The 144179-nt window shown below is 40.6% G+C and overlaps 1 protein-coding gene and 3 pseudogenes across 7 annotated transcripts; all 4 read right to left on the bottom strand.

Moving 5' to 3' along the window:
• Nucleotides 1-13968: 13968 nt before the first annotated feature.
• On the bottom strand, nt 13969-38297 carry LOC308565839 (interferon-induced very large GTPase 1 pseudogene; annotated as a pseudogene). Its single transcript has 3 exons — nt 38179-38297; nt 31887-32006; nt 13969-18561 (listed from the first exon to the last, which is right to left on the bottom strand). The product of its transcript is annotated as an interferon-induced very large GTPase 1 pseudogene (transcript).
• A 17362-nt stretch (nt 38298-55659) lies between these two features.
• On the bottom strand, nt 55660-79732 carry LOC308565236 (interferon-induced very large GTPase 1-like). Of its 3 annotated transcripts, none has more exons than XM_081154181.1 (3): nt 79604-79732; nt 73319-73438; nt 55660-60011 (listed from the first exon to the last, which is right to left on the bottom strand). In XM_081154181.1, the coding sequence occupies exon 3, from the start codon at nt 60007-60009 to the stop codon at nt 57961-57963; it is 2049 nt and encodes a 682-aa protein (XP_081010307.1). In that variant the 5' UTR covers nt 60010-60011; nt 73319-73438; nt 79604-79732; the 3' UTR covers nt 55660-57960. The 3 variants fall into 3 exon arrangements, with proteins under 3 accessions (XP_081010307.1, XP_081010308.1, XP_081010309.1); XM_081154182.1 differs by having other exon boundaries at nt 73319-73434; nt 79604-79622; XM_081154183.1 differs by lacking the exons at nt 73319-73438; nt 79604-79732 and adding an exon at nt 72298-72341.
• Nucleotides 79733-98382: 18650 nt separating this feature from the next.
• Nucleotides 98383-120690, bottom strand: LOC308564564 (interferon-induced very large GTPase 1 pseudogene; annotated as a pseudogene). Of its 2 annotated transcripts, XR_014000640.1 has the most exons (3): nt 120571-120690; nt 114858-114977; nt 98383-101554 (listed from the first exon to the last, which is right to left on the bottom strand). The product of XR_014000640.1 is annotated as an interferon-induced very large GTPase 1 pseudogene (transcript). The 2 variants fall into 2 exon arrangements; XR_014000641.1 differs by lacking the exon at nt 114858-114977 and having other exon boundaries at nt 120571-120668.
• Nucleotides 120691-129742: 9052 nt separating this feature from the next.
• On the bottom strand, nt 129743-133501 carry LOC308565530 (interferon-induced very large GTPase 1 pseudogene; annotated as a pseudogene). Its single transcript has one exon. The product of its transcript is annotated as an interferon-induced very large GTPase 1 pseudogene (transcript).
• Between the last annotated feature and the right edge of the window lie 10678 nt (nt 133502-144179).

Raw genomic sequence — 144179 nt, forward strand, 5'->3', positions numbered from 1 at the left:
TATTTTCTACCCTTACAATGGCTCCTTTGAAGACAAGCACGAGCAACAAAATTTGGTAGAAACAATGACACCCCCCCCCCCCCCCCCGGCTCTTTGTGAACTTTGTACAAGACTTCCGCCAGAAAAATTCCAGGGAATAGTTAACCGGGAAGGCTTACTAACGCTTATCCTTGTTTCTGTCTGCCGCTTCGCTAGTCCCCCGCCTGCCCCCTTAGCCAGCTAGAATGTAGCTTTTGCCTTTATATTCTCCCTGTGAAGACTGTTCGAGGCTGCAGGTTTGTTTAGGGCAGGAGCCCGCTCACAGTCGCCAGCTAATAAATCTCCAAAAGGTCGATTTGGTCTCTGTTTAAATTAGTCTCCCGTAAGACAGTTTAACACAAGAGTGTATGGGCCTCCAATTTCTCCACATCTTTGCCCACAGTTGTTACTGGTCCATCAGTTTTAGAGCAATTATCCTAGTGGGTGTGAAGTAGTATCTCAGGATTTAGATTTGCATTTCTTTAGAATGACTCATGATGTTCAGCATCTTTCATATGGGGTTGGCCATTTGTATAGCTTGTCTGGCGGCTTCTAAGGATTCCTCTTTGTCATTGATTCTCTGAGGCTTGGATATTTTCTCTAGCTTGAATATTCTGTCATTTTCAAAACCTAGGTGTAGATTTTTTTCAGTATTTATCCTTCTTGGAGGTCTCTGAGCTTTCTTTATCTGTGGTTTGGTGCGTGAGATCAATCTCAGAAAGTTTTCATCCATGATTACCTCATATGTTTCATGTGCTCCTTTCTGTCTTTACCTCTGGTAGTCCCATCGCATGTATCTTGTTATCCCACTGTTGCTAGATACTCTTCACTGTTTGCCGTAACCGTGGTATCAGGGGCTAAACTTCCTCTGCTGTCCTTGTTTTTATCTTCTCTGTTGTTTTTGGCTTTCTCTAGAGACTCCTTCTTGTATAGGGTCTGATGTTTGCAGTTTTTTAAAATATAATTCCACTTTATCATACAGGAGCTCTTTCTATGTGATGACAAGTGTGGGGAGAGGGAAAGCAGTCTAGATTCCTATGCTTAAGTTCCAGTCTTTTAGTGAGCTTGTGTCCCTGGCCTGTATTGTTCACAAGTGCTTCTGAGCTTCTCTCCCCCACTTCCCACCTTAGCCTTAGGACAGGAAGGCTAGAAGGGGCTGAAGTGGGTATTTCCCCTTCTGCATGTCACTTAGACTTTGGTAAAACCAAAGGCTCTGGTAAAAGAGTTTCCCTTGAGGGCAGGCGTTGCTATGGAGAACAGGCAGGTCTGGGCACATTTAAAAATGGTCCCTTTTCCTGTCCCTCTGCTGAAAGCATGAGGACATTTTCTTGGTGTGAGGTCGAGGCTGAGGGCAACCAGGCCAAGAAGCCCTGAGAGGTTTTGGAAAATTTTATTGAAGCATCCTCTCAAAGTGGGCTGAGGCCAACAGTATGTTGTCAGCCGGGAAGTGGAGTTAAGATAGGGTACAGTGTGGGGCAGGTGTTGCATACACCGGCCATGAAGAATTGTCAGAATGACAGGATGTCTTGGAGGATAACAGGACGTTTTGAGGGCCCAGGCTTGGTCAAGCAGAATGGTCAGGTCCTATGTTTGCTTGCAGTTGGGCTTGCTTGCGGCAATGGCCCCAAACTATGGAGAAAAACATGCTTGGACTAGAGATGTTAAATAAAGCTTATTGAGCCTGGCCGGGCGTGGCTCAGTGGTTGAGTGTCGACCTAGGATGCAGGAGATTGTGGTTCGATTTCCGGCCTGGGCACATGATGGGGTTGTGGACTCGATCCCCAGTCGGGGACGTGCAGGAGGCAACCAATCAATGACGACTCTCTCATCATTGGTGTTTCTATCTCTCTCTCCCTCTCCCTTCCTGTCTCTGAAATCAATAAAGATATATTTAAAATAACTAAATAACTAAATAACTGACTAAATAAAGCTTATTGAGTAAAACAGGCCATAGGTAAACCATCCTAACATTTGGATCTTCAGATTAATAACTGGGTGGGACTCTCAGTTTTTGTCAAACAAGAAACCAGCTATGTATCTTCTTTGGAAGACAACTGTATATAATTATTTACCCGATTTAAAAGTTGGGTTATTTGTATTTTTATTGTTGAATAGTAAGGATTATTTATATATTCTGGGTACAGATTCCTTATCAGATATATGATTTGCAAATAGGTTCTCTCATTCTATAGATTGTCTTTTTACTTTCTTGGTGATGTGCTTTGAATCATGGAAGCTTTTCATTTCGATTAAGTATATCGAATTTTTCTTTTTTGGCTTGTACTTTTGGCATTATGTCTAAGAAACCATGGTCTAATTCAAGGTCAAGATTTGCTGCTATGTTTTATTGTAAGAGTTTCATTGTTTTAGCTTTTTTTTCCCTCTTTTTCTCTTACATCTAGATCTATGATACATGTCATTTAATTTTTGTATGTGGTGCGAAGTAGGGGTTCAATCCTATTCTTTACATGTGGATACCTAGTCTTAGCATCATTTGTTGAAAAGACTGTTTTCCCATTTAGTTTTTTTGCATATTGTCAAAAAATCAATTGACCATAAATGTTATGATTTACTTCTGAACTTTCAATATCCCATTGTTTCATATGTCTATCCTTGTTTATGCCAGTGCCACGCAGTCTTGATTACTTTGTAGAAGATTTGAAATCGGGAAGTATGAGTTTTCAGCTTTGTCTGCCATTTTCAAGATTATTTTGGCAATTCTGGGTCCCTGTAATTTTCATATGCATTTTAGTTTTGGTTTGGTAATTTCTGCAAAATGAATGAATGAATGAATGAATGGGTAAATCAAAATGCCAGTCATTATTTTAATAAATTATGTTGACTCTGTAAAATGCTTTGTGGAGCACATCTTTCTTAACAATATCAAGTTTTTCAATTCTCAAACATGTGATATATTTACATTTATTTAGGCATTTAAATATTTCAATAGTGTTGAGTAGCTTTCAGTATATAAATCTTGTGGTGTTTTTGATTAATGTATTCCTATGATTCTTTTTGATGTAAATGGAATTTTCTTCTCCTTTGTTAGTTTTAATATTTTTTTGGTGGCTTCCTTAGTATTTTCCATACACAAGATCATGTCATCTATGAATAGAGACAGTTTTCCTTCTTCCTTTCCAATATAGTGGACTTGTCTTTCCTTTTCTTGTCTAATTGCCCTGGTGGAACCTCCAATACAATGTTGAATGGTCGTAGCAAGAATGGACATCCTGTTCCTTGTTCTTGATTTTAGAGAGAAAACATAGTCTTTTAATACTAAGTATGATTCTAGCTGTGGGCTTTATCATACATGTCCTCTTACTATGTTGAGAAATTCTCATTATTCTTAGTTTATTGAGTGTTTTTATGATGAAAGGGGCCAGATTTTGTCAGGTTACTTTTATGTGTCTACTGAGATAACCATGAGCTCTTTTTTTTTTTTTTTTTTAATCCATTGATATGCTGTGTGTTTTATGTTACTTGATTTTAGAATGGTAAACCAAGCTGTCTTTCTGGCATAAATCCACGTGGTCGAGGTCTAGATCTTTTTCTATGTTGCTGGATACAGTGTGCTAGTATTTTGTTGAGGGATTTTGCATAAAGGGTATTGATCTCTATTTTCTTTGTGATGATATTTTTCTGGCTTTAGTATCAGAGTAAAACTGGCCTCATATAACGGGATAGAAAGAGCTCTTTTTAATTCATAGATTCGTTTATCAGCTAGATCAAATGAGTATTATCAATTTGTCGTAGGCATCTGAATCCTAAGTGTCTGAAATGAGGATCACATACAAAAGTGAGACTTAACAGTTTCATTGAAATCTGGTACACAACAGATCTCATAAGAAAACATTGGTAGAACGAAGTCAAAATGAAGTCAAACCTGAAAAAGAAGAGAATCCACAAAGCTATTAAACTTTTCATAAAATGCAATTTCTATAAATTTTATAAATAATATTGATAGGAACAAAATTTTGGTAAACAGATAATTTTACCAAATTGGATTTTAGTATTCAAAAGCAAATGTTTTTAAAGTTGATAATTTTGGAAAATGTGGTGAATTGTCCTTTAGGTAGCTTGACCATTGGGTGTAGTGTCTTCCGTAAATAAAATTTCAGCTATTTGCCTAGTTTCTGGATGCAGATAAGGGTCAGGAGGGTACAAAATGAAGAAGACTGATTATGCCACAGTCACTCCTCTTCTATTTTTGAGAAGTAGGAAGTGAGGTTAAGTGCTGATAGTAAGAGATGAAGATCCAAAGACTTTAAGTGGAGAAAGTTTACAAGAATCAAAGAGATGACAGGACTGAGGAATTCAGATTTACTGAGCTGTGTTCAGTGTCCAGGTCTATTGATTCCAATTCCAATGGTTGTGTGAAATTTTTTGTTTGTAGGACCTCTCATTGATGAGGGCACAGGGATACAGCAATCAGATGATTAGTAAGTGAGTGGGAGAGAAAGACATGGGGTTGAATAGTGGCTGCCATGAGAATGGATGAAATGTTGGATCATAATGTCCAGGCTTGGTTGAAAGGAAGAAAGGCCTGGTACACACAGGGAGTTAAGAGAGAGTTCAAAGGATTGAAGTTAAAAGACTCTGAAAGTTTGATATATGTGCATGCTTATGAGAGAGCCAGGGGCAAGAAGGTGGGTTTACAGAGTAAGAAGGTGACAGGTAAAATTTCAGGGGTAAAGCAGATCTGGTCATGAAAGGGCCAAAGGCCTGTTAAAGAGAGTGGGCTGGATGGATGGTTTTCAGGAGGAGAGAACGATAAAGAACTATGGTGCCAGGGTCTTTAATGGGGCATGCGCTTGGACAGGGTAAGGGCATAAGTGGGATGGAAGCAGGCCTTGGGATGGTGAACAAGACTCTGGGCCTAAGACTTCTCTAAATGTGTGAGTAACCAGAAGCTGTCTTTTCCTACCTCCACCCCCAATCAGAGCAGCATAAACTGCCCAGCCTGTTATAAAAAAGGGGGGAGCTCGTTCTCAGTGTGTGTAAGACTCCTCCAGGGAGGCCTTCGACCCTTCAGTACTTGCTTCTATCTCTGTTAGTGACCCCATGTTGGCTCCTAGTTTTGTTTTGAATTAATGATACTGTGTCTGTTGCTGAAGCCCATCCTCTTAGATCTGATTGACTGTATTTAGTGGTTCATTTTGTGACTAGCGCTGGGCTGTTTTTTCCTCAAAGGCAGAAAGACTTGAACTGCATTCTTGCCAACTTACTTTCCGTGGGTTAGGCCAGCAGGTGATCTAGGCCTTAGCAGGTAAGGCCAACACCATCAGGAGGAGGTGATACAACCAAGTCAATCCCAAAGGAGAAGGGCTTTACATAAAGGTGGAGAAGCCGTGGAAGCCGCAATGGAGAACGAGAAAGCTCTCCTCCTTCCCCCTTTGCCCTCACTCTATGATTTTGGACTTTTCCCTCCATCAATAGTGTCTGTCTACATGAATAAGGACTGGCAGAAATACTTATCACAAAATGATTGTAGCCTGTTCATGCTGCTCTAATAAAACACAACAGAATGGGTACTTAGAAACAACAAAATTTTATTTCTTCCTGTTCTGAAGGCTGGGGCATCCAAGAGCAAGATGCCAGCATGGTCAGGTTCTGGTGAGGGCCATCTTCCTGGTTCATAGCTTGTGTCTTCTCGTTGTCTCCCCACGTGGTAAGTGAGAAATGGGATTTTTGTGGGGTCTCTTTTATAAGAACACTAGTGCTCTTCATGAGGACTCCATCCAAAGGCCGGCCTCCTAACACCATCACATAGGGCATTAGGATTTCAACATATGAATTTTGGGGGTGGGGATACACAAACATTCAGACTGCAACAAAAACTAATACTTTCATGTCAAAATTCACTTTTTAGATCAGTGTTCCTCTCAAGGTGTTGCATATCTCTGTCCTGCCTTCTCTTTTCTTTTTCACCTAACTTCTTGAGTTGTCCTGAGGGTTCCTGCTTTTGCCACTCTCAAGAGACTGCTCTGTCCAATGTCGACAGTGATCACCGTCATTCCCAAGTCCCGTGTCCAAAAATACTCATTAAACCACTCCTCCAGAGGCTGGCCAATATTAGGGTCTGAGAATACAAAAATTACCTAATGTTTGCCCCCAAGTATTCACAATCAGCTGAAGGAGACAGACACAAATAGAGGCATTTGGCACCCTCTTCCCCTGGATTTCGAGACACAGTGTTCTGCTGTCCTTTATAGGGTCTTCAGAGGGCTTTTCTTTCTGTCCGACCTTAGTATGCTGGTTCTATCCTAGCTCTTCTTTTTCTCTTACTCTGTATCTTTCGTTGGAAAATTCTTCTAGTCCGTGAGACACACACACATTCTTCTAGTCCCGTGTGTGTGTGTGTCACCTCTGTACTGCTGGTTTACACATAGCCTCTGAGCTCACAGGACTGTTACATATATGCTTTGTTCACATGATAGCTACTTAACACGAATGGTATGTTTTCAGTAAAGCTCATCACAGTATTTTCAGATCTGCTTCCTCTCTGCTATTGTCCATGGAATGATTCTTTGTGAATGGAATTACTACAGCTAAGTGCCCAAGCAGAAACTTGGTGTCATCCTTCATTCAGCTTCCTCCTCTACCTCATGTAATCCCACACAATGTCTGATCTAATCTATCTCCTGTAATGCTGTCTGATCTCTGAGCTTCTACCTCCCTGCCTCTGCCCTAGTCTAGTCTTCAATCAACTCCCCTTGAATTCTTAAACTAAGCTTCTATTTGGTTTCTTTGCGTCTAGTCTCTCCCTCTAACCAATCTTTCAGTCTGATACAAGAATGATCTTTCTGAAACATAAGTATGATGACAAATTTTCTCTCCATTTAAAAATCCTTTAGCGCCTTCCCCTGGTCATCAGGATAAAATCCAAGCACTTTATCAGGTCTTACAGGGACCTTTGTAACCTGATCTTGCCTGGCCTTCCAGCTTCCTTTCCTCCACTTCTTCCCCAAATACTAAAGCCGAGCTCTACCAAATTACTTACCTGGAATTTCTCAACCACTACATACTGCTTCATAATTCAGTGCACTTATACCTGTAGCTCCTGCTGCCTGGAAGGACCTCACAGCTGACTTCTCTCCCCCATGCTTGATGGATACCTACTTTCTTCAAGATTCAGCTATAGCACTGTTTCCTCTGAACTTCTTCATTGACCTCCTCCTTTCTTGGAATTCCAGTAAGCCTTGTGTGCACCACTTTCATACTACCTGTCTACTATGTTGTATTTCTTTGTTTATGATCTGTCCCTCTAATTGGCCTATTGGGTCGTTGACAAGTCATCCCTGTATTCTCAGTATTAGCACAGTGCTTTGAATGGAGGAGTACACTTAATGCTGAATATATCTGATTAATTCTTTTTTGAGTGCCTACTATGCACAAGGAAGACTCTGCACTAGGTACTGTGATACATTTTACAGGTTCTCTTTCCTCTTAAAACACCTTGCTGGCCAGTCACGAGTATACTCATGTTTCTATTCCCAAATGTCGTTGACCGTTCACGAGATAACGTGTTTCTGCACTTACATTAAGTAATTTCAAGGCCTGAAAGCAATGTAGAGTTTTAAAAGAACTCTCTAGATTGTTTTCTTACTTATCTTTGCTTAGGCTGATATTACAAGAGATGCGAGATCATGTTTTACAGAAAACAGTAACCAGCAGTAAAAATAAATCCCACTAGGGCATGTAAGGTATGTTCTTCTAAGGGAAAGCGTAGTGAAACACAATATGTATGTAAAACTTGTTTAGGACCATGCCTGTAGATACATGTTATACAGTATATCCCACTAAAATATATATATAAATTAAAAAGTATATTTAAAAAATGTTAAAATATATACAATATGTTTAATACATATGGTAATATAAATATAAGATACGACAAAGTAAAGTACATTTAAGTTTATTCAGATGCTTTCATTTAATATTCAAGTGCGAAAAATAGCCATCTGCACTGATGAGTTCTGGCTCAAAATAGCCAGTCAGCAAGGCAATGTCTCAGTCTCCTTCATAGTTTCTGTATCCTGTCTGTCCCCTAATGTCCGATCTCAGCCTCCTTTCCCTCTACATGTACACTCTGAGTCACCCCAAATTGTCAGCTTTAATTGCTGACAACTCCCAAGTCTGTCCTCCCAGTGAAGAACTCTCTCCCAAACTCCAGGTGCTCCCAGGCACAGACAAAACTGATTTTATCTTTCTTTCAACTATCTGGGATAAAAAGAAAGAATAAATGTAAAAACGTTTCTAACCCTGCCGGGAGTGGCTCAGCAGTTGAGCATCAACCAAGGATCCAGGAGATTGTGTTTCATGCAGGTATTAAATTAATTATTAAAGTAGACCAATATTATTGATATCAAAAGGTGAGCATAGGAGATTTTAAGTGGAAAAAGTTATAGGACAGTATGTATAGGACAGGATGCTGTTCTTTATTTATATATTACCATATATAAATATGCAAAATTAATATACATATTTAATTATTTGTCCATATGACTGGAAGGAAGGTCATTAAACTGTTGGCCAGAGTTACTCTGATGGGTGGGGTTTTGAGTGTTTTAAATTTCCTTTTATATGTTTTATATATTTTGGAAATTTTTTAATGAATAAATAATATTAATAAACAACAACAGAGATTTCTAAAAATTTCATCGAAATCTAAATCTCTTTTTCCTATTTAGAATTTTTTAAGGCCGCGTTGCAAAACGATTCTCAACTGCCACAATCCAAAATGTCCTAGGGACACTTGACAAAGTCTGGATAAATATTTGGTTGTTATGACTGCCAGGAGTGCTGCTAGCATCCAGTGGGTAAAGGCCAGGGATGCTGTTAAACATCTTTTTTTATACAGAACAGTTCCCCACAAGATAGAATTATCTATCCTCAAATGTCAGCACTGCAGAAGTTGAGAAATCTGTCAGATTTATCCTTATAAAGTTCTTTACCACCATCTGGTGGTAAGAGAAGGACCTGCAACTTCCCTGTAGCTTCACAGGGAATTCAGATGATTGAAGAAGGGCCTCAGAAATAAGATGGGAAGCCATAGGACGGATAGCTATAGTTCGAACAGGAGTTTGAACAGGGGAAGAGCAAGGAAAATTCATGGTTGAGCGGGTCTGTGATATTACTAAGGCTGATATTTACTTGTGAGGCTACTATTCTGTATTTGTAAACCCTACATTAAGATTCCCAGTTTCCAGTTTCACTGTGACTCCAGAGACTCAGAATAACTAGGTGGTGAGGCAAGAAAGGATTTGGGTAAACTTTGTGGGTGTAAGTTGTCAGAAGTAGAGGGGATCTGCAGTTGCCCCCATAGGCACCACCCTAGGACATAGGATGATAAAGCTGCTCGTTTAGGAATAATTCCAGCCCAGAGCATGTGGGACCAAGGAAGGGCTCCCTGTTTTGGCTCATGTTACCTACCGCCTCCATCTCAATGTCTCCTAAGGAACCTATTTGCAAGACCTGGCCTTTATTTGACTCTACCCTTCTTACCCTTACCCTGAAGGCCATGTAGAAAACAAACATCTATTCTTGTGCTGCTCATCAGTTTTACCTCTTTTATTCACATTCCACTTTCTGTTTCCTAATTATTGTTTACTAATGAGTAGTCCATCTGGCAGCTATGCCTCATGCTCCCCTTCACTGCCCTCCCCTGGACTTTGGGCCACTGCTCACTCTCCTGCCTGCTGGTCACTTTTCGAAAGCCTGCATTCTCTCACTTTTTGAAAGGATGCTGTTCTTTTCCAATCAGTGTAGGAACCTATGGAGCCCTTATTTCCATTTTGCATTATTTCTTTATTTTCTACAACCCTATTATTCAAATCTGTTTAGATGTAGCAATCTATACCACATCCATGATCTCTTAACCATCTTTGAATTCCCTGTGGGTAATGGACTCTTGGCTGCCCCTCTATTTCCCTTACTAGGGTAATTGCAGCCTCCTGGTTTCTAGTGGTTAAGTGCTTGCACATAATTTCTATTCCTTTCCAGCTCCATCGTCCCAGCTCTGGACTGATACTCCTGCGATCACCCCTGGCCTTCAGAGGAGAGCCACCACTGACCTTCTTAGTGAAGTTGGTGCCTCAGTATCACATTCCTAATGGCTTGGTGAATGGTGAGTCCTTTGGACTTTCCCATGAAATGTAACCCTCTTGTGGGCCTTCTGGCCTCATGTAGCATAACCATTCCAGTGTGCCCATCTCCCTGTCACCTTTAATTTTTTTCCCTGCATTGTCTTCCAAAAAACTGAGCAGGCATTTCTAGTCTGCCCAGTGTGGACTTTTGATTTCTCTGCGTCTCTAAGGGCCTCCCTTCTTTTCGTGAGTTTCCTCACAACAGTGAATTTGTCCAATCCAGAGGTGATTGCTTAATCATTGAACCTCAAATCCTGAGAAAATGTCCCCAAGGTGATGAATTGTTGCATATCCAGTCTTATGTTCTAGCTCCCTTGACCAAGCACCCTCAAAATCATGTATTAGTGATACTCCCTTGCCACCTGCCAACACATACTAACTAGTTCTTGTGGCTCATTTTGGGTATAATCTCTTTTCATTTTTATCAGGTCCAGAGGTCAGCAACTCAGTTCTTCTGGGATTTTACTTTAATGATAGGCCTGCAGCCAGGAGAGCTTTAAAGTGGCTTCCAAGGGAGGCCCTTGTTGTCTTGAGAGGAAAGGCTTGTGCAATGTCATCCCCGCCTGGAGAAGTGCCAGCTCTCACTGTGGAGGCATGGGCTTGCTCTGTTAGCTCTGAGGTTTCAGGGGGGGCTGCAGACTTAAAATCCTTGGGGTATTCACTGAGATATCCATTCCTTGATCCAGGTGGAAGCTAATGGAAGCAGATGTGAAAGCAAACTGAATTACTACAGAGCTTGTGAGAATGAAGGGGGAAGCTCGGGAAGTGGTCAGGCAGGTTAATCATAAAAGGTCCATGATATTTTCTAACCGAGGAGATTAATGTTATGTTCTAAATGGCATTCTTTCAATCTGTTTTGTACTAATTCTACAAATCTGTTCCTTTTTAGAAGAGTTCTACTTGTGGAATGGCAGTGTGAGGAGCTTCATGGATCCATTCCTCACTGTAACAACAGAATTGGTGAAAATTATTTAAAAAGCCAACCAATTAAATTTTCCGGAAATTGTCCTAAGGCCTTACAGCCAAGGAAGGAACATTTTTTCAGGAAAACCTATTAAACTTGGTAACAACACTTAGAGTCTACTGATTGAGCCATGACTGCTCCATCCCTTCACTCTGAAGAGGTGTGGCCAAGAAGATGAGGCTTCCTTGCCCCACATCCCAGACAAGGGATAAGGTTTCTTTCTGAAAACAAAGATCTCACCCTCTACCTTTCCCGTTGTCCATCTTGGTTAGAATATCACAGATGTGACCTTCACTGACCATCTGTTCTTCCACTTTCCCCTCCCCAATTTCCTGTACTTTCGAGGACCAAAAAACCCCACATTGCTTCCTGGAGAGGAGAGACAAGGCCGAGGTGTGCCGGCAGTCACCCCGAGAGCTTCAGAATCCAAGAACAATTCTATTCCCATTCCTTATCCAAGTTTAATAGAAACCTTCCACCCAGGCCCCATCTCTTTCTCTGAGGTTGCCTGTTCTCTCTTACTTCTCGAGCGTGTACTATCACTTTAAAAATTGTATTGTGTTTTGCTAAATCTTTCTGTCATGCTCACGAATCCTTTCTTGGGCCGTGACAAGAATCTGTACCCTGTATCGGTGTTAGGCTTCCTTTGGCCTCTGCGGGTTCCACCCGGCATCACTACTACCACCATCTAACATATTGGAACACTTACTCTGTGCCAGGCATATGCATTCTCTCAAGTAATCCTCACACCGCTATGAGGTGACACCATTTTACAAAAGAATAAAATGAAGCAGAGAGAGGTTGAGTAACTTACCTGTGGTCACACAGCAGGTAACTGGTGCAGGCTCTACGCAAAACCACGCAGTGTAAGTCCCGAGTTTGTGTTCTTCACCCCACTGCAAGCTGGCATTCCTCACCTCTCAAACCTGACTCATCTACTAATTTATTCCCTCACTTTAAATTGCTTCTCCCTTCTTCCTTCCCCTTTTTAGTTTTTACTGGGATAACTATTCTAATAAATCACTTGCATGTGATTCTCTGTCTTAGGTCTGATTCTGAGGAATCTCAGACATATTACCTTCCATGCTGCTTCAGAATTGTGACAGTGGCTTCTCTACGTCTTTGACTGGCTGATTAGTGTTGCAAATAGTGGTAACTGCTGATAAGGTATCAAAGGACATCAACACCTTAGAGGTGCATTTTGAGCTATAAGTTCAAATCACATTTATTGAGAACTTACTGTGTCCTCAACTGCGATTTCTCAAGGACCCCTTGTTGAATATTCCTGCCAGTGAAGTCCAGATGAGACTATCTGAGCCTATCAATGTGGCTCTAATAAGATGTTACTCAAAAGCAACAGAATAAGGATCTTAGAAGAAGCACTAAAACGTCATAACAACATATGCTTAGAGAATTGCTAGTGTTTGGCACTGTCCTAAATGCTTTCTATACAGCAGTTCATCTATTCTTTCCAACAACAGCATGAGGAATGTACTAGGCTGCAGACAGGGCACTTGAGCACGGAGTGGTCACATTACGTGCTCCAGGTCTCACAGGCACCACTACAAAGGTAACAGTTTTGGTGATTGTCATGACAATGTCAATGATAGTACAGATGCTTTCCTTCACTCCCTTGTCCACTCATGCACCACAGCACTACCAGAAAGGGCTGAATAGCTTTTTCAGACCTTAAAGAAAGATTAACGAGAATTATAATTTTGAGGGAAAGGGGAAAATGGTATGTTTCATATGTCTTTCCCCATAGTCCAAAGGAAGAGCACTCCAAAAATTAAGGGGGGCAAGTTTTATTCACATCCTGTTGTAGTCAGCTCAGGCTGCCATAATATAAAAACTGACTGGCTGTCTTAGATCAAGAAATTAGATTTTCATAGTTCTGGAGCATCTAAGATCAAGGTTCTGGCTGGTTCGGTTCCAGGAGACGGCTCTCAGTCGGGCCATAATCTTGCTGTATGACAACTTCCTTCCTTGGTGCACGAGGAGAGAAAGGGATCTCTCTTTTGATAAGGCCACTAACCCCATTATGAAGGCCCTGTCCTCATGAACTTATCCCCCCTAATTATCTCTCAAGGCCCCTCTCTCTCAATTACATTGGGAGTTAGGACTTGAACTGGTGACTTTTGGAGGAAGGCACAAACGTTTAGTCCATAATGCACCCCATTCCCTACGCTTTCTCTTATTCATATTCTACCCGAGAGACTGTCCTACTTCAAACTTTCTCACTGTGAATTTTCATTTTCATTTAAGAAACTCATCTTATTGCTATTTGATCTGGTCTTAGAATCCATCACCCTCTGGCCCCGTTCCTAGAGGCCTTGTGATTCCTTCTTTCCCTCTGCACTTGGGATCTCTTGCTTCACTTACTCTCCAGATCCTCTAAATCTACTAATGTGATGACCCCCAACTCCTGGGTTACTAAGTTCCTCACTTTCAATGACCCTTGTGAGAGCCATTTCACTGACCATGTGAACCTTACCTCTACTGCCCCTGCAGGTCTGACCCCCTCTATTCCTGTGAACTACACCTGGCCCCAGTATTTCCTCCTCTTGATGGTCACGTGGTTCTCACCCTTACTGACTCCGTTTCCTCCTCCAACACGGTGCTGAGGGCGCCTCCCTCAGTGAGCCCAATCCAGTGACACTGTAATCCCCACAGCCCTGATCCCACCTTGGTGGCAGCTGTACTCTCTCCAGTACTATCACAGAAATCCCCATTCCTACACAGTCATCTTCTCTCTGTCCCAATGTACTTCTTGCCAGTGTTTTTCTTATACCTTGAGTACAGCTTCTTCATCTCAAATAATCATCACACCACTTAAATGCCTGAGAAACTTACCAAAGATCTTTATTTATATACAATAATTTTGGATTGAAAACAAAGTTAATATATGATATATGATAATTCTTAGTTAAAAGCCATTATGGATTCAGTAAACAAATTAAAAAAACACCACCACCACCCATTCACGAATTGTCAACTGAAAATCGCAGTTTTCAAGGAGGAAGACATGTGGACATGAGAGAGGCACCAGGCGATGCAGGTGTTCTGTTGCTGTCGCCATTTGAAGATGATCATATTAGGAGGTCCTTACTGAGACTATTTTCCAGAGAACAAAAAGGAAACTGTACTGTTTAAGAGCCCCCCCCCCCACACACACAAAATTTTTCTGTTCCAGGATTTCTTCTGTAGACATGGGTCATTTGACCTCAAACTGAGAGTTTGCTTGAAGTCCTTTGAGGGTACAAAGGCACAGATTCGGCACTTTTATCTGCATGCTCTGAAGACACAAGTTTGGGCTGCTGTTCCCTGGATTGTCTGTTTTCACGGTCTAGGGAGGGGTAGAGAGTGTGCCTGTAGATGGAAGCCAATGGATGCTCTATGTCCAACATGAAGAAATTCTCTCCTTTGTGTCAGGACTCCTTTAACTCATCAGCTTTGGGAATCCAGCATAAGTCATTGTTTCAGAAGGTGTATATAGGTTTGCAGAATGGGGATTGATTTCCCCTCTCAGGTTCTTGGTGGCTTTAGAGTGCTTTTCCTTTTTATTCTGATCATAATACTATGGCTTGAATAGCCTGTTGATAAGCGTTTCCTTACAGTTTAATAACAAAAAAAATCTCTTGAAATATCAGAACCTAAAAACTATATATTCTTTGATATGTCATTACTGAAGTAATAGTTTTTAAAACCATTAATGGTGTAATCAAATCTGACTTTGTTCAGAGCCTTGATTAAAATGGCCCTTTTAACCTGCTCATAAATCTTGTTCCAAAAGCCAGTCAGACCTTCTTAGACTCCTATAATACTGGACTTTGAATACTTACGCGTTTTGAACCATTTTTTTTTAAAAATAAATTTTTATTGATTTATTTAGAGAGAGAGGAAAAAAGGAGAGAGAAACATCAATGAGAGTGAGAGATTCGATGGGCTGCCTCCTGCACGCCCCCTACTGTCGATTGAGCCTGCAACCCGGGCACGTGCCCTGACCAGAGCTGAGCCCAGGGCCTCCAGGCGCACAGGAGGAGCCACGCCGGCCAGGATTTTCTTCCTTGTCACCAGAAGTGGACATGAGGACAACAAGGAGGGAAGAGACCTGCAGGAAGGTGAGCTGCTTCTTCCGTTCCTTTGCATATTGTCAGCCCCACCAGCCCACAAGCGCAGCAGCCACGCGGGTCGGATTCCCCCGGTTGCTGCTCGCAGTGCGTGGGCGAGTCGCGCGGTCCCGCCGCGGCGTGTGTGGCGTGCGTGGTGTGGCGTGGGGGTGGGGGCGGCCCTCCTGCTGCCCTCCCCGGGCCAGGGCTTCCTCGGCCTCCACTTTCCGCCGCGCGATGGGCCGCCCCCGTCTGCGCCGCCTCCCGGGACTAGGCGCGGGAAGGCGGCACCAAGGACGGCACCCCGTGCGCGCAGCCTTCGGCCGGTCGCACCGTGGCGCTGCTCCAGCTCCGCTTCCGCGAGGCAGCTGCTGTACTTGCGCCCGCAGTTCCCGGTTCCCGCGGCCGGCGTGCGGGAGAACACACAGAAACAGCCCCGCCTCCCGCCCGCGGCTGCCCCGTGGCCAGGAGGGCCCCGGCCTCCGGCGCTGCAAAGCCTTCCGGACCTCCTCGGGCGGGGGCACAGCATCCCAGTCCTCCGGCGGTGCCCACGCCAGTAGGTAGCCGCGACAGGGTACCCCGAGGAGGGAGGGGGCCACGTGTCCTCCCCCCGGGTTCTCAGTAGGAGCCGAGGGGAGACTCACCTCATCCTGCCGGCTGCGCCAAGTGTTGGCAGAGGGAGGCTGCAAGGGGTGATTGGGGCGAGATCCCCAACGTCAAGGCCAAGGCGGCGCGCGGAGCCGACATTGGGAGAAACAGCTCCTGCCTGACTGTGTGCAGGGCTGGTTATATAGACCCCCGCCAGCGGCGCGCTCTGCCTGCGCAGGGACATTCTGCGGAAGCATTCTTACATAAGGCTAAGCCGCATGCGCAGGGACAGTCTGCTGAATCATTCTTACATAAGGCTAAGCCGCATGCGCAGGGACATTCTGCTGAATCATTCTTACATAAGGCTAAGCCGCATGCGCAGGGACAGCATGCTGAATCATTCTTACGTAAGGCTAAGCCGCATGCGCAGGGACATTCTGCTGAATCATTCTTACGTAAGGCTAAGCCGCATGCGCAGGGACATTCTGCGGAATCATTCTTACAAAAGGCTAAGCCGCATGCGCAGGGACATTCTGCTGAATCATTCTTACATAAGGCTAAGCCGCATGCGCAGGGACATTCTGCTGAATCATTCTTACATAAGGTCACCGTCCTGGGCACGGGTGGGATGGTCGGGGTCCGGGACAGTCCGCCTAGAGTTGCAGGCCCCACCATCCCACCCAGACTCACACCCGCCGTGCAGGGGGGTTCAAGAAGCCGCCAAGAAACCAGTTGAGCTCAGATGTTGCCTTTCTTTGAGCTTCCTCCACTGTTTCTGCAGACTCAGAATTGGGCATCGCTTCCATGAGGTCATTCCGGGTTTCCTGTAAGATTTTAATTAATTCAGACAATTGGGAGATGCAGATAGGCTCTTGCTGTGACTGTGACTGGAAGATCCACTGCATGATGGACTGAGCCTGAGGAAAGTTTTTCACTCTGTAGATGTGAGGATCCAAAAGGCTGCGCAATTGAGATTTAATAAACTCAGTTTCACCAATGGAAGATTTTTGGCAAAAGTTAATAGTGTTTACCAGAAAACTCTGCAGACCACAATCTGGGAGGCATATGTTAACCCAAGTGTCATAACTTTTCGACTTTTGCATGAAATTGATCAGTTTTTGAAGCTGCTCTTTGGGATCAGATACCTCCCAGGATTTCACATCCTCTAGGAAAACCCTAGCTTCCTCCCTGACACTCAGTAATTCTTCTCCATCCTGGATCTGGGCAGTGAGGCCAGTCAGAGCACTGTAGCTGTCTTTCAGTAACCTAGCTACCTGAAGAGGATCCTTAAAATCACTTCTGTGGCTGAAGAGAATGATGTCCCAAATTGGCACCAGCTGAAGCCCCCTGTCAATGACATTCCAGGTTTGATTACAGGCAACTAGGCCAGCTTTCCACTGGAGAAAGCCTTTTGCTTCTGGTGGGCCACCTGTCTGTGTCACAAATAATTGGACTTTGGTTTGGAGATTTTGGAAGTTTGTGCTTTTGGTGGCAGTTTTTGAATGAGAGTGTGACACATCTGCACCTGCAGCTACTTCCACTCCAGAGCATCTTATGTAAGCATTCAGGGCCTCTGCTGACTGCTGTTTTACTTCTTCCAGCTGCTCACTTCGGAAACCCTCTGAAACGGCTTTCCAACAGTAGATTCCTCCCAGGTGCAGAGGGCCCTGGTTGGCATGAGAGCCAAACCTGTGGAAGAAAGCTTCAGTCCTGTGCCTCAGCAAGGTGAGTCTGTCTGGGTCTGCAGGCTGTCCCAGAAGGTCTTCAATGCATTTCAGTTCCTGGAGAGCAGCCTTGGAGAACTGGAGCTGATCAATGCGAAAGTGGCAGGAGGCAAGTGGGACATAACTGAACTTGGTAGAGCAGAAATAAGAGTGATCAGAACGTGACTGTCGGGTTTCCGTGGATTCTGAATGTTTGCTGTGGTCCATACCAGCTTCCAAGGTAAATCCCCAACCTCTGTTCTTGGCCGAGATAGTTACATTGAAGCCCAACTTCTCTATTGTCTGGGTGAACATGGATTCTGCTTGAGAAGATGTAAATTCCTTGGTTTCCATCCGTGTGCCCTGCTCAGGGCCAGAGAAGGTGAATTTCTTGGGGACACTCAGTAGGTCTTCTCTCCTCTCTAGAAAGCTCCCATGGTAGCTTGTTACGTAAATTCCCTGCAGGGCCAGCCCTCCAGATGCCCATCTCACCAGATCTCTGTCTGGGACATTTTGCCTGTGAGGAAATGTGCCTTCCATGAGGCTCTGTTGTCTCTGCATAGTTTTCAAGTTTTTTCCTGAGGTCCTTTCCGGGGGTGGCTCGTGGTTTTGGGGGGTCTTTGTTGCCAGCCTCAGCTCTGCTGCTTTTTTCATCACCGCCTCTTCTTGTTGTTGTCTCCCCTCTGGCACTGAGTCTCTTTGTACCTGCTGGGCCTGCTCTGCCTTCTCGTTTTCCTTTTCCATTTCCACCTGAGGCCCCTGTAAAGCTGAAAGGCTATCTGAGCATTACAGATGAAGCAGCTTCTCCAGGGCCCCTTTCTCCCAAGAATGCTTGGCCTGAGATTTCAGCTTCTGGAGATCTTGTTCTTCTAGGTGTCGCAAGGCCTGGGCACTCGTCACACCCAGGTGCTTCTGTAGCTTTGGCAACCAGTATTCAACTGCAAGTCCTACTGCGCTCAGCAACTCTTAGAGATGTTGCTTTTTTTTGTCTTCTTCTAAGGGCTTACGAGGGGTGGATTTTGCTGTGCCCATGGCTGTGGAAAGCAAAGACGCTTATTTAGCTTATGTCATGACCTTTGAAATGGACAGCCACATGGTCAAAATAATGAGTTTCCTAAAGATGAAAATGTTTAAGGCTTTCTTATCCCCTCCTTTCATTCTTTCAACAAATCTATTTTTTTTTTTAAATGTATCTTTATTGATTTCAGAGAGAGGAAGGGAGAGAGAGAGAGAGAGAAACATCAATGATGAGAGAGTTGTCATTGATCGGCCGTCTCCTGCATACCGGGACTGGGGATCGAGCCCTCAACTTAGGTATGTGCCCTGACCAGGAATTGAACCCTGATCTCCTGGTCCTAGGTCAATGCTCAACCACTGAGCCTTGCTGGGCCAGGCAACAAATCTACCTTTTCTTTAACACTTTAAAATGTGTGTGTGTGTGTGTGTGTGTGTGTGTGTGTGTGTGTGTAAGACATCTTTGTGAGTATTCTCAACATGGACTTCTTTTATAGTGGCCAGGTGAATTTCAACTCAGTAGCCTGGCTTTTAACACATTCTGTTGCACAGAATCAATGGCATGTGGAGCTTTAAGCTGTGGTACCACCCATTATCATTTAAGGTTAGTTTTTGTTAGACTTGTGTTGAATAGTTCTCTCCCTGTCTTTGCATTATTTGTACTTAGGTCATGTAATGTTTATTAAATCTCCTGATGTTTAAAATGCACTTGTTGATGTCACATCATGGTGGCATAAATTCTTTTCCTGTTGGTCCCCATTTTAAAACAACAAATTAGACTCTCATCCTTGAAGAAAAGTGCCTCTGTGGGAATTGTGGAACTTAGCACATTATGTCAAGGGGTGTCAGAGGAATTTTGTCCACTTGGATCTGGTAATAGGCAGAAGACCTCAGTTTGAGTTGTGGAATCAGCAGAGCCAATGGACCTACCTCAGTCATGGGGAGGACTGACATAGACAGATACCCACAGATAAGAGAGAATTTGTAGAAGTCCAGTCTTCTCAAGGAGAGATTACAGCATGAGTTTGGTGACATTGCACTGGCTAAACAATCTTGTGGTGGCCATCTCTTCAGTAGGAATAAATAAAAGTTGTGAGTGAATGCCTGCCTATCATGGTTGTATGAGACATGGTAGAGAAGCACACTGCTTTCCACCACCACTCAGAATACTGGGGCAGGACCTCCAACTAGTGGGAGGGAAGAGATGGCAAAGAGGCAGATAAAATATCAAAAGGCATTAAAGGAGTGAGGTCCCTGTTCATTATGCTCAGGGCTTTAGCAGAAAGGGCTCTCATGTTCCTCTGAGGAAACCCCACTTGAGGATCTCCTACTGGGTCTGTAGGCATTACCCAACCCCCAAGGCTTAACCCCCAACTCCCCCAACTCTGTGGTCAGCTCCTTTTATTGCCTAATGTCGTACTATCAGAAAAACACACCAGGATCCTTGTGCAAAGGAGAAACCATGCACTTGATCTATACAGGGCTTTGTTCTTGAAAACAAAAATTTTTTCTCCAGTAGCTGGTTTGGTGAATGGTAAGAACTAGAGAAGCCATAAAAGCTTAAGAATTCTGCCACAAGTGAGCAAGAAAAGGGTCGAAGGTGTACCCATACAAAGGCCAATAAAACCCTGATATAACAGCTCCAATAGACAGAAGAGCCCATCTAAAAGGAACTGGTAAAGAAGGATGTGTCTGCAACTTCAAAAGCAAAAGGAGCAAGGTAATATTATAAGGACATAAAAGAATCAAGGAAACAGCCCTGTCCTGTGGGGCTCAGTGTGTAGAGCACCCACCCATGCACTGAAGGATGACGGGTTCAATTCCTGGTCAGAAGCATGTACCTGGGTTGTAGGTTCGTTCCCAGGCTCCAGTCAGGGCACATGCAGGAGGCAACCAATTGATGTGTCCCTCTCACACCCTCACATTGATGTTTCTCTTTCTCTCCCTGCCTGCCCCTTCCACTCTCTTTAAAAATCAGGGGGAGCCTGGCCAGGCATGGCTCAGTGGTTGAGCATCAACCTAGGATCCTGGAGTTCGCAGTTTGATTCCCAGTCAGGGCACATGCCCGGGTTGTGGGCTTGATCCCCAGTTGGGAGTGTGCAGGAGGCAGCCGATCAATGACTCTCTCATCATTGATGTTTCTCTCTCTCTCCCTCTCCATCTCTGAAATCAGTAAAGATATACTTTTAAAATAAATAATAAAACACATCCATGCGTGTAAATATACCAATGGGAAGATATCCTCAGGTGAGAATTAACCACAACCATCAAATAAACAAGGAAACATCATGACCAAAAGGTAATAAATTGTCAGTAGTTTAGCTCAAAGTCATGGAATTTTGTGCCCTGGCTGACAAAGAATTCAAAATAGTTCATTTGAAAAATCTGACTAAAAATAAGAAAACTCAGAAAGACAATTTAGCAAAACCAGGGGAAAAAATTCTGTGAACAAAATGAAATATCTACAAAAGGAATAGAAATCATTTTAGAACTGAAGAATTTAATGAAGGACACTTGGGCTATTTCCAGATATTGGCTATTGTAAATAATGCTGCTATAAGCGCAGGGATACATATATTCTGTCTGATTGATGTTTCAGGATTCTTAGGATATATTCCCAAAAGTGGGATGACTGGGTCAAAAAACAGCTCTATTTTTAATTTTTTGAGGAAACTCCTGTTTCCATAGTTGCTATACCAAGTTTGCATTCCCACTAACAGCCCACCAGGGTTCTCTTTTCTCCACATTTTTGCCAGCACTTGTTTGTTGATTTATTGTTGGTGGCCATTCAGGTAGGTTACAGGTGATATCTCATTGTAGTTTTTATTTCTATTTTTCTATTAGTGACCTTGAACCTTTTTCAGATGTCTCTTGGCCATCTGTATGTCCTCTTTGGAGAAGTGTGTATTCAGGTCCTTTGCCCATTTTAAAAATTGGATTGTTTGTCTCCTTGGTGTTGAGTTATATAACTTCTTTATATATTTTGGAAATTAACCCCTTATCAGATGTCAACATTAACATTTTTAATAAAACAAGAATTTAATGAAGGAAGTGGAAAATGCCGTAGAGAGCATCTGTATTAGGGTAGAGCAAGTGGAAGACAGAATAAATGAGTTAGAGGACAGGGACTTTTAAGTAGCCCAATTAGAAAAGAATTTTACAAAATGAAAATGAGCAAAGAAAGCTTCCATGATCTGTGGGATTCCATAAAAAGAACAAAAATTAGAATAATCTGGATTCCATAAGAAGAGAGGAAGAGGCTGCAGAAAGTTTACAGTAATAATAGCAGGACTTCCTAAACTTGGGAAGAGAATTGGACATCCAAGTTCACAAAGCTGATAGATCACTTTATTATCTCAATTTAAAAGACCTTCTTTAAGAAACGTTATAATGAAAGGGAAAAATCAAAGCCAAATTGGGAATCCTAAAAGCAGACGGGGGGCGGGAGGGGGGGATTGTAACCTACAAAAGAAGCTCCTTTAGGCCATCAGCAGATATCTCCACCGAAAGCTTATAGCTAGAAGAGCATGGAATGACATATTCAAAGTATTGAATGAGAAACAAAGTTGCCAGACAAGAATCCTCTGTCAAAGTTATCCTTCAGATATGTAGGAGAAATAAAGACTTTCCCAGACAAACAGAAGCCGAGGGCCTTCATCACCAGTAGACCCCCTTTGCAAGAAATGATGAAAGAAGTTCTTTAACCTAAAGTTAAAAGATGTCATTCAGGAACATGAAAACATGAAGTTATATAGCACACCAATAAAAGTCAATGTTTAGAAAACTCTAATTGTAGCATACCATTGTGTGTTAACTACTTAACTATAGTATAAAGGTTAAAGAAAAAGAATATTAAAAATAACTTTAGCCCAGCCGGTGTGGCTCAGCGGTAGAGCATCAACCAAGGTTCCAGGAAATCACGGTTCGATTCCTGGTCAGGGCACATACCCGAGTTGTGGGCTCGATCCCCAGTCAGGGGCGTGCAAGAGGCGGCTGATCAATGGTGTCTCTCTCATCATGATGTTTCAACTCTCTCTCTCCCTCTCCCTTCCTCTCTCTGAAATCAATAAAGATATATCTAAAAAACAAAACAAAAGAACTTTAGCCACTATAATAGTTAAAAATTATACAATATGTAAAGAGGCACTTTATGATAATAAAAATATAAAAGGGGGAGTAAAAGAGTAGATTTTGTAGGGTTACTATTAACTTAAAATGGACTATTCCATGTATATGTTTTATGTAATCTTCATGGTAACAACAAAGCAGAAACCTACAGTAGATTCACTTCATCAAAAGATGAAGAAAGGGAAAAGAGAGAACGCCAACATAGAAAATGACTAATTTACAGAGGTAGGAAGAAACAGAAGGGGGGAAAACCCACAAGGGAGATAAAGAACAAACAAATAAGAAGATGGCACTGCTAAGTTTTTACACATCAATAATTACTCAAAATGTAAATGGATTGAAATTAATCAAAAGTCACAGAGTAGCTAGCTGGAATAATAAAACAACACACACTTATATGATGCCTACAAGAGATTCACTTCAGCTTTAAAGAGACAAATAAGACCAAAGTGAAGGGATGGAAAAAGATAGCCCCTGCAAGTAGAAACCAAAACAGGAGTAGCTGTACTTATATCAGACAAAATAGACTTTATGCCAAGAAATGGTAACAAGAGATAAAGAGGTCCGTATGTAATGATAACATGGTCAATTTATCAAGAAGACCAGAAGTATCATAAATATATATGCACGTAAGATCAGAACAAATCAACTTATTAAGCAATACTGACAGATCTGAAAAGAAAAGACAACAATACAGTAATAGTGGGACTTCGATTCCTTACTTTTGGCAATGGATAGATAATCTGGACAGAAAATCAACAAAAACCCTCGATTTGAAACATACATTGGACCAAAAGGAATACAAACATTTATGGAACATTCCATGCAGCAGCCAAGGAGGCATATTCCTCTCAAGAGCACAAGAAACATTCTCCAGGATAGATGATATGCTAGGTTGCAAAACAAACATCAGGAAATTAAAGGGAATTTAAATTGTACCAATTATCTTTTTTAACCACAATGATCTGAAACTGGAATCGACAAGAAGAAAGTCAGAAAATCTACAAATATGTGGAAATTAACACACTCCTGAATAACCGATGTGCCAAGAAAAAAAATCAAAAGGAAATTTTACAAATCTCAACACAAATGAAAATGAAAGCACAACGTTCTAAAAACAATGGGATGTGGGGTGTCACTTTTGACCTCCAACCAGCTGCCATCTTGCATCCCTTGTGTGTGCCCTTATTCTCAGCTGTTCTGCTCAACCCTCTGAACGCAACCATAGTCCCCCTTGTAGTCTTGTCTCTTCTCCAACAAGATGAATAAACTATACTGAAACAGTAGAAAGTCACAAAACTGCAGGCACAAGTGTGCCTTGGAGAGAAGGAGAATGTGTGTAGAAAGAAGTTGGTTCACAAATGATAAAAAAATAACTTCAGTTCTCGTCAAAAAAGTTAGGGGTAAGCAATCTCTCTGGTATGGAAGAGATGAATTATGTTCACAAGCCAAGGATCAGTGATCCACCTTAACAATCCCAAACTTCAGGCACCTCTGGCAGTGAACATTCACCATTATAGACCATGCTGGGACACAGCATCCGAAAGACATGCTACCCAGCACCTTAAACCAGCTTGATGCAGACAGTCTCACTAGTTTAAGGAAACTGGCTGAAGCTCTGCCCAAACAATCTGTGGATGATGATGATGAAGTTCCAGAACTTTTGAAGAATTTTGATGAGGCTTCCAAGAACGAAGCAAACTGCCCCAGCCGGTTTTGCTCAGCAGATAGAGCCTCATCCCATGGACTGAAGGGTCCAGGGTCCAGTTCTGGCCAAGGGCACATACCTCAGTTGCAGGCTCAACCCTGGGCCCGGGTCGGGACGCATGTGGGAAGCAACCAATCGATGTGTCTCTCTCATATAGATGTTTCTCTCTCCCTTCCACTGTCTCTGAAAAAGCAATGGAAAAAATATCCTAGAGAGAGGATAAAAAGAAGAAGAGAATGAAGCAAACTGAATTGAATCAACTTCTGAAGAACATAAAACTGAAACACATTATTGGGAGCTGCTATTTTATATTATGACTGTTTTGTCTAATTTTGTTTATGGATCCAATAAAATCCCACTCTCTAATATTTTCACACTCTAGTCTCTTGGATATTGCAACTCTTTCCAGGTTTTGCTTAGACACAAATCATTCTTTGCAACTAATTAAACTAAAGAAGTCTGGAAATAAAGTTTGGGGAAAAAGGTTAATAAAATTCTCAGCCTGGTAAAAAATAAAACCGTGGCTTGCTTCAAAAGTGGATCTGAGAGGGTAGTTCATTATAGTGATAAATACATGATTTAGGAAAATTTATAAAATCTCAAAAAACTTAATTTTAAGCCTCAAGGAACAAACTAGAAAAAGAAAAAACTAAGACACAAGTTAGTGGGAAGAAGGGAATAAATATAAGATTGGGATTAAATCAATCAATGGGGAAAAAGCCAATGAAATAAATAGCTGGCTTTTAAAAAAGACAAACAAAATTTGCAAACCTTTATCTAGGCTAAGAACAAAGGGAGAAGATGCTGATAAATAAAATCATAAGTGAAAGAGGAAACAGTAAAACAATACCTCAAAGAATTATGAGAGACCGCTATGAACAATTATATGACAATAAGTTATATGCCAATAGAGACTTATATAACCTACAAGAAATGGATATATTCTTAGAAATATACAACCCACCAAGACTGAATCACGAAAAAGTAAATACTTTGAACAGACATATAATGAATAAAGAGATTGAACTATTACGCAAAAACTGTCATTGTTTGCAGGTGACACGATATTGCGCACAGAAAACCCTAAAGACGCCACCAAAAAATAAGTAGATCTGACAAATTCAGCAAAATAGCAGGATATAAAATTAATATTCAGAAATAGGTGGCATTTTTATACACCAATAAAAAAGAGAAACTAAGAAACAATCCCATTTACTATTACAATAGTAAAAATAAGGTACCTAGGAAAAAATTTAACAAAGGAGGTAAAAGACATATACTCAGAATAATATAGGACATTGAAGAAAGTAATTGAGGAAGATACAAAAGTGGAAGCATATAACGTGTTTATGGATTGGAAGAATTAACATTATTAAAATTTCCATACTACCCAGAGCAATCTACTATAGATTCAATGCAATTCCTATTAAAATACCAATGGCATATTTCACAGATGTAGAACAACTATTCCAAAAATTTATATGGACCAAAAATACCCAAATAACCTCAGCAATCTTGGAAAAGAAGAATGAAATTGATGCTATCACAATACCTAATATCAAACTATACTGCACGGGCATTGTAATCATATAGATCACTGAGAGCCCAGAAATAAACCCACACCTTAATGATCAATAGGTATTTTACAAGGGTGGCAAAAGTGTACAATGGAGTAAAGACAGCCTCTTCAATAAATGGTGTTGGGAAATTTGGACTGGTACGTGCAGGAAATGAATCTAGACCACCAAATTACACCATACACAAGAATAAACTCAAAATGGATAAAAGACTTAAATGCAAGTTGCAAAACCATAAAAATCCTGGAAGAAAACAGGCAGTAAAATCTCGGACATCTTATCGAGCAATATTTTTTCTGGTATATATATTGTAGGGCTAGGGAAACAATGGAAAGATTAAACAAATGGGACTGCAGCCAAACAAAATCTTCTGCACAGCAAAAGAAACCATCAACAAAATGAAAAGAGAACCCACTCTATGGGAGACATATATGCCAATGATAAAGAAAAGGGATTAATTTCCAATCTATATAAAGAACTTATACAACTTATCTCCAGGAAGACAAACAATCCAATTAAATAATAGGCAAAAGCCCTGGCTGGGCAGATCAATCGTCCCTAACACCAAAAGGTTTCAGGTTTGATTCCCCATCAGGGTGTGTACTGGAGGCAACCGGTCAATGTCCCAAAATCAATAAACATATCATTGGGTGTGGATTTAAAAAAATGGCCTAAGACCTGAATAGACACCTCTCCAAGAGGACATACAGATGGCCAATATACATGTGAAAAGATGCCCAACATCACTAGTCATCAGAGAAATGCAAATTAAAACCATGATGAAATAGCACCTCATACTTGCCGGAATGGCTACCCACAATAAATCAACAAGTGTTGGCAAAGATGTGGAGAAAAGGGAACCCCAGCGGGCTGTTGGTGGGAATACAGATTGCTACAACCACTGTGGAAAACAGCGTAATGTTACCTCAAAATATTAAAAAGGGAACTGCCTTTTGACCCAGTGACCCCACTTCTGGGAATATATCCTAAGATTCCCAAAAGAATATATGCACCCCTATGTTCATTGCAGTGTTATTTTCAATAGCCAAGATCTGAAAATAGCCCGAGTTCCCATCAGTAGATGAGGGGATAAAAAAGCTTTGGTACAACTGCCCGATGGAATACTACAAGACCATAGAAAAGGAACTCACTTTTTGCGACAGCATGGATGGACCTGGAAATGATTGTCCTAAGTGAAATAAAGCAGTTAGAGAAAGACAAATGCCATATGATCTCACTTACATGTGGAATCTAATGAACAAAATAAATTGACAAACAGAATAGAAACAGAAACATGGATACTTGGAACAGACTGACAGCTGTCAGAAGTGATGGAATAAAAGAAGGTGAAAGAATTAGCCAAAAAACATATATGCATAACCCATAGATACAGACAGCAGTGTGGTGGTGGCTGGAGGGAAGGGGGCATCGGGGGTGGGTTTAAGTGGGCAAATGGCAAAAGTGGGAGAAAAGGCAAACATCTATAATAGTGTCAACAATAAAAATTACGTTAAAAAAGTAAAAGACGTTGATAAAAGATTCCACCAAAAAACTACTAGAAGTGATCAATGAACTCAGTAAAGCAGTAGGATACAAAATAAATATCCAGAAATTCATTGCATTTTCATACATCAGTAATGAACTAGGAGAGAGACAAGTAAGTAATCTCATTTACAATTGCATAAAAAATATCTAGAAAAAATTTAACTAAGAAGGTAAAAGATTTGTACTTCAAAGTTGTAAGACACTGAAGAAAGAAATTGAAGAACATATAAATAAGTGGAAGCATAGACCATGTTCATAGATATAAAGAAATAACATCATCAAAATGACCATACCACCCAAAGCAATCTATAGATTCAGCACAATTCCTATCAAGATAGCCATGGCCTATTTTACAGAACTAGAAAAAATATTCCAAAAATTTGTATGGAACCACAAAAGACCTCAAATAGCAACAGCAGTCTTGAGAAAGAAGAACAAAGTTGGAGGAATCACACTACCTGATATCAAACTATACTCCAAGACCGTTGTAATAAAAACATCATGATACCGGCATAAAAACAGACATATAGATCAATGGAACAGAATAGAGATCCCAGGAACAAACCCATGCTTTATTGGTCAATAACTATTTGACAAAAGAGGCAATGGGGTAAAGACAGTGTATTCAATAAATGGCTTTGGGAAAATAGAACAGATACGTGTGAAAAAACCTCCCAAAACTAGACCACCTTCTTACACCATGCACAAGCATAAACTCAAAATGGATCAAACACTTAAATGTCAGTAGCATTCAAAACCATAAAAATCCTGGAAACAAACATAGGCAGTAAAATATCAGACATTTCTTCTAGCAATATTGTTTCTGATATATCTCCATGGAGAAAGGGAAATGAAAGAAAAATAAACAAATGGGACTACATCAAACTAAAAATGTTTGCACAGCAAAGGAAACTATCAACAAAGTGAACAGACAACCCACTGAATGGGAGAACACGTTCATCATCAATGATGCATCTGATAAGGGGTTGATATCCAATAATTATAAAGAACTTATACAACTCAACACCAAGAAACAGAGAATCCTATTAACAAATGGGTGAAGGATCTGAATAGACACTTCTGGAAAGAGGACATGATTGGATTGTTTGTTTGTCGTAGAGTTGTATGAAGAGTTATCATATGACCCAGCAACCCCTCTTCTGGGTATCTACTTGAAAAATATGAAAGCATTTATTCACAAAGATTCATGCGCCAATCTGTTCACTGCAGCATTATTCACTGTGGCCAAGACAGAAATAATCAAAGTGTTCTGCGATTGAGGACTAGATAAAAAAGATGTGGTACATGTAAACAACGGAATATTACTCAACCATAAGAAAAGATGAAATACTGCCATTTGCAACAACATGGATGGATCTTGAGAATGTCATGCTAAGCAAAATACGTATGATAGAAAAAGTTACGCACAATATGATTTCACTCGTATGTGGGATATAATACTGAAAACAGCAAACGAACAAACAAGAAAAACAAACCAACCAAAACTCATAGACTCAGACAACGGTATGGTGGTTACGAGAAGGAAAAGGGTTGGGGAGTAGTAAAGGGTAAAGGGGTCAAACACAGGTTAGAGAAGAAGACCTGACTTTGGGTGGCAGGCACACAATGCAATATGCCGATGATTATCCTAGAATTGTACACTTGAAACCTGTATAATCTTATGAACCAATGTCACCCCAAGAAATTTAATTTAAAAATAAAAAAAGTTTTTGTGGAGAGCGGCTGAACCTGGAAGCTGGCCGGGACTCGGACAGGAGCAAAGCTGTGCCCTGAAGACCCTGAGGGACCTTGTCCGGGCAGAGGCAAAGCCGTGCCTGGACACCGGTGCCCCCGTCCACTGTGTAGGCGACTCGCTGGCTCGAGCAGAGCTATGCTTGCGCGCAGCATGTCCCGCCAAAGGCTAGGGTCTGTGATCAGCCGAGCAGCGGCCGGGTGCCCGCTTCCAGGTACAGTGGGTGCAGCTATAACAATAACAACCCCCAAGATGCTGTTCTGAGCGCAGCAAAACAGGATGTTCTGAGAAAGCTCGCCAAGGGATTGGTTTTGACCCTTTCAGCTATCCGCAGTTTGCGTGAAGAATTGTTACCTTGATGTAGATAATGAAGGCGCCGAGCTTGCTTGGGGTCACTGTCTCTCCATCCGAGGGCAGTGTCCCACCTGGGCCCAGCTTTAACTGTCTTATATATGTCTGTGTATTTCTTAATCTCCCGTTGCTACCTCTCAGGATCCCCCACATCCTCCCGCAGGTCATGGCAAGTTTTAAATTTTAGTCCTAGTTGATCTAATAGAAAACATCTGTTCAGAAATAATAAAAGTAACAATATATTTGATTGTGTGTGCTAATGTATATAACTTCTGTGAGTGTATATATGTGCCATGCATGCTTATAGATAAGCAAAGTGAATGAAAGCAATGATACAATGAATAGGATGAAGTGATTAGATTTTTTTTGTTATTGTAAGGGACTTGCATTATCTGTGAAGCAATATAATGGCATTTGAAAGTGGACTTGGAGTAATATTTTTCAGAGAATAGAAGCAAATGTGAGTTTCAAAGTCATTTTATGAGGTCAGGATTACCCTAATACCAAAACCAGACAAGACATCAATAAAAGGAAACTACAGGCTAATATCTCTCATGAAGATACGAAATCCTTAACAAAATATTGCCTATTAAGACCATAATGAGATATCACCTCACACTTGTCAGAATGGCTATCATCAGTTAATAAACAAACAACAAGTGTTGGTGAGGATGTGGGGAAGAGGGAGCCCTCATGCACTGCGGGTGGGAATGCAGACTGGAGCAGCTGCTTGTGGAAAGCAGTAGGAAAGGACCTCAAACAATTAAAAATAGACTCTCCTCATGATCCAGTGATTCCACTTCTGGAAATATGTCTGAAGAACCTCGAAACACTGATTTGAAAGAATATATGCACCCCTTTGTTCATTACAGCATTATTTACAATAGCCAAGATGTGGAAGCAGCCTAAGTGCCCACCAGCAGATGAGTGGACAAAAAAGCTTCGTTACATTTACACAGTGGAGTACTACTAGGCCATAAAAAGAAGGAAATCTTACTCTTTGTGACAGGGAACTTGAGAGGGAAGGTGGCCACTTTCGATTACGTGGGTAGAGAATGCCTTTTGAGAAGCTAACATTAGAGTCATGATGTATAGTTCTAGTGCTGATCATGGGGATCTTTGGTAACCTTGCTTGTTTGATCCTAACATTTCTAGTTTCAGTTAATTTTGTTTGGTTTTTGGTGTCCACTTTCTATATGGGATCTTGTTCTTTTACTTTGGACTTGGAGTTGGTATTTGTTGTTTTTTTCCCAATTACCTACCTCAGGTAGGATAATGGTGCCCTCTAGTGGGAGCCTTATTCTCAATTCTGGTTCTAGACTCCTGTCCAGAGTCCCTATTAAGACTGCGTACATCCCTAATAAGTACAGGGTTGTGGTGATGTGGACACATTTGTTTTCTGGACACTTTCTTTCGTAGTTCCACATTTATAACTTTTCATTTGTTGTTGGGCTCTACTGCGTTTCCGTCATAGGCTATCTTACCTATTCAACTGTGTCAATTTGCTCTTAAATATGTACTGTACCTGCTCTGTATTCACACTCCCATTGGGCCCCCATGTCTTCTGCTCTGGAACATTCAATGATGTTGTTTTTCTCTCTTGTAATGTATTTTCTGCATTGCTTCCAAAGTCATCCTTCTGACGTGCAAATTTAGATTATGTATTGCTTTGTTTCTAAAACTTTGAAAACTGTACACTTCTTTGTGATATGATTAAAACTACTTCCTCTGGCAATCAACACTCTTATAATTTAACAAGAGTCAATCTCTACAATTCCTTTCACAGCCACTCATTTCCCTTTTCCTAATATCTCACTCTCTTCCCTTAGAAACCACACTCTGCCATCTTCCTTTATTATGGCATTTCTTGACCCTGAATATTAGCTTGCATGACCCTTTCCCTACCTTCTCTACCAGGGGCTCTGTATTCCTCCTGATGTCATTCAACTTTCTCCTTATTTGTGAAGCCTTCCATTAATTTTCTAGGTGAGTTAGTAGATCTGTTTTGTGCGCTTTCAATGGTACCTTGTGTTTATATGTATTATACAGATTTTCAAAATGTTTCATTATGTGTCTAGATCATGTATTCCCCTTCTTCCCATACTTGTAGTTATTGGCAGGGACCATGTCAAATTCATATTTTCTGCTTTCCAAGTCTTACAGTCTATTCTGTGTCTCTGTTTTAATCTTTGTTTCTTTTGACTTATTTTCACTGTTTCTTTTTCAGTCTCTGTGTCATTTCTTATACCTCTTTCTCTTCAATTTCTCTTCTTTATTACCTACCTGTCTCCTTTAGGCAAGCTCCTGTCCTCAGGTTGCTTCAAGATATGTGGATGTAGAATGGTTCCGTCCCTGAATCTTTCAGTGTTTTACGGCTCACAGCTTAATCCATGTCCTAGCTGCCTGTGTAAGAGAGGGCCTGGATTTAGAATAAGGTCAGGAAATAAAAAACTGGTTTCAGCATGCTTTGACATATGTTATTATTTTGTTAAGGACCAAGTGTCATGAATTATGTGTTGAATGGTGACTCTGAAATTTAAAAATCATTATAAGAAGAGGACTATTGATTTCAAAGTGGGTTGTCCTCTCTCTCTCCCTTTCTCTCTATCTGCACCTGAGCAGAACATCAGACATATAAGCCTATTCCATCACCCGGCTGTCTGTGTCCCCCCTCATTCTCTCCAATTTACTGTTGTGGAAAGGCTTTTAGTTCTCTCTCTCTCTTTCTCTCTCTCTCTCTCTCTCTCATTTTTCAGAGTCAATACATTTGGTTTTCCTTTTAAATCAGCAGTGTCTTGGCAATTATAGAAAACTTTTTCTCATAAAGAAATGCAGCAATGGATTATAGATCATGCTGGGCCTTCATTCTGGAACAGAATTTCAATTTTATCTCTCTAAGTTTGATTTATTTCTTAGAAATAAACATTTTGGCCTGGTCATACTATTTCTATAAAATATAACCGTAATCATATAATTATGCATGTCTACTGTTATAATAGAGTCTGTGATATTTTAGTGCTTGCATTCTTTCCATCTTATTAACCAATGTCACCCCAGTCAATTTAATTAAAAAAATGTTTTAAAGTTGGTTTAGGATACTATTTGATATTTTCCATATACAACAGTAAAATCTTCTATTACTTTGTCTACTAGAGATGCCTAACCACTTTAGCAGCTCCGATAACTGGGAGTTATAGGTGGTGTGGATCCATCTTTGTGAGAAGCTATCAAGGTCAGAAATAGGTTAGATGTAGGAGACGAAGATAGTAAATAAGAGGGTTAGAAAGGAATCCAAGAGCATTTTTAGGGAGGAGTAACATCTCCATTCTGGGTCATCTTTCTTTGCCAGGGTTGAGGGACCTTTCCTATAGATACCCTCTCAGGGCTTTCTCAGAGCCCTTGGCAAACCTCTGTTATGCCCTCAGTGACCGTGTATTTCAATGGTATGTTGGAATCAGCCTGTACTGTCTGGACACCTAAGAATCATTTGCTATATTTTCAAGAATTTTGAAGGCAATCATTAAGCACAGCCATTATGAAGAAATAAACTATATAGAAGTCACATCAGAAAATATGAAGGGGAAATAGCTCTGAGGGCCCATCGTTGATTTGAAACAATGACCAAGCAAGAGAAAAGCCACCAGAGTCAACTTTGTCATAACTGAGTATTAGTCAAAGGTTTATAGCAACCAAATGAATGCTGAATGAAGAAAAAGACACTTAAAACAGGCAGGGGAGTGTTATAGCACTTTTACTTGCCCCTGGCTCACCCTCCTCTTCTTTCTATACCCTTTATTGCCAGACTTCTCAACACACAGACACACACACACACACACACACACACACACACACACACACACACACATACACACACATACACACACACTCCTCTGGCTCAATAAGTGTTTGTTGATAAAATGAGCCAATGAATGCATCCCATCCACTTATTAGTTAGTCTCATTTCTGCCCTCATCTGTTTAAAACATTTTTTTCTATAAACCTGATCCTCATACTCTAGTTACCCAGCCCAGGAGCCTTCTCCAACATCTTCATTCTGCTTAATCTAGGGACCTTCTCTGTGTTGACTATCTCTTCTCTCTTGAACCCATAATGATAATGTGCCTTTAAACAAGCTAGATCATATAAGTACTAGCAAAAATATGTTTAAAATATCAGCATTTATTCCACACATATTTATTGAGGGATATCAGCATGCTGGGAAATGCTCTAGGAGCTATGGGATAATTGACTAAGATAGGTTAGACCCCTGCCTTTTGAGAGTTTACATCCTAGTTGGGGGAAGCAGACCATAAACTTGTAAATAATTGAATAAGCAAAACAATTTCAGATTGTTTCAGATTCTTTCAGAAGAAATAGTCAGGTAATGGGATAGAGAGTAAGTTGAGGCTACTTTTGATTGTGTGTTTAGAGAATATGTATTTGAGGAGTTGTGGCTCTTGTGCTAACCATGAGCTGCATTAGACTCTTCTTGCCATTTCCAACCTTTGACAGTGTCTATCAAATTTAATTATCCAGCATTTCCACTTCTGGGTATTTGTCTGAAGGAAACGGAAACACTAACTAGAAAAGATGTGTATCACCATGTTAATTGCAGTATTATTTACAATATCCAAAAACATGGAAACAACCTAATTGTCCATCAATGGATAAATGGTCAGAGAAAATGGAATATTATTCATCCATAAAAAGAAGGAAATCTTGTCATTTTCCAACAACATGGGTGGACCTTGAAGGCATTAGGATAAGTGAGGTAAGTCAGTCAGAGGGGGACAGGTATGATCTCACTAGTATGTGAAAACTAAAAACAAACAACAGCAATAGAACTCCCAGAGAACAGATTGGTGGTTCCCAGGGGTGGGGTTTGGGGTCAAAATGGGTGAAGGAGATCAAAAGGCACAACTTAGTGTTATAAAATGAATGAGTTCTGAAGATGGAATGTACAGCATGGTGACTATAGTTGATAATACGTTACTGTATTTTGAAAGTTGCTAAGAGAGTAAACTTAAAAGTTCCCATCATAAAAAAAAATTGTAAGTATGTGTGGTGATGGGTATTAATGAGATTTATTGTGGTGATCCTTTTGTTATATTTATATATATAATCATTATATTGTACACTGGGAACTAATATAATGTTATATGTCCTTTAAACCCTAATTAAAATTTAAAAAAAAATGTTTGCTTGCCCCCACATTTCTGCCTTCTATCCTAGATCTTATTTTTCCTTTTGTATTTGGGACTGTTCTTTGGACTTGATGCATTAACTATGTAGAATGGCTTATCCAATGAGAAATTCACCCAAAACTCCCAACTCTAGCCATTTTGGGGTGTTCACCCGATTCTAATGGGGAAATGGTGATGTGAGCACCTTTAATGTTTTGGAACCCCGTTTTCCCTAATTCTTCCCCTAAAACGAGACTGCTGTTGGATACCTATTAAACAGTGGGAATTCGTTTGCCCTATTTATTTGACTGTGCTCTATGAAAGGCTCTTGAATGTGTTATCTCTCTACCTCTATGATCCATGTTTGACATTGCATCCTGAAACTCATATTTAAATTATTTGTTTACTAAACTTTGAAAGCTCTTCATTGGTTTAGGATATTAGGATCAAATTACTTGGCTCTGGCGTTCAAGGCCCCTCACAATCTCACAACAATGAACTTAATTTCTTTCACAACCACACTTTTTCTTTTTCCTACTTCCTAATTTTCCTAATTCACTTCTTATGGAATCTACACTCTGCCATCCTTCCTCAACCTCACAGTTTCTTAGTCTTGTATATTGAGGGGCAGAATTCACCACCCCAACATGTGCCATGTAGATTGCTTTGAGCTGAAAGTAATTAAGACCCAGAAGACCCAGGAAAAGCTTTTAACCTCTTCTTTAACTGCCTAAAAGAATTTAGACAAGGGGCTTACACCAGGAAAACAGCTATCACCAGAGGTAATTTTAAATATCATAAAGACTTATCTACATGGCATGGAAACTTTTTGTTTAACCAAACATATTCTCTTCTCATCTTTCTGTGAAACTTTTTTTTTTTTATCAGAAAGATTTATCTGCTTGGACTGCAAACATTTATTGACCAAACAGTTGCTCTTCCCATCTTCCTGTGAATTGTTTCTTCCCCTTCAGGCCCCAGACTCCTACACCCTTTCCCTTTAGCTCAGGATGGTTATGAGCATCCAGGGCTTGACTGCCTTTCAGTTTTCATGTCTTCTGTGGCCTTCTGTGTATACACAGTTATATTTGCTTTTGTTCTCTTAATTTGTTTTATGTCAATTTGATTATTAGACCAGCCAACACAGCTGGAAGGGAGGAAGGGAAATATTTTCCTCCCTTACAAGATGATGCTACATGAGTCTTTCTCCGTCTTCCCTGCCCAGGGCTTTATACTCCAGACCCAGTCCAAGTTTCTCCTTATTTGTGAAGCCTCCCATGTATCTTCCAGGTTGAGTTAGGACCTCTCTCTGTTAGGTTGTAATTAGCTAGTTAATAATAAGAAGAAAGGGGCAAAAGGGAGGCCAGACATTATAAGCATGGCCATCTGGGCAGCTTCTCAAGGAAGCTGCAATTTCACACTCCACCGGGAACCACTGGCCCATTCCCTGCAGATCACTGGGGGAAGGGACTGGACAAGGGGAGATGGGCACAAGCTCAGTGAAGTTGGTGTGATGTAGGATGCCTGTCAGTTAAACCTGGGAACAAAGATCATTGGCCAGAGGGGGTGTGGCCACTGCAAGCCTGTGAAAATTTGGGAAGACATAATACCCCAGAAAGAGGAGAATTCTCTCCTGTCTCTTGATGCTCTGGACTTTCTTATGCCTCTGGCTTTGCTCCTGCCCATGTTCCCTTTTTAGCCATGTGGTCCTGTGGACCCCGCACACAATGGACTGATGAACTACAGCTGGGTACACAAACTAAGGTAGCCAGATGCTGGACTGGACTGTGCAGACATGGAAGGGAAATGCTGGGCAACGGCTTGAATCCTAGCTCTGCCGAAAGCAAAATGTGACTTCTTCCTTGATGGATGGAGGGAAATGGGACCTTGGAAACTCAGGGGTTTGACTCCACAGAAATAAAGCTGTCTACAATATCTCATCCTCCTGTGTGAGTCTTAGAAAACTCCTTTTCTTGTGACATCAAAAACCTCACTCCCCCAGACAACAGGTGGAGGCAGAGAGAGCTCCCACTTATAATGTCTCTGTGCTAACAATAGCACCTGTTACGTAATTATAAGAATATTAAACTTTTCTGAACCTTCTACTCCTGGAACCAGTTAAAGAAATCTATCCACCCTTTTGTGCTCTGAGTATGGTGTAGGGGAACTCATTTTAGAGATTTAATATATCTCTAGCAGTAAATGTGTCTGGAAAATGAACTCTCTGTTTAACTTTCTGTCACTGTCTAACTCTCTGTAGCAGGAGGTTTCATTGACTATCTAGAAAGCAGGAATGCCACCCAAAGTTCAAGGTCATGCCCCCAGGAAGGAGGTTAATGAATGTATAGGTTGTGGATAACTGCCTGATGCTATCTGTTAACTTAGAAATGAATTGTTGTTTCTGGTGGTCTATGTGACTACCTACCGTATGCTTTTCCTATTAACTTCTTAAGAAAAGCGATCCTGTTCTGGGAGGGTGTGCGGATTTTTTTCCAGCCGACCACCACTGGGAACATGCAGCTACTTAGCCAGTGTATGTAAGTTTCCATTAAAGCTTTGATGAACTTGAAGAAGGCTACATGTCAGTTCTTGGGAATCAGTCCTGAATTTAGACTTTTGGGGCTTTCCACCAACACATGGCTTACTGCAAAGAAGCGCCCTTCCCCGTATGACTTTGAGATAAGACTCACTGTCCCCTGTTTTCACTTATAATGAGGCTGGACACAGACATTTTAAATTCTTTTTTTTTTTTTTTTTTTTTGCCTCAAAAAATGAGCTGAGCTATTGGCCTTCACTGATCAATCAAAACAAAGTGCTTGTATGTAAAAATTAACCTTCTCTCCTTTCTCCAGGCCTCTGACCTTAGACCCACCCTCCTTCTGACCTAGCCAACTATCCCTCCGTTAAGATCCTGCCTAAGAATCAGTAAAACTCTGGGCAAAACGTTCCCTGATTGTTCCACTCCCTCCACACCCTATCTTTTTTATCAGAACCTTGTAGATTCTTCCCTTTAAAGGTTAATTCCTTTGCCTGGTCTGTGAGAGGCTTGCAGTTCTGTGTTTGGATTGTTTTCCCTATTGCCATAATCTCCATTTCCTTACGGCAAAAATCCTTTCAAATAGTTTCTTTTGACCTGTCTAGATATATTTTTATTTGAGGAAACAGATTGCGAAATTGTTTGCCTGCTTTACAGTTTACTCCCTTTCACCCACATTTGGAGCTGCTTTTTTGAACAATGACGATGCCAGATTCATATAGTGTACCTAGCATGTCTTAATCTGCTTGTGTCTCTAACTGTTCCCTATGACTACTTCCATCAATTTTTGTTTCTATTTTAGTCCTCTAATCTGTCTTTATATGTCTACCTCATTTCTTTGCCTCTTTTCACTTACCTGTCTCCTTGTGGCCAAGCTCCTATCTTCAGGTGGCTCCAGAGAGACCTGCTTGTAAAGTAGGTTCCTTCGTAGAGTCTGGTAGGCTGCTGACTCTCATCTCCAGCCCAGACTTAGGCTCTAGCTGTGGTAGAAGTGCCTAATTTATACACCAAGGAAGAAGTGAAAAAATGGTTTCACTTTTGGTTTTGTTGCTGTGGTTTTTTTCCACTAAAAATTTATCTGATTTAAAGGAATTCTGTTTATTTGTTTTTATTATGACTCCTGCATTTTAAAATTACTCCTGGGTTTTGGAGTTATTGCAATTAGAAGACTAACATGGGGTGTGTGTGTGTGTGTGTGTGTGTGTGTGCATTAATGCATGGTTGGGGTCACACAAGATAAAGAATATAACAGAAACAGGGCAGGGAAAGAATTTGGGAGAAGAGACATGAGCACATTTTGCAGAGCAGTGTCTTCCTCAGGGAAAGTGCTTTAATTGCTTTACTGTTCTAATTCTTAAGTTACCCGAAACCAAGAGAGAAGCATGCTCACAGTGTTAGTGAAATTTGCTAGTTTTTATTTCCTGTAAAAGAGTATTATACTAGAATTAGTTTCAAGTGTTGAAGCTGTTTTTCAAAAATGGTTAGTTTCAACATTAACAAACCTTCCAACATTTCATTGCCTGATTTGGATGATTTAACTCCAAGGTGGCCTAAGCTCCTAAAGGAGTATTGTGTAAAAAATAAAAAATGCGGCCAGGCTGGGAGCGGCTCAGCTGTTTAACATCGACCTAGGATCCAGGAGATCGTAGTTCAGTTCCCGGTCAGGACACATGCCTGGGTTGTGGGCTAGATTCCCAGTCCGGTGGTGAGCAGAAGGCAGCTGATCAATGACCACTCTCTCATCATTGATGTTTCTATCTCTCTCTCTCTCCCTTCCTCTCCTTGAAATCAAAAAAGATATATTTTTAAAAAATCGAAAAAGCGTACTCTGTGTTTATGGTGAGAGAGAGAGAACTTTACTCTTTTCTAGCCCATATATTAGAGTTCTCTAGGAATGTTATTTCTGACACTTGTCCCTCAAACTTAAACTCATGTGAAGCATTTTGTTGTATTATATTTCTCTGAATATAATGTATTATAATATTGATCGCAGACCAGTACTGCCTGTCCTAATGTTATTCTATCTCAAACTTTTATAGTCTGATTTACTGGTATTCTTCAGGTGAAATTCATATTCATTCTTTCCAGTTCCTCCAGAAATTCTACCCACATGGTCCCTTTTCTTACTCTTTTCCTTTGATAAGAGCATTAGTGTTTTTTTTCTTTTTAAAAAAAATTATTTTTCAATTACAGTTGACATTAAAAATTATTTTGTTAGTTTCAGGTACACAGCATTGTAGTTAGTTACATAATTTATGAGGTGATCCCTCTGATATTTCAAGTACCCACCTGGCACCATACATAGTTATTACAATGTTATTAATTATATTCCCTAGAGGTGTTGGTGTTTTCTAATAAGCAAGAGTTTCAATGCTATGCAGAGACATATTTGAACCGAGCATCCAACAGTTACTGGCTATATTTACTTAAGTCTAGGATAGGGGGAGTGCAACCCAAGTAACAAGAGCAGCTGAGCCATGGAATGAAATTTTGCCAGTAGTACTATCTACCTCACATAACATTAATGGGGATAAGATGCTTAGCTTGAAGGAGTTATTCAAATTCAGATTTTTCTCCCTGGTACATAATTGATTTGAAGATCAAATCTACCAAAATAAGAGTCATCAAGGGGAATGTCACCAGCCGCAATGTTCCCTCAAGTGATTCATGTGAATTTCTGAGATTTTCTATATGAGTGCCACCGTCTTACAGTTCTTGCGGACTTCTTTTTCCACTCAGATATTGTGTCTTGTATCCATGTCTATGTCTTGTCTGTTGCTGTGCTATGAGTCTACAGATGATAGAGTCAGTGTCTGATCCATCTCAGAATCTGTCACTTTTGAACACATTCTCTGTATATGGTAAGATCTCAGTAAATGTTGTATAAATGACCTGTGACTTCAAACTCAGATTCACAAACAAGTTCATTCCAGCACAGCTGCCTCCTATTTCTAAGGAGAAAAGACTTTTGGTTTCATTTCTCATTCTCATCTCAATTCCTGGAAATGTTTTTGATGGGAATGTTTGTTAAGTGATTAAAGAATATTCTTTGTAAGCTGTTATCTTAGGCTTTCCTGCTTTCCTGCCAGTTTCCTAACTTATGTTCCACTTGAAAAAAGCTTTGTTCTGAATAAACTAAGGGAAAAGTAGTTCACCCAGAAATACTTAGAGATCCTGGAGAGAGCCAATGACCCTGGGGCCCACCCAGGGCTGGCAGGAGGGTGAGATCAGAGAGGCACTCAGGGTGCAAGGGAACTTGAGAGTGAGGGAGCCCTTAAATTTTGCACTCTAGGTGCCTCACTTGCCTCACTCTAGTTCCAGCCCTCCTCCCAGCTGTGGCTGACAGTCCTGTGAAGTGGGACAATCCATCTCAAATTCATGAATTAGAGAGAAAAGGGCAGCTGAGGTCACTATGTCTATCCCGCCTAACATTGTCCCCTGATCCTTTCTTTTCAGCTGCCTCTTCTGAAACCCAGTAGTAGATCCTTGCCAACCAAGAAAGAGAGGGAGAAGCGGAAGAAAAATCAGATAACTCAGGTGTAACAATCCAGTCTTCCTTTGTTTCCACACCAGATGTGTGGGTGTTTTCCCTTCCCGGAGCAATTCTGTGACACCAACTGTGTAGCCTTCACTATAACTCATTCTAACACTATGTACCTGGATATAGTGTCAAATCCCACAGGTTAAGGGCTCAGTCTCACCTTCAGATTCCAGTTGCAAGGAGCAGATCCCCTGGGTAATCACAGCATCTGTCCTACTTGGCTACAAATCAGAATTTCCCACAAACCCCTTCTCAGGTTCTAGCAATTATCTAGAGTGGTTCGCAGAACTCAGGAAAACACTAATATTCACCAATATATTAAAGGATATGGTAACAGATACTCACTAGCAGTTATTCCCCATTCCCTCATCCTCTCAGCTCCCGGAACCAAGAATCTACTTTGTCTTCATGGATTTGCCTATCCTGAATAACTTGTATAAGTGGAATTATACAATATGTGGTCTTTTGTTTCCAGCTTCTCCCACTTAGCATGTTTCTGAGGTTCATCTATGCTATAGCATATTACAGTAGACCATTTTCTGTTATGGATGAATAATATTCCATCGTATGTCTATACCACGTTTTGTCCATTCCTCAGTTGGTGAACATTTGAGTATTTACACTTGGGCTATTATTAATAATAATGCTTCTGTGAATATTTGTGTACAAGTTTCTGTGTGGGCATAATTGCTGGCATGGTACAGACTGTAACTCTGTGTTTTATATTTTGAGGAAATATTTGAAGAAATGTTGCCAAATTTTTCTGCATCAGCTGAACCATTTTCCATTTCCAGCAAGTGAAGTGCAGCACTCCTATCTTAGCATTCCTATTTTCTACCCTTACAATGGCTCCTTTGAAGACAAGCACGAGCAACAAAATTTGGTAGAAACAATGACACCCCCCCCCCCCCCCCCCGGCTCTTTGTGAACTTTGTACAAGACTTCCGCCAGAAAAATTCCAGGGAATAGTTAACCGGGAAGGCTTACTAACGCTTATCCTTGTTTCTGTCTGCCGCTTCGCTAGTCCCCCGCCTGCCCCCTTAGCCAGCTAGAATGTAGCTTTTGCCTTTATATTCTCCCTGTGAAGACTGTTCGAGGCTGCAGGTTTGTTTAGGGCAGGAGCCCGCTCACAGTCGCCAGCTAATAAATCTCCAAAAGGTCGATTTGGTCTCTGTTTAAATTAGTCTCCCGTAAGACAGTTTAACACAAGAGTGTATGGGCCTCCAATTTCTCCACATCTTTGCCCACAGTTGTTACTGGTCCATCAGTTTTAGAGCAATTATCCTAGTGGGTGTGAAGTAGTATCTCAGGATTTAGATTTGCATTTCTTTAGAATGACTCATGATGTTCAGCATCTTTCATATGGGGTTGGCCATTTGTATAGCTTGTCTGGCGGCTTCTAAGGATTCCTCTTTGTCATTGATTCTCTGAGGCTTGGATATTTTCTCTAGCTTGAATATTCTGTCATTTTCAAAACCTAGGTGTAGATTTTTTTCAGTATTTATCCTTCTTGGAGGTCTCTGAGCTTCCTTTATCTGTGGTTTGGTGCGTGAGATCAATCTCAGAAAGTTTTCATCCATGATTACCTCAGATGTTTCATGTGCTCCTTTCTGTCTTTACCTCTGGTAGTCCCATCGCATGTATCTTGTTATCCCACTGTTGCTAGATACTCTTCACTGTTTGCCGTAACCGTGGTATCAGGGGCTAAACTTCCTCTGCTGTCCTTGTTTTTATCTTCTCTGTTGTTTTTGGCTTTCTCTAGAGACTCCTTCTTGTATAGGGTCTGATGTTTGCAGTTTTTTAAAATATAATTCCACTTTATCATACAGGAGCTCTTTATATGTGATGACAAGTGTGGGGAGAGGGAAAGCAGTCTAGATTCCTATGCTTAAGTTCCAGTCTTTTAGTGAGCTTGTGTCCCTGGCCTGTATTGTTCACAAGTGCTTCTGAGCTTCTCTCCCCCACTTCCCACCTTAGCCTTAGGACAGGAAGGCTAGAAGGGGCTGAAGTGGGTATTTCCCCTTCTGCATGTCACTTAGACTTTGGTAAAACCAAAGGCTCTGGTAAAAGAGTTTCCCTTGAGGGCAGGCGTTGCTATGGAGAACAGGCAGGTCTGGGCACATTTAAAAATGGTCCCTTTTCCTGTCCCTCTGCTGAAAGCATGAGGACATTTTCTTGGTGTGAGGTCGAGGCTGAGGGCAACCAGGCCAAGAAGCCCTGAGAGGTTTTGGAAAATTTTATTGAAGCATCCTCTCAAAGTGGGCTGAGGCCAACAGTATGTTGTCAGCCGGGAAGTGGAGTTAAGATAGGGTACAGTGTGGGGCAGGTGTTGCATACACCGGCCATGAAGAATTGTCAGAATGACAGGATGTCTTGGAGGATAACAGGACGTTTTGAGGGCCCAGGCTTGGTCAAGCAGAATGGTCAGGTCCTATGTTTGCTTGCAGTTGGGCTTGCTTGCGGCAATGGCCCCAAACTATGGAGAAAAACATGCTTGGACTAGAGATGTTAAATAAAGCTTATTGAGCCTGGCCGGGCGTGGCTCAGTGGTTGAGTGTCGACCTAGGATGCAGGAGATTGTGGTTCGATTTCCGGCCTGGGCACATGATGGGGTTGTGGACTCGATCCCCAGTCGGGGACGTGCAGGAGGCAACCAATCAATGACGACTCTCTCATCATTGGTGTTTCTATCTCTCTCTCCCTCTCCCTTCCTGTCTCTGAAATCAATAAAGATATATTTAAAATAACTAAATAACTAAATAACTGACTAAATAAAGCTTATTGAGTAAAACAGGCCATAGGTAAACCATCCTAACATTTGGATCTTCAGATTAATAACTGGGTGGGACTCTCAGTTTTTGTCAAACAAGAAACCAGCTATGTATCTTCTTTGGAAGACAACTGTATATAATTATTTACCCGATTTAAAAGTTGGGTTATTTGTATTTTTATTGTTGAATAGTAAGGATTATTTATATATTCTGGGTACAGATTCCTTATCAGATATATGATTTGCAAATAGGTTCTCTCATTCTATAGATTGTCTTTTTACTTTCTTGGTGATGTGCTTTGAATCATGGAAGCTTTTCATTTCGATTAAGTATATCGAATTTTTCTTTTTTGGCTTGTACTTTTGGCATTATGTCTAAGAAACCATGGTCTAATTCAAGGTCAAGATTTGCTGCTATGTTTTATTGTAAGAGTTTCATTGTTTTAGCTTTTTTTTCCCTCTTTTTCTCTTACATCTAGATCTATGATACATGTCATTTAATTTTTGTATGTGGTGCGAAGTAGGGGTTCAATCCTATTCTTTACATGTGGATACCTAGTCTTAGCATCATTTGTTGAAAAGACTGTTTTCCCATTTAGTTTTTTTGCATATTGTCAAAAAATCAATTGACCATAAATGTTATGATTTACTTCTGAACTTTCAATATCCCATTGTTTCATATGTCTATCCTTGTTTATGCCAATGCCACGCAGTCTTGATTACTTTGTAGAAGATTTGAAATCGGGAAGTATGAGTTTTCAGCTTTGTCTGCCATTTTCAAGATTATTTTGGCAATTCTGGGTCCCTGTAATTTTCATATGCATTTTAGTTTTGGTTTGGTAATTTCTGCAAAATGAATGAATGAATGAATGAATGGGTAAATCAAAATGCCAGTCATTATTTTAATAAATTATGTTGACTCTGTAAAATGCTTTGTGGAGCACATCTTTCTTAACAATATCAAGTTTTTCAATTCTCAAACATGTGATATATTTACATTTATTTAGGCATTTAAATATTTCAATAGTGTTGAGTAGCTTTCAGTATATAAATCTTGTGGTGTTTTTGATTAATGTATTCCTATGATTCTTTTTGATGTAAATGGAATTTTCTTCTCCTTTGTTAGTTTTAATATTTTTTTGGTGGCTTCCTTAGTATTTTCCATACACAAGATCATGTCATCTATGAATAGAGACAGTTTTCCTTCTTCCTTTCCAATATAGTGGACTTGTCTTTCCTTTTCTTGTCTAATTGCCCTGGTGGAACCTCCAATACAATGTTGAATGGTCGTAGCAAGAATGGACATCCTGTTCCTTGTTCTTGATTTTAGAGAGAAAACATAGTCTTTTAATACTAAGTATGATTCTAGCTGTGGGCTTTATCATACATGTCCTCTTACTATGTTGAGAAATTCTCATTATTCTTAGTTTATTGAGTGTTTTTATGATGAAAGGGGCCAGATTTTGTCAGGTTACTTTTATGTGTCTACTGAGATAACCATGAGCTCTTTTTTTTTTTTTTTTTTAATCCATTGATATGCTGTGTGTTTTATGTTACTTGATTTTAGAATGGTAAACCAAGCTGTCTTTCTGGCATAAATCCACGTGGTCGAGGTCTAGATCTTTTTCTATGTTGCTGGATACAGTGTGCTAGTATTTTGTTGAGGGATTTTGCATAAAGGGTATTGATCTCTATTTTCTTTGTGATGATATTTTTCTGGCTTTAGTATCAGAGTAAAACTGGCCTCATATAACGGGATAGAAAGAGCTCTTTTTAATTCATAGATTCGTTTATCAGCTAGATCAAATGAGTACTATCAATTTGTCGTAGGCATCTGAATCCTAAGTGTCTGAAATGAGGATCACATACAAAAGTGAGACTTAACAGTTTCATTGAAATCTGGTACACAACAGATCTCATAAGAAAACATTGGTAGAACGAAGTCAAAATGAAGTCAAACCTGAAAAAGAAGAGAATCCACAAAGCTATTAAACTTTTCATAAAATGCAATTTCTATAAATTTTATAAATAATATTGATAGGAACAAAATTTTGGTAAACAGATAATTTTACCAAATTGGATTTTAGTATTCAAAAGCAAATGTTTTTAAAGTTGATAATTTTGGAAAATGTGGTGAATTGTCCTTTAGGTAGCTTGACCATTGGGTGTAGTGTCTTCCGTAAATAAAATTTCAGCTATTTGCCTAGTTTCTGGATGCAGATAAGGGTCAGGAGGGTACAAAATGAAGAAGACTGATTATGCCACAGTCACTCCTCTTCTATTTTTGAGAAGTAGGAAGTGAGGTTAAGTGCTGATAGTAAGAGATGAAGATCCAAAGACTTTAAGTGGAGAAAGTTTACAAGAATCAAAGAGATGACAGGACCGAGGAATTCAGATTTACTGAGCTGTGTTCAGTGTCCAGGTCTATTGATTCCAATTCCAATGGTTGTGTGAAATTTTTTGTTTGTAGGACCTCTCATTGATGAGGGCACAGGGATACAGCAATCAGATGATTAGTAAGTGAGTGGGAGAGAAAGACATGGGGTTGAATAGTGGCTGCCATGAGAATGGATGAAATGTTGGATCATAATGTCCAGGCTTGGTTGAAAGGAAGAAAGGCCTGGTACACACAGGGAGTTAAGAGAGAGTTCAAAGGATTGAAGTTAAAAGACTCTGAAAGTTTGATATATGTGCATGCTTATGAGAGAGCCAGGGGCAAGAAGGTGGGTTTACAGAGTAAGAAGGTGACAGGTAAAATTTCAGGGGTAAAGCAGATCTGGTCATGAAAGGGCCAAAGGCCTGTTAAAGAGAGTGGGCTGGATGGATGGTTTTCAGGAGGAGAGAACGATAAAGAACTATGGTGCCAGGGTCTTTAATGGGGCATGCGCTTGGACAGGGTAAGGGCATAAGTGGGATGGAAGCAGGCCTTGGGATGGTGAACAAGACTCTGGGCCTAAGACTTCTCTAAATGTGTGAGTAACCAGAAGCTGTCTTTTCCTACCTCCACCCCCAATCAGAGCAGCATAAACTGCCCAGCCTGTTATAAAAAAGGGGGGAGCTCGTTCTCAGTGTGTGTAAGACTCCTCCAGGGAGGCCTTCGACCCTTCAGTACTTGCTTCTATCTCTGTTAGTGACCCCATGTTGGCTCCTAGTTTTGTTTTGAATTAATGATACTGTGTCTGTTGCTGAAGCCCATCCTCTTAGATCTGATTGACTGTATTTAGTGGTTCATTTTGTGACTAGCGCTGGGCTGTTTTTTCCTCAAAGGCAGAAAGACTTGAACTGCATTCTTGCCAACTTACTTTCCGTGGGTTAGGCCAGCAGGTGATCTAGGCCTTAGCAGGTAAGGCCAACACCATCAGGAGGAGGTGATACAACCAAGTCAATCCCAAAGGAGAAGGGCTTTACATAAAGGTGGAGAAGCCGTGGAAGCCGCAATGGAGAACGAGAAAGCTCTCCTCCTTCCCCCTTTGCCCTCACTCTATGATTTTGGACTTTTCCCTCCATCAATAGTGTCTGTCTACATGAATAAGGACTGGCAGAAATACTTATCACAAAATGATTGTAGCCTGTTCATGCTGCTCTAATAAAACACAACAGAATGGGTACTTAGAAACAACAAAATTTTATTTCTTCCTGTTCTGAAGGCTGGGGCATCCAAGAGCAAGATGCCAGCATGGTCAGGTTCTGGTGAGGGCCATCTTCCTGGTTCATAGCTTGTGTCTTCTCGTTGTCTCCCCACGTGGTAAGTGAGAAATGGGATTTTTGTGGGGTCTCTTTTATAAGAACACTAGTGCTCTTCATGAGGACTCCATCCAAAGGCCGGCCTCCTAACACCATCACATAGGGCATTAGGATTTCAACATATGAATTTTGGGGGTGGGGATACACAAACATTCAGACTGCAACAAAAACTAATACTTTCATGTCAAAATTCACTTTTTAGATCAGTGTTCCTCTCAAGGTGTTGCATATCTCTGTCCTGCCTTCTCTTTTCTTTTTCACCTAACTTCTTGAGTTGTCCTGAGGGTTCCTGCTTTTGCCACTCTCAAGAGACTGCTCTGTCCAATGTCGACAGTGATCACCGTCATTCCCAAGTCCCGTGTCCAAAAATACTCATTAAACCACTCCTCCAGAGGCTGGCCAATATTAGGGTCTGAGAATACAAAAATTACCTAATGTTTGCCCCCAAGTATTCACAATCAGCTGAAGGAGACAGACACAAATAGAGGCATTTGGCACCCTCTTCCCCTGGATTTCGAGACACAGTGTTCTGCTGTCCTTTATAGGGTCTTCAGAGGGCTTTTCTTTCTGTCCGACCTTAGTATGCTGGTTCTATCCTAGCTCTTCTTTTTCTCTTACTCTGTATCTTTCGTTGGAAAATTCTTCTAGTCCGTGAGACACACACACATTCTTCTAGTCCCGTGTGTGTGTGTGTCACCTCTGTACTGCTGGTTTACACATAGCCTCTGAGCTCACAGGACTGTTACATATATGCTTTGTTCACATGATAGCTACTTAACACGAATGGTATGTTTTCAGTAAAGCTCATCACAGTATTTTCAGATCTGCTTCCTCTCTGCTATTGTCCATGGAATGATTCTTTGTGAATGGAATTACTACAGCTAAGTGCCCAAGCAGAAACTTGGTGTCATCCTTCATTCAGCTTCCTCCTCTACCTCATGTAATCCCACACAATGTCTGATCTAATCTATCTCCTGTAATGCTGTCTGATCTCTGAGCTTCTACCTCCCTGCCTCTGCCCTAGTCTAGTCTTCAATCAACTCCCCTTGAATTCTTAAACTAAGCTTCTATTTGGTTTCTTTGCGTCTAGTCTCTCCCTCTAACCAATCTTTCAGTCTGATACAAGAATGATCTTTCTGAAACATAAGTATGATGACAAATTTTCTCTCCATTTAAAAATCCTTTAGCGCCTTCCCCTGGTCATCAGGATAAAATCCAAGCACTTTATCAGGTCTTACAGGGACCTTTGTAACCTGATCTTGCCTGGCCTTCCAGCTTCCTTTCCTCCACTTCTTCCCCAAATACTAAAGCCGAGCTCTACCAAATTACTTACCTGGAATTTCTCAACCACTACATACTGCTTCATAATTCAGTGCACTTATACCTGTAGCTCCTGCTGCCTGGAAGGACCTCACAGCTGACTTCTCTCCCCCATGCTTGATGGATACCTACTTTCTTCAAGATTCAGCTATAGCACTGTTTCCTCTGAACTTCTTCATTGACCTCCTCCTTTCTTGGAATTCCAGTAAGCCTTGTGTGCACCACTTTCATACTACCTGTCTACTATGTTGTATTTCTTTGTTTATGATCTGTCCCTCTAATTGGCCTATTGGGTCGTTGACAAGTCATCCCTGTATTCTCAGTATTAGCACAGTGCTTTGAATGGAGGAGTACACTTAATGCTGAATATATCTGATTAATTCTTTTTTGAGTGCCTACTATGCACAAGGAAGACTCTGCACTAGGTACTGTGATACATTTTACAGGTTCTCTTTCCTCTTAAAACACCTTGCTGGCCAGTCACGAGTATACTCATGTTTCTATTCCCAAATGTCGTTGACCGTTCACGAGATAACGTGTTTCTGCACTTACATTAAGTAATTTCAAGGCCTGAAAGCAATGTAGAGTTTTAAAAGAACTCTCTAGATTGTTTTCTTACTTATCTTTGCTTAGGCTGATATTACAAGAGATGCGAGATCATGTTTTACAGAAAACAGTAACCAGCAGTAAAAATAAATCCCACTAGGGCATGTAAGGTATGTTCTTCTAAGGGAAAGCGTAGTGAAACACAATATGTATGTAAAACTTGTTTAGGACCATGCCTGTAGATACATGTTATACAGTATATCCCACTAAAATATATATATAAATTAAAAAGTATATTTAAAAAATGTTAAAATATATACAATATGTTTAATACATATGGTAATATAAATATAAGATACGACAAAGTAAAGTACATTTAAGTTTATTCAGATGCTTTCATTTAATATTCAAGTGCGAAAAATAGCCATCTGCACTGATGAGTTCTGGCTCAAAATAGCCAGTCAGCAAGGCAATGTCTCAGTCTCCTTCATAGTTTCTGTATCCTGTCTGTCCCCTAATGTCCGATCTCAGCCTCCTTTCCCTCTACATGTACACTCTGAGTCACCCCAAATTGTCAGCTTTAATTGCTGACAACTCCCAAGTCTGTCCTCCCAGTGAAGAACTCTCTCCCAAACTCCAGGTGCTCCCAGGCACAGACAAAACTGATTTTATCTTTCTTTCAACTATCTGGGATAAAAAGAAAGAATAAATGTAAAAACGTTTCTAACCCTGCCGGGAGTGGCTCAGCAGTTGAGCATCAACCAAGGATCCAGGAGATTGTGTTTCATGCAGGTATTAAATTAATTATTAAAGTAGACCAATATTATTGATATCAAAAGGTGAGCATAGGAGATTTTAAGTGGAAAAAGTTATAGGACAGTATGTATAGGACAGGATGCTGTTCTTTATTTATATATTACCATATATAAATATGCAAAATTAATATACATATTTAATTATTTGTCCATATGACTGGAAGGAAGGTCATTAAACTGTTGGCCAGAGTTACTCTGATGGGTGGGGTTTTGAGTGTTTTAAATTTCCTTTTATATGTTTTATATATTTTGGAAATTTTTTAATGAATAAATAATATTAATAAACAACAACAGAGATTTCTAAAAATTTCATCGAAATCTAAATCTCTTTTTCCTATTTAGAATTTTTTAAGGCCGCGTTGCAAAACGATTCTCAACTGCCACAATCCAAAATGTCCTAGGGACACTTGACAAAGTCTGGATAAATATTTGGTTGTTATGACTGCCAGGAGTGCTGCTAGCATCCAGTGGGTAAAGGCCAGGGATGCTGTTAAACATCTTTTTTTATACAGAACAGTTCCCCACAAGATAGAATTATCTATCCTCAAATGTCAGCACTGCAGAAGTTGAGAAATCTGTCAGATTTATCCTTATAAAGTTCTTTACCACCATCTGGTGGTAAGAGAAGGACCTGCAACTTCCCTGTAGCTTCACAGGGAATTCAGATGATTGAAGAAGGGCCTCAGAAATAAGATGGGAAGCCATAGGACGGATAGCTATAGTTCGAACAGGAGTTTGAACAGGGGAAGAGCAAGGAAAATTCATGGTTGAGCGGGTCTGTGATATTACTAAGGCTGATATTTACTTGTGAGGCTACTATTCTGTATTTGTAAACCCTACATTAAGATTCCCAGTTTCCAGTTTCACTGTGACTCCAGAGACTCAGAATAACTAGGTGGTGAGGCAAGAAAGGATTTGGGTAAACTTTGTGGGTGTAAGTTGTCAGAAGTAGAGGGGATCTGCAGTTGCCCCCATAGGCACCACCCTAGGACATAGGATGATAAAGCTGCTCGTTTAGGAATAATTCCAGCCCAGAGCATGTGGGACCAAGGAAGGGCTCCCTGTTTTGGCTCATGTTACCTACCGCCTCCATCTCAATGTCTCCTAAGGAACCTATTTGCAAGACCTGGCCTTTATTTGACTCTACCCTTCTTACCCTTACCCTGAAGGCCATGTAGAAAACAAACATCTATTCTTGTGCTGCTCATCAGTTTTACCTCTTTTATTCACATTCCACTTTCTGTTTCCTAATTATTGTTTACTAATGAGTAGTCCATCTGGCAGCTATGCCTCATGCTCCCCTTCACTGCCCTCCCCTGGACTTTGGGCCACTGCTCACTCTCCTGCCTGCTGGTCACTTTTCGAAAGCCTGCATTCTCTCACTTTTTGAAAGGATGCTGTTCTTTTCCAATCAGTGTAGGAACCTATGGAGCCCTTATTTCCATTTTGCATTATTTCTTTATTTTCTACAACCCTATTATTCAAATCTGTTTAGATGTAGCAATCTATACCACATCCATGATCTCTTAACCATCTTTGAATTCCCTGTGGGTAATGGACTCTTGGCTGCCCCTCTATTTCCCTTACTAGGGTAATTGCAGCCTCCTGGTTTCTAGTGGTTAAGTGCTTGCACATAATTTCTATTCCTTTCCAGCTCCATCGTCCCAGCTCTGGACTGATACTCCTGCGATCACCCCTGGCCTTCAGAGGAGAGCCACCACTGACCTTCTTAGTGAAGTTGGTGCCTCAGTATCACATTCCTAATGGCTTGGTGAATGGTGAGTCCTTTGGACTTTCCCATGAAATGTAACCCTCTTGTGGGCCTTCTGGCCTCATGTAGCATAACCATTCCAGTGTGCCCATCTCCCTGTCACCTTTAATTTTTTTCCCTGCATTGTCTTCCAAAAAACTGAGCAGGCATTTCTAGTCTGCCCAGTGTGGACTTTTGATTTCTCTGCGTCTCTAAGGGCCTCCCTTCTTTTCGTGAGTTTCCTCACAACAGTGAATTTGTCCAATCCAGAGGTGATTGCTTAATCATTGAACCTCAAATCCTGAGAAAATGTCCCCAAGGTGATGAATTGTTGCATATCCAGTCTTATGTTCTAGCTCCCTTGACCAAGCACCCTCAAAATCATGTATTAGTGATACTCCCTTGCCACCTGCCAACACATACTAACTAGTTCTTGTGGCTCATTTTGGGTATAATCTCTTTTCATTTTTATCAGGTCCAGAGGTCAGCAACTCAGTTCTTCTGGGATTTTACTTTAATGATAGGCCTGCAGCCAGGAGAGCTTTAAAGTGGCTTCCAAGGGAGGCCCTTGTTGTCTTGAGAGGAAAGGCTTGTGCAATGTCATCCCCGCCTGGAGAAGTGCCAGCTCTCACTGTGGAGGCATGGGCTTGCTCTGTTAGCTCTGAGGTTTCAGGGGGGGCTGCAGACTTAAAATCCTTGGGGTATTCACTGAGATATCCATTCCTTGATCCAGGTGGAAGCTAATGGAAGCAGATGTGAAAGCAAACTGAATTACTACAGAGCTTGTGAGAATGAAGGGGGAAGCTCGGGAAGTGGTCAGGCAGGTTAATCATAAAAGGTCCATGATATTTTCTAACCGAGGAGATTAATGTTATGTTCTAAATGGCATTCTTTCAATCTGTTTTGTACTAATTCTACAAATCTGTTCCTTTTTAGAAGAGTTCTACTTGTGGAATGGCAGTGTGAGGAGCTTCATGGATCCATTCCTCACTGTAACAACAGAATTGGTGAAAATTATTTAAAAAGCCAACCAATTAAATTTTCCGGAAATTGTCCTAAGGCCTTACAGCCAAGGAAGGAACATTTTTTCAGGAAAACCTATTAAACTTGGTAACAACACTTAGAGTCTACTGATTGAGCCATGACTGCTCCATCCCTTCACTCTGAAGAGGTGTGGCCAAGAAGATGAGGCTTCCTTGCCCCACATCCCAGACAAGGGATAAGGTTTCTTTCTGAAAACAAAGATCTCACCCTCTACCTTTCCCGTTGTCCATCTTGGTTAGAATATCACAGATGTGACCTTCACTGACCATCTGTTCTTCCACTTTCCCCTCCCCAATTTCCTGTACTTTCGAGGACCAAAAAACCCCACATTGCTTCCTGGAGAGGAGAGACAAGGCCGAGGTGTGCCGGCAGTCACCCCGAGAGCTTCAGAATCCAAGAACAATTCTATTCCCATTCCTTATCCAAGTTTAATAGAAACCTTCCACCCAGGCCCCATCTCTTTCTCTGAGGTTGCCTGTTCTCTCTTACTTCTCGAGCGTGTACTATCACTTTAAAAATTGTATTGTGTTTTGCTAAATCTTTCTGTCATGCTCACGAATCCTTTCTTGGGCCGTGACAAGAATCTGTACCCTGTATCGGTGTTAGGCTTCCTTTGGCCTCTGCGGGTTCCACCCGGCATCACTACTACCACCATCTAACATATTGGAACACTTACTCTGTGCCAGGCATATGCATTCTCTCAAGTAATCCTCACACCGCTATGAGGTGACACCATTTTACAAAAGAATAAAATGAAGCAGAGAGAGGTTGAGTAACTTACCTGTGGTCACACAGCAGGTAACTGGTGCAGGCTCTACGCAAAACCACGCAGTGTAAGTCCCGAGTTTGTGTTCTTCACCCCACTGCAAGCTGGCATTCCTCACCTCTCAAACCTGACTCATCTACTAATTTATTCCCTCACTTTAAATTGCTTCTCCCTTCTTCCTTCCCCTTTTTAGTTTTTACTGGGATAACTATTCTAATAAATCACTTGCATGTGATTCTCTGTCTTAGGTCTGATTCTGAGGAATCTCAGACATATTACCTTCCATACTGCTTCAGAATTGTGACAGTGGCTTCTCTACGTCTTTGACTGGCTGATTAGTGTTGCAAATAGTGGTAACTGCTGATAAGGTATCAAAGGACATCAACACCTTAGAGGTGCATTTTGAGCTATAAGTTCAAATCACATTTATTGAGAACTTACTGTGTCCTCAACTGCGATTTCTCAAGGACCCCTTGTTGAATATTCCTGCCAGTGAAGTCCAGATGAGACTATCTGAGCCTATCAATGTGGCTCTAATAAGATGTTACTCAAAAGCAACAGAATAAGGATCTTAGAAGAAGCACTAAAACGTCATAACAACATATGCTTAGAGAATTGCTAGTGTTTGGCACTGTCCTAAATGCTTTCTATACAGCAGTTCATCTATTCTTTCCAACAACAGCATGAGGAATGTACTAGGCTGCAGACAGGGCACTTGAGCACGGAGTGGTCACATTACGTGCTCCAGGTCTCACAGGCACCACTACAAAGGTAACAGTTTTGGTGATTGTCATGACAATGTCAATGATAGTACAGATGCTTTCCTTCACTCCCTTGTCCACTCATGCACCACAGCACTACCAGAAAGGGCTGAATAGCTTTTTCAGACCTTAAAGAAAGATTAACGAGAATTATAATTTTGAGGGAAAGGGGAAAATGGTATGTTTCATATGTCTTTCCCCATAGTCCAAAGGAAGAGCACTCCAAAAATTAAGGGGGGCAAGTTTTATTCACATCCTGTTGTAGTCAGCTCAGGCTGCCATAATATAAAAACTGACTGGCTGTCTTAGATCAAGAAATTAGATTTTCATAGTTCTGGAGCATCTAAGATCAAGGTTCTGGCTGGTTCGGTTCCAGGAGACGGCTCTCAGTCGGGCCATAATCTTGCTGTATGACAACTTCCTTCCTTGGTGCACGAGGAGAGAAAGGGATCTCTCTTTTGATAAGGCCACTAACCCCATTATGAAGGCCCTGTCCTCATGAACTTATCCCCCCTAATTATCTCTCAAGGCCCCTCTCTCTCAATTACATTGGGAGTTAGGACTTGAACTGATGACTTTTGGAGGAAGGCACAAACGTTTAGTCCATAATGCACCCCATTCCCTACGCTTTCTCTTATTCATATTCTACCCGAGAGACTGTCCTACTTCAAACTTTCTCACTGTGAATTTTCATTTTCATTTAAGAAACTCATCTTATTGCTATTTGATCTGGTCTTAGAATCCATCACCCTCTGGCCCCGTTCCTAGAGGCCTTGTGATTCCTTCTTTCCCTCTGCACTTGGGATCTCTTGCTTCACTTACTCTCCAGATCCTCTAAATCTACTAATGTGATGACCCCCAACTCCTGGGTTACTAAGTTCCTCACTTTCAATGACCCTTGTGAGAGCCATTTCACTGACCATGTGAACCTTACCTCTACTGCCCCTGCAGGTCTGACCCCCTCTATTCCTGTGAACTACACCTGGCCCCAGTATTTCCTCCTCTTGATGGTCACGTGGTTCTCACCCTTACTGACTCCGTTTCCTCCTCCAACACGGTGCTGAGGGCGCCTCCCTCAGTGAGCCCAATCCAGTGACACTGTAATCCCCACAGCCCTGATCCCACCTTGGTGGCAGCTGTACTCTCTCCAGTACTATCACAGAAATCCCCATTCCTACACAGTCATCTTCTCTCTGTCCCAATGTACTTCTTGCCAGTGTTTTTCTTATACCTTGAGTACAGCTTCTTCATCTCAAATAATCATCACACCACTTAAATGCCTGAGAAACTTACCAAAGATCTTTATTTATATACAATAATTTTGGATTGAAAACAAAGTTAATATATGATATATGATAATTCTTAGTTAAAAGCCATTATGGATTCAGTAAACAAATTAAAAAAACACCACCACCACCCATTCACGAATTGTCAACTGAAAATCGCAGTTTTCAAGGAGGAAGACATGTGGACATGAGAGAGGCACCAGGCGATGCAGGTGTTCTGTTGCTGTCGCCATTTGAAGATGATCATATTAGGAGGTCCTTACTGAGACTATTTTCCAGAGAACAAAAAGGAAACTGTACTGTTTAAGAGCCCCCCCCCCACACACACAAAATTTTTCTGTTCCAGGATTTCTTCTGTAGACATGGGTCATTTGACCTCAAACTGAGAGTTTGCTTGAAGTCCTTTGAGGGTACAAAGGCACAGATTCGGCACTTTTATCTGCATGCTCTGAAGACACAAGTTTGGGCTGCTGTTCCCTGGATTGTCTGTTTTCACGGTCTAGGGAGGGGTAGAGAGTGTGCCTGTAGATGGAAGCCAATGGATGCTCTATGTCCAACATGAAGAAATTCTCTCCTTTGTGTCAGGACTCCTTTAACTCATCAGCTTTGGGAATCCAGCATAAGTCATTGTTTCAGAAGGTGTATATAGGTTTGCAGAATGGGGATTGATTTCCCCTCTCAGGTTCTTGGTGGCTTTAGAGTGCTTTTCCTTTTTATTCTGATCATAATACTATGGCTTGAATAGCCTGTTGATAAGCGTTTCCTTACAGTTTAATAACAAAAAAAATCTCTTGAAATATCAGAACCTAAAAACTATATATTCTTTGATATGTCATTACTGAAGTAATAGTTTTTAAAACCATTAATGGTGTAATCAAATCTGACTTTGTTCAGAGCCTTGATTAAAATGGCCCTTTTAACCTGCTCATAAATCTTGTTCCAAAAGCCAGTCAGACCTTCTTAGACTCCTATAATACTGGACTTTGAATACTTACGCGTTTTGAACCATTTTTTTTTAAAAATAAATTTTTATTGATTTATTTAGAGAGAGAGGAAAAAAGGAGAGAGAAACATCAATGAGAGTGAGAGATTCGATGGGCTGCCTCCTGCACGCCCCCTACTGTCGATTGAGCCTGCAACCCGGGCACGTGCCCTGACCAGAGCTGAGCCCAGGGCCTCCAGGCGCACAGGAGGAGCCACGCCGGCCAGGATTTTCTTCCTTGTCACCAGAAGTGGACATGAGGACAACAAGGAGGGAAGAGACCTGCAGGAAGGTGAGCTGCTTCTTCCGTTCCTTTGCATATTGTCAGCCCCACCAGCCCACAAGCGCAGCAGCCACGCGGGTCGGATTCCCCCGGTTGCTGCTCGCAGTGCGTGGGCGAGTCGCGCGGTCCCGCCGCGGCGTGTGTGGCGTGCGTGGTGTGGCGTGGGGGTGGGGGCGGCCCTCCTGCTGCCCTCCCCGGGCCAGGGCTTCCTCGGCCTCCACTTTCCGCCGCGCGATGGGCCGCCCCCGTCTGCGCCGCCTCCCGGGACTAGGCGCGGGAAGGCGGCACCAAGGACGGCACCCCGTGCGCGCAGCCTTCGGCCGGTCGCACCGTGGCGCTGCTCCAGCTCCGCTTCCGCGAGGCAGCTGCTGTACTTGCGCCCGCAGTTCCCGGTTCCCGCGGCCGGCGTGCGGGAGAACACACAGAAACAGCCCCGCCTCCCGCCCGCGGCTGCCCCGTGGCCAGGAGGGCCCCGGCCTCCGGCGCTGCAGAGCCTTCCGGACCTCCTCGGGCGGGGGCACAGCATCCCAGTCCTCCGGCGGTGCCCACGCCAGTAGGTAGCCGCGACAGGGTACCCCGAGGAGGGAGGGGGCCACGTGTCCTCCCCCCGGGTTCTCAGTAGGAGCCGAGGGGAGACTCACCTCATCCTGCCGGCTGCGCCAAGTGTTGGCAGAGGGAGGCTGCAAGGGGTGATTGGGGCGAGATCCCCAACGTCAAGGCCAAGGCGGCGCGCGGAGCCGACATTGGGAGAAACAGCTCCTGCCTGACTGTGTGCAGGGCTGGTTATATAGACCCCCGCCAGCGGCGCGCTCTGCCTGCACAGGGACATTCTGCGGAAGCATTCTTACATAAGGCTAAGCCGCATGCGCAGGGACAGTCTGCTGAATCATTCTTACAAAAGGCTAAGCCGCATGCGCAGGGACATTCTGCTGAATCATTCTTACATAAGGTCACCGTCCTGGGCACGGGTGCGATGGTCGGGGTCGGGACAGTCCGCCCAGAGTTGCAGGCCCCACCAGCCCTCCCAGACTCACACCCGCCGTGCAGGGGGGTTCAAGAAGCAGCCAAGAAACCAGTTGAGCTCAGAAGTTGCCTTTCTTTGAGCTTCCTCCACTGTTTCTGCAGACACAGAATTGGGCATCTCTTCCCTGAGGTCATGCCGGGTTTCCTGTAAGATTTTAATTAATTCAGACAATTGGGAGATGCTGATAGGCTCTTGCTGTGACTGTGACTGGAAGATCCACTGCATGATGGACTGAGCCTGAGGAAAGTTTTTCACTCTGTAGATGTGAGGATCCAAAAGGCTGCGCAATTGAGATTTAATAAACTCAGTTTCACCAATGGAAGATTTTTGGCAAAAGTTAACAGTGTTTGCCAGAAAACTCTGCAGACCACAATCTGGGAGGCATATGTTAACCCAAGTGTCATAACTTTTCAACTTTTGCATGAAATTGATCAGTTTTTGAAGCTGCTCTTTGGGATCAGATACCTCCCAGGATTTCACATCCTCTAGGAAAACCCTAGCTTCCTCCCTGACACTCAGTAATTCTTCTCCATCCTGGATCTGGGCAGTGAGGCCAGTCAGAGCACTGTAGCTGTCTTTCAGTAACCTAGCTACCTGAAGAGGATCCTTAAAATCACTTCTGTGGCTGAAGAGAATGATGTCCCAAATGGGCACCAGCTGAAGCCCCCTGTCAATGACATTCCAGGTTTGATTACTGGCAACTAGGCCAGCTTTCCACTGGAGAAAGCCATTTGCTTCTGGTGGGCCACCTGTCTGTGTCACAAATAATTGGACTTTGGTTTGGAGATTTTGGAAGATTGTGCTTTCGGTGGCAGTTTTTGAATGAGAGTCTGACACCTCTGCACCTGCAGCTACTTTCACTCCAGAGCATCTTATGTAAGCATTCAGGGCCTCTGCTGACTGCTGTTTTACTTCTTCCAGCTGCTCACTTCGGAAACCCTCTGAAACGGCTTTCCAACAGTAGATTCCTCCCAGGTGCAGAGGGCCCTGGTTGGCATGAGAGCCAAACCTGTGGAAGAAAGCTTCAGTCCTGTGCCTCAGCAAGGTGAATCTGTCTGGGTCTTCAGGCTGTCCCAGAAGGTCTTCAATGCATTTCAGTTCCTGGAGAGCAGCCTTGGAGAACTGGAGCTGATCAATGGGAAAGTGGCAGGAGGCAAGTGGGACATAACTGAACTTGGTAGAGCAGAAATAAGAGTGATCAGAACGTGACTGTCGGGTTTCCGTGGATTCTGAATGTTTGCTGTGGTCCATACCAGCTTCCAAGCAAAATCCCCAACCTCTGTCCTTGGCTGCGGCAGTTACACTGAAGCCCAGCTTCTCCATTGTCTGGGTGAACATGGATTCTGCTTGAGAAGATGTAAATTCCTTGGTTTCCATCCGTGTGCCCTGCTCAGGGCCAGAGAAGGTGAATTTCTTGGGGACACTCAGTAGGTTTTCTCTCCTCTCTAGAAAGCTCCTATGGTGGCTTGTTATGTAAATTCCCTGCAGGGCCAGCCCTCCAGATGCCCATCTCACCAGATCTCTGTCTGGGACATTTTGCCTGTGAGGAAATGTGCCCTCCATGAGCCTCTGTTGTCTCTGCATATTTTCCAAGTTTTCTTCTGAGGTCCTTTTCGGGGGTGGCCCGTGCTTTTGGGGGGTCTTTGTTGCCTGCCTCAGCTCTGCTGCTTTTTTCCTCACTGCCTTTTCTTGTTGTTGTCTCCCTTCTGACACTGAGTCTCTTTGTACCTGCTGGGCCTGCTCTGCCTTCTCCTTTTCCTTTTCCATTTCCACCTGAGGCCCCTGTAAAGCTGAAAGGCTATTTGAGCATGCCAGATGAAGCAGCTTCTCCAGGGCCCCTTTCTCCCAAGAATGCTTGGCCTGGGATTTCAGCTCCTGGAGATCTTTTTCTCCTAGGTGTCGCAAGGCCTGGGGACAAGTCACACCCAGGTGCTTCTGTAGCTTTGGCAACCAGATTTCAACTGCAAGTCCTACTGCGCTCAGCAACTCTTGGAGATGTTGCTTTTTTTTGTCTTCTTCTAAGGGCTTACGAGGGGTGGATTTTGCTGTGCCCATGGCTGTGGAAAGCAAAGACGCTTATTTAGCTTATGTCATGACCTTTGAAATGGACAGCCACATGGTCAAAATAATGAGTTTCCTAAAGATGAAAATGTTTAAGGCTTTCTTATCCCCTCCTTTCATTCTTTCAACAAATCTTTTTTTTTTTTAAATGTATCTTTATTGATTTCAGAGAGAGGAAGGGAGAGAGAGAGATAGAAACATCAATGATGAGAGAGTTGTCATTGATCGGCCGTCTCCTGCATACCGGGACTGGGGATCGAGCCCTCAACTTAGGTATGTGCCCTGACCAGGAATTGAACCCTGATCTCCTGGTCCTAGGTCAATGCTCAACCACTGAGCCTTGCTGGGCCAGGCAACAAATCTACCTTTTTTTTAACACTTTAAAATGTGTGTGTGTGTGTGTGTGTGTGTGTGTGTAAGACATCTTTGTGAGTATTCTCAACATGGACTTCTTTTATAGTGGCCAGGTGAATTTCAACTCAGTAGCCTGGCTTTTAGCACATTCTGTTACACAGAATCAATTGCATGTGGAGCTTTAAGCTGTGGTACCACCCATTATCATTTAAGGTTAGTTTTTGTTAGACTTGTGTTGAATAGTTCTCTCCCTGTCTTTGCATTATTTGTACTTAGGTCATGTAATGTTTATTAAATCTCCTGATGTTTAAAATGCACTTGTTGATGTCACATCATGGTGGCATAAATTCTTTTCCTGTTGGTCCCCATTTTAAAACAACAAATTAGACTCTCATCCTTGAAGAAAAGTGCCTCTGTGGGAATTGTGGAACTTAGCACATTATGTCAAGGGGTGTCAGAGGAATTTTGTCCACTTGGATCTGGTAATAGGCAGAAGACCTCAGTTTGAGCTGTGGAATCAGCAGAGCCAATGGACCTACCTCAATCATGGGGAGGACTGACATAGACAGATACCCACAGATAAGAGAGAATTTGTAGAAGTCCAGTCTTCTCAAGGAGAGATTACAGCATGAGTTTGGTGACATTGCACTGGCTAAACAATCTTGTGGTGGCCATCTCTTCAGTAGGAATAAATAAAAGTTGTGAGTGAATGCCTGCCTATCATGGTTGTATGAGACATGGTAGAGAAGCACACTGCTTTCCACCACCACTCAGAATACTGGGGCAGGACCTCCAACTAGTGGGAGGGAAGAGATGGCAAAGAGGCAGATAAAATATCAAAAGGCATTAAAGGAGTGAGGTCCCTGTTCATTATGCTCAGGGCTTTAGCAGAAAGGGCTCTCATGTTCCTCTGAGGAAACCCCACTTGAGGATCTCCTACTGGGTCTGTAGGCATTACCCAACCCCCAAGGCTTAACCCCCAACTCCCCCAACTCTGTGGTCAGCTCCTTTTATTGCCTAATGTCGTACTATCAGAAAAACACACCAGGATCCTTGTGCAAAGGAGAAACCATGCACTTGATCTATACAGGGCTTTGTTCTTGAAAACAAAAATTTTTTCTCCAGTAGCTGGTTTGGTGAATGGTAAGAACTAGAGAAGCCATAAAAGCTTAAGAATTCTGCCACAAGTGAGCAAGAAAAGGGTCGAAGGTGTACCCATACAAAGGCCAATAAAACCCTGATATAACAGCTCCAATAGACAGAAGAGCCCATCTAAAAGGAACTGGTAAAGAAGGATGTGTCTGCAACTTCAAAAGCAAAAGGAGCAAGGTAATATTATAAGGACATAAAAGAATCAAGGAAACAGCCCTGTCCTGTGGGGCTCAGTGTGTAGAGCACCCACCCATGCACTGAAGGATGACGGGTTCAATTCCTGGTCAGAAGCATGTACCTGGGTTGTAGGTTCGTTCCCAGGCTCCAGTCAGGGCACATGCAGGAGGCAACCAATTGATGTGTCCCTCTCACACCCTCACATTGATGTTTCTCTTTCTCTCCCTGCCTGCCCCTTCCACTCTCTTTAAAAATCAGGGGGAGCCTGGCCAGGCATGGCTCAGTGGTTGAGCATCAACCTAGGATCCTGGAGTTCGCAGTTTGATTCCCAGTCAGGGCACATGCCCGGGTTGTGGGCTTGATCCCCAGTTGGGAGTGTGCAGGAGGCAGCCGATCAATGACTCTCTCATCATTGATGTTTCTCTCTCTCTCCCTCTCCATCTCTGAAATCAGTAAAGATATACTTTTAAAATAAATAATAAAACACATCCATGCGTGTAAATATACCAATGGGAAGATATCCTCAGGTGAGAATTAACCACAACCATCAAATAAACAAGGAAACATCATGACCAAAAGGTAATAAATTGTCAGTAGTTTAGCTCAAAGTCATGGAATTTTGTGCCCTGGCTGACAAAGAATTCAAAATAGTTCATTTGAAAAATCTGACTAAAAATAAGAAAACTCAGAAAGACAATTTAGCAAAACCAGGGGAAAAAAATCTGTGAACAAAATGAAATATCTACAAAAGGAATAGAAATCATTTTAGAACTGAAGAATTTAATGAAGGACACTTGGGCTATTTCCAGATATTGGCTATTGTAAATAATGCTGCTATAAGCGCAGGGATACATATATTCTGTCTGATTGATGTTTCAGGATTCTTAGGATATATTCCCAAAAGTGGGATGACTGGGTCAAAAAACAGCTCTATTTTTAATTTTTTGAGGAAACTCCTGTTTCCATAGTTGCTATACCAAGTTTGCATTCCCACTAACAGCCCACCAGGGTTCTCTTTTCTCCACATTTTTGCCAGCACTTGTTTGTTGATTTATTGTTGGTGGCCATTCAGGTAGGTTACAGGTGATATCTCATTGTAGTTTTTATTTCTATTTTTCTATTAGTGACCTTGAACCTTTTTCAGATGTCTCTTGGCCATCTGTATGTCCTCTTTGGAGAAGTGTGTATTCAGGTCCTTTGCCCATTTTAAAAATTGGATTGTTTGTCTCCTTGGTGTTGAGTTATATAACTTCTTTATATATTTTGGAAATTAACCCCTTATCAGATGTCAACATTAAAATTTTTAATAAAACAAGAATTTAATGAAGTGGAAAATGCTGTGGAGAGCATCTGTATTAGGGTAGAGCAAGTGGAAGACAGAATAAATGAGTTAGAGGACAGGGACTTTTAAGTAGCCCAATTAGAAAAGAATTTTACAAAATGAAAATGAGCAAAGAAAGCTTCCATGATCTGTGGGATTCCATAAAAAGAACAAAAATTAGAATAATCTGGATTCCATAAGAAGAGAGGAAGAGGCTGCAGAAAGTTTACAGTAATAATAGCAGGACTTCCTAAACTTGGGAAGAGAATTGGACATCCAAGTTCACAAAGCTGATAGATCACTTTATTATCTCAATTTAAAAGACCTTCTTTAAGAAACGTTATAATGAAAGGGAAAAATCACAGCCAAATTGGGAATCCTAAAAGCAGACGGGGGGCGGGAGGGGGGGATTGTAACCTACAAAAGAAGCTCCTTTAGGCCATCAGCAGATATCTCCACCGAAAGCTTATAGCTAGAAGAGCATGGAATGACATATTCAAAGTATTGAAAGAGAAACAAAGTTGCCAGACAAGAATCCTCTGTCAAAGTTATCCTTCAGATATGTAGGAGAAATAAAGACTTTCCCAGACAAACAGAAGCCAAGGGCCTTCATCACCAGTAGACCCCCTTTGCAAGAAATGATGAAAGAAGTTCTTTAACCTAAAGTTAAAAGATGTCATTCAGGAACATGAAAACATGAAGTTATATAGCACACCAATAAAAGTCAATGTTTAGAAAACTCTAATTGTAGCATACCATTGTGTGTTAACTACTTAACTATAGTATAAAGGTTAAAGAAAAAGAATATTAAAAATAACTTTAGCCCAGCCGGTGTGGCTCAGCGGTAGAGCATCAACCAAGGTTCCAGGAAATCACGGTTCGATTCCTGGTCAGGGCACATACCCGAGTTGTGGGCTCGATCCCCAGTCAGGGGCGTGCAAGAGGCAGCTGATCAATGGTGTCTCTCTCATCATGATGTTTCAACTCTCTCTCTCCCTCTCCCTTCCTCTCTCTGAAATCAATAAAGATATATCTAAAAAACAAAACAAAAGAAGAACTTTAGCCACTATAATAGTTAAAAATTATACAATATGTAAAGAGGCACTTTATGATAATAAAAATATAAAAGGGGGAGTAAAAGAGTAGATTTTGTAGGGTTACTATTAACTTAAAATGGACTATTCCATGTATATGTTTTATGTAATCCTCATGGTAACAACAAAGCAGAAACCTACAGTAGATTCACTTCATCAAAAGATGAAGAAAGGGAAAAGAGAGAACGCCAACATAGAAAATGACTAATTTACAGAGGTAGGAAGAAACAGAAGGGGGGAAAACCCACAAGGGAGATAAAGAACAAACAAATAAGAAGATGGCACTGCTAAGTTTTTACACATCAATAATTATTCAAAATGTAAATGGATTGAAATCAATCAAAAGTCACAGAGTAGCTAGCTGGAATAATAAAACAACACACACTTATATGATGCCTACAAGAGATTCACTTCAGCTTTAAAGAGACAAATAAGACCAAAGTGAAGGGATGGAAAAAGATAGCCCCTGCAAGTAGAAACCAAAACAGGGGTAGCTGTACTTATATCAGACAAAATAGACTTTATGCCAAGAAATGGTAACAAGAGATAAAGAGGTCCGTATGTAATGATAACATGGTCAATTTATCAAGAAGACAGAAGTATCATAAATATATATGCACGTAAGATCAGAACAAATCAACTTATTAAGCAATACTGACAGATCTGAAAAGAAAAGACAACAATACAGTAATAGTGGGACTTCGATTCCTTACTTTTGGCAATGGATAGATAATCTGGACAGAAAATCAACAAAAACCCTCGATTTGAAACATACATTGGACCAAAAGGAATACAAACATTTATGGAACATTCCATGCAGCAGCCAAGGAGGCATATTCCTCTCAAGAGCACAAGAAACATTCTCCAGGATAGATGATATGCTAGGTTGCAAAACAAACATCAGGAAATTAAAGGGAATTTAAATTGTACCAATTATCTTTTTTAACCACAATGATCTGAAACTGGAATCGACAAGAAGAAAGTCAGAAAATCTACAAATATGTGGAAATTAACACACTCCTGAATAACCGATGTGCCAAGAAAAAAAATCAAAAGGAAATTTTACAAATCTCAACACAAATGAAAATGAAAGCACAACGTTCTAAAAACAATGGGATGTGGGGTGTCACTTTTGACCTCCAACCAGCTGCCATCTTGCATCCCTTGTGTGTGCCCTTATTCTCAGCTGTTCTGCTCAACCCTCTGAACGCAACCATAGTCCCCCTTGTAGTCTTGTCTCTTCTCCAACAAGATGAATAAACTATACTGAAACAGTAGAAAGTCACAAAACTGCAGGCACAAGTGTGCCTTGGAGAGAAGGAGAATGTGTGTAGAAAGAAGTTGGTTCACAAATGATAAAAAAATAACTTCAGTTCTCGTCAAAAAAGTTAGGGGTAAGCAATCTCTCTGGTATGGAAGAGATGAATTATGTTCACAAGCCAAGGATCAGTGATCCACCTTAACAATCCCAAACTTCAGGCACCTCTGGCAGTGAACATTCACCATTATAGACCATGCTGGGACACAGCATCCGAAAGACATGCTACCCAGCACCTTAAACCAGCTTGATGCAGACAGTCTCACTAGTTTAAGGAAACTGGCTGAAGCTCTGCCCAAACAATCTGTGGATGATGATGATGAAGTTCCAGAACTTTTGAAGAATTTTGATGAGGCTTCCAAGAACGAAGCAAACTGCCCCAGCCGGTTTTGCTCAGCAGATAGAGCCTCATCCCATGGACTGAAGGGTCCAGGGTCCAGTTCTGGCCAAGGGCACATACCTCAGTTGCAGGCTCAACCCTGGGCCCGGGTCGGGACGCATGTGGGAAGCAACCAATCGATGTGTCTCTCTCATATAGATGTTTCTCTCTCCCTTCCACTGTCTCTGAAAAAGCAATGGAAAAAATATCCTAGAGAGAGGATAAAAAGAAGAAGAGAATGAAGCAAACTGAATTGAATCAACTTCTGAAGAACATAAAACTGAAACACATTATTGGGAGCTGCTATTTTATATTATGACTGTTTTGTCTAATTTTGTTTATGGATCCAATAAAATCCCACTCTCTAATATTTTCACACTCTAGTCTCTTGGATATTGCAACTCTTTCCAGGTTTTGCTTAGACACAAATCATTCTTTGCAACTAATTAAACTAAAGAAGTCTGGAAATAAAGTTTGGGGAAAAAGGTTAATAAAATTCTCAGCCTGGTAAAAAATAAAACCGTGGCTTGCTTCAAAAGTGGATCTGAGAGGGTAGTTCATTATAGTGATAAATACATGTTTTAGGAAAATTTATAAAATCTCAAAAAACTTAATTTTAAGCCTCAAGGAACAAACTAGAAAAAGAAAAAACTAAGACACAAGTTAGTGGGAAGAAGGGAATAAATATAAGAGTGGAATTAATCAATAGGGAAAAAGCCAATGAAATAAATAGCTGGCTTTTAAAAAAGACAAACAAAATTTGCAAACCTTTAGCTAGACTAAGAACAAAGGGAGAAGATGCTGATAAATAAAATCATAAGTGAAAGAGGAAACAGTAAAACAATACCTCAAAGAATTATGAGAGACCGCTATGAACAATTATATGACAATAAGTTATATGCCAATAGAGACTTATATAACCTACAAGAAATGGATATATTCTTAGAAATATACAACCCACCAAGACTGAATCACGAAAAAGTAAATACTTTGAACAGACATATAATGAATAAAGAGATTGAACTATTACGCAAAAACTGTCATTGTTCGCAGATGACATGATATTGAGCACAGAAAACCCTAAAGGTGCCACCAAAAAATAAGTAGATCTGATAAATTCAGCAAAATAGCAGGATATAAAATTAATATTCAGAAATCGGTGGCATTTTTATACACCAATAAAAAAGAGAAACTAAGAAACAATCCCATTTACTATTACAATAGTAAAAATAAGGTACCTAGGAAAAAATTTAACAAAGGAGGTAAAAGACATATACTCAGAATAATATAGGACATTGAAGAAAGTAATTGAGGAAGATACAAAAGTGGAAGCATATAACGTGTTTATGGATTGGAAGAATTAACATTATTAAAATTTCCATACTACCCAGAGCAATCTACTATAGATTCAATGCAATTCCTATTAAAATACCAATGGCATATTTCACAGATGTAGAACAACTATTCCAAAAATTTATATGGACCAAAAATATCCCAAATAACCTCAGCAATCTTGGAAAAGAAGAATGAAATTGATGCTATCACAATACCTAATATCAAACTATACTGCACGGGCATTGTAATCATATAGATCACTGAGAGCCCAGAAATAAACCCACACCTTAATGATCAATTAGTATTTTACAAGGGTGGCAAAAGTGTACAATGGAGTAAAGACAGCCTCTTCAATAAATGGTGTTGGGAAATTTGGACTGGTACGTGCAGGAAATGAATCTAGACCACCAAATTACACCATACACAAGAATAAACTCAAAATGGATAAAAGACTTAAATGCAAGTTGCAAAACCATAAAAATCCTGGAAGAAAACAGGCAGTAAAATCTCGGACATCTTATCGAGCAATATTTTTTCTGGTATATATATTGTAGGGCTAGGGAAACAATGGAAAGATTAAACAAATGGGACTGCAGCCAAACAAAATCTTCTGCACAGCAAAAGAAACCATCAACAAAATGAAAAGAGAACCCACTCTATGGGAGACATATATGCCAATGATAAAGAAAAGGGATTAATTTCCAATCTATATAAAGAACTTATACAACTTATCTCCAGGAAGACAAACAATCCAATTAAATAATAGGCAAAAGCCCTGGCTGGGCAGATCAATCGTCCCTAACACCAAAAGGTTTCAGGTTTGATTCCCCATCAGGGTGTGTACTGGAGGCAACCGGTCAATGTCCCAAAATCAATAAACATATCATTGGGTGTGGATTTAAAAAAATGGCCTAAGACCTGAATAGACACCTCTCCAAGAGGACATACAGATGGCCAATATACATGTGAAAAGATGCCCAACATCACTAGTCATCAGAGAAATGCAAATTAAAACCATGATGAAATAGCACCTCATACTTGCCGGAATGGCTACCCACAATAAATCAACAAGTGTTGGCAAAGATGTGGAGAAAAGGGAACCCCAGCGGGCTGTTGGTGGGAATACAGATTGCTACAACCACTGTGGAAGACAGCGTAATGTTACCTCAAAATATTAAAAAGGGAACTGCCTTTTGACCCAGTGACCCCACTTCTGGGAATATATCCTAAGATGCCCAAAAGAATATATGCACCCCTATGTTCATTGCAGTGTTATTTTCAATAGCCAAGATCTGAAAATAGCCCGAGTTCCCATCAGTAGATGAGGGGATAAAAAAGCTTTGGTACAACTGCCCGATGGAATACTACAAGACCATAGAAAAGGAACTCACTTTTTGCGACAGCATGGATGGACCTGGAAATGATTGTCCTAAGTGAAATAAAGCAGTTAGAGAAAGACAAATGCCATATGATCTCACTTACATGTGGAATCTAATGAACAAAATAAATTGACAAACAGAATAGAAACAGAAACATGGATACTTGGAACAGACTGACAGCTGTCAGAAGTGATGGAATAAAAGACGGTGAAAGAATTAGCCAAAAAACATATATGCATAACCCATAGATACAGACAGCAGTGTGGTGGTGGCTGGAGGGAAGGGGGCATCGGGGGTGGGTTTAAGTGGGCAAGTGGCAAAAGTGGGAGAAAAGGCAAACATCTATAATAGTGTCAACAATAAAAATTACGTTAAAAAAGTAAAAGACGTTGATAAAAGATTCCACCAAAAAACTACTAGAAGTGATCAATGAACTCAGTAAAGCAGTAGGATACAAAATAAATATCCAGAAATTCATTGCATTTTCATACATCAGTAATGAACTAGGAGAGAGACAAGTAAGTAATCTCATTTACAATTGCATAAAAAATATCTAGAAAAAATTTAACTAAGAAGGTAAAAGATTTGTACTTAAAAGTTGTATGACACTGAAGAAAGAAATTGAAGAACATATAAATAAGTGGAAGCATAGACCATGTTCATAGATATAAAGAAATAACATCATCAAAATGACCATACCACCCAAAGCAATCTATAGATTCAGCACAATTCCTATCAAGATAGCCATGGCCTATTTTACAGAACTAGAAAAAATATTCCAAAAATTTGTATGGAACCACAAAAGACCTCAAATAGCAACAGCAGTCTTGAGAAAGAAGAACAAAGTTGGAGGAATCACACTACCTGATATCAAACTATACTCCAAGACCGTTGTAATAAAAACATCATGATACCGGCATAAAAACAGACATATAGATCAATGGAACAGAATAGAGATCCCAGGAACAAACCCATGCTTTATTGGTCAATAACTATTTGACAAAAGAGGCAATGGGGTAAAGACAGTGTATTCAATAAATGGCTTTGGGAAAATAGAACAGATACGTGTGAAAAAACCTCCCAAAACTAGACCACCTTCTTACACCATGCACAAGCATAAACTCAAAATGGATCAAACACTTAAATGTCAGTAGCATTCAAAACCATAAAAATCCTGGAAACAAACATAGGCAGTAAAATATCAGACATTTCTTATAGCAATATTGTTTCTGATATATCTCCATGGAGAAAGGGAAATGAAAGAAAAATAAACAAATGGGACTACATCAAACTAAAAATGTTTGCACAGCAAAGGAAACTATCAACAAAGTGAACAGACAACCCACTGAATGGGAGAACACGTTCATCATCAATGATGCATCTGATAAGGGGTTGATATCCAATAATTATAAAGAACTTATACAACTCAACACCAAGAAACAGAGAATCCTATTAACAAATGGGTGAAGGATCTGAATAGACACTTCTGGAAAGAGGACATGATTGGATTGTTTGTTTGTCGTAGAGTTGTATGAAGAGTTATCATATGACCCAGCAACCCCTCTTCTGGGTATCTACTTGAAAAATATGAAAGCATTTATTCACAAAGATTCATGCGCCAATCTGTTCACTGCAGCATTATTCACTGTGGCCAAGACAGAAATAATCAAAGTGTTCTGCGATTGAGGACTAGATAAAAAAGATGTGGTACATGTAAACAACGGAATATTACTCAACCATAAGAAAAGATGAAATACTGCCATTTGCAACAACATGGATGGATCTTGAGAATGTCATGCTAAGCAAAATACGTATGATAGAAAAAGTTACGCACAATATGATTTCACTCGTATGTGGGATATAATACTGAAAACAGCAAAGGAACAAACAAGAAAAACAAACCAACCAAAACTCATAGACTCAGACAACGGTATGGTGGTTACGAGAAGGAAAAGGGTTGGGGAGTAGTAAAGGGTAAAGGGGTCAAACACAGGTTAGAGAAGAAGACCTGACTTTGGGTGGCAGGCACACAATGCAATATGCCGATGATTATCCTAGAATTGTACACTTGAAACCTGTATAATCTTATGAACCAATGTCACCCCAAGAAATTTAATTTAAAAATAAGAAAAGTTTTTGTGGAGAGCGGCTGAACCTGGAAGCTGGCCGGGACTCGGACAGGAGCAAAGCTGTGCCCTGAAGACCCTGAGGGACCTTGTCCGGGCAGAGGCAAAGCCGTGCCTGGACACCGGTGCCCCCGTCCACTGTGTAGGCGACTCGCTGGCTCGAGCAGAGCTATGCTTGCGCGCAGCATGTCCCGCCAAAGGCTAGGGTCTGTGATCAGCCGAGCAGCGGCCGGGTGCCCGCTTCCAGGTACAGTGGGTGCAGCTATAACAATAACAACCCCCAAGATGCTGTTCTGAGCGCAGCAAAACAGTATGTTCTGAGAAAGCTCGCCAAGGGATTGGTTTTGACTCTTTCAGCTATCCGCAGTTTGCGTGAAGAATTGTTACCTTGATGTAGATAATGAAGGCGCCGAGCTTGCTTGGGGTCACTGTCTCTCCATCCGAGGGCAGTGTCCCACCTGGGCCCAGCTTTAACTGTCTTATATATGTCTGTGTATTTCTTAATCTCCCGTTGCTACCTCTCAGGATCCCCCACATCCTCCCGCAGGTCATGGCAAGTTTTAAATTTTAGTCCTAGTTGATCTAATAGAAAACATCTGTTCAGAAATAATAAAAGTAACAATATATTTGATTGTGTGTGCTAATGTATATAACTTCTGTGAGTGTATATATGTGCCATGCATGCTTATAGATAAGCAAAGTGAATGAAAGCAATGATACAATGAATAGGATGAAGTGATTAGATTTTTTTTTGTTATTGTAAGGGACTTGCATTATCTGTGAAGCAATATAATGGCATTTGAAAGTGGACTTGGAGTAATATTTTTCAGAGAATAGAAGCAAATGTGAGTTTCAAAGTCATTTTATGAGGTCAGGATTACCCTAATACCAAAACCAGACAAGACATCAATAAAAGGAAACTACAGGCTAATATCTCTCATGAAGATACGAAATCCTTAACAAAATATTGCCTATTAAGACCATAATGAGATATCACCTCACACTTGTCAGAATGGCTATCATCAGTTAATAAACAAACAACAAGTGTTGGTGAGGATGTGGGGAAGAGGGAGCCCTCATGCACTGCGGGTGGGAATGCAGACTGGAGCAGCTGCTTGTGGAAAGCAGTAGGAAAGGACCTCAAACAATTAAAAATAGACTCTCCTCATGATCCAGTGATTCCACTTCTGGAAATATGTCTGAAGAACCTCGAAACACTGATTTGAAAGAATATATGCACCCCTTTGTTCATTACAGCATTATTTACAATAGCCAAGATGTGGAAGCAGCCTAAGTGCCCACCAGCAGATGAGTGGACAAAAAAGCTTCGTTACATTTACACAGTGGAGTACTACTAGGCCATAAAAAGAAGGAAATCTTACTCTTTGTGACAGGGAACTTGAGAGGGAAGGTGGCCACTTTCGATTACGTGGGTAGAGAATGCCTTTTGAGAAGCTAACATTAGAGTCATGATGTATAGTTCTAGTGCTGATCATGGGGATCTTTGGTAACCTTGCTTGTTTGATCCTAACATTTCTAGTTTCAGTTAATTTTGTTTGGTTTTTGGTGTCCACTTTCTATATGGGATCTTGTTCTTTTACTTTGGACTTGGAGTTGGTATTTGTTGTTTTTTTCCCAATTACCTACCTCAGGTAGGATAATGGTGCCCTCTAGTGGGAGCCTTATTCTCAATTCTGGTTCTAGACTCCTGTCCAGAGTCCCTATTAAGACTGCGTACATCCCTAATAAGTACAGGGTTGTGGTGATGTGGACACATTTGTTTTCTGGACACTTTCTTTCGTAGTTCCACATTTATAACTTTTCATTTGTTGTTGGGCTCTACTGCGTTTCCGTCATAGGCTATCTTACCTATTCAACTGTGTCAATTTGCTCTTAAATATGTACTGTACCTGCTCTGTATTCACACTCCCATTGGGCCCCCATGTCTTCTGCTCTGGAACATTCAATGATGTTGTTTTTCTCTCTTGTAATGTATTTTCTGCATTGCTTCCAAAGTCATCCTTCTGACGTGCAAATTTAGATTATGTATTGCTTTGTTTCTAAAACTTTGAAAACTGTACACTTCTTTGTGATATGATTAAAACTACTTCCTCTGGCAATCAACACTCTTATAATTTAACAAGAGTCAATCTCTACAATTCCTTTCACAGCCACTCATTTCCCTTTTCCTAATATCTCACTCTCTTCCCTTAGAAACCACACTCTGCCATCTTCCTTTATTATGGCATTTCTTGACCCTGAATATTAGCTTGCATGACCCTTTCCCTACCTTCTCTGCCAGGGGCTCTGTATTCCTCCTGATGTCATTCAACTTTCTCCTTATTTGTGAAGCCTTCCATTAATTTTCTAGGTGAGTTAGTAGATCTGTTTTGTGCGCTTTCAATGGTACCTTGTGTTTATATGTATTATACAGATTTTCAAAATGTTTCATTATGTGTCTAGATCATGTATTCCCCTTCTTCCCATACTTGTAGTTATTGGCAGGGACCATGTCAAATTCATATTTTCTGCTTTCCAAGTCTTACAGTCTATTCTGTGTCTCTGTTTTAATCTTTGTTTCTTTTGACTTATTTTCACTGTTTCTTTTTCAGTCTCTGTGTCATTTCTTATACCTCTTTCTCTTCAATTTCTCTTCTTTATTACCTACCTGTCTCCTTTAGGCAAGCTCCTGTCCTCAGGTTGCTTCAAGATATGTGGATGTAGAATGGTTCCGTCCCTGAATCTTTCAGTGTTTTACGGCTCACAGCTTAATCCATGTCCTAGCTGCCTGTGTAAGAGAGGGCCTGGATTTAGAATAAGGTCAGGAAATAAAAAACTGGTTTCAGCATGCTTTGACATATGTTATTATTTTGTTAAGGACCAAGTGTCATGAATTATGTGTTGAATGGTGACTCTGAAATTTAAAAATCATTATAAGAAGAGGACTATTGATTTCAAAGTGGGTTGTCCTCTCTCTCTCCCTTTCTCTCTATCTGCACCTGAGCAGAACATCAGACATATAAGCCTATTCCATCACCCGGCTGTCTGTGTCCCCCCTCATTCTCTCCAATTTACTGTTGTGGAAAGGCTTTTAGTTCTCTCTCTCTCTTTCTCTCTCTCTCTCTCTCTCTCATTTTTCAGAGTCAATACATTTGGTTTTCCTTTTAAATCAGCAGTGTCTTGGCAATTATAGAAAACTTTTTCTCATAAAGAAATGCAGCAATGGATTATAGATCATGCTGGGCCTTCATTCTGGAACAGAATTTCAATTTTATCTCTCTAAGTTTGATTTATTTCTTAGAAATAAACATTTTGGCCTGGTCATACTATTTCTATAAAATATAACCGTAATCATATAATTATGCATGTCTACTGTTATAATAGAGTCTGTGATATTTTAGTGCTTGCATTCTTTCCATCTTATTAACCAATGTCACCCCAGTCAATTTAATTAAAAAAATGTTTTAAAGTTGGTTTAGGATACTATTTGATATTTTCCATATACAACAGTAAAATCTTCTATTACTTTGTCTACTAGAGATGCCTAACCACTTTAGCAGCTCCGATAACTGGGAGTTATAGGTGGTGTGGATCCATCTTTGTGAGAAGCTATCAAGGTCAGAAATAGGTTAGATGTAGGAGACGAAGATAGTAAATAAGAGGGTTAGAAAGGAATCCAAGAGCATTTTTAGGGAGGAGTAACATCTCCATTCTGGGTCATCTTTCTTTGCCAGGGTTGAGGGACCTTTCCTATAGATACCCTCTCAGGGCTTTCTCAGAGCCCTTGGCAAACCTCTGTTATGCCCTCAGTGACCGTGTATTTCAATGGTATGTTGGAATCAGCCTGTACTGTCTGGACACCTAAGAATCATTTGCTATATTTTCAAGAATTTTGAAGGCAATCATTAAGCACAGCCATTATGAAGAAATAAACTATATAGAAGTCACATCAGAAAATATGAAGGGGAAATAGCTCTGAGGGCCCATCGTTGATTTGAAACAATGACCAAGCAAGAGAAAAGCCACCAGAGTCAACTTTGTCATAACTGAGTATTAGTCAAAGGTTTATAGCAACCAAATGAATGCTGAATGAAGAAAAAGACACTTAAAACTGGCAGGGGAGTGTTATAGCACTTTTACTTGCCCCTGGCTCACCCTCCTCTTCTTTCTATACCCTTTATTGCCAGACTTCTCAACACACAGACACACAGACACACACACACACACACACACACACACACATACACACACATACACACACACTCCTCTGGCTCAATAAGTGTTTGTTGATAAAATGAGCCAATGAATGCATCCCATCCACTTATTAGTTAGTCTCATTTCTGCCCTCATCTGTTTAAAACATTTTTTTCTATAAACCTGATCCTCATACTCTAGTTACCCAGCCCAGGAGCCTTCTCCAACATCTTCATTCTGCTTAATCTAGGGACCTTCTCTGTGTTGACTATCTCTTCTCTCTTGAACCCATAATGATAATGTGGCTTTAAACAAGCTAGATCATATAAGTACTAGCAAAAATATGTTTAAAATATCAGCATTTATTCCACACATATTTATTGAGGGATATCAGCATGCTGGGAAATGCTCTAGGAGCTATGGGATAATTGACTAAGATAGGTTAGACCCCTGCCTTTTGAGAGTTTACATCCTAGTTGGGGGAAGCAGACCATAAACTTGTAAATAATTGAATAAGCAAAACAATTTCAGATTGTTTCAGATTCTTTCAGAAGAAATAGTCAGGTAATGGGATAGAGAGTAAGTTGAGGCTACTTTTGATTGTGTGTTTAGAGAATATGTATTTGAGGAGTTGTGGCTCTTGTGCTAACCATGAGCTGCATTAGACTCTTCTTGCCATTTCCAACCTTTGACAGTGTCTATCAAATTTAATTATCCAGCATTTCCACTTCTGGGTATTTGTCTGAAGGAAACGGAAACACTAACTAGAAAAGATGTGTATCACCATGTTAATTGCAGTATTATTTACAATATCCAAAAACATGGAAACAACCTAATTGTCCATCAATGGATAAATGGTCAGAGAAAATGGAATATTATTCATCCATAAAAAGAAAGAAATCTTGTCATTTTCCAACAACATGGGTGGACCTTGAAGGCATTAGGATAAGTGAGGTAAGTCAGTCAGAGGGGGACAGGTATGATCTCACTAGTATGTGAAAACTAAAAACAAACAACAGCAATAGAACTCCCAGAGAACAGATTGGTGGTTCCCAGGGGTGGGGTTTGGGGTCAAAATGGGTGAAGGAGATCAAAAGGCACAACTTAGTGTTATAAAATGAATGAGTTCTGAAGATGGAATGTACAGCATGGTGACTATAGTTGATAATACGTTACTGTATTTTGAAAGTTGCTAAGAGAGTAAACTTAAAAGTTCCCATCATAAAAAAAAATTGTAAGTATGTGTGGTGATGGGTATTAATGAGATTTATTGTGGTGATCCTTTTGTTATATTTATATATATAATCATTATATTGTACACTGGGAACTAATATAATGTTATATGTCCTTTAAACCCTAATTAAAACTTAAAAAAAAATGTTTGCTTGCCCCCACATTTCTGCCTTCTATCCTAGATCTTATTTTTCCTTTTGTATTTGGGACTGTTCTTTGGACTTGATGCATTAACTATGTAGAATGGCTTATCCAATGAGAAATTCACCCAAAATTCCCAACTCTAGCCATTTTGGGGTGTTCACCCGATTCTAATGGGGAAATGGTGATGTGAGCACTTTTAATGTTTTGGAACCCCGTTTTCCCTAATTCTTCCCCTAAAACGAGACTGCTGTTGGATACCTATTAAACAGTGGGAATTCGTTTGCCCTATTTATTTGACTGTGCTCTATGAAAGGCTCTTGAATGTGTTATCTCTCTACCTCTATGATCCATGTTTGACATTGCATCCTGAAACTCATATTTAAATTATTTGTTTACTAAACTTTGAAAGCTCTTCATTGGTTTAGGATATTAGGATCAAATTACTTGGCTCTGGCGTTCAAGGCCCCTCACAATCTCACAACAATGAACTTAATTTCTTTCACAACCACACTTTTTCTTTTTCCTACTTCCTAATTTTCCTAATTCACTTCTTATGGAATCTACACTCTGCCATCCTTCCTCAACCTCACAGTTTCTTAGTCTTGTATATTGAGGGGCAGAATTCACCACCCCAACATGTGCCATGTAGATTGCTTTGAGCTGAAAGTAATTAAGACCCAGAAGACCCAGGAAAAGCTTTTAACCTCTTCTTTAACTGCCTAAAAGAATTTAGACAAGGGGCTTACACCAGGAAAACAGCTATCACCAGAGGTAATTTTAAATATCATAAAGACTTATCTACATGGCATGGAAACTTTTTGTTTAACCAAACATATTCTCTTCTCATCTTTCTGTGAAACTTTTTTTTTTTTTATCAGAAAGATTTATCTGCTTGGACTGCAAACATTTATTGACCAAACAGTTGCTCTTCCCATCTTCCTGTGAATTGTTTCTTCCCCTTCAGGCCCCAGACTCCTACACCCTTTCCCTTTAGCTCAGGATGGTTATGAGCATCCAGGGCTTGACTGCCTTTCAGTTTTCATGTCTTCTGTGGCCTTCTGTGTATACACAGTTATATTTGCTTTTGTTCTCTTAATTTGTTTTATGTCAATTTGATTATTAGACCAGCCAACACAGCTGGAAGGGAGGAAGGGAAATATTTTCCTCCCTTACAAGATGATGCTACATGAGTCTTTCTCCGTCTTCCCTGCCCAGGGCTTTATACTCCAGACCCAGTCCAAGTTTCTCCTTATTTGTGAAGCCTCCCATGTATCTTCCAGGTTGAGTTAGGACCTCTCTCTGTTAGGTTGTAATTAGCTAGTTAATAATAAGAAGAAAGGGGCAAAAGGGAGGCCAGACATTATAAGCATGGCCATCTGGGCAGCTTCTCAAGGAAGCTGCAATTTCACACTCCACCGGGAACCACTGGCCCATTCCCTGCAGATCACTGGGGGAAGGGACTGGACAAGGGGAGATGGGCACAAGCTCAGTGAAGTTGGTGTGATGTAGGATGCCTGTCAGTTAAACCTGGGAACAAAGATCATTGGCCAGAGGGGGTGTGGCCACTGCAAGCCTGTGAAAATTTGGGAAGACATAATACCCCAGAAAGAGGAGAATTCTCTCCTGTCTCTTGATGCTCTGGACTTTCTTATGCCTCTGGCTTTGCTCCTGCCCATGTTCCCTTTTTAGCCATGTGGTCCTGTGGACCCCGCACACAATGGACTGATGAACTACAGCTGGGTACACAAACTAAGGTAGCCAGATGCTGGACTGGACTGTGCAGACATGGAAGGGAAATGCTGGGCAACGGCTTGAATCCTAGCTCTGCCGAAAGCAAAATGTGACTTCTTCCTTGATGGATGGAGGGAAATGGGACCTTGGAAACTCAGGGGTTTGACTCCACAGAAATAAAGCTGTCTACAATATCTCATCCTCCTGTGTGAGTCTTAGAAAACTCCTTTTCTTGTGACATCAAAAACCTCACTCCCCCAGACAACAGGTGGAGGCAGAGAGAGCTCCCACTTATAATGTCTCTGTGCTAACAGTAGCACCTGTTACATAATTATAAGAATATTAAACTTTTCTGAACCTTCTACTCCTGGAACCAGTTAAAGAAATCTATCCACCCTTTTGTGCTCTGAGTATGGTGTAGGGGAACTCATTTTAGAGATTTAATATATCTCTAGCAGTAAATGTGTCTGGAAAATGAACTCTCTGTTTAACTTTCTGTCACTGTCTAACTCTCTGTAGCAGGAGGTTTCATTGACTATCTAGAAAGCAGGAATGCCACCCAAAGTTCAAGGTCATGCCCCCAGGAAGGAGGTTAATGAATGTATAGGTTGTGGATAACTGCCTGATGCTATCTGTTAACTTAGAAATGAGTTGTTGTTTCTGGTGGTCTATGTGACTACCTACCGTATGCTTTTCCTATTAACTTCTTAAGAAAAGCGATCCTGTTCTGGGAGGGTGTGCGGATTTTTTTCCAGCCGACCACCACTGGGAACATGCAGCTACTTAGCCAGTGTATGTAAGTTTCCATTAAAGCTTTGATGAACTTGAAGAAGGCTACATGTCAGTTCTTGGGAATCAGTCCTGAATTTAGACTTTTGGGGCTTTCCACCAACACATGGCTTACTGCAAAGAAGCGCCCTTCCCCGTATGACTTAGAGATAAGACTCACTGTCCCCTGTTTTCACTTATAATGAGGCTGGACACAGACATTTTAAATTCTTTTTTTTTTTTTTTTTTTTTGCCTCAAAAAATGAGCTGAGCTATTGGCCTTCACTGATCAATCAAAACAAAGTGCTTGTATGTAAAAATTAACCTTCTCTCCTTTCTCCAGGCCTCTGACCTTAGACCCACCCTCCTTCTGACCTAGCCAACTATCCCTCCGTTAAGATCCTGCCTAAGAATCAGTAAAACTCTGGGCAAAACGTTCCCTGATTGTTCCACTCCCTCCACACCCTATCTTTTTTATCAGAACCTTGTAGATTCTTCCCTTTAAAGGTTAATTCCTTTGCCTGGTCTGTGAGAGGCTTGCAGTTCTGTGTTTGGATTGTTTTCCCTATTGCCATAATCTCCATTTCCTTACGGCAAAAATCCTTTCAAATAGTTTCTTTTGACCTGTCTAGATATATTTTTATTTGAGGAAACAGATTGCGAAATTGTTTGCCTGCTTTACAGTTTACTCCCTTTCACCCACATTTGGAGCTGCGTTTTTGAACAATGACGATGCCAGATTCATATAGTGTACCTAGCATGTCTTAATCTGCTTGTGTCTCTAACTGTTCCCTATGACTACTTCCATCAATTTTTGTTTCTATTTTAGTCCTCTAATCTGTCTTTATATGTCTACCTCATTTCTTTGCCTCTTTTCACTTACCTGTCTCCTTGTGGCCAAGCTCCTATCTTCAGGTGGCTCCAGAGAGACCTGCTTGTAAAGTAGGTTCCTTCGTAGAGTCTGGTAGGCTGCTGACTCTCATCTCCAGCCCAGACTTAGGCTCTAGCTGTGGTAGAAGTGCCTAATTTATACACCAAGGAAGAAGTGAAAAAATGGTTTCACTTTTGGTTTTGTTGCTGTGGTTTTTTTCCACTAAAAATTTATCTGATTTAAAGGAATTCTGTTTATTTGTTTTTATTATGACTCCTGCATTTTAAAATTACTCCTGGGTTTTGGAGTTATTGCAATTAGAAGACTAACATGGGGTGTGTGTGTGTGTGTGTGTGTGTGCATTAATGCATGGTTGGGGTCACACAAGATAAAGAATATAACAGAAACAGGGCAGGGAAAGAATTTGGGAGAAGAGACATGAGCACATTTTGCAGAGCAGTGTCTTCCTCAGGGAAAGTGCTTTAATTGCTTTACTGTTCTAATTCTTAAGTTACCCGAAACCAAGAGAGAAGCATGCTCACAGTGTTAGTGAAATTTGCTAGTTTTTATTTCCTGTAAAAGAGTATTATACTAGAATTAGTTTCAAGTGTTGAAGCTGTTTTTCAAAAATGGTTAGTTTCAACATTAACAAACCTTCCAACATTTCATTGCCTGATTTGGATGATTTAACTCCAAGGTGGCCTAAGCTCCTAAAGGAGTATTGTGTAAAAAATAAAAAATGCGGCCAGGCTGGGAGCGGCTCAGCTGTTTAACATCGACCTAGGATCCAGGAGATCGTAGTTCAGTTCCCGGTCAGGACACATGCCTGGGTTGTGGGCTAGATTCCCAGTCCGGTGGTGAGCAGAAGGCAGCTGATCAATGACCACTCTCTCATCATTGATGTTTCTATCTCTCTCTCTCTCCCTTCCTCTCCTTGAAATCAAAAAAGATATATTTTTAAAAAATCGAAAAAGCGTACTCTGTGTTTATGGTGAGAGAGAGAGAACTTTACTCTTTTCTAGCCCATATATTAGAGTTCTCTAGGAATGTTATTTCTGACACTTGTCCCTCAAACTTAAACTCATGTGAAGCATTTTGTTGTATTATATTTCTCTGAATATAATGTATTATAATATTGATCGCAGACCAGTACTGCCTGTCCTAATGTTATTCTATCTCAAACTTTTATAGTCTGATTTACTGGTATTCTTCAGGTGAAATTCATATTCATTCTTTCCAGTTCCTCCAGAAATTCTACCCACATGGTCCCTTTTCTTACTCTTTTCCTTTGATAAGAGCATTAGTGTTTTTTTTCTTTTTAAAAAAAATTATTTTTCAATTACAGTTGACATTAAAAATTATTTTGTTAGTTTCAGGTACACAGCATTGTAGTTAGTTACATAATTTATGAGGTGATCCCTCTGATATTTCAAGTACCCACCTGGCACCATACATAGTTATTACAATGTTATTAATTATATTCCCTAGAGGTGTTGGTGTTTTCTAATAAGCAAGAGTTTCAATGCTATGCAGAGACATATTTGAACCCAGCATCCAACAGTTACTGGCTATATTTACTTAAGTCTAGGATAGGGGGAGTGCAACCCAAGTAACAAGAGCAGCTGAGCCATGGAATGAAATTTTGCCAGTAGTACTATCTACCTCACATAACATTAATGGGGATAAGATGCTTAGCTTGAAGGAGTTATTCAAATTCAGATTTTTCTCCCTGGTACATAATTGATTTGAAGATCAAATCTACCAAAATAAGAGTCATCAAGGGGAATGTCACCAGCCGCAATGTTCCCTCAAGTGATTCATGTGAATTTCTGAGATTTTCTATATGAGTGCCACCGTCTTACAGTTCTTGCGGACTTCTTTTTGCACTCAGATATTGTGTCTTGTATCCATGTCTATGTCTTGTCTGTTGCTGTGCTATGAGTCTACAGATGATAGAGTCAGTGTCTGATCCATCTCAGAATCTGTCACTTTTGAACACATTCTCTGTATATGGTAAGATCTCAGTAAATGTTGTATAAATGACCTGTGACTTCAAACTCAGATTCACAAACAAGTTCATTCCAGCACAGCTGCCTCCTATTTCTAAGGAGAAAAGACTTTTGGTTTCATTTCTCATTCTCATCTCAATTCCTGGAAATGTTTTTGATGGGAATGTTTGTTAAGTGATTAAAGAATATTCTTTGTAAGCTGTTATCTTAGGCTTTCCTGCTTTCCTGCCAGTTTCCTAACTTATGTTCCACTTGAAAAAAGCTTTGTTCTGAATAAACTAAGGGAAAAGTAGTTCACCCAGAAATACTTAGAGATCCTGGAGAGAGCCAATGACCCTGGGGCCCACCCAGGGCTGGCAGGAGGGTGAGATCAGAGAGGCACTCAGGGTGCAAGGGAACTTGAGAGTGAGGGAGCCCTTAAATTTTGCACTCTAGGTGCCTCACTTGCCTCACTCTAGTTCCAGCCCTCCTCCCAGCTGTGGCTGACAGTCCTGTGAAGTGGGACAATCCATCTCAAATTCATGAATTAGAGAGAAAAGGGCAGCTGAGGTCACTATGTCTATCCCGCCTAACATTGTCCCCTGATCCTTTCTTTTCAGCTGCCTCTTCTGAAACCCAGTAGTAGATCCTTGCCAACCAAGAAAGAGAGGGAGAAGCGGAAGAAAAATCAGATAGCTCAGGTGTAACAATCCAGTCTTCCTTTGTTTCCACACCAGATGTGTGGGTGTTTTCCCTTCCCGGAGCAATTCTGTGACACCAACTGTGTAGCCTTCACTATAACTCATTCTAACACTATGTACCTGGATATAGTGTCAAATCCCACAGGTTAAGGGCTCAGTCTCACCTTCAGATTCCAGTTGCAAGGAGCAGATCCCCTGGGTAATCACAGCATCTGTCCTACTTGGCTACAAATCAGAATTTCCCACAAACCCCTTCTCAGGTTCTAGCAATTATCTAGAGTGGTTCGCAGAACTCAGGAAAACACTAATATTCACCAATATATTAAAGGATATGGTAACAGATACTCACTAGCAGTTATTCCCCATTCCCTCATCCTCTCAGCTCCCGGAACCAAGAATCTACTTTGTCTTCATGGATTTGCCTATCCTGAATAACTTGTATAAGTGGAATTATACAATATGTGGTCTTTTGTTTCCAGCTTCTCCCACTTAGCATGTTTCTGAGGTTCATCTATGCTATAGCATATTACAGTAGACCATTTTCTGTTATGGATGAATAATATTCCATCGTATGTCTATACCACGTTTTGTCCATTCCTCAGTTGGTGAACATTTGAGTATTTACACTTGGGCTATTATTAATAATAATGCTTCTGTGAATATTTGTGTACAAGTTTCTGTGTGGGCATAATTGCTGGCATGGTACAGACTGTAACTCTGTGTTTTATATTTTGAGGAAATATTTGAAGAAATGTTGCCAAATTTTTCTGCATCAGCTGAACCATTTTCCATTTCCAGCAAGTGAAGTGCAGCACTCCTATCTTAGCATTCCTATTTTCTACCCTTACAATGGCTCCTTTGAAGACAAGCACGAGCAACAAAATTTGGTAGAAACAATGACACCCCCCCCCCCCCCCCCGGCTCTTTGTGAACTTTGTACAAGACTTCCGCCAGAAAAATTCCAGGGAATAGTTAACCGGGAAGGCTTACTAACGCTTATCCTTGTTTCTGTCTGCCGCTTCGCTAGTCCCCCGCCTGCCCCCTTAGCCAGCTAGAATGTAGCTTTTGCCTTTATATTCTCCCTGTGAAGACTGTTCGAGGCTGCAGGTTTGTTTAGGGCAGGAGCCCGCTCACAGTCGCCAGCTAATAAATCTCCAAAAGGTCGATTTGGTCTCTGTTTAAATTAGTCTCCCGTAAGACAGTTTAACACAAGAGTGTATGGGCCTCCAATTTCTCCACATCTTTGCCCACAGTTGTTACTGGTCCATCAGTTTTAGAGCAATTATCCTAGTGGGTGTGAAGTAGTATCTCAGGATTTAGATTTGCATTTCTTTAGAATGACTCATGATGTTCAGCATCTTTCATATGGGGTTGGCCATTTGTATAGCTTGTCTGGCGGCTTCTAAGGATTCCTCTTTGTCATTGATTCTCTGAGGCTTGGATATTTTCTCTAGCTTGAATATTCTGTCATTTTCAAAACCTAGGTGTAGATTTTTTTCAGTATTTATCCTTCTTGGAGGTCTCTGAGCTTTCTTTATCTGTGGTTTGGTGCGTGAGATCAATCTCAGAAAGTTTTCATCCATGATTACCTCAGATGTTTCATGTGCTCCTTTCTGTCTTTACCTCTGGTAGTCCCATCGCATGTATCTTGTTATCCCACTGTTGCTAGATACTCTTCACTGTTTGCCGTAACCGTGGTATCAGGGGCTAAACTTCCTCTGCTGTCCTTGTTTTTATCTTCTCTGTTGTTTTTGGCTTTCTCTAGAGACTCCTTCTTGTATAGGGTCTGATGTTTGCAGTTTTTTAAAATATAATTCCACTTTATCATAGAGGAGCTCTTTATATGTGATGACAAGTGTGGGGAGAGGGAAAGCAGTCTAGATTCCTATGCTTAAGTTCCAGTCTTTTAGTGAGCTTGTGTCCCTGGCCTGTATTGTTCACAAGTGCTTCTGAGCTTCTCTCCCCCACTTCCCACCTTAGCCTTAGGACAGGAAGGCTAGAAGGGGCTGAAGTGGGTATTTCCCCTTCTGCATGTCACTTAGACTTTGGTAAAACCAAAGGCTCTGGTAAAAGAGTTTCCCTTGAGGGCAGGCGTTGCTATGGAGAACAGGCAGGTCTGGGCACATTTAAAAATGGTCCCTTTTCCTGTCCCTCTGCTGAAAGCATGAGGACATTTTCTTGGTGTGAGGTCGAGGCTGAGGGCAACCAGGCCAAGAAGCCCTGAGAGGTTTTGGAAAATTTTATTGAAGCATCCTCTCAAAGTGGGCTGAGGCCAACAGTATGTTGTCAGCCGGGAAGTGGAGTTAAGATAGGGTACAGTGTGGGGCAGGTGTTGCATACACCGGCCATGAAGAATTGTCAGAATGACAGGATGTCTTGGAGGATAACAGGACGTTTTGAGGGCCCAGGCTTGGTCAAGCAGAATGGTCAGGTCCTATGTTTGCTTGCAGTTGGGCTTGCTTGCGGCAATGGCCCCAAACTATGGAGAAAAACATGCTTGGACTAGAGATGTTAAATAAAGCTTATTGAGCCTGGCCGGGCGTGGCTCAGTGGTTGAGTGTCGACCTAGGATGCAGGAGATTGTGGTTCGATTTCCGGCCTGGGCACATGATGGGGTTGTGGACTCGATCCCCAGTCGGGGACGTGCAGGAGGCAACCAATCAATGACGACTCTCTCATCATTGGTGTTTCTATCTCTCTCTCCCTCTCCCTTCCTGTCTCTGAAATCAATAAAGATATATTTAAAATAACTAAATAACTAAATAACTGACTAAATAAAGCTTATTGAGTAAAACAGGCCATAGGTAAACCATCCTAACATTTGGATCTTCAGATTAATAACTGGGTGGGACTCTCAGTTTTTGTCAAACAAGAAACCAGCTATGTATCTTCTTTGGAAGACAACTGTATATAATTATTTACCCGATTTAAAAGTTGGGTTATTTGTATTTTTATTGTTGAATAGTAAGGATTATTTATATATTCTGGGTACAGATTCCTTATCAGATATATGATTTGCAAATAGGTTCTCTCATTCTATAGATTGTCTTTTTACTTTCTTGGTGATGTGCTTTGAATCATGGAAGCTTTTCATTTCGATTAAGTATATCGAATTTTTCTTTTTTGGCTTGTACTTTTGGCATTATGTCTAAGAAACCATGGTCTAATTCAAGGTCAAGATTTGCTGCTATGTTTTATTGTAAGAGTTTCATTGTTTTAGCTTTTTTTTCCCTCTTTTTCTCTTACATCTAGATCTATGATACATGTCATTTAATTTTTGTATGTGGTGCGAAGTAGGGGTTCAATCCTATTCTTTACATGTGGATACCTAGTCTTAGCATCATTTGTTGAAAAGACTGTTTTCCCATTTAGTTTTTTTGCATATTGTCAAAAAATCAATTGACCATAAATGTTATGATTTACTTCTGAACTTTCAATATCCCATTGTTTCATATGTCTATCCTTGTTTATGCCAATGCCACGCAGTCTTGATTACTTTGTAGAAGATTTGAAATCGGGAAGTATGAGTTTTCAGCTTTGTCTGCCATTTTCAAGATTATTTTGGCAATTCTGGGTCCCTGTAATTTTCATATGCATTTTAGTTTTGGTTTGGTAATTTCTGCAAAATGAATGAATGAATGAATGAATGGGTAAATCAAAATGCCAGTCATTATTTTAATAAATTATGTTGACTCTGTAAAATGCTTTGTGGAGCACATCTTTCTTAACAATATCAAGTTTTTCAATTCTCAAACATGTGATATATTTACATTTATTTAGGCATTTAAATATTTCAATAGTGTTGAGTAGCTTTCAGTATATAAATCTTGTGGTGTTTTTGATTAATGTATTCCTATGATTCTTTTTGATGTAAATGGAATTTTCTTCTCCTTTGTTAGTTTTAATATTTTTTTGGTGGCTTCCTTAGTATTTTCCATACACAAGATCATGTCATCTATGAATAGAGACAGTTTTCCTTCTTCCTTTCCAATATAGTGGACTTGTCTTTCCTTTTCTTGTCTAATTGCCCTGGTGGAACCTCCAATACAATGTTGAATGGTCGTAGCAAGAATGGACATCCTGTTCCTTGTTCTTGATTTTAGAGAGAAAACATAGTCTTTTAATACTAAGTATGATTCTAGCTGTGGGCTTTATCATACATGTCCTCTTACTATGTTGAGAAATTCTCATTATTCTTAGTTTATTGAGTGTTTTTATGATGAAAGGGGCCAGATTTTGTCAGGTTACTTTTATGTGTCTACTGAGATAACCATGAGCTCTTTTTTTTTTTTTTTTTTAATCCATTGATATGCTGTGTGTTTTATGTTACTTGATTTTAGAATGGTAAACCAAGCTGTCTTTCTGGCATAAATCCACGTGGTCGAGGTCTAGATCTTTTTCTATGTTGCTGGATACAGTGTGCTAGTATTTTGTTGAGGGATTTTGCATAAAGGGTATTGATCTCTATTTTCTTTGTGATGATATTTTTCTGGCTTTAGTATCAGAGTAAAACTGGCCTCATATAACGGGATAGAAAGAGCTCTTTTTAATTCATAGATTCGTTTATCAGCTAGATCAAATGAGTACTATCAATTTGTCGTAGGCATCTGAATCCTAAGTGTCTGAAATGAGGATCACATACAAAAGTGAGACTTAACAGTTTCATTGAAATCTGGTACACAACAGATCTCATAAGAAAACATTGGTAGAACGAAGTCAAAATGAAGTCAAACCTGAAAAAGAAGAGAATCCACAAAGCTATTAAACTTTTCATAAAATGCAATTTCTATAAATTTTATAAATAATATTGATAGGAACAAAATTTTGGTAAACAGATAATTTTACCAAATTGGATTTTAGTATTCAAAAGCAAATGTTTTTAAAGTTGATAATTTTGGAAAATGTGGTGAATTGTCCTTTAGGTAGCTTGACCATTGGGTGTAGTGTCTTCCGTAAATAAAATTTCAGCTATTTGCCTAGTTTCTGGATGCAGATAAGGGTCAGGAGGGTACAAAATGAAGAAGACTGATTATGCCACAGTCACTCCTCTTCTATTTTTGAGAAGTAGGAAGTGAGGTTAAGTGCTGATAGTAAGAGATGAAGATCCAAAGACTTTAAGTGGAGAAAGTTTACAAGAATCAAAGAGATGACAGGACTGAGGAATTCAGATTTACTGAGCTGTGTTCAGTGTCCAGGTCTATTGATTCCAATTCCAATGGTTGTGTGAAATTTTTTGTTTGTAGGACCTCTCATTGATGAGGGCACAGGGATACAGCAATCAGATGATTAGTAAGTGAGTGGGAGAGAAAGACATGGGGTTGAATAGTGGCTGCCATGAGAATGGATGAAATGTTGGATCATAATGTCCAGGCTTGGTTGAAAGGAAGAAAGGCCTGGTACACACAGGGAGTTAAGAGAGAGTTCAAAGGATTGAAGTTAAAAGACTCTGAAAGTTTGATATATGTGCATGCTTATGAGAGAGCCAGGGGCAAGAAGGTGGGTTTACAGAGTAAGAAGGTGACAGGTAAAATTTCAGGGGTAAAGCAGATCTGGTCATGAAAGGGCCAAAGGCCTGTTAAAGAGAGTGGGCTGGATGGATGGTTTTCAGGAGGAGAGAACGATAAAGAACTATGGTGCCAGGGTCTTTAATGGGGCATGCGCTTGGACAGGGTAAGGGCATAAGTGGGATGGAAGCAGGCCTTGGGATGGTGAACAAGACTCTGGGCCTAAGACTTCTCTAAATGTGTGAGTAACCAGAAGCTGTCTTTTCCTACCTCCACCCCCAATCAGAGCAGCATAAACTGCCCAGCCTGTTATAAAAAAGGGGGGAGCTCGTTCTCAGTGTGTGTAAGACTCCTCCAGGGAGGCCTTCGACCCTTCAGTACTTGCTTCTATCTCTGTTAGTGACCCCATGTTGGCTCCTAGTTTTGTTTTGAATTAATGATACTGTGTCTGTTGCTGAAGCCCATCCTCTTAGATCTGATTGACTGTATTTAGTGGTTCATTTTGTGACTAGCGCTGGGCTGTTTTTTCCTCAAAGGCAGAAAGACTTGAACTGCATTCTTGCCAACTTACTTTCCGTGGGTTAGGCCAGCAGGTGATCTAGGCCTTAGCAGGTAAGGCCAACACCATCAGGAGGAGGTGATACAACCAAGTCAATCCCAAAGGAGAAGGGCTTTACATAAAGGTGGAGAAGCCGTGGAAGCCGCAATGGAGAACGAGAAAGCTCTCCTCCTTCCCCCTTTGCCCTCACTCTATGATTTTGGACTTTTCCCTCCATCAATAGTGTCTGTCTACATGAATAAGGACTGGCAGAAATACTTATCACAAAATGATTGTAGCCTGTTCATGCTGCTCTAATAAAACACAACAGAATGGGTACTTAGAAACAACAAAATTTTATTTCTTCCTGTTCTGAAGGCTGGGGCATCCAAGAGCAAGATGCCAGCATGGTCAGGTTCTGGTGAGGGCCATCTTCCTGGTTCATAGCTTGTGTCTTCTCGTTGTCTCCCCACGTGGTAAGTGAGAAATGGGATTTTTGTGGGGTCTCTTTTATAAGAACACTAGTGCTCTTCATGAGGACTCCATCCAAAGGCCGGCCTCCTAACACCATCACATAGGGCATTAGGATTTCAACATATGAATTTTGGGGGTGGGGATACACAAACATTCAGACTGCAACAAAAACTAATACTTTCATGTCAAAATTCACTTTTTAGATCAGGGTTCCTCTCAAGGTGTTGCATATCTCTGTCCTGCCTTCTCTTTTCTTTTTCACCTAACTTCTTGAGTTGTCCTGAGGGTTCCTGCTTTTGCCACTCTCAAGAGACTGCTCTGTCCAGTGTCGACAGTGATCACCGTCATTCCCAAGTCCCGTGTCCAAAAATACTCATTAAACCACTCCTCCAGAGGCTGGCCAATATTAGGGTCTGAGAATACAAAAATTACCTAATGTTTGCCCCCAAGTATTCACAATCAGCTGAAGGAGACAGACACAAATAGAGGCATTTGGCACCCTCTTCCCCTGGATTTCGAGACACAGTGTTCTGCTGTCCTTTATAGGGTCTTCAGAGGGCTTTTCTTTCTGTCCGACCCTAGTATGCTGGTTCTATCCTAGCTCTTCTTTTTCTCTTACTCTGTATCTTTCGTTGGAAAATTCTTCTAGTCCGTGAGACACACACACATTCTTCTAGTCCCGTGTGTGTGTGTGTCACCTCTGTACTGCTGGTTTACACATAGCCTCTGAGCTCACAGGACTGTTACATATATGCTTTGTTCACATGATAGCTACTTAACACGAATGGTATGTTTTCAGTAAAGCTCATCACAGTATTTTCAGATCTGCTTCCTCTCTGCTATTGTCCATGGAATGATTCTTTGTGAATGGAATTACTACAGCTAAGTGCCCAAGCAGAAACTTGGTGTCATCCTTCATTCAGCTTCCTCCTCTACCTCATGTAATCCCACACAATGTCTGATCTAATCTATCTCCTGTAATGCTGTCTGATCTCTGAGCTTCTACCTCCCTGCCTCTGCCCTAGTCTAGTCTTCAATCAACCCCCCTTGAATTCTTAAACTAAGCTTCTATTTGGTTTCTTTGCGTCTAGTCTCTCCCTCTAACCAATCTTTCAGTCTGATACAAGAATGATCTTTCTGAAACATAAGTATGATGACTTTTCTCTCCATTTAAAAATCCTTTAGCGCCTTCCCCTGGTCATCAGGATAAAATCCAAGCACTTTATCAGGTCTTACAGGGACCTTTGTAACCTGATCTTGCCTGGCCTTCCAGCTTCCTTTCCTCCACTTCTTCCCCAAATACTAAAGCCCAGCTCTACCAAATTACTTACCTGGAACTTCTCAACCACTACATACTGCTTCATAATTCAGTGCACTTATACCTGTAGCTCCTGCTGCCTGGAAGGACCTCACAGCTGACTTCTCTCCCCCATGCTTGATGGATACCTACTTTCTTCAAGATTCAGCTATAGCACTGTTTCCTCTGAACTTCTTCATTGACCTCCTCCTTTCTTGGAATTCCAGTAAGCCTTGTGTGCACCACTTTCATACTACCTGTCTACTATGTTGTATTTCTTTGTTTATGATCTGTCCCTCTAATTGGCCTATTGGGTCGTTGACAAGTCATCCCTGTATTCTCAGTATTAGCACAGTGCTTTGAATGGAGGAGTACACTTAATGCTGAATATATCTGATTAATTATTTTTTGAGTGTCTACTATGCACAAGGAAGACTCTGCACTAGGTACTGTGATACATTTTACAGGTTCTCTTTCCTCTTAAAACACCTTGCTGGCCAGTCACGAGTATACTCGTGTTTCTATTCCCAAATGTCGTTGACCGTTCACGAGATAACGTGTTTCTGCACTTACATTAATTTAAGTAATTTCAAGGCCTGAAAGCAATGTAGAGTTTTAAAAGAACTCTCTAGATTGTTTTCTTACTTATCTTTGCTTAGGCTGATATTACAAGAGATGCGAGATCATGTTTTACAGAAAACAGTAACCAGCAGTAAAAATAAATCCCACTAGGGCATGTAAGGTATGTTCTTCTAAGGGAAAGCGTAGTGAAACACAATATGTATGTAAAACTTGTTTAGGACCATGCCTGTAGATACATGTTATACAATATATCCCACTAAAATATATATATGTGTGTGTATATATATATATATATATATATATAAATTAAAAAGTATATTTAAAAAATGTTAAAATATATACAATATGTTTAATACATATGGTAATATAAATATAAGATACGACAAAGTAAAGTACATTTAAGTTTATTCAGATGCTTTCATTTAATATTCAAGTGCGAAAAATAGCCATCTGCACTGATGAGTTCTGGCTCAAAATAGCCAGTCAGCAAGGCAATGTCTCAGTCTCCTTCATAGTTTCTGTATCCTGTCTGTCCCCTAATGTCCGATCTCAGCCTCCTTTCCCTCTACATGTACACTCTGAGTCACCCCAAATTGTCAGCTTTAATTGCTGACAACTCCCAAGTCTGTCCTCCCAGTGAAGAACTCTCTCCCAAACTCCAGGTGCTCCCAGGCACAGACAAAACTGATTTTATCTTTCTTTCAACTATCTGGGATAAAAAGAAAGAATAAATGTAAAAACGTTTCTAACCCTGCTGGGAGTGGCTCAGCAGTTGAGCATCAACCAAGGATCCAGGAGATTGTGTTTCATGCAGGTATTAAATTATTAAAGTAGACCAATATTATTGATATCAAAAGGTGAGCATAGGAGATTTTAAGTGGAAAAAGTTATAGGACAGTATGTATAGGACAGGATGCTGTTCTTTATTTATATATTACCATATATAAATATGCAAAATTAATATACATATTTAATTATTTGTCCATATGACTGGAAGGAAGGTCATTAAACTGTTGGCCAGAGTTACTCTGATGGGTGGGGTTTTGAGTGTTTTAAATTTCCTTTTATATGTTTTATATATTTTGGAAATTTTTTAATGAATAAATAATATTAATAAACAACAACAGAGATTTCTAAAAATTTCATCGAAATCTAAATCTCTTTTTCCTATTCAGAATTTTTTAAGGCCGCGTTGCAAAACGATTCTCAACTGCCACAATCCAAAATGTCCTAGGGACACTTGACAAAGTCTGGATAAATATTTGGTTGTTATGACTGCCAGGAGTGCTGCTAGCATCCAGTGGGTAAAGGCCAGGGATGCTGTTAAACATCCTTTTTTATACAGAACAGTTCCCCACAAGATAGAATTATCTATCCTCAAATGTCAGCACTGCAGAAGCTGAGAAATCTGTCAGATTTATCCTTATAAAGTTCTTTACCACCATCTGGTGGTAAGAGAAGGACCTGCAACTTCCCTGTAGCTTCACAGGGAATTCAGATGATTGAAGAAGGGCCTCAGAAATAAGATGGGAAGCCATAGGACGGATAGCTATAGTTCGAACAGGAGTTTGAACAGGGGAAGAGCAAGGAAAATTCATGGTTGAGCGGGTCTGTGATATTACTAAGGCTGATATTTACTTGTGAGGCTACTATTCTGTATTTGTAAACCCTACATTAAGATTCCCAGTTTCCAGTTTCACTGTGACTCCAGAGACTCAGAATAACTAGGTGGTGAGGCAAGAAAGGATTTGGGTAAACTTTGTGGATATAAGTTGTCAGAAGTAGAGGGGATCTGCAGTTGCCCCCATAGGCACCACCCTAGGACATAGGATGATAAAGCTGCTCGTTTAGGAATAATTCCAGCCCAGAGCATGTGGGACCAAGGAAGGGCTCCCTGTTTTGGCTCATGTTACCTACCGCCTCCATCTCAATGTCTCCTAAGGAACCTATTTGCAAGACCTGGCCTTTATTTGACTCTACCCTTCTTACCCTTACCCTGAAGGCCATGTAGAAAACAAACATCTATTCTTGTGCTGCTCATCAGTTTTACCTCTTTTATTCACATTCCACTTTCTGTTTCCTAATTATTGTTTACTAATGAGTAGTCCATCTGGCAGCTATGCCTCATGCTCCCCTTCACTGCCCTCCCCTGGACTTTGGGCCACTGCTCACTCTCCTGCCTGCTGGTCACCTTTGGAAAGCCTGCATTCTCTCACTTTTTGAAAGGATGCTGTTCTTTTCCAATCAGTGTAGGAACCTATGGAGCCCTTATTTCCATTTTGCATTATTTCTTTATTTTCTACAATCCTATTATTCAAATCTGTTTAGATGTAGCAATCTATACCAAGTCCATGATCTCTTAACCATCTTTGAATTCCCTGTAATGGACTCTTGGCTGCCCCTCTATTTCCCTTACTAGGGTAATTGCAGCCTCCTGGTTTCTAGTGGTTAAGTGCTTGCACATAATTTCTATTCCTTTCCAGGTCCATCGTCCCAGCTCTGGACTGATACTCCTGCGATCACCCCTGGCCTTCAGAGGAGAGCCACCACTGACCTTCTTAGTGAAGTTGGTGCCTCAGTATCACATTCCTAACGGCTTGGTGAATGGTGTGTCCTTTGGACTTTCCCATGAAATGTAACCCTCTTGTGGGCCTTCTGGCCTCATGTAGCATAACCATTCCAGTGTGCCCATCTCCCTGTCACCTTTAATTTTTTTCCCTGCATTGTCTTCCAAAAAACTGAGCAGGCATTTCTAGTCTGCCCAGTGTGGACTTTTGATTTCTCTGCGTCTCTAAGGGCCTCCCTTCTTTTCGTGAGTTTCCTCACAACAGTGAATTTGTCCAATCCAGAGGTGATTGCTTAATCATTGAACCTCAAATCCTGAGAAAATGTCCCCAAGGTGATGAATTGTTGCATATCCAGTCTTATGTTCTAGCTCCCTTGACCAAGCACCCTCAAAATCATGTATTAGTGATACTCCCTTGCCACCTGCCAACACATACTAACTAGTTCTTGTGGCTCATTTTGGGTATAATCTCTTTTCATTTTTATCAGGTCCAGAGGTCAGCAACTCAGTTCTTCTGGGATTTTACCTTAATGATAGGACTGCAGCCAGGAGAGCTTTAAAGTGGCTTCCAAGGGAGGCCCTTGTTGTCTTGAGAGGAAAGGCTTGTGCAATGTCATCCCCGCCTGGAGAAGTGCCAGCTCTCACTGTGGAGGCATGGGCTTGCTCTGTTAGCTCTGAGGTTTCAGGGGGGGCTGCAGACTTAAAATCCTTGGGGTATTCACTGAGATATCCATTCCTTGATCCAGGTGGAAGCTAATGGAAGCAGATGTGAAAGCAAACTGAATTACTACAGAGCTTGTGAGAATGAAGGGGGAAGCTGGGGAAGTGGTCAGGCAGGTTAATCATAAAAGGTCCATGATATTTTCTAACCGAGGAGATTAATGTTATGTTCTAAATGGCATTCTTTCAATCTGTTTTGTACTAATTCTACAAATCTGTTCCTTTTTAGAAGAGTTCTACTTGTGGAATGGCAGTGTGAGGAGCTTCATGGATCCATTCCTCACTGTAACAACAGAATTGGTGAAAATTATTTAAAAAGCCAACCAATTAAATTTTCCGGAAATTGTCCTAAGGCCTTACAGCCAAGGAAGGAACATTTTTTCAGGAAAACCTATTAAACTTGGTAACAACACTTAGAGTCTACTGATTGAGCCATGACTGCTCCATCCCTTCACTCTGAAGAGGTGTGGCCAAGAAGATGAGGCTTCCTTGCCCCACATCCCAGAAAAGGGATAAGGTTTCTTTCTGAAAACAAAGATCTCACCCTCTACCTTTCCCGTTGTCCATCTTGGTTAGAATATCACAGATGTGACCTTCACTGACCATCTGTTCTTCCACTTTCCCCTCCCCAATTTCCTGTACTTTCGAGGACCAAAAAACCCCACATTGCTTCCTGGAGAGGAGAGACAAGGCCGAGGTGCGCCGGCAATCACCCCGAGAGCTTCAGAATCCAAGAACAATTCTATTCCCATTCCTTATCCAAGTTTAATAGAAACCTTCCACCCAGGCCCCATCTCTTTCTCTGAGGTTGCCTGTTCTCTCTTACTTCTCGAGCGTGTACTATCACTTTAAAAATTGTATTGTGTTTTGCTAAATCTTTCTGTCATGCTAACGAATCCTTTCTTGGACCTTGACAAGAATCTGTACCCTGTATCGGTGTTAGGCTTCCTTTGGCCTCTGCGGGTTCCACCCGGCATCACTACTACCACCATCTAACATATTGGAACACTTACTCTGTGCCAGGCATATGCATTCTCTCAAGTAATCCTCACACCGCTATGAGGTGACACCATTTTACAAAAGAATAAAATGAAGCAGAGAGAGGTTGAGTAACTTACCTGTGGTCACACAGCAGGTAACTGGTGCAGGCTCTACGCAAAACCACGCAGTGTAAGTCCCGAGTTTGTGTTCTTCACCCCACTGCAAGCTGGCATTCCCCACCTCTCAAACCTGACTCATCTACTAATTTATTCCCTCACTTTAAATTGCTTCTCCCTTCTTCCTTCCCCTTTTTAGTTTTTACTGGGATAACTATTCTAATAAATCACTTGCATGTGATTCTCTGTCTTAGGTCTGATTCTGAGGAATCTCAGACATATTACCTTCCATGCTGCTTCAGAATTGTGACAGTGGCTTCTCTACGTCTTTGACTGGCTGATTAGTGTTGCAAATAGTGGTAACTGCTGATAAGGTATCAAAGGACATCAACACCTTAGAGGTGCATTTTGAGCTATAAGTTCAAATCACATTTATTGAGAACTTACTGTGTCCTCAACTGCGATTTCTCAAGGACCCCCTGTTGAATATTCCTGCCAGTGAAGTCCAGATGAGACTATCTGAGCCTATCAATGTGGCTCTAATAAGATGTTACTCAAAAGCAACAGAATAAGGATCTTAGAAGAAGCACTAAAACGTCATAACAACATATGCTTAGAGAATTGCTAGTGTTTGGCACTGTCCTAAATGCTTTCTATACAGCAGTTCATCTATTCTTTCCAACAACAGCATGAGGAATGTACTAGGCTGCAGACAGGACACTTGAGCACAGAGTGGTCACATTACATGCTCCAGGTCTCACAGGCACCACTACAAAGGTAACAGTTTTGGTGATTGTCATGACAATGTCAATGATAGTACAGATGCTTTCCTTCACCCCCTTGTCCACTCATGCACCACAGCACTACCAGAAAGGGCTGAATAGCTTTTTCAGACCTTAAAGAAAGATTAACGAGAATTATAATTTTGAGGGAAAGGGGAAAATGGTATGTTTCATATGTCTTTCCCCATAGTCCAAAGGAAGAGCACTCCAAAAATTAAGGGGGGCAAGTTTTATTCACATCCTGTTGTAGTCAGCTCAGGCTGCCATAATATAAAAACTGACTGGCTGTCTTAGATCAAGAAATTAGATTTTCATAGTTCTGGAGCATCTAAGATCAAGGTTCTGGCTGGTTCGGTTCCAGGAGACGGCTCTCAGTCGGGCCATAATCTTGCTGTATGACAACTTCCTTCCTTGGTGCACGAGGAGAGAAAGGGATCTCTCTTTTGATAAGGCCACTAACCCCATTATGAAGGCCCTGTCCTCATGAACTTATCCCCCCTAATTATCTCTCAAGGCCCCTCTCTCTCAATTACATTGGGAGTTAGGACTTGAACTGATGACTTTTGGAGGAAGGCACAAACGTTTAGTCCATAATGCACCCCATTCCCTACGCTTTCTCTTATTCATATTCTCCCCGAGAGACTGTCCTACTTCAAACTTTCTCACTGTGAATTTTCATTTTCATTTAAGAAACTCATCTTATTGCTATTTGATCTGGTCTTAGAATCCATCACCCTCTTGGCCCCGTTCCTAGAGGCCTTGTGATTCCTCCTTTCCCTCTGCACTTGGGATCTCTTGCTTCACTTACTCTCCAGATCCTCTAAATCTACTAATGTGATGACCCCCAACTCCTGGGTTACTAAGTTCCTCACTTTCAATGACCCTTGTGAGAGCCATTTCACTGACCATGTGAACCTTACCTCTACTGCCCCTGCAGGTCTGACCCCCTCTATTCCTGTGAACTACACCTGGCCCCAGTATTTCCTCCTCTTGATGGTCACGTGGTTCTCACCCTTACTGACTCCGTTTCCTCCTCCAACACGGTGCTGAGGGCGCCTCCCTCAGTGAGCCCAATCCAGTGACACTGTAATCCCCACAGCCCTGATCCCACCTTGGTGGCAGCTGTACTCTCTCCAGTACTATCACAGAAATCCCCATTCCTACACAGTCATCTTCTCTCTGTTCCAATGTACTTCTTGCCAGTTTTTTTCTTATACCTTGAGTACAGCTTCTTCATCTCAAATAATCATCACACCACTTAAATGCCTGAGGAACTTACCAAAGATCTTTATTTATATACAATAATTTTGGATTGAAAACAAAGTTAATATATGATATATGATAATTCTTAGTTAAAAGCCATTATGGATTCAGTAAACAAATTAAAAAAACACCACCACCACCCATTCACGAATTGTCAACTGAAAATCGCAGTTTTCAAGGAGGAAGACATGTGGACATGAGAGAGGCACCAGGCGATGCAGGTGTTCTGTTGCTGTCGCCATTTGAAGATGATCATATTAGGAGGTCCTTACTGAGACTATTTTCCAGAGAACAAAAAGGAAACTGTACTGTTTAAGAGCCCCCCCCCCACACACACAAAATTTTTCTGTTCCAGGATTTCTTCTGTAGACATGGGTCATTTGACCTCAAACTGAGAGTTTGCTTGAAGTCCTTTGAGGGTACAAAGGCACAGATTCGGCACTTTTATCTGCATGCTCTGAAGACACAAGTTTGGGCTGCTGTTCCCTGGATTGTCTGTTTTCACGGTCTAGGGAGGGGTAGAGAGTGTGCCTGTAGATGGAAGCCAATGGATGCTCTATGTCCAACATGAAGAAATTCTCTCCTTTGTGTCAGGACTCCTTTAACTCATCAGCTTTGGGAATCCAGCATAAGTCATTGTTTCAGAAGGTGTATATAGGTTTGCAGAATGGGGATTGATTTCCCCTCTCAGGTTCTTGGTGGCTTTAGAGTGCTTTTCCTTTTTATTCTGATCATAATGCTATGGCTTGAATAGCCTGTTGATAAGCGTTTCCTTACAGTTTAATAACAAAAAAAATCTCTTGAAATATCAGAACCTAAAAACTATATATTCTTTGATATGTCATTACTGAAGTAATAGTTTTTAAAACCATTAATGGTGTAATCAAATCTGACTTTGTTCAGAGCCTTGATTAAAATGGCCCTTTTAACCTGCTCATAAATCTTGTTCCAAAAGCCAGTCAGACCTTCTTAGACTCCTATAATACTGGACTTTGAATACTTATGCGTTTTGAACCATTTTTTTTAAAAAATAAATTTTTATTGATTTATTTAGAGAGAGAGGAAAAAAGGAGAGAGAAACATCAATGAGAGTGAGAGATTCGATGGGCTGCCTCCTGCACGCCCCCTACTGTCGATTGAGCCTGCAACCCGGGCACGTGCCCTGACCAGAGCTGAGCCCAGGGCCTCCAGGCGCACAGGAGGAGCCACGCCGGCCAGGATTTTCTTCCTTGTCACCAGAAGTGGACATGAGGACAACAAGGAGGGAAGAGACCTGCAGGAAGGTGAGCTGCTTCTTCCGTTCCTTTGCATATTGTCAGCCCCACCAGCCCACAAGCGCAGCAGCCACGCGGGTCGGATTCCCCCGGTTGCTGCTCGCAGTGCGTGGGCGAGTCGCGCGGTCCCGCCGCGGCGTGTGTGGCGTGCGTGGTGTGGCGTGGGGGTGGGGGCGGCCCTCCTGCTGCCCTCCCCGGGCCAGGGCTTCCTCGGCCTCCACTTTCCGCCGCGCGATGGGCCGCCCCCGTCTGCGCCGCCTCCCGGGACTAGGCGCGGGAAGGCGGCACCAAGGACGGCACCCCGTGCGCGCAGCCTTCGGCCGGTCGCACCGTGGCGCTGCTCCAGCTCCGCTTCCGCGAGGCAGCTGCTGTACTTGCGCCCGCAGTTCCCGGTTCCCGCGGCCGGCGTGCGGGAGAACACACAGAAACAGCCCCGCCTCCCGCCCGCGGCTGCCCCGTGGCCAGGAGGGCCCCGGCCTCCGGCGCTGCAGAGCCTTCCGGACCTCCTCGGGCGGGGGCACAGCATCCCAGTCCTCCGGCGGTGCCCACGCCAGTAGGTAGCCGCGACAGGGTACCCCGAGGAGGGAGGGGGCCACGTGTCCTCCCCCCGGGTTCTCAGTAGGAGCCGAGGGGAGACTCACCTCATCCTGCCGGCTGCGCCAAGTGTTGGCAGAGGGAGGCTGCAAGGGGTGATTGGGGCGAGATCCCCAACGTCAAGGCCAAGGCGGCGCGCGGAGCCGACATTGGGAGAAACAGCTCCTGCCTGACTGTGTGCAGGGCTGGTTATATAGACCCCCGCCAGCGGCGCGCTCTGCCTGCGCAGGGACATTCTGCGGAAGCATTCTTACATAAGGCTAAGCCGCATGCGCAGGGACAGCATGCTGAATCATTCTTACGTAAGGCTAAGCCGCATGCGCAGGGACATTCTGCTGAATCATTCTTACGTAAGGCTAAGCCGCATGCGCAGGGACATTCTGCTGAATCATTCTTACGTAAGGCTAAGCCGCATGCGCAGGGACATTCTGCTGAATCATTCTTACATAAGGTCACCGTCCTGGGCACGGGTGCGATGGTCGGGGTCGGGACAGTCCGCCCAGAGTTGCAGGCCCCACCAGCCCTCCCAGACTCACACCCGCCGTGCAGGGGGGTTCAAGAAGCAGCCAAGAAACCAGTTGAGCTCAGAAGTTGCCTTTCTTTGAGCTTCCTCCACTGTTTCTGCAGACACAGAATTGGGCATCTCTTCCCTGAGGTCATGCCGGGTTTCCTGTAAGATTTTAATTAATTCAGACAATTGGGAGATGCTGATAGGCTCTTGCTGTGACTGTGACTGGAAGATCCACTGCATGATGGACTGAGCCTGAGGAAAGTTTTTCACTCTGTAGATGTGAGGATCCAAAAGGCTGCGCAATTGAGATTTAATAAACTCAGTTTCACCAATGGAAGATTTTTGGCAAAAGTTAACAGTGTTTGCCAGAAAACTCTGCAGACCACAATCTGGGAGGCATATGTTAACCCAAGTGTCATAACTTTTCAACTTTTGCATGAAATTGATCAGTTTTTGAAGCTGCTCTTTGGGATCAGATACCTCCCAGGATTTCACATCCTCTAGGAAAACCCTAGCTTCCTCCCTGACACTCAGTAATTCTTCTCCATCCTGGATCTGGGCAGTGAGGCCAGTCAGAGCACTGTAGCTGTCTTTCAGTAACCTAGCTACCTGAAGAGGATCCTTAAAATCACTTCTGTGGCTGAAGAGAATGATGTCCCAAATGGGCACCAGCTGAAGCCCCCTGTCAATGACATTCCAGGTTTGATTACAGGCAACTAGGCCAGCTTTCCACTGGAGAAAGCCATTTGCTTCTGGTGGGCCACCTGTCTGTGTCACAAATAATTGGACTTTGGTTTGGAGATTTTGGAAGTTTGTGCTTTCGGTGGCAGTTTTTGAATGAGAGTCTGACACCTCTGCACCTGCAGCTACTTTCACTCCAGAGCATCTTATGTAAGCATTCAGGGCCTCTGCTGACTGCTGTTTTACTTCTTCCAGCTGCTCACTTCGGAAACCCTCTGAAACGGCTTTCCAACAGTAGATTCCTCCCAGGTGCAGAGGGCCCTGGTTGGCATGAGAGCCAAACCTGTGGAAGAAAGCTTCAGTCCTGTGCCTCAGCAAGGTGAGTCTGTCTGGGTCTTCAGGCTGTCCCAGAAGGTCTTCAATGCATTTCAGTTCCTGGAGAGCAGCCTTGGAGAACTGGAGCTGATCAATGGGAAAGTGGCAGGAGGCAAGTGGGACATAACTGAACTTGGTAGAGCAGAAATAAGAGTGATCAGAACATGACTGTCGGGTTTCCGTGGATTCTGAATGTTTGCTGTGGTCCATACCAGCTTCCAAGCAAAATCCCCAACCTCTGTCCTTGGCTGCGGCAGTTACACTGAAGCCCAGCTTCTCCATTGTCTGGGTGAACATGGATTCTGCTTGAGAAGATGTAAATTCCTTGGTTTCCATCCGTGTGCCCTGCTCAGGGCCAGAGAAGGTGAATTCCTTGGTGACACTCAGTAGGTTTTCTCTCCTCTCTAGAAAGCTCCTATGGTGGCTTGTTATGTAAATTCCCTGCAGGGCCAGCCCTCCAGATGCCCATCTCACCAGATCTCTGTCTGGGACATTTTGCCTGTGAGGAAATGTGCCTTCCATGAGGCTCTGTTGTCTCTGCATATTTTCCAAGTTTTCTCCTGAGGTCCTTTCCTGGGGTGGCCCGTGCTTTTGGGGGCTCTTTGTTGCCATCCTCAGCTCTGCTTCTTTTTTCCTCACCGCCTCTTCTTGTTGTTGTCTCCCTTCTGACACTGAGTCTCCTTGTACCTGCTGGGCCTGCTCTGCCTTCTCCTTTTCCTTTTCCATTTCCACCTGAGGCCCCGGTAAAGCTGAAAGGTTATTTGAGCATGCCAGATGAAGCAGCTTCTCCAGGGCCCCTTTCTCCCAAGAATGCTTGGCCTGGGATTTCAGCTCCTGGAGCTCTTTTTCTCCTAGGTGTCGCAAGGCCTGGGGACAAGTCACACCCAGGCGCTTCTGTAGCTTTGGCAACCAGTATTCAACTGCAAGTCCTACTGCGCTCAGCAACTCTTGGAGATGTTGCTTTTTTTTGTCTTCTTCTAAGGGCTTACGAGGGGTGGATTTTGCTGTGCCCATGGCTGTGGAAAGCAAAGACGCTTATTTAGCTTATGTCATGACCTTTGAAATGGACAGCCACATGGTCAAAATAATGAGTTTCCTAAAGATGAAAATGTTTAAGGCTTTCTTATCCCCTCCTTTCATTCTTTCAACAAATCTATTTTTTTTTTAAATGTATCTTTATTGATTTCAGAGAGAGGAAGGGAGAGAGAGAGAGAGAAACATCAATGATGAGAGAGTTGTCATTGATCGGCCGTCTCCTGCATACCGGGACTGGGGATCGACCCCTCAACTTAGGCATGTGCCCTGACCAGGAATTGAACCCTGATCTCCTGGTGTTAGGTCAATGCTCAACCACTGAACCTTGCTGGGCCAGGCAACAAATCTACTTTTTTTTAACACTTTAAAATGTGTGTGTGTGTGTGTGTGTGTGTGTGTGTGTGTGTGTAAGACATCTTTGTGAGTATTTTCAACATGGACTTCTTTTATAGTGGCCAGGTGAATTGCAACTCAGTAGCCTGGCTTTTAGCACATTCTGTTACACAGAATCAATTGCATGTGGAGCTTTACGCTGTGGTACCACCCATTATCATTTAAGGTTAGTTTTTGTTAGACTTGTGTTGAATAGTTCTCTCCCCGTCTTTGCATTATTTGTACTTAGGTCATGTAATGTTTATTAAGTCTCCTGATGTTTAAAATGCACTTGTTGATGTCACATCATGGTGGCATAAATTCTTTTCCTGTTGGTCCCCATTTTAAAACAACAAATTAGACTCTCATCCTTGAAGAAAAGTGCCTCTGTGGGAATTGTGGAACTTAGCACATTATGTCAAGGGGTGTCAGAGGAATTTTGTCCACTTGGATCTGGTAATAGGCAGAAGACCTCAGTTTGAGTTGTGGAATCAGCAGAGCCAATGGACCTACCTCAATCATGGGGAGGACTGACATAGATACCCACAGATAAGAGAGAATTTGTAGAAGTCCAGTCTTCTCAAGGAGAGATTACAGCATGAGTTTGGTGACATTGCACTGGCTAAACAATCTTGTGGTGGCCATCTCTTCAGTAGGAATAAATAAAAGTTGTGAGTGAATGCCTGCCTATCATGGTTGTATGAGACATGGTAGAGAAGCACACTGCTTTCCACCACCATTCAGAATACTCGGCAGGACCTCCAACTAGTGGGAGGGAAGAGATGGCAAAGAGGCAGATAAAATATCAAAAGGCATTAAAGGAGTGAGGTCCCTGTTCATTATGTTCAGGGCTTTAGCAGAAAGGGCTCCCATGTTCCTCTGAGGAAACCCCCCACTTGAGGATCTCCTACTGGGTCTGTAGGCATTACCCAACCCCCAGGGCTTAACCCCCAACTCTGTGGTCAGCTCCTTTTATTGCCTAATGTAGTACTACCAGAAAAACACACCAGGATCCTTGTGCAAAGGAGAAACCATGCACTTGATCTATATAGGGCTTTGTTCTTGAAAACAAAAATTTTTTCTCCAGTAGCTGGTTTGGTGAATGGTAAGAACTAGAGAAGCCATAAAAGCTTAAGAATTCTGCCACAAGTGAGCAAGAAAAAGGTCTCAGGTGTACCCATACAAAGGCCAATAAAACCCTGATATAACAGCTCCAATAGACAGAAGAGCCCATCTAAAAGGAACTGGTAAAGAAGGATGTGTCTGCAACTTCAAAAGCAAAAGGAGCAAGGTAATATTATAAGGACATAAAAGAATCAAGGAAACAGCCCTGTCCTGTGGGGCTCAGTGTGTAGAGCACCCACCCATGCACTGAAGGATGACGGGTTCAATTCCTGGTCAGAAGCATGTACCTGGGTTGTAGGTTCGTTCCCAGGCTCCAGTCAGGGCACATGCAGGAGGCAACCAATTGATGTGTCCCTCTCACACCCTCACATTGATGTTTCTCTTTCTCTCCCCACCTGACCCCTTGCACTCTCTTTAAAAATCAGGGGGAGCCTGGCCAGGCATGGCTCAGTGGTTGAGCATCAACCTAGGATCCTGGAGTTCGCAGTTTGATTCCCAGTCAGGGCACATGCCCGGGTTGTGGGCTTGATCCCCAGTTGGGAGCGTGCAGGAGGCAGCCGATCAATGACTCTCTCATCATTGATGTTTCTCTCTCTCTCCCTCTCCATCTCTGAAATCAATAAAGATATATTTTTAAAATAAATAATAAAACACATCCATGCGTGTAAATATACCAATGGGAAGATATCCTCAGGTGAGAATTAACCACAACCATCAAATAAACAAGGAAACATCATGACCAAAAGGTAATAAATTGTCAGTAGTTTAGCTCAAAGTCATGGAATTTTGTGCCCTGGCTGACAAAGAATTCAAAATAGTTCATTTGAAAAATTTGACTAAAAATAAGAAAACTCAGAAAGACAATTTAGCAAAACCAGGGGAAAAAAATCTGTGAACAAAATGAAATATCTACAAAAGGAATAGAAATCATTTTAGAACTGAAGAATTTAATGAAGGACACTTGGGCTATTTCCAGATATTGGCTATTGTAAATAATGCTGCTATAAGCGCAGGGATACATATATTCTTTCTGATTGATGTTTCAGGGTTCTTAGGATATATTCCCAAAAGTGGGATGACTGGGTCAAAAAACAGCTCTATTATTAATTTTTTGAGGAAACTCCTGTTTCCATAGTTGCTATACCAAGTTTGCATTCCCACTAACAGCCCACTAGGGTTATCTTTTCTCCACATTTTTGCCAGCACTTGTTTGTTGATTTATTGTTGGTGGCCATTCAGGTAGGTTACAGGTGATATCTCATTGTAGTTTTTATTTCTATTTTTCTATTAGTGACCTTGAACCTTTTTCAGATGTCTCTTGGCCATCTGTATGTCCTCTTTGGAGAAGTGTGTATTCAGGTCCTTTGCCCATTTTAAAAATTGGATTGTTTGTCTCCTTGGTGTTGAGTTATATAACTTCTTTATATATTTTGGAAATTAACCCCTTATCAGATGTCAACATTAACATTTTTAATAAAACAAGAATTTAATGAAGGAAGTGGAAAATGCCGTAGAGAGCATCTGTATTAGGGTAGAGCAAGTGGAAGACAGAATAAATGAGTTAGAGGACAGGGACTTTTAAGTAGCCCAATTAGAAAAGAATTTTACAAAATGAAAATGAGCAAAGAAAGCTTCCATGATCTGTGGGATTCCATAAAAAGAACAAAAATTAGAATAATCTGGATTCCATAAGAAGAGAGGAAGAGGCTGCAGAAAGTTTACAGTAATAATAGCAGGACTTCCTAAACTTGGGAAGAGAATTGGACATCCAAGTTCACAAAGCTGATAGATCACTTTATTATCTCAATTTAAAAGACCTTCTTTAAGAAACGTTATAATGAAAGGGAAAAATCAAAGCCAAATTGGGAATCCGAAAAGCAGACGGGGGGCGGGAGGGGGGGATTGTAACCTACAAAAGAAGCTCCTTTAGGCCATCAGCAGATATCTCCACAGAAAGCTTATAGCTAGAAGAGCATGGAATGACATATTCAAAGTATTGAATGAGAAACAAAGTTGCCAGACAAGAATCCTCTGTCAAAGTTATCCTTCAGATATGTAGGAGAAATAAAGACTTTCCCAGACAAACAGAAGCCGAGGGCCTTCATCACCAGTAGACCCCCTTTGCAAGAAATGATGAAAGAAGTTCTTTAACCTAAAGTTAAAAGATGTCATTCAGGAACATGAAAACATGAAATTATATAGCACACCAATAAAAGTCAATGTTTAGAAAACTCTAATTGTAGCATACCATTGTGTGTTAACTACTTAACTATAGTATAAAGGTTAAAGAAAAAGAATATTAAAAATAATTTTAGCCCAGCCGGTGTGGCTCAGCGGTAGAGCATCAACCAAGGTTCCAGGAAATCACGGTTCGATTCCTGGTCAGGGCACATACCCGAGTTGTGGGCTTGATCCCCAGTCGGGCATGGAAGTGGCAGCTGATCAATGGTGTCTCTCTCATCATGATGTTTCAACTCTCTCTCTCCCTCTCCCTTCCTCTCCTGAAATCAATAAAGATATATCTAAAAAACAAAACAAAAGAAGAACTTTAGCCAGTATAATAGTTAAAAATTATACAATATGTAAAGAGGTACTTTATGATAATAAAAATATAAAACGGGGAGTAAAAGAGTAGATTTTGTAGGGTTACTATTAACTTAAAATGGACTATTCCATCTATATGTTTTATGTAATCTTCATGGTAACAACAAAGCAGAAACCTACAGTAGATTCCCTTCATCAAAAGATGAAGAAAGGGAAAAGAGAGAACGCCAACATAGAAAATGACTAATTTACAAAGGTAGGAAGAAACAGAAGGGGGGAAAACCCACAAGGGAGATAAAGAATAAACAAATAAGAAGATGGCACTGCTAAGTTTTTACACATCAATAATTACTCAAAATGTAAATGGATTGAAATCAATCAAAAGTCACAGAGTAGCTAGCTGGAATAATAAAACAACACACACTTATATGATGCCTACAAGAGATTCACTTCAGCTTTAAAGAGACAAATAAGATCAAAGTGAAGGGATGGAAAAAGATAGTCCATGCAGGTAGAAACCAAAACAGGAGTAGCTGTACTTATATCAGACAAAATAGACTTTATGCCAAGAAATGGTAACAAGAGATAAAGAGGTCCGTATGTAATGATAAAATGGTCAATTTATCAAGAAGACAGAAGTATCATAAATATATATGCACGTAAGATCAGAACAAATCAACTTATTAAGCAATACTGACAGATCTGAAAAGAAAAGACAACAATACAGTAATAGTGGGACTTCGATTCCTTACTTTTGGCAATGGATAGATAATCTGGACAGAAAATCAACAAAAACCCTCGATTTGAAACATACATTGGACCAGAAGGACCACAAACATTTATGGAACATTCCATGCAGCAGCCAAAGAGGCATATTCCTCTCAAGAGCACAAGAAACATTCTCCAGGATAGATGATATGCTAGGTTGCAAAACAAATACCAGGAAATTAAAGGGAATTTAAATTGTACCAATTATCTTTTTTAACCACAATGATCTGAAACTGGAATCGACAAGAAGAAAGTCAAAAAATCTACAAATATGTGGAAATTAACACACTCCTGAATAACCGATGTGCCAAGAAAAAAAATCAAAAGGAAATTTTACAAATCTCAACACAAATGAAAATGAAAGCACAACGTTCTAAAAACAATGGGATGTGGGGTGTCACTTTTGACCTCCAACCAGCTGCCATCTTGCATCCCTTGTGTGTGCCCTTATTCTCAGCTGTTCTGCTCAACCCTCTGAACCCAACCATAGTCCCCCTTGTAGTTTTGTCTCTTCTCCAACAAGATGAATAAACTATACTGAAACAGTAGAAACTCACAAAACTGCAGGCACAAGTGTGCCTTGGAGAGAAGGAGAATGTGTGTAGAAAGAAGTTGGTTCACAAATGATAAAAAAATAACTTCAGTTCTCGTCAAAAAAATTAGGGGTAAGCAATCTCTCTGGTATGGAAGAGATGAATTATGTTCACAAGCCAAGGATCAGTGATCCACCTTAACAATCCCAAACTTCAGGCACCTCTGGCAGTGAACATTCACCATTATAGACCATGCTGGGACACAGCATCCGAAAGAAATGCTACCCAGCACCTTAAACCAGCTTGATGCAGACAGTCTCACTAGTTTAAGGAAACTGGCTGAAGCTCTGCCCAAACAATCTGTGGATGATGATGATGAAGTTCCAGAACTTTTGAAGAATTTTGATGAGGCTTCCAAGAACGAAGCAAACTGCCCCAGCCGGTTTTGCTCAGCAGATAGAGCCTCATCCCATGGACTGAAGGGTCCAGGGTCCAGTTCTGGCCAAGGGCACATACCTCAGTTGCAGGCTCAACCCCGGGCCCGGGTCGGGACGCATGTGGGAAGCAACCAATCGATGTGTCTCTCTCATATAGATGTTTCTCTCTCCCTTCCACTGTCTCTGAAAAAGCAATGGAAAAAATATCCTAGAGAGAGGATAAAAAGAAGAAGAGAATGAAGCAAACTGAATTGAATCAACTTCTGAAGAACATAAAACTGAAACACATTATTGGGAGCTGCTATTTTATATTATGACTGTTTTGTCTAATTTTGTTTATGGATCCAATAAAATCCCACTCTCTAATATTTTTACACTCTAGTCTCTTGGATATTGCAACTCTTTCCAGGTTTTGCTTAGACACAAATCATTCTTTGCAACTAATTAAACTAAAGAAGTCTGGGAATAAAGTTTGGGGAAAAAGGTTAATAAAATTCTCAGCCTGGTAAAAAATAAAACCGTGGGATGCTTCAAAAGTGGATCTGAGAGGGTAGTTCATTATAGTGATAAATACATGTTTTAGGAAAATTTATAAAATCTCAAAAAACTTAATTTTAAGCCTCAAGGAACAAACTAGAAAAAGAAAAAAACTAAGACACAAGTTAGTGGGAAGAAGGGAATAAATGTAAGAGTGGAATTAAATCAATCAATGGGGAAAAAGCCAATGAAATAAATAGCTGGCTTTTAAAAAAGACAAACAAAATTTGCAAACCTTCAGCTAGACTAAGAAAAAAGGGAGAAGATGCTGATAAATAAAATCATAAGTGAAAGAGGAAACAGTAAAACAATACCTCAAAGAACTACGAGAGACCGCTATGAACAATTATATGACAATAAGTTATATGCCAATAGAGACTTATATAACCTAAAAGAAATGGATATATTCTTAGAAATATACAACCCACCAAGACTGAATCACGAAAAAGTAAATACTTTGAACAGACATATAATGAATAAAGAGATTGAACTATTATGCAAAAACTGTCATTGTACGCAGATGACACGATATTGCGCAGAGAAAACCCTAAAGACGCCACCAAAAAATAAGTAGATCTCACAAATTCAGCAAAATAGCAGGATATAAAATTAATATTCAGAAATCGGTGGCATTTTTATACACCAATAAAAAAGAGAAACTAAGAAACAATCCCGTTTACTATTACAACAGTAAAAATAAGGTACCTAGGAAAAAATTTAACAAAGGACATATACTCAGAATAATATAGGACATTGAAGAAGGTAATTGAGGAAGATACAAAAGTGGAAGCATATAACGTGTTTATGGATTGGAAGAATTAACATTATTAAAATTTCCATACTACCCAGAGCAATCTACTATAGATTCAATGCAATTCCTATTAAAATACCAATGGCATATTTCACAGATGTACAACAACTATTCCAAAAATTTATATGGACCAAAAATATCCCAAATAACCTCAGCAATCTTGGAAAAGAAGAATGAAATTGATGCTATCACAATACCTAATATCAAACTATACTGCACGGGCATTGTAATCATATAGATCACTGAGAGCCCAGAAATAAACCCACACCTTAATGATCAATAGGTATTTTACAAGGGTGGCAAAAGTGTACAATGGAGTAAAGACAGCCTCTTCAATAAATGGTGTTGGGAAATTTGGACTGGTACGTGCAGGAAATGAATCTAGACCACCAAATTACACCATACACAAGAATAAACTCAAAATGGATAAAAGACTTAAATGCAAGTTGCAAAACCATAAAAATCCTGGAAGAAAACAGGCAGTAAAATCTCGGACATCTTATCGAGCAATATTTTTTCTGGTATATATATTGTAGGGCTAGGGAAACAATGGAAAGATTAAACAAATGGGACTGCAGCCAAACAAAATCTTCTGCACAGCAAAAGAAACCATCAACAAAATGAAAAGAGAACCCACTCTATGGGAGACATATATGCCAATGATAAAGAAAAGGGATTAATTTCCAATCTATATAAAGAACTTATACAACTTATCTCCAGGAAGACAAACAATCCAATTAAATAATAGGCAAAAGCCCTGGCTGGGCAGATCAATCGTCCCTAACACCAAAAGGTTTCAGGTTTGATTCCCCATCAGGGTGTGTACTGGAGGCAACCGGTCAATGTCTCAAAATCAATAAACATATCATTGGGTGTGGATTTAAAAAAATGGCCTAAGACCTGAATAGACACCTCTCCAAGAGGACATACAGATGGCCAATATACGTGTGAAAAGATGCTCAACATCACTAGTCATCAGAGAAATGCAAATTAAAACCATGATGAAATAGCACCTCATACTTGCCAGAATGGCTACCCACAATAAATCAACAAGTGTTGGCAAAGATGTGGAGAAAAGGGAACCCCAGCGGGCTGTTGGTGGGAATACAGATTGCTACAACCACTGTGGAAGACAGCGTAATGTTACCTCAAAATATTAAAAAGGGAACTGCCTTTTGACCCAGTGACCCCACTTCTGGGAATATATCCTAAGATTCCCAAAAGAATATATGCACCCCTATGTTCATTGCAGTGATATTTTCAATAGCCAAGATCTGAAAATAGCCCGAGTTCCCATCAGTAGATGAGGGGATAAAAAAGCTTTGGTACAACTGCCCGATGGAATACTACAAGACCATAGAAAAGGAACTCACTTTTTGCGACAGCATGGATGGACCTGGAAATTATTGTCCTAAGTGAAATAAAGCAGTTAGAGAAAGACAAATGCCATATGATCTCACTTACATGTGGAATCTAATGAACAAAATAAATTGACAAACAGAATGGAAACAGAAACATGGATACTTGGAACAGACTGACAGCTGTCAGAAGTGATGGAATAAAAGAAGGTGAAAGAATTAGCCAAAAAATATATATGCATAACCCATAGATACAGACAGCAGTGTGGTGGTGGCTGGAGGGAAGGGGGCATCGGGGGTGGGTTTAAGTGGGCAAGTGGCAAAAGTGGGAGAAAAGGCAAACATCTATAATAGTATCAACAATAAAAATTACGTTAAAAAAGTCAAAGACGTTGATAAAAGATTCCACCAAAAAACTACTAGAAGTGATCAATGAACTCAGTAAAGCAGTAGGGTACAAAATAAATATCCAGAAATTCATTGCATTTTCATACATCAGTAATGAACTAGGAGAGAGACAAGTAAGTAATCTCATTTACAATTGCATAAAAAATATCTAGAAAAAATTTAACTAAGAAGGTAAAAGATTTGTACTTAAAAATTGTAAGACACTGAAGAAAGAAATTGAAGAAGATATAAATAAGTGGAAGCATAGACCATGTTCATAGATATGAAGAAATAACATCATCAAAATGTCCATACCACCCAAAGCAATCTATAGATTCAGCACAGTTCCTATCAAGATAGCCATGGCCTATTTTACAGAACTAGAAAAAATATTCCAAAAATTTGTATGGAACCACAAAAGACCTCAAATAGCAACAGCAGTCTTGAGAAAGAAGAACAAAGTTGGAGGAATCACACTACCTGATATCAAACTATACTACAAGACCGTTGTAATAAAAACATCATGGTACCGGCATAAAAACAGACATATTGATCAATGGAACAGAATAGAGATCCCAGGAACAAACCCATGCTTTATTGGTCAATAACTATTTGACAAAAGAGGCAATGGGGTAAAGACAGTGTATTCAATAAATGGCTTTGGGAAAATAGAACAGATACGTGTGAAAAAACCTCCCAAAACTAGAGCACCTTCTTACACCATGCACAAGCATAAACTCAAAATGGATTAAACACTTAAATGTCAGTAGCATTCAAAACCATAAAAATCCTGGAAACAAACATAGGCAGTAAAATATCAGACATTTCTTCTAGCAATATTGTTTCTGATATATCTCCATGGAGAAAGGGAAATGAAAGAAAAATAAACAAATGGGACTACATCAAACTAAAAATGTTTGCACAGCAAAGGAAACTATCAACAAAGTGAACAGACAACCCACTGAATGGGAGAACACGTTCATCATCAATGGTGCATCTGATAAGGGGTTGATATCCAATAATTATAAAGAACTTATACAACTCAACACCAAGAAACAGAGAATCCTATTAACAAATGGGTGAAGGATCTGAATAGACACTTCTGGAAAGAGGACATGATTGGATTGTTTGTTTGTCGTAGAGTTGTATGAAGAGTTATCATATGACCCAGCAACCCCTCTTCTGGGTATCTACTTGAAAAATATGAAAGCATTTATTCACAAAGATTCATGCGCCAATCTGTTCACTGCAGCATTATTCACTGTGGCCAAGACAGAAATAAGCAAAATGTTCTGCGATTGAGGACTAGATAAAAAAGATGTGTACGTGTAAACAACGGAATATTACTCAACCATAAGAAAAGATGAAATACTGCCATTTGCAACAACATGGATGGATCTTGAGAATGTCATGCTAAGCAAAATACGTATGATAGAAAAAGTTACGCACAATATGATTTCACTCGTATGTGGGATATAATACTGAAAACAGCAAAGGAACAAACAAGAAAAACAAACCAACCAAAACTCATAGACTCAGACAACGGTATGGTGGTTACGAGAAGGAAAAGGGTTGGGGAGTAGTAAAGGGTAAAGGGGTCAAACACAGGTTACAGAAGAAGACCTGACTTTGGGTGGCAGGCACACAATGCAATATGCCGATGATTATCCTAGAATTGTACACTTGAAACCTGTATAATCTTATGAACCAATGTCACCCCAAGAAATTTAATTTAAAAATAAGAAAAGTTTTTGTGGAGAGCGGCTGAACCTGGAAGCTGGCCGGGACTCGGACAGGAGCAAAGCTGTGCCCTGAAGACCCTGAGGGACCTTGTCCGGGCAGAGGCAAAGCCGTGCCTGGACACCGGTGCCCCCGTCCACTGTGTAGGCGACTCGCTGGCTCGAGCAGAGCTATGCTTGCGCGCAGCATGTCCCGCCAAAGGCTAGGGTCTGTGATCAGCCGAGCAGCGGCCGGGTGCCCGCTTCCAGGTACAGTGGGTGCAGCTATAACAATAACAACCCCCAAGATGCTGTTCTGAGCGCAGCAAAACAGTATGTTCTGAGAAAGCTCGCCAAGGGATTGGTTTTGACCCTTTCAGCTATCCGCAGTTTGCGTGAAGAATTGTTACCTTGATGTAGATAATGAAGGCGCCGAGCTTGCTTGGGGTCACTGTCTCTCCATCCGAGGGCAGTGTCCCACCTGGGCCCAGCTTTAACTGTCTTATATATGTCTCTGTGTATTTCTTAATCTCCCGTTGCTACCTCTCAGGATCCCCCACATCCTTGCGCAGGTCATGGCAAGTTTTAAATTTTAGTCCTAGTTGATCTAATAGAAAACATCTGTTCAGAAATAATAAAAGTAACAATATATTTGATTGTGTGTGCTAATGTATATAACTTCTGTGAGTGTATATATGTGCCATGTATGCTTATAGATAAGCAAAGTGAATGAAAGCAATGATACAATAAATAGGATGAAGTGATTAGATTTTTTTTTTGTTATTGTAAGGGACTTGCATTATCTGTGAAGCAATATAATGGCATTTGAAAGTGGACTTGGAGTAATATTTTTCAGAGAATAGAAGCAAACGTGAGTTTCAAAGTCATTTTATGAGGTCAGGATTACCCTAATACCAAAACCAGACAAGACATCAATAAAAGGAAACTACAGGCTAATATCTCTCATGAAGATACGAAATCCTTAACAAAATATTGCCTATTAAGACCATAATGAGATATCACCTCACACTTGTCAGAATGGCTATCATCAGTTAATAAACAAACAACAAGTGTTGGTGAGGATGTGGGGAAGAGGGAGCCCTCATGCACTGCGGGTGGGAATGCAGACTGGAGCAGCTGCTTGTGGAAAGCAGTAGGAAAGGACCTCAAACAATTAAAAATAGACCTGCCTCATGACCCAGTGATTCCACTTCTGGAAATATGTCTGAAGAACCTCGAAACACTGATTTGAAAGAATATATGCACCCCTTTGTTCATTACAGCATTATTTACAATAGCCAAGATGTGGAAGCAGCCTAAGTGCCCACCAGCAGATGAGTGGACAAAAAAGCTTCGTTACATTTACACAGTGGAGTACTACTAGGCCATAAAAAGAAGGAAATCTTACTCTTTGTGACAGGGAACTTGAGAGGGAAGGTGGCCACTTTCGATTACGTGGGTAGAGAATGCCTTTTGAGAAGCTAACATTAGAGTCATGATGTATAGTTCTAGTGCTGATCATGGGGATCTTTGGTAACCTTGCTTGTTTGATCCTAACATTTCTAGTTTCAGTTAATTTTGTTTGGTTTTTGGTGTCCACTTTCTATATGGGATCTTGTTCTTTTACTTTGGACTTGGAGTTGGTATTTGTTGTTTTTTTCCCAATTACCTACCTCAGGTAGGATAATGGTGCCCTCTAGTGGGAGCCTTATTCTCAATTCTGGTTCTAGACTCCTGTCCAGAGTCCCTATTAAGACTGCGTACATCCCTAATAAGTACAGGGTTGTGGTGATATGGACACATTTGTTTTCTGGACACTTTCTTTCGTAGTTCCACATTTATAACTTTTCATTTGTTGTTGGGCTCTACTGCGTTTCCGTCATAGGCTATCTTACCTATTCAACTGTGTCAATTTGCTCTTAAATATGTACTGTACCTGCTCTGTATTCACACTCCCATTGGGCCCTCATGTCTTCTGCTCTGGAACATTCAATGATCTTGTTTTTCTCTCTTGTAATTTGTTTTCTGCATTGCTTCCAAAGTCATCCTTCTCACGTGCAAATTTAAATCTTTTATTGCTTTGTTTCTAAAACTTTGAAAACTGTACACTTCTTTGTGATATGATTAAAACTACTTCCTCTGGCAATCAACACTCTTATAATTTAACAAGAGTCAATCTCTACAATTCCTTTCACAGCCACTCATTTCCCTTTTCCTAATATCTCACTCTCTTCCCTTAGAAACCACACTCTGCCATCTTCCTTTATTATGGCATTTCTTGACCCTGAATATTAGCTTGCATGACCCTTTCCCTACCTTCTCTGCCAGGGGCTCTGTATTCCTCCTGATGTCATTCAACTTTCTCCTTATTTGTGAAGCCTTCCATTAATTTTCTAGGTGAGTTAGTAGATCTGTTTTGTGCGCTTTCAATAGTACCTTGTGTTTATATGTATTATACAGATTTTCAAAATGTTTCATTATGTGTCTAGATCATGTACTCCCCTTCTTCCCATACTTGTAGTTATTGGCAGGGACCATGTCAAATTCATATTTTCTGCTTTCCAAGTCTTACAGTCTATTCTGTGTCTCTGTTTTAATCTTTGTTTCTTTTGACTTATTTTCACTGTTTCCTTTTCAGTGTCTGTGTCATTTCTTATACCTCTTTCTCTTCAATTTCTCTTCTTTATTACCTACCTGTCTCCTTTAGGCAAGCTCCTGTCCTCAGGTTGCTTCAAGATATGTGGATGTAGAATGGTTCCGTCCCTGAATCTTTCAGTGTTTTACGGCTCACAGCTTAATCCATGTCCTAGCTGCCTGTGTAAGAGAGGGCCTGGATTTAGAATAAGGTCAGGAAATAAAAAACTGGTTTCAGCATGCTTTGACATATGTTATTATTTTGTTAAGGACCAAGTGTCATGAATTATGTGTTGAATGGTGACTCTGAAATTTAAAAATCATTATAAGAAGAGGACTATTGATTTCAAAGTGGGTTGTCCTCTCTCTCTCCCTTTCTCTCTATCTGCACCTGAGCAGAACATCAGACATATAAGCCTATTCCATCACCCGGCTGTCTGTGTCCCCCCTCATTCTCTCCAATTTACTGTTGTGGAAAGGCTTTTAGTTCTCTCTCTCTCTTTCTCTCTCTCTCTCTCTCTCTCTCTCATTTTTCAGAGTCAATACATTTGGTTTTCCTTTTAAATCAGCAGTGGCTTGGCAATTATAGAAAACTTTTTCTCATAAAGAAATGCAGCAATGGATTATAGATCATGCCGGGCCTTCATTCTGGAACAGAATTTCAATTTTATCTCTCTAAGTTTGATTTATTTCTTAGAAATAAACATTTCGGCCTGGTCATACTATTTCTATAAAATATAACCGTAATCATATAATTATGCATGTCTACTGTTATAATAGAGTCTATGATATTTTAGTGCTTGCATTCTTTCCATCTTATTAACCAATGTCACCCCAGTCAATTTAATTAAAAAAATGTTTTAAAGTTGGTTTAGGATACTATTTGATATTTTCCATATACAACAGTAAAATCTTCTATTACTTTGTCTACTAGAGATGCCTAACCACTTTAGCAGCTCCGATAACTGGGAGTTATAGGTGGTGTGGATCCATCTTTGTGAGAAGCTATCAAGGTCAGAAATAGGTTAGATGTAGGAGACGAAGATAGTAAATAAGAGGGTTAGAAAGGAATCCAAGAGCATTTTTAGGGAGGAATAACATCTCCATTCTGGGTCATCTTTCTTTGCCAGGGTTGAGGGACCTTTCCTATAGATACCCTCTCAGGGCTTTCTCAGAGCCCTTGGCAAACCTCTGTTATGCCCTCAGTGACCGTGTATTTCAATGGTACGTTGGAATCAGCCTGTACTGTCTGGACACCTAAGAATCATTTGCTATATTTTCAAGAATTTTGAAGGCAATCATTAAGCACAGCCATTATGAAGAAATAAACTATCTAGAAGTCACATTAGAAAATATGAAGGGGAAATAGCTCTGAGGGCCCATCGTTGATTTGAAACAATGACCAAGCAAGAGAAAAGCCACCAGAGTCAACTTTGTCATAACTGAGTATTAGTCAAAGGTTTATAGCAACCAAATGAATGCTGAATGAAGAAAAAGACACTTAAAACTGGCAGGGGAGTGTTATAGCACTTTTACTTGCCCCTGGCTCACCCTCTTCTTCTTTCTATACTCTTTATTGCCAGATTTCTGAAATATATATATATATATATATATCTCCCCTCTGGCTCAATTAGTGTTTGTTGATAAAATGAACTAATGAATGCATCCCATCCACTTATTAGTTAGTCTCATTTCTGCCCTCATCTATTTAAAACATTTTGTTTTTTTTATAAACTTGATGCTCATACTCTAGTTACCTAGGCAGAAGCCTTCTCCAACATCTTCATTCTGCTTAATCTAGGGATCTTCTCTATGTTGACTATCTCATCTCTCTTTTACCCATCATGATAATTTGCCTTTACACAAACTATATCATATAAGAACTATGGATCAGAGGGTTAGCAAATATATGTTAAAATTTCCAGCATTTATCCCATACATATTTATTGAGGGATGTCAGCATGCTGGGAAATGCTCTAGGAGCTGTGGGGTAATTGCCTAAGATAGGTTAGACCCCTGCCTTTTGAGAGTTTACATCCTAGGTGGGGGAAGCAGACTATAAACTTATAAATACCTGAATAAGCAAAAAAATTTCAGATTCTTTCAGAAGAAAGAAATAAGCAGGTAATGAGACAGGGAGTAACTCGAGGCTACTTTTGACTGTGTGGTTAGGGAATATGTGTTTGAGGAGTTGTGACTCTGATGCTAACCATGAGCTGCTTTAGACTCTTCTTGCCATGTCTAACCTTTTACAGTGTCTATCGAATTTAATTATCAGCAATTCTACTTCTGAGTAATTATCTGAAGAAGATGAAGATGATAACTTAAAAAAAGCTGCACCCCCATGTTCATCGTAGCATTATTAACAATAGCCAATACACGGAAATAATTTAAATGTTTATCAATGGATAATTAGATAAAGAAAATGTGGTACATATATTGGAATATATTCATACATAAAAGAAGAAAAAAACCTTGCTATTTTCGACAGTGCGGACAATTGAAGGCATTAAGCTAAGTGAGGTAAGTCAGAGGACAGGTATGATCTCCCTTGCATATGGAAACTAAACAACAACAACAAAACCAGCAGAACTCAGATACAGAGAACAGATTGGGGTTGCCAGAGTGAGGGGTGGAGAGGTGGTCAAAATGGGTAAGTGAAGTGAAAAGGTGCAAAATTCCAGTTAGAAAATAAATGAGTCCTGGGGATGTAATGTGCAGCATGCCATCTATAGCCGATAACACTGTATTGCGCATTTGAAAGTTGCTAAGAGAATAAACTTTAAAAGTTCTCAAGAGAAAAAAATTGTTACTATGTGTGGTGATGGATATTAACTAGAATTATTGTGGTGATTATTTTGTAATATATACATATATTGAACCATTCTGTTGTACAACTGAAACTAATGTAATGTTATATGTCAATTATATTCCAATTTAAAAAGTTTTTAAAAATCTACGTTGCCTCTTAGTATCTGCCTCCTATCCTAGATCTTATTATTCCTTTTGTGTTTGGAGCTGCTCTTTGAACTTGTTGGATAAAATATGTAAAAATGCTTATCCAATTAGAAATTCATTCTAAATTCCTAGCTCTACTATTTTGGGGCATCCATCCAATTTTGATGGGGCAAATGTTGAATAGGCTTTTTTATGTCTTGCACCTAATTTTTTCCATTTTCCCTTTAAACTGTGGTCCCTGTTGTATACCTATTAAATGTTGGACATTAGTTTGCCCTATTTATTTGACTGCTCTGTAGAAGTTCTTGCATCTGTTATCTCTTTTCCTATTGTGGTCCGTCTTTCACATTGCACCCTGAAACTCACATTTAAATAATTTGTGTACAAAAATTTTAAAAATACTCTTCAATGGTTTAAGAGTATTTTTAAACTCTTATCAAATTACTTAGCTCTGGCATTCAAAACCCCTCATAATCTGGTGACAGTCAACCTACTTTCTTTGGTCAACGTAAGAGCATCTAAGAGAATTTTTATAAGATTTTTATAAGACTTAAAAATCTTATAAAAGATTTTTTTATAAGAGAATTTTTATAAGATTTTATTTGAGCCAAACTGACAACATTTGCAGGAAGCAAGATCTCAGATGCTTCCTAGAATAGAATGGCAGTTTGCAGCTTCTTTTATTCATTTTGAATTGAAGAGAGAATGTAAGGAAGATTACATGAAGGTGGGAGAAAGCAAGGTGGGGATTGATAGGTAACAAGATTATGTGCTCTCTTAAGGATGGTTCTTAGGTAGTTTTGCTTCTGAGGGGCTTGAAAAGAGCCATTTCAAAAAGGTGTGTTAACTTAGATGCACAGAAACAATGGACAATGCTTGCATAAGGCAAAGATACACCTTTTACGAAAGAAGTTATATGCCTGGGCTGTCCTGGTAGGAATTTATGATCAGAGCACCCTTTTTTATCCACACTTGCACAACCACTCTTTTTCTTTTTTCCTACCTCATAGTTCACTTTCTTCCCTTAGAAACAGCACTGTGCAGATTTCTTAATCCTGTGTATTGAGGGGCAGAATGCACCACCCCAATATGTACTACATTGGCATGTGGGTGTTTTGAATCGAAGGCAATTAAGACTCATGTGACTCAGGAAAAGCTTTTCACCTCTTCCTTAACTGCCTAAAATAATTTAGATAATTCCTATACCAGGAAGAGAGCTATTACCAGAAATAACTTTTTCTATTAGAAAGACTTACCTACATGGCCCAGCAAACCTTTGTTTCCCAAACATTTGCTCTTCTCATCTCAGGTGAATTTTCTTTCTTCCCCTTGAAGCCCCAGACCCCCACCCTTTTCTCCTTAGCTCAGGATCGTATTTGAGCCTCAATTGCCTGATTGCCTTTGAGCCTTCATGTCTCCGTGGGGCTCCTGTATGTTTGTAATTATATTTGGTCTTCTCCTGTTAATCTTTCTTATGCCAATTTAATTATTAGACCATCCAATGAACCTAGAAGGGAAGCAGGGAAAATTTTTCCTCCCCTACAATGTTACGTTACATGAGCCCTTCTCCATCTTCCTTGCTCGGGTTTCCATACTCCTGACCGAGTTCAAGTTTCTTATTTGTGAAGCCTTCCATTTATCTTCCAGATTTGGTTAGTACCTCTCTTCTCTGTGCTGACAATAGCACCTGTTACTTACATGAGCCATAATAACAATGTTAAACTTTTCCTGAGACCTTTACTCCTGGAAAACAGTAATTGTAAACGAAATCTCTCCACCTTTTTGTGTCCTAATATCAGCTAACTGCAAAGAACCAACCTTTCCCTTATAACTTAGAGAGATAAGACTCACCGATGTCTCCCCTTTTCACTTATAATGAGGCCAGACACAGACCCTTTAAATTCCCATTTTTTGCCTCATAAATAAGATGAGCTGAGCTGTTTGTCCTCACTGATCAATTGAAACAAAGTTTCCTATGTAACTAAATTTTCATAATGTAAGTTAAACATGAGTTAAGCTTCTCTCCTTTCTCCAGGCTCCTGAACTTTGAATCAATCTCCTGACCCAGCATACAACCCTTCCCCAATGATACCTCTTAAATAACAGCAGACTTGGGGGGAAGTATTTCCTTTATTATCCTGCTCCCTTCATGCCCTGTTCTTTCTAGAAGAACCTTGTTGACCCCTTTCCTATAAAACAAATTCTTTCCTCCTGGCTTTTCAGATGCTTGCAGCTCTATGGTTGTTGTCCCCCCCCACCCCACCCCCCATTGCAATAGTATCCTTCCCCTTATGCAATAATCCTTTCTTTTTATTTCTTTTTATTTTTTTTAACATATCTTTATTAATTTCAGAGAGAGGAAAGGGGGGGGAAGAGAGAGATAGAAACATCAATGATGAGAGAGTCATTAATCGGCTGCCTAGCCCGCAACCCGGGCATGTGCCCTGACCAGGAATCGAACCCCAATCTCCTGGATCCTAGGTCAATGCTCTACAGCTGAGCCACGCCCGGCCGGGCTGCAATAATCCTTTCAAATAAAGTATATTTTTACCTAAGTCTAGATTTATTTTTATTTGATAATACAAATTACTAAATTGTTTAAATGCCTGTTTAGATAGTGTACTCCCTTTCCTTTAGATTTGGAGCTGTTTTTTTGGAACAATGACAATGCCAGATTCATCTTGGTGTTCTTAGCATGTCTTAATCTACCTGTGTCTTTGTTCCTATGACTATTTCCAGCAATTTCTGTTTCTCTTTTAGTCTCTGAGTCTGTTGTATCTTTCTGTCTACCCCATTTCCCTCCTTCTTCACCTACCTGTCTCCCTGAGGTCAAGCTCCTGTCTTCAGATTACTCCAGAGAGACCTGCATGTAGAGAAGACTCCTTTCCAGCGTCTGGTAGACTGTGGACTCGTATCTCCAGCCCAGACTTAGGCTTCTGCTATGGTGGTGGAGGTGTCTGACTTCATCCCCCAAGCAGGAAGTGAAAAACTGGTTTCACACTTTTTTGTTGGTTGTTTTTTTCTTTTTGAAAATTCAGCTGATTAAAAGGAATTCTTTTTGTTTGCTTCTTAATTTTTTTATTGTGACTCCTGGGTTTTAAAATTACTCCAAATAGAAGACTAATGTTGATGTGTTTGTGTGTGTGTGTGTGTGTGTGTGTGTGTGTGTGTGTGTGTGCGCATACCACAGTTGGGGGTGTGTGAGCACAAAAGAGAAGCATGCTTCCGATACTAATTAAACTTGTTAGTCTTTATTTCCTATAAAAGACCTTTTTGCTAAAATTAGCTGCTTTTTTACAGTGGTTGATTTGAAAATTAGCAAAATTTTAAATATCATATTAGCTGATTTAGATGATTCAACCTTAAAGTGAGCTAAACTCTAAAAGCATATTGTGTGCTTATGGTGAGAAAGAGAGAAGTGAGAAAGAGAGAATTTCACTGTTCTCTTTTATATTAGAGCTTTTTAGAAAAGTTATTTCTGTTTTCCTTTGTGAACAGAAACATCTGAAACGGAATCACTAATGTCAAGGGGCCCTAAAGCAAAACCAAGAGGCCGTCAGGAAAGTTGGTTTTATTCATGTTCACACTCAGATGGAACATAAACTTTTAAACTCTGCCAGCCACAAAGGGCTACATTCTGTTTCAGTTCTCAGAATGAGGCTTATTTTGCTGAAGTCTAACCTAGCAACTAGCATGATAACCTATCCTGTAGAGACTGTTATTTTTGCCTACACCGATCATAATTCTTTCAAAACAATTTGTGTAAGCCTGTGGTTTTGCCTTTATAAACTCTTTCTCCTTTCTCCCACATCCCTCCCCACCTAGAGCACTTTCCAGGTTCCTCCTGAATTTGTGTCTCTAGGATTCAAATCCCTAAGATCCCAAATAAACTTTTGATTTGATTTGTAGCCTCAGTTCTTTCTTTCTGACACCCTCAAACCTAAATCCCCTGTAAAGCATTTTGCGTTGATGATGATTATCTTTTTCCACGGTCTAATTCATTATAGTATTGCTTGTAGATAAGTACCCCCTGCCCCTTTGTTCTTCTAATTCAAACTTTGTATGTCCGATACACACATATTCTTCCCATTGAACCTCATATGTACTCATTTTTTCCATTCCTCCAGATATCCTACCCACAGAGTCCCCTGTTTCCTCCTCCCACTCCCAGCACACCTGCACAATTCCACCTTCACGGGCCTATACTGAGCTCTTCTGGGCTTGTTCTCTCATAGCACTTAGCACGCACTAATAATGCTTTTATCGCATTGTGCTGTGCTGTATCTGTTCGCTTGTTTATATGAGGTCTCCCAAACCTCAAACATCCCACCTCTTTGTGTTCCTCCCGGTTGTGAGGGATCTGTCTTTTTCACCTTAATATCCCAGTTCCAACACAGTGCATGACATATATAGATAATCAAGAAATGTGTGTTGATTGAATAAGAAAATTAGCATATCTGCCTGAGCTTGTTTTCTCGTGTACAATGTGAAGATATTAGTAGCTTTTTCAGTGAGTTGACATGAGGATCAAAGAGGATATAAGGGGGCTGGCATAGCGTCTCACCAATAAGACTTTTTCTTACTCTTTTCCCTTAGTGTAGGAGCACAGGTGTTTTCTAATAGGCAAGAGGTTTTTTCCCTCTTTTCCCCTGTTCTATTGAGAAATAATTCACATGCATCACGGAATACGTTTAAGGCATACAGCGTGATAATTGGGTTTACAGATATTGTGAATGATTACCACAAAAGTTTCAGCTAACATCCATTATCTAATATAGACACAATAAAAAGAAAAGAAAAGATATAAAATAAGAAAAAAGGTTTTGTGATGAGAACTCTTAGAATTTACTTTCACAACAACTCTCCTATACATCACGTAGCAGTCAGTGTTGGCTATGAGATGAGCATCATGCTGTATGTTGTACATTACATTCCTACTATTTGTTTGCCTTATAAATGGTGCTTTGTACCTTTTGACCACCTTCCTCCAATTTCTCCTCTCTGCCTCCAACTTGTATAACTATAAGTATGATCTCTTTTCCATGAGTGTTTTTAGATTCCATGTATAAGTGAGACCAAATGCCTTTCATATCTAGGCATGTTGTCACAAATGGTAGGATTTCCTTTTTGTTTTATGGCTGAATAATATTCAGTTGTATATTTATACCACAACTTCTTTATTCACTCGTCTATTGATAAACATTTAGGTCATTTCCCTGAATTCTGTGAGCCACTCCAGAAAATTAATAGAACCTGAGAAGGGGTTTGTGGGAACTTCTGATTTGTAGCCAAATTGGCTACAGAAGTTGTAAGTACCTTGGGGACCTGCTGCTTGCAACTGGAATATGAAGGTAGGACTGAGCCCTTAACCTGTGGGATATCCAGGTAGATAGTATCAGAATGAGTTATATTGTAGGACACCCAGTGGGTGTTGCAGAATTGCTTGGTGAAGGGAAAACACCCACACATCTGATGTTGAAACAAAGGAAGACTGGATTGTTGCTAATACACCTGGGTTATCTGATTTTTCTTCCTTTTCTCATTCTCTTTTTCGCTGGCAAGTATCTCGCAACAGATTTCAGAAGAAGCTAAGAGTCCCTCAAAAGATATATTCTCTTAGCCAAAGATGAGCCAGCTGCCTTAGGATCACAGAGAAATGCCCAGCAGGAGAGACTCAATGATAGCTGCTTTTCTCTCTCTAATCAATGTATTAGAGATGGATTGTCCCACTCCACGTGACTTTTAATCAAATCTGGGAGTGGGGCTGGAAATAGAGTGAGACAAGTGAGGCATCTAGAGTGCAAAATTTATGGACTCCCTTACCCTCAAGTTCTCTTGCACCGTAGGTGCCTCTCTGGCTTCACCCTAGTCCCAGCTCTGGGTGAGCCCCTGGGTCACTGACTTTCTCTAGTATCCCTGGGGCCATCTCAATGTATTCCTTTTCCCTTTATTTATTCAGAATAAGGCTAGACTTTTTCAAATGTAACTTAAGTTAGAAAGCTTGCTGGAAAACGTGTAACTTACAGAAAACATCTTACAAATAACATTCAGTTATTGCTTAACAAACATTCCTGTGAAATACAAAGGTTTCTGAGAATTGAGATGAAACCTGGAAATGAAACAAAATCTTTTCTCAGTATTGGGGGTTGACCTGAATAACAGGAAGTAATTGTGGTAGAAATAACTTATTTGTGAACCTGGCTTTAAGCCCAGAGACTGCTTAACCTGCTTCATTTATTTATGCAACATTTACTGAAATCATACCATATACAGAAAATGTGCTCACACTGTGGGAGAATCTGAGGTGGATCAGACACAGACTCTATCATTTGTAGATTTGTAGCATAGCGATATACAAGACATAGGCAATGGTGGGTTCTCTTCCTGCCCCTCAGGGCAGTGCTCAGCTGTAACAAGCAGAGCATTGCTTGCAGAGGAGGTGGAAAGGAAGACCATCCTCCTTCCCTCCCTTGAGCTCTGAGATTTTCCTGCTTCTGCTGTCTGATCATACCTCCATCCCATTCACTTCAAGAGCTATTGCCACTAGTCCCCTTAAAGTTATGTTTTTGCGTGGAAAGTGGACTCAGAGTCCTTTCTCACTACTTTCTAACATGAGTCACTCATTTAATCTGTGTTTCATTTTACCACTTTTCATTGTATCGACCAAGTGAGATAATCCTAGTCCCTAACCTGGAGCAGGGGCTCAACAAATTAACTCTTTCCACTTCTTCTTCCCATTCAAGTCCTGCTTAAAGGAGCCTCTAGTGTAAACTCTATCTCGGCCTTAATGTGGGGATGTTGAAACCAGTTATGAAGAAGAGAAGATGAAGTTCAAGGAAAGTTCCACAGTGAAGCCAAGGGGAAACCTCTTATTTCTTCATAGATGTTATTATATATAAATGTTGGTGTTGAGCATCTAGGGTCCTGGGTAAATGTCCACTGACGGAATCAGTTAGAGTAAATGTGGATAATCTGTGGTAGATGGGGACTTGGGGTGGCCCACGTTGCAGAGAACCCTGGGGGGTATGCGGCACAGCCAGGTAGAGTACAGAGAACGATCGAGTCAGAAGTTTAACTCACAATAGTGGGCTCCAGGGAAGTGGGAGGAGTGGGCTCAGGGAAAAGCTACCAGCAAATGGCAGCAGTTGTGCCCTTCACTGGGCCCAAAGGGTATCCCTGGTGAATACTGAGAGCATTAAAGGGATTACTGATCACTAGAAGTAGCCCTGGGTTTGGGATCTTATTTGAGGAGGAAGCTCATTCAGGATTTTTGTTAGTTTGGTCAAATAGAGACTTGGAGTTGGCCTGATTTGGAATGCCATTTTAGGAAAACATTTTTGAACCCTCAAACTGATTAACCCAGACATACTGTTTACACACGCAATTTAAGCAAATCCTGTTGGTTGTACCACAAAATAGATCCAGAATCAGGTGACTTTTGATTGTGTAAGGCGCTAACCACCATCCTAGCCCAAGCTACAATCATCTCTTTTTTGGATCATTGCAATAGTCTTGTAACTCATTCCCCTGTCCTGTCGTTGTCATTGTATTCTTCCTCACTCTCCTCTCAGTCTGTTTTCCACACAGTATCGAGAACGATCTTTTAAACTTGAAAGTAAGATGTCACTCTTTTGCTAAGAAGCCTCCATGAGCTCACTCTTAGCAAAAGTGACAATCCTCACAATGTCCCAGAAGGCCCCACATCAGCTTCATCTCTGTCCACTCTTCCCCTTGCTTATTGTGACACAGCCATACTGGCTTCCTTGATGGTCCTCACTTACCCCAGGCATACTCCCACCCTCGGGGATTTGCTCTTGTTCCCTCTCTTCAAAAAACTCTTTCCCTGCTTTATCCTCACTTTCTCCAGAATTCTGCTCAAATTTCACTCTCCCTGGAAAAGTCTTCCCTGATGAGCCTGTGTTAAGTAGCAATTCTCCATGCCCAGAACGCACTATTCTCTTTGCTACGCTTCTCTTCTTAGCACTAGCCACCATTTACTATAGTATTCACTTTCTCACTTATTTATTGTCTGCACTAGAATGTCAGTTTTATGAAAATAGACACTTTACCTGTTTTTTTTAACTCTTTGATCTTGAACTTTTAGAAGAGTAGCTAGAACATAGTTGGGGCTCAATAAATTTTTTTAAAAAATTAAATGAACATACAGAATAATAATATTTTCTTTAATTTACCAAAATTGAATCCTATTATACAGGGTGGCGCAAAAGTAGATTTACAGTTGTGAGTACATGAAGCACAGAGTTAATGAATTTATTGTACTAATCATAACCTGCATCTTTTTCCAGACATATAACTGTAAACTTACTTTTGCCCCACATTGTATGTACATGTTTGTAACTTTTGTTTTTATATAACATATTTTCACATCTTTCTATGTAGATATACAAAGGATTTGCCTCATTTTTCTTAATTTCTGTATTAAATTCTAATCAAGAGATATACACTTATCTTCTTAGCAACCCCCAAGTAATGGACATTTAAATGGTTTCTAAATTTTCTTTCATGTGCAATTCTGTGATGAATATCTTTCCATAATTGTCTTGTATATACTTATACATTTAGTTAGGATAATTTCTAGAAGTAGAATTGTTAGGTCATGTCCTTTATTAAGGCTTCTGATGCACATTACAAAATTGCCCTCCTGTGTACCAGCAATATATAAACCTTTCCATTTCCACATGCGCTGGCTAACATTGACATTATTATTTATTTTAAGTATTGTCAATTTTGTTTTCATTGTGTTTCAGTTTACATTTATTTGGATATTATTGACATTGAAATTTATTTATTTATTTACATTTTTAGTTCAGCAGTTTAGATATGCCTTTTAATATTCTAAGACATTTCCTTTTTAGTGTGTTTATTTTTCATGTTTGTTAATACATTTTTATAAATTTTGTACATATTGTGATGGCGAATTTTTGCCTTTCATATATTGCAAATATTTTCCCCTCTTTGTCATACCTTCAAACTTGATTTTTTGTTTTACTTTATTTTTCCTACATACAAGTTTTAAATTCATATGAAATGAGATCTATCAATATTTTCCTTAGTATGGTCTGACTTTGGTTTTATTATAAGGGCTTTCTCAGTGAAAGATTATAAATTACTCAAAACATTTTTCACTTCTATGGAATTTTTTTACATTTGGATTTTTATTTTATGTAAAGTATATGGTAATGACCTAACAAATATTTATCTGAATGATATGCCATTTTCCTCCCAGTCACATTTGTTGAATACGCAGCCTCTCTGTACTTACATGAAATGCTACCTTTATCTTGTATCACATTCCTGGTTATGATTTTTTCATTGATTCCTTTGATCCTTGTATTTCTGGCCTAGTAGCATACCATTTTAACTGCTGCTGCTCTGTAAATAAATGTAATATAGCATAAAATGTGGGCAATTTTTCCATTATTATTAATTTTTAAATTGCTATTTTATAGACATTTTTATAAAGTTATTATTTCAGATGATTTTTATTATTATTGGGTCCAATTCTCCTATGAATTCTGAATATAGTGTTTAGTATCTCCTCTTGCCAAAGATCCACCTGTAGGGAACTACCTCTAGTCTTTCTCTCTCTGAGCTCACATCATCCTGTCAATAACTTTGTAAGGGGCTGCATGATCTTTTCGGTAACTATTGTTTATCTGTCTTCCACTGGCCTCCCCCACTAAGGGAGGGATGCTCTCCTATTCATTTTTATCCTGCTGGCAGTTCGCAGAGTTCTTGGACTATCACAAGTGTTCAGGAAATAATTGCTGAATCGATTGATGGTTTTTCTCTTTCTCCTTCTCTGTATCGGAATTTATGCAACTGTGGGATAATAGTGCCCAAATGGTTTTACTAAAGGAAATAGAATGAGTTCAATGGGCCTACCACAGGGCCTCGCTAAACAGTTGTGCCTTACTTTCTGTTTCCTTCTCTTTTAGTGTGGCATCACCAATGGTAAGAAAAATAAAAGAATTTTTAAGTCAGACATATTCAGCTTTATTATTTCTGAGTTTTAGACTTCATCTACATGAAATTATGAGTTAATGCAGGTAAATCACTCATTTTATGCTTCATAACATAGTCTACACTCAAATGAGGTTGTAATTCTGAAGACCAAATTTGGGCAGAAAGAAAGGCATCACACAGATCCCTATTCTTCGATGTGTAATTTGAACTCCTGTGACCCTCCAGAAGGAAGAGATCTCACAGCTTGCTCTGAGTCTTCCAGGCATTTCTTCACCATTTTGGGCTCAATTACGTGTTTGTGATTTGTTTTTGTTCTCCCTCTGTGCTGGGGGCAGACAGAGGGCTGGACCCCGCTTCTCATTTCCCCAGAGTGAAACTACTGTAGAGCCACAAGTAATGTTTGTTGTCTTGATCATTTGAATCATTTAATGGATAAAATGTCCACAGATTCAAAAACAGTCTTACACAAATGCCCACATATCTTGTGTGGCTTCCTCCCTGTTAATTTATGCAAATATTCTGTTTCTTCTTCAATTTCCAGAAATAAGCTGACTTTGACTGTCATTAGGGATTTTGCCCTGGGCAGAAAACAGAATGTATTTGAGTGAACACAGATCGTTCTGTTCTTTCCTTCACTACTAATTGATAAAATATCAGAGAATCTCTGAGAAGAAAACATACTTTCAAACTTGGAATCAGAGACAGCTGCCTTTCTACCAAGTTATATCCAAAAGATAAAGATTATAAGGTTTAAAAAGGTGAAGATTATCTATTTTATCTTATTTATTATATAAAATCTAGAAATGGGGATGTTTGAGTCAACAAGTAGTCTAGTCATTTTTTATTTGTAATACTGAATAATGTTAGAAGGCTGCAGCAATAAGCTGTCTCCTGATTAGGTCCCTGCATGCAACATATCCTGAGTTCAACTTTCTTGATATCCCCCCCCCCCCCAGTGCCCTGTATTATTTTAAATTAACTCCTTAACTAAGCTTAGGTGATTCAAAAGTTTCCCATCTGGCATGCCCAATTAGAATGGGAATTTAGGGCTGAGCAAGGTAAAAGACATGACTACAAGATGACAGTAGAACATTAGTTTTATTTGGTTGAATGACAGGTTTGCACCTTGGAGAAGGGGGGGAAGTCTGTCATAGCATGAGACCACCCAAAAGTGGCAGCCACTCAGAAGGGGAAATAGACAAGGGAACTCCCAGGTGGTCAAAGACGGACCCACAATTCAGTAGGGAGTCTTTCAATCATAGAGCTCCAAAGGACAGCCACAGCTTGGGGTCTCTGCAGTCCTGAAGTTTATCTTTCTATGGCATCAGTTTTGCAAAGTGTGCAAAGCAGGGAAGTATTGTGTGTGAAATTTTGAATTTGGCACTTGAGGGCTTTTACTCTAATGGGTCCCAGGCTGCTGAGAAGAAATAAACAACCTAAAGGCCAATATAAAGAGAGTTTCTTTGCTCATTTATGCAATACCCAGAGGCCTTGTCTTATATTGCTCTAAATGCCCAACACTTGGCAGAATTCCTGGCAAATAGCAAGGATCCAATAGATAATTAAGCAATATAGAAAGGGGTATATCAAGGAAGGAAGGGAGGAAGGGAAAGAGGAAGAAAAGAAGTCCAATATATTCTTGGTTTTAAAATTTTTATTTTTATTTTTTGCTGTATAATTTTGTATTACTTGAGATAGTAAAAAAGTGAACTATATGTTTTGTGTTAGTTCTGATAATTTTTCAATTTAAACTTTTAAAAAACTTTAGTTTGGAAATTTATTTACACAGGCACCTACTAATTCTAAAACTCCCAGAGGATATGTAAAATACAGTGTTTAATTGGTTGAATTCAATTATCTGGGTTACAAATAAACTGCTCATTACAGAAAGCAATGCAACAGTGAAGAGAAAAGCTAGGTGAGGATCTGATAAGCTTTTTGAGTATTTGTCCCAATTAACAAGGTAGCAGAAACTCTTTGCACCAAAGGAAATCAATATTTTAATGGTTTTTGTAGGGCAACTTAAAATTGGTAAAAAATTCCTCTCTTTTACTTTCTAGGTACAGGACAGGGTTGTTTGCTTTCTTGAATGTGATGCACATCTTTTTAAAACTGTTTGCTGCCTCTTGGAGTAGCTCTAGGGCAAGTTCTAGCTTATATCTGTTTGTCAGCATGAATCTGGCTCCTTGAGATGCAGCCTCAGCCTCATTATGAATCACCTGCAGAATTTCATGGAAGTAACTAGAACTGTAACCCTCATTCAGTTGTTCTCTTTTGTGTATGATTTCTTTAACTAATTTTATAATTTGAGCTGTTGTCTTGTTTATGATCTCTTTTTCAAAATCTTCCACAGAGGATCCATATACTTGGAACTTTTGAGAGGTTATAACATGTTTGGAGTAATTGATACAAAATGTTTTCTGTGTATCACGATACCTAATTTTGTTCACGATATTGGGATGCTGTTTAAACTGCTCCAGGAGAATGTTCTCTAGCTCAATGTCGATATCAGGATCCTCAGCAGATGGGAGTGTAGGAGGCAATAGACTGGAGATGTTCTCTGACCAGATCTTGTTGAACAGATCTCTCAGCTTCTCATCATGGAGCTCTTTCCCAGTGGAGGACACAGCCATCCCCTCGATTTTTTCTAATAACTTATGTTCAAATTTTACTTTATGTTCCTTCCAAAGGTCTTGTATTTTCTTTCCGCTAAGTAAATCCTCACATTTTCTCATAGTTTCTGCTGTAAGCTGCTCTTTAAGATTCTTCAGATCATCTTCAAATTGTTCCTTCCACTGAGCTAACATATCTGTATCTCTGTCTTCTCGAAAATACCTTTTAAGTTCTTGCTTAATGGCTTCATGTTTTTCCACAACTTGATGGTCAATCAAACTTCTCTTGATCTCCTCAGCTTCTCCATTCTGAATCTGTTTGGCCAGCTGATTATTCAAGTCTAGCACATGACTTCTCAGCTCCCAGGCCCACCTGTTGTACATGGTCACCAATTTATTCATAGCCAAGACCTCCCGGGTGTTCTTGAACCTGAAAATGAAGTTCTCATTCACTAAGGCCCTCCATAAATCCCATATTCGGACTTTAAGTTCTGATATCTTCAAAATACTTCCCCTGGATTCTTCTTTGGCATGCTTAAGAATCCTGTTTTTCAGCTTTTGAACATTGTGGCTATAGCAGGGATTAGGAGGAGCCATGGGGGGAGAACCTTCCCAGAGGTGAGCAAAGTAATGGATATGGGTCTTGACATCAAACTTAATGACATCACTGAAGTGAGATACATCTGAGCACTGTTCATGTTTGGCTGCAGCAAGAGCCATCTCATCCAGTCTCTCTTGCAGCCACCTTCGCCTTTCCATGCTTTGATTTGTATCTATAATTTCTCCTATGTTCTGATGAACAAACAGGCATCTTGGGGAGATATTCAGTTGTTTCATCCTGAGAAAAGCATGGATGGAAATTTGCAGAATATCTTGTATTTCTGATAGATCCTTCCCAAAAATATTGATTAGAGTTAAGTTCCCAAGCCCAATGACAAAGGTTGCCAACTCGTTTTCTTCATTCTGTGCTTTGTTAATGAGCTCTGAGGCCCGAAGTCCTTCTGTATCTACAACAAGCACAAAATCAAAGCCCAGCTCTTCCCTGAGCATCTCTTCCACCTTCAGGAGCTGCATATAGACCCCCCAGGTACATCTCCCAGCACTGAAACTGAACTGCAGCCCAAACATTGCATTCAGCAGAGTGGACTTTCCTGAGCTCTGCAGGCCCAGGACAGAGAGAACAAATACCCGTTTGTCTCCAAGTTTCTCAGAGACCTTATCAAAAACAGCTGCCACCCACTTCAGGGGCACATATGAAGCATCCCCATCCATCAGCTCAATGGGAACACCAGATATCATCAGGTCAGCAACCATTTGGGGAAGGGAGAGAAACAGTGTATTTGTTTGGGAGGAAGCTTCTTCTAGAGCTTCATAGATCTGGCCAACTTCTCTCAGGAGATGTTCAACTCCCAGGGTGGAGTCACTGATCTCTTTGCTGACAGCACTCAGCTCAGCCTCCCAGCGTCTAAGGGAGTCCCTCTTCGACTGCTTCTCTTTCTCTGTTCTCACCTGAGCCAACAGGAAACTGTGCCTCTGGCGGAGGTTTTCTAACTCTCCGGTGGTTAGTTGCTCTATTAACATGCTCAGCCCCTGCAGAAAGTAGAGCTCCGTGTGGGTCTCTGGGTGTGACTGAAGACTTTCAAGGAAGGACTTCATCCAGTCGCTAAGGTTAATAACTTTGTGATACTGTTCACAGCGTATTTTCTGCTTTTCCTTCTCAAGCTCATTCTTGTATTTTTCAATGCTCCTATTTCCTTTTTCTCTCAGCCGATGGAGTTCCTTATCTTTCTTACACCAATCATGCCATAGATCCCCCTGAAGAGGTAGTAACTTTTCTTTTATCTCAGATAATTTCATTTTTCTCAAGATGTCCATAAGGATATTAGTTTTTTTTTCTGCTTCTTTGCAGGCTCCTTGGTTCTCATCAATAATAAATTCATACTTCCTAGCAATGCTGGCCCAGTCACTCAAGCTGTGAGGAGATCCAGTCTTCTTCAGCAACTGTGTTAATGTAACTGTAATTTTATCAGCTAATTCTATCTTATTCAGGTCCTTGATCCCAATTCTCACTTTGTGAACAGAGTTCTCATCCATAATATTTTCAACATTTTCAAACAAACAGATGAGAGGTTTGGGTGAATTCCAAAATTCAAGTAGAAGGGAGCTATTCATTTTGTCAAAACCAGAAGTTGACAAGAGAATGACAGTGACTGAAGATACCTCTTGTAGGAACCTAACTTGCCTCTCATGCATTTCAGCATTTCCATGGAGGTTGGTGAAGGCAATACAGTTTTCAAATCTGTCCTCTGCTCTCCCACCCGGGCAAAACCAGCAGATTTCCACCATACCCCCTGTCAATAGACATCTATTATTGTCTTCCCTAGGATGATGGTGGAAAAAATGGTCATGTTTGCCTTTACTCAGGAGTGAATTTAAAATATGTGATTTGGAAGTAGAAACGTAATTTCCAACTCTTATGAAAGATACAATGTGTGTAGGTTGCCAACTGATCAGCTGGTTATTATAATTTTTAATTTTTTTTTCCCATCCTATTTTTTCCACTTCTCTCCAGCTCCTCCTGATTTGCCTGAGAGACCAAAGAGGAAATTCAATTTGGGATTTGCAAGGATTGGGCACCAAAAGTGGGAGAGCAAATTGACAAATGGAAAGTTTGGTTAAAACATACTGTCTTGTAAAGTCATCTGCACAGTGGAAAATTGCCATTTGTATGTCCATTGGGTGGATGCAAGTTTGTGTCATAGTTGATTGTGTTTCCTTGATAAAGAAAAAGTTTTCAAATGTTCTTTCTAGTTCCGTGGTTTTAAGTGCCTGGGGCCCAGTAGGTATTGTATCTGTATTGCCTCTGTAAACAACGTACCGCAAATGATAATCTAATACCAGAAGTTTCTCTAGAAAACAAAATGGTAGCTCCCCCTCAACACTTGGTTGAGTGTCATGGAGAGAGGTCTTATTGATCAAAAGAATATTGACTTTGGTCATTTTCTTGGGATAATAATTTTCCAGATTAAGCCGCCTGAGTAAGTCAAGAAAGTGTTGATTTGGGGCTTTTTCTTCCTTATTGTGGCTTGATGGAAGATCTCTGGAACAAGAAGCAGATTCATTGGGTGTTTTCTTTTTGTTAAACATGTTTCTAAATTTCTAGAAAGAAATAGAGAGAATGATAATGACCATTGCCTCTCCATAACAAAAACTTGATAGAGCTTATTAATTATGAATGCATGAATATATTCATTAGTTTTCCAAAAATAAATACAGTCCTTCTAAGTTTTAGGTAATGGACTGACAAAGAGATGAAGTATAATACATGGTCCCACACTGAAGAGCTTAAAACTTAACTATGAGAGACATAAAAAAATAAGTGGTTAATTATACGGCACTATAATGGAAGTCTGAGGACATAAATAAATGGTGGCAAGTTCAAAATGCACCCGCAACATGTTTGAAGAAGTGGTTAGACTTTCTTGGAATGCAAAGTGAGGACAGCCTTTACCAAACTGATGTAACATATACTCATGGAAGGGGGATAGGAAGAGATAATTTAAAAAGAAATAGAAAGACAATTACCACTTTGCACATGCTATATTTTTGAATGAATGGCATTTTCTCAGACAAAGTAGTAGGTGGGTGGAGGTATCCTAGAAAATGAGAACATGAAGCCCAGGAAAAGATGCCTGAAGTTTGAGTATACATAGGAAACAAAAGTAATCTAGTATGTATGGGCAGAAGCAGAAAATGAAGGTAGTGAGGAAAGTGGAAAAGAAAATGGATTTATTCTTTTTTAGTAAACATCAATTTCCATAATGCCCCATTCTTCCTATTAATTATTATTATTATTCCCATTTTGGAGAAGAATGGCTCATTAAAATCAAGCAAATGCCTGTGGTTACACTGAAGTGACAGGATTCATATTCAGGCCTCTCTGGGATCTTGCGCTTCTCCGAGACACCTTGTAGGCACATTGGTACTAATGTGGAATGAATGTGCTAGACCATAGGATATGGAAGCCAGTAAGCCTCTGAGATTTTAAGGATTCCATGGCCTGGAAGCTCCTCCCTCTTCCAGGGCCAAAGTATCTGCCCCTGAAGTGATTACAAACCTTTGACAATCCATTATTTTCTCCATCTGGTCCTGTTTCATTCTCTTGCTTCCTCTTCTTTGTCTTTTTTGCAGCTTTATCAGTGGAAGATCCAGCTTTGGAGGGAAAACAAGGTTTATTATTCTCATGATTATTAAAACGTGGAGTCAGAATTGTAGTGTTGTCGAAGCTTAGCCTCTTCCCTACTAGCTAATGACCAAGGTTGGAGCATCAGAATGACAGGTTTGTGGGCATATTTATTTTGTAGCTAAGTAGATTAATTTGTGACTAGGACTCTCAACCTTCACCATCGCCAGTGATAGAGCTAAAGAACATTAGTCTTCATAGCAAAAAGGCCTGTGAAATTTTCCAGCATAAGAAATAGGAAAAAATACTCTACATCACTATATGTTTTATTTTGTTTTAAAATATATCTTTATTGATTTCATAGAGAGGAAAGGAGAGGGAGGGAGAGAGGGACATCAATGATGAGAGAGTTGTCATTGATCGGCTGCCTTCTGCAAGTCCCTGACTGGGGATCGAACCTCAATCTCCTGGATCTTAGGCCGATGTTCAACCGCTGAGCCATGCCTGCCGGGCCATCACTACACATTTTAGAACATCAAACATAAAGACCCTTACACCATCTGGGGCAGGGGCAGGGGCAGGGGCAGGGGGGCTAACAGACCACTAACAAAAAAAGGATAATTAGGTTGGCATCTGACTTATTATCAGTAAGTAACAGAAGACAATTGCATAATTCTTTCAAAAATAATAAGGTAAAAGAGTTTTCAACCTCAAACCAGTTACCTTCCTAGTTTGAGAAGAGACTACAAGTTATTTCCAGGAAGTAACAACCTGGAAAGTTTACTGTCTACATACCGTTTCTTAGAAAGGCTCCAGGAGGAAATTAAGAAGCAAATGGGTGAATAGAGGAGTCCATTAACTTGATAGGATATTTGAGATATTGGAAGAACATAAGGATGTGATGAATATACACAATGCAAAAAAAAAAAAAAAAAGAGAAATTTTTATGAAAGCAAAAGTAAAAACAAAATAATATAATTGAACTCTGATTTTGTTATGACTGAAATTTACATATGTGTAATAGTATAAATAACTGATTTTCTTTTTTAAAAAAAATATATCTTTATTGATTTCAGAGAGAGGAAAGGAGAGGGAGAGAGAGAGGTAGAAACATCAATGATAGAGAGTCATTGATCGGCTGCCTCCTGCACGCCCCCAACTGGGGATCAAGCCCACAACCCGGGCATGTGCCCTGATTGGGAATCGAACCCCGATCGCCTGGATCCTAGGTTGACACTCAATCGCTGAGCCATGCCCGTCTGGGCTAAATAACTGAATTTCAACTTTTAGAAATGAACTCTAAATAAAAGTTGGAAGATTTTTATTATGATTCTAAGAAAGTGAAAATTTTCAACTTGCCTATGTAAAACTAAAAGTATTTGGGGGAGTTTCAAGATGCTGTCTCTCATAATGGACCAAGTTAAAAAGCTTAAAAAATAAAATTAAAATGTAACCCATATATAAACTAAAAATACTGCCATAAATCTATCTGGAAGAGAGGGAGTGGGGAAGCGAGAGGTGGCATAATTGATCAAAATACTGGCCTATTATTGTGGGATAGCAATGAGTTGTGTTGATAATGATATCAATATTGATAAACTAAAGGAACTAATGGATCTGATATTGATGAACCTATTGAAGAATGGTGAAAACATGCTATCTAGAGATATGGCAGTCACCATAATAAGAAAAATTGATTTTTATGAATAAATGTTTTCAAATTTTGGGGGTTGATACCCAGAAGAGGGGCTTCACAAATATATATGCACCCTTATGTTCACTGCAACATCATTCACAATGGCCAAGACATGGAAACAACCAAATTTTCCTTCAATAGATGATTGGATAAATAAGATGTGGTAAATATGTACAATGAAATACTACTCAGCCATAAAAAAAGATGAAATACTGCCATTTACGACAACATGATGGATTTTTTTTAAAAACTTTAAAAAAAAAAAATTAATCTTCACCCAAAGACATGCTTTTATTGATTTTTTTTTTTTTCTTTTAGAGATAGAAGAAGGGAGAGGGAGGGGGAGAGAAAGAAACATCAATGTGAGAATGAAACATTGATTGGTTGCGTCTCCCATGCGCACTGACCAGGGATCAAACCCACAACCTGGATATGTGCTCTGACTGGGAATCAAACCCGTCACCTTTCAGTGTGCTACACTCCAACCTGCTGAGCCACACCAGTCAAGGTGATGGATGGATCTTGAGAATATCATGCTAAGTGAAATAAGTCAGACAGAAAAAGTTAAGAACCATATGATTTCATTCATATGTAGGATGTAAAACTGAAAGCAACAATGAACAAACAAGAAAAACAAAAAACAAACTCATAGACACAGACAATAAATAGTACAGTGGTTACCAGAGGAAAGGGTGGGGGGTGGGTAGTAAAGTGTAAAGAGAGTCAAATATATGGTGATAGAAGATGATTTGACTTTGGACAGTGAGTGCACACTGCAATATACAGATCCCCACTGGGGACACATATGGGAGGCAACTGATCAATGTTTATATCTCACATCTATGTTTCTCTCTCTCTCTCTCTCTTTTCCCCTCTCTTCCTCTCTCTCTAAAATCAATGAAAACATATCCTCTGGTGAGGATTAAAAAGAAAAGAAAATTGAGTTCAAAGGGGTTATTTTGTGAGAAAAGGGTCAAGGTTATGCTTTAATTTTTAGCTACATTCATGAATTATCTTTTAAACAAATTGAAAACATACATTTAAAATCTATTGTAGAGTGATAAAACTCTCTCCTATGAATTAAGATTTTAAAATTACCATACTTCATTCAGTTAGAACTTTAGATGTGAATTTTATCTCAATAAATAATTTTTAAAAGCACCATAACACACAGTCCTTTTTATATTTTATGCTCTCAATGTTTGTATTCAATTAATTAAGATATGAAGATTTCAGGGAAAGTCTTGAGTCACATCCAGCAAACCGATGGATAGGTTAGGTGTAGACTCACATTTTTCCACTGCCTGACAGAACTTCTTGGCTAGGTTATGTTGGTTTATGGCTTTCAGGACCTCCTGGGTCACGGTCTTGGAGTATTCATCCCCGTAGAACTGTATCAATAGGTCAGCAAGTTTCACTGGGGATGCTTGGTGGAGAGTGCTCCGAGGCATGTAGTGGTATCCCTCAGCAAGAGCTATGCTTGAGAGTTGGAACTTGAACTTTAGGAACTCCTCCTCTAAAAGTTCCTCAAGGATGTAAAGAAGAGTTGCCTTCAACTTGCTTTCCATTCTGTGCAGCTAAATGCTGGGAAACTGATGACCCTGCAGTTATGACCTGAAATGGAGAGATGGTTGGGATAATCACAGGAATGATGGGAAACACGCATGAGGCAAATAGTTTGAGAGAAGTGAGGCAAAGAAGTAGAAAATATGAGCTGTTAATACATATTCTTTTTTGCTGTTATTGTGAATCCTCACCTGAGGATATTTTTTCCATTGAGTTTTAGAGAGAGTGGAAGGGAAGGAGGGAGGGAGAGAGAAACATCAACGCAGAAGAGACGTATCTATTGGTTGCCTCCTATACACGCCTCTACGGGAGCCAGAGATGAAAGCTGCAATCCAGGTACATTGACCAGAAATAGAACCTGTGACCCATCGGTGCATGGGCCAATGCTGTAACCACTGAGAAACACCGGCCAGGGCTGGTAATACATATACTTACATACAGGATATTCCTCAAAACTTTGGGGCTACTTATCTTGCCCTTTTACTCCCCACAATTGTGCTCCACTGCTGGAATTCCCAAGAGTCTCTATGAGGTGATGTCTGTTTGTGAGGAATAGGATGAGATGGGGTCTTATGGAGGTTTGTGTTATGCTGAAAAAAGAAAGAAGAAAGGTAGCTATGTTGTTATTCAGTAGGTAGAAAAAAAAAAGTGCAGCCCTGGCTGGGTAGCTCAGTTGGTAAGAGCGTCATCCTACTATGCCAAGGTTGCAGAATCAATATCCAGGCTGGGCACATGGGACATACAAGACTCAATCAATGAATGCGTAAACAAGTGGAACGACAAACCGATGTTTCTCTCTCTCAAAATTGATAGACAAATAAAAAAAAGTAAGTGCATTATGGACAGGGATAGTCAATGAAATTTTAACAGAGAATTGAAGACATTTGTACTTCCATTACTTGTATGTGTTAGGTAGGTTGGGAGGCATTTTAGGATGGGTCCAGTTTAGATATGGACTATTCTTGAAGTTACTATAAAATGTCATTTCCTTTCCAAGGTGTGTTTTGGTTTTCTCCAAAAGGTATAATACTACCTCACTTTCAACAATACTTATGACACTTCTATTTTGTCTTGTAATTATACTTATCTATGTACTTTAATTTCCTTTGTTAGAAAACACTATTAATTAAATGGGCAACTAATATGTATCGAACATCATTCACACCATGGGCTGGTTGCTTTGCACACTTTATCTCATTTATTTTTACCAAAAAAAACTATTAGAGAATTTTAACATTTAAGCATGAGAATGACATTAACTGATTGAGTTTTAGGAAGATCACTGTGTTACTTGGATGAGCATGGAGAATAGAAATTAACTGGAAGGAGGCAGTGGTAGCAGCTAAGAGACCGTTACAATGGTCTAAAGAAGATGGTGGCTTGGACTAAGGTTTTAGCGAGGAGGGTAATGAGCAAAGGCCATATTCAGGGTTTATCTAATAGGCAAAGCCAGCTAGGATTATTGATGGATTTGTTAAGGGTGTGAAGGAAAGTGAAAACTCGAGGGTGATATAGCAGGCAGGAATCTCAGATGTACCCCCCTCTGGCTTACATGCCTTGTTCAATCCCTTTAGTGTGTGCTGAACCTATAAATATGGGATATCACTTTTGTGACTATGTTGTCTTATGTGGCAAAAGGGAGGCTATCCTGATGGGCCTGACTTAATCGGGTGAGCTCTTAAAACAGACGAGAAGCAGCAAGTGTGCTCCTACTGATCTGGAAGAGAGCATGTGGCAAACTGCCCGTGTGGGCCATGTGCCTAGACACTGGGAGTGATCCCAGGCTGATAGCCAGTAAGAAAACGGGGACTTCAGTCCTGCAGCTGCAAGAAGTTGAATTCTGCTAACAACTTGGAAGAGGACCCTGGGCTCCAGATGAGAATTTCAGCATGGCCAACAGCTTTGATTGCATCCTTTTGAAATCTTGAGCAAAGGACGTAACTAACTCAAACCTGACTCATGGCCAGTGGAAACTGTGAAGTAATAAACTGGTGGTGTTTTAAGCGGCTAAGTTTTATGGTAATCTGTTATGCAGAGGTTGAAAATTAAGAAAGCTGATTTCTAGCACTTTGAGCATATAGATTGAAGATGGGGTCATGCTTTGATATGGTCAAAGTTTAAAACATAGGCAGATTTGGGTCATATTTAATTTGTAATACCAATGAGGCAGGTGAGTGGATGTGGTAAGTAGACTAAACTGGGGCACACCTTTTACAGGATAGGTCCAGTTTAGATATTGATTAGAGAGCCATCTGCACATAGTATTTAAAGGCATGGGACTGGTAAGCTTGGCTAGGGAGAAAGTATAGAGAAGAAAGAAGGACCCTGGAGGTGAGCAACATTTAGGAGAGAGGTAAAGGAGACTAAAAAGAAGCATCCATGGAGGAGGGGGGCGGGAATGAGATACATTCGGGATTCCTGAAGCCTGGAGAAGAAAGCATGTCAAAAAAGAAGGTGTAGTAACCATGTTAAATGCTTCTGAGAGGCGAGGGGGATAAAGATTTAAAAAAACTGATCATTGTGTCTTCTAAGACGAAAGCCATTGATGACCTTGACAAAAGTCATCTCCCTAGGTGGAAGAAAAGCCCAACAGAAGTGGGTAGAAAGAAAGTTTGAGCTGAGGAGAGTCAGCTAAATCTTTTAATCTCTTTTTGCTCTTAATATAGCAGAGGAAAAGGGCTATCACAGGAATGGACCATGTGCTTAAGAAAGTTTAGTTTATGTGTTTGTTTTAGGTTTTGGTAATATCAAGACATTTGATAGGAATGATCCAGTAGAGAGGAAGATATTTTTGATGAAGGAGATTGTATTACTTTCCCATTGCTGCTATAAAAAATTATCATAAACTTAGTGGCTTAAAACAATAAAAAACATTATATTAATTATTATATTATAGTTCTGGAGACCAGAAGTCTACAATGAGTCTTCTGGGGCTAAAATTGAGGTGCTAGCAGGATTGGTTCCTTCTGGAACCAGCTCCAGGGAAGAATCTATTCCTTACCTCCTCTAGCTCCTGCTGGCACTCCTTGGCTTGTGGCCTTATTCCAGTTTCTATTTCTGTGGTCACATTGCTATCTCCTCTTTTATAGTAAAAAATCTACCTGCCTTTCTCTTTTGTGATCACTGTTAGGACCTTCTTGGATAATTCAGGATAATCTCCCCATGCCAAAGTCCTTAACTTAATTACCATTGCCAAGTCCCTTTTGCCCTATCAGGCAAAGTTTACAGACTCCAGGAATTAGAACATAAATATATTTTGGGGAGGGACATTATGTAGCTTATCACAGAGGTAAAAAAAAAAAAAAAAAAAATTGCCAGGGAGAGAGAGACACACACACAGAAAGAGAACTAATATTTTGATCCAAGTAGGAAATGGTGAGGGTCAGAGATAGAGCTCTGTTAGGAAAGTCAGAGAAAAAGATATAGAATCAAAACCCTATTTAAAGATTTAAAACAGCAAGATTTTTTGTTTGTTTGTTTATAGTCTCTTAATGGAAGGGGGAAATTTACATACAAGAGTATGTACAAATGTTAAGAATACAATTAGATGGGTTTTGACAAATGCATATACTCTAGTGAGCAGGGCTTTTTTTATTTTTTGTGGAAATGGGCATCTTGAGGTGGTTCTTAGGTTTATACTTAACTGGGTAACTTTTTCCCCATTGATTATTAGAAAGAGCAGAAGGTAGGAGAGAGAGAGAGAGAGAAAACATAGATTTGATACATCGATTGGTTGCCTCCCACACTGGGGTCGGGGATCAAACCTGCAACCCAGGTACGTGTCCTTGACTGGGAAACAAACCCTTGACCCTTTGGTATGTGGGTCGACATTTTGACCACTGAGCCATGTAGGCTAGGGCCCTCATTGGGTAATTTGCTGAGATAGGAGACTACAAAGTAAACGGCAGATCTGGGGGTAGAGGAAGATTGATTTAGTTTTGATACATTGAAATTGAGATTAATATAATGGTGAACATGATGCTTTCTATTTTCCAAGAACTCTTCTAATTAATTTACATGTGTTGTTTAATTTGTTATTTATAACAATCCTAAGAGGCAACTATTTTGTAAGTAATAAATCAAAGATGTAACTTGTTCAAAGTTCTGTGACAGCCTGGTTCTAGAACCACTGACCTTAACGACCACATCAACATCCTACTGGAGATGCTTACTATTAAGCTGGTTACACAGTCCTGCATTTCAGAAACCTGCCTGGGCTGATGATTTAGATTAAGAAATCATCAGCATATAGATACTAGTCAAAGCCATAAAAATAGGTAAAATCATTCAGGGAAAATATGTTAAGCAAACATTAGCAGGCCAACAACCCTATTTATGCAAAGCTGATATTCAGCTGTTGGGTTGTGGGATGACCTTATCAGCTGTTAAATATTGAAATACAGTGCTTTCATATTGGGTACAAACAGATCCCAATATGATCCCTATGTGCTCCCCTACCACCTTAGTTTCCCAGGCTCTCAGGAACCCTGGGTAGGCTCTACCAAGGAGGAATGTTCACGATCTTATTTATTTAAATAATCACTTTTTGAGTATATTTTATGGTGCTATGGCAGCTGATGAGAAATGAGAGAGAAATGAGATAATTTTGCTATCCTTAGGAGATTTATGAAAAATGGCAAACACAATGATGCCACAAATATGATTACAGTTATTTTATGTGGTGTGGGAGTCCAGAGGATACAGCAATTGTCATTCATTCAACCAATTTAATTAATTCATTCAGTATGTATCCTGTGGGGGAAGTGAAAGCACACAGGCTTTCTCGCCCCTTCTCCTGGCAGAAGGCCCTAGTCATGTAAACATGATATAGCATAATCATAACAGATACCATGTTAGCTGACTAATCTCTGACTCATCCTTGGCTAAGAGCCACTATTGTTGTGGCTCCTATAAGACTGGACCAGGACTTTCGGAGGTGGGGTTTTGTCCCCCCGGGGTGCAGTTTGCCCCCTGGCTATGCCTGGCTGGCCAGCACTGGAAAGAGAATGTTGGTTTCCTGTGTATTGTTCAGCCTAGCCGTCAGCTGAATAAAGGAAACGACTCATCCTCTTTTGGCTCCACAACCTTTCTTTGGACTATCCAGATCTACGGTGAACCTCCTTGGCCTTGACTGTCGCCATTACATATACAAAGCTATTTGTAAACATCTGGTGTATGCTAGGCAATGCATGTTATGGAAGTCAAAGACTAGTGAGACAAAATCCCATTCCTGAAGTGCTCAGTGTCTGATGGAGGACCTGAGCACAGACATGTTTTGCTATTGTGTTTTAGGACAAAGATAGGTACAGGTAGAGGACACAGTTTTGCCCAGTTCCCATGACAATGACAACCAAAGATGGGCCCAGGCTTCAGTGAGCTCATAGAAAGCGTTCTTATATAATCTATAGGAGTTTCTGACTTCCATGGGAAATTACCTTAGATATTGTCTAGGCAACCCTTTCATTTTACAGATAAGAAATCTAGGACCTACAGGTAGTCTATGATCAGCTCACTCCACACAGCATGTTAGTGGCTGAGCCCTGTGTTCAACCCAGTCTCTGCTTCTGTCTAGAGACCTTCCCTCAGCCACACACTGTTTATTTCCTGTTGAGTTCAGACTGACCCAAGTTGCATGCAGTTGCACCTGTATCTTTGTGAGTTTATATTATCAGGGATAGTTCAGCCTTGCAGTCCTTGGTGAAGATTCCCTCCCTGGGTTCCTAAATTTGAGCAAAGAGCCCTGAACCATGCACTTAAGCCAGGACCTTACCAGATTATAAGACAAAGAAGACAGAGTCAAAAAGACAGAGAGTGACATGAGTGAGCCAGAGAGAGACCACAATTGAACCATAGAAGATGATGGGGACCAGGAGCAGAAGGGAAGGGGAGGGGAGAAAGGGGAGAGGAGACATGGAAAAGGAAAGAAAAGACAAAAATCATGAAGACTTCCTTACATACTACAGTAGAAGAAGAGTACTGGGGCCTCCCGACCTCTCAGTCACATGTCCCATATGAGGGGAAAAAGAAGCTAATTCCACCATGGGCCCCTGAAGAAAGAGCATACTCACAGTATGAATCCTAGATCTTCTTCCAATTCAGTCCGACCAGAGCATGGAGGTTTGCTCTGGCAGAGAGAAGTCTACCTGTCTTTCTGGAGCCAGTTTGTAAACTCTAAAGAACTAGTTCAATTTTTTTTTAAACATGATTAAGTAATGTGGGGTGTGGTGATACTAACTCCACAGGCATTTCCAGCCCACACCTGCTGTGAGAGGAAGGTGGGGACCAGGGAAAGGCTAGAAGTGTTATCCCTGATTTAAAATTTTGTCAAGTGCATCTCATTATTTATCGAATCAAGTCCAATTTTTTGGAATTTAAGATCT

This window comes from Miniopterus schreibersii, assembly GCF_964146895.1.
Source record: "Miniopterus schreibersii genome assembly, chromosome: 12".
Taxonomy (NCBI): domain Eukaryota; kingdom Metazoa; phylum Chordata; class Mammalia; order Chiroptera; family Miniopteridae; genus Miniopterus; species Miniopterus schreibersii.

Coding starts and splice junctions, on each gene's coding strand:
- LOC308565236 (XM_081154181.1), bottom strand. CDS start 60,009: ATGGGCACAGCAAAATCCACCCCTCGTAAGCCCTTAGAAGAAGACAAA.